The sequence below is a fragment of the Colossoma macropomum genome, unplaced genomic scaffold (genome assembly GCF_904425465.1).
Source record: "Colossoma macropomum unplaced genomic scaffold, Colossoma_macropomum, whole genome shotgun sequence".
NCBI classification, from domain to species: Eukaryota; Metazoa; Chordata; class Actinopteri; order Characiformes; family Serrasalmidae; genus Colossoma; species Colossoma macropomum.
The window spans coordinates 3,381,717-3,525,895 of record NW_023494800.1 but is presented as its reverse complement, the minus strand read 5'-3'; the positions used below and the strand labels follow the sequence as shown (position 1 = coordinate 3,525,895).

The following is a 144,179-nucleotide window of genomic DNA, read 5'->3' as shown; positions in this document are numbered from 1 at the left end:
CCCATTTTTAAAAATCTTATACGTTTTATTAAAGTATACACTATGGGTCTTCCCCCTCTCTCTGTTTCATTGCTGTTTTCCTAGCACATGGTCAAAGGAGATTACTCCTACCCAGCAACATTTAACTGAGCAGGGGAAAAAATACTCAGTCTAATCTTCTGTTAATCCATCTGGGGTCATGGAGAACAAGAGGAACTGTGATGGGAAACAATATAGACTCCATTACAGATAAGAACATGAAAAATCTGAGAATCTGGCTGCCTCTGTGCAGACCTGAACTGAAGGAACGTCAGATCCAAACTGAACCATTACAGATCCAAACTGCCTGCACAGCTGCTGCTCAGTAGACTCTGTGCGTCTGGGCCTGGTGCACCAAGAACAAATGAGCTTCATGACTACAACCCTTTCATGAACTCATAACCTGTTTATGGTGGTCTTTGTTTCACTCTTGGTTCCTCTCAGTGGTTCTTCCTCATGTTGTCAGGCGGTTTTGGCTTTTGAGGTTTGGTGCAGTGTTTCTCACTCATGCTCTTAGAGAGTTTCTACTTATGAGTCTTGGTTCCTCTCAGTGGTTCTTCCTCATGTTCTCAGGGAGTTTCTCCTTTTGAGTCTTGGTTCCTCTCAGTGGTTCTTCCTCATGTTCTCAGGGAGTTTCTCCTTTTGAGTCTTGGTTCCTCTCAGTGGTTCTTCCTCATGTTCTTTCAGACAGTTTCTCCTTGTGACTCAGTTCTTCTCAATGATTCATTGTTATGCTCTTTAGGCAGTTTTTCCCATTGAGTCGTGGCTCCTTTTAGTGGTTCTTCCTCATGTTCTCAGGGGGTTTCTCCTTTGCAGAGTTGGCTCAGTGGTTCTCACTCATGCTCTTAGAGTTTCTCCCTTTGAGTCTTGGTTCCTCTCAGTGGTTCTTCTTCATGCTCTTAGGCAGTTTCTCCTTTTGAGTACTGGTTTCTCGTCCTCATGCTCATAGGGAGTCTTTCGTTGTAAAGTGTAAAGACCCACATTTCTGGAAAGCTGTTTTGTGACAGTGTCTGCTGTAGAAGGTACTAGACAAATAACGTGTTTGAATTGAACTGAACTGAACTGAATTGAACTGAATCAAATCCACCCTTGTTCCACCCACAAATTTTGGCTAAGATACCTAAATTTAAAATGAGATATTAACTTCAGTTGATATGTGTTTTACATTTGTGTGAAAGGTCAAACTGTTACATCCATACATATTGCATACTGCGCTGCCAGTTGTTTATACACACATTCCTATTGCACAACTATTAACATATGTTGTCGTTTACAGTGTTTGGTCAATTGGGTCATCCACTGGTCGTGACATGCACCACTGCATTGTCACCTGCATGATATCAATGCAATTTTACTCACTTATCCTCGTACTGCACATTATATTTTGTGGTTGTTTTAGTATATTTTATTATATATCTTTACTTCTTCTATTTATGCATCTGTATAATAGCGTATGGCAATACTTGTGCTCTTGTTTTGCTCTTTACTGTACTTTGTTTGGTTGATTAATAAAGTGATCTATCTGTTAGGACTGGTCCAATGAAGGTTTTTTGCTATGTCTTTGACACATCCCAAATATACATTTGCTGATACAAACCAGTCTAGTTTCAGTTAGCCTCAAAACCAAAGATTTGTCAGTCTATCTTTAGGTTAAATAGGATTTTTGCAAAAGCTCTGCCAAGTTCCTCAAACATTTGCAACAGTAGCTACAAAAGAATGCATTTGTAGGAGGAACATTGTCTGGACAATCGAATCTTAAAGGTTCCAGTGTGAAAAGCCCCCCGATGTGAACAGTGATTGTTTGTGGGTTCTTGTCTGTGTTGCAGTAAAGAGATTGCCCAGTACATCGACGTGCCACACAACTTCACCCTGACCAAAAACAGCGTGCGTGTGGGTCAGCTGATGCACTACGACTACTCCAGCCATAAATACGTCTTCTCCATCGGCGAGAACTTCCGCTCTCTGCTTCCGGACTCCTCCCCCGTCCTCAACAAGCGATACAACACCTGCGCCGTCGTGGGCAACAGCGGGATCCTGACGGGCAGCCGGTGCGGCCCCACCATCGACAAGTACGACTTCGTCTTCCGCTGCAACTTCGCGCCCACCGAGGTCTTCCGCAGAGACGTGGGGCGACGGACCAACCTCACCACCTTTAACCCCAGCATCCTGGAGAAGTACTACAACAACCTGCTCACCATCCAGGACAGGAACAACTTCTTCCTGAGCTTGAAGAAGCTGGACAGGGCCATCCTCTGGATCCCCGCCTTTTTCTTCCACACCTCCGCCACGGTCACGCGCACGCTTGTGGACTTCTTCGTGGAGCACAGGGGTCAGCTCAGAGTGCAGCTGGCCTGGCCTGGAAACATCATGCAATACGTCAACAGGTTAGAAATGGCATGAGTTAAACATATAAATCCAAATATATTTAATTGCGTTGTTTTTTTTTTAATGCTTTATTGTGAGACTCCACTGTGGATGCCTTGTAGATACTCACTTTATCTGTAACTTACTTTCCCTGATATTAAATGCAACTGAACACAAAGTTATAACAAAACAGTTTCTGTTAAAGGAAAATATTTTTTTACATTTTAACTAAGATGTAAACACAGTGATTCAGAGTGGTTTGGTGTGAAATAGTTCAGATGTCTTTACAGTGGTGGTGATAGGAACCAGGGGTCGCCATGACTACAACACAAATATAGACATTTTATTTACCATCCAAAACCACCAGTGAACCTACACGAGTCTTCTGAGTTTATATGGAATATTGACGATCATAAATAGTTTAAAATAATAAAAATAAAGTTTTGTTTGGGGACTATTTTACCTCACAACAAAAAATTAAAGCCAAAATCTTCTCAAAACTATCATAAAACAGTGTCTCAGTCATCAGGCAGTGAATTCATAACCATTTCATGTAGTAACTTTCTGTGAGGGAGCTTTTAGAGGTGGACGTCTGGCTCCTATCACCACCACTGTGAACAGTTCTGACTCTGTAAGTTTCTCTAGAGCAGAGCGTTTCACACCAAACCACTCTGAATGACTCTGTTTAGGTGTTAACCAGTTAAGTAGACATACATTTTTAAACATTGGTGGAATTTCCCTTTAAGAATGGGCCTCAGAGCTGCAGTGCCCAGTGAGATCTCAGAAAATATGCACTGTTTGTGTGAATTTTGTCATTACTATAAAGGAAATTTGAGACATAGTTAGATATTCTGTTTAGATTGTATGTGATGCGGTTGGGCTGAGTGTGGGTGAAGCTAAACCCACATGCTAAAATTAATATATTTCTATTAAGTTTTGATGTTTTTATTATTACAGTTTAAGAGAAGATGTGCTAAAGATGCAATTTAACCAAAAATCTGGGGAAAAAAAGATGCATGATGAGACTAAAATAGTCATTTCTGCCTGCAGCGTCTTGCCTTAATTATAGCACCTCAAATGTCCCAGATGACTGAAATGAGGCAATTTCTGTCCTTAAAAAAGGATCCTTCATTTTTGATTTCTCACATTGCAGTCTTGAGTCTGTGGCCCTGTTTTTGCAGGTTAACATCAAATAGCATCAAATGCATTTTAACGAGAGCCGGGAGCTCTGGCGGTTTTATTCAGGTTGTATTGAGCGCAGAGAGGACGGGCAAGAAAAGCAGCAGCCTTGTACTGTAAAGTGATAATCTATGAAAAGAGAAAAAAGAGAGAGAGAGAAAGAGAGAAAGAGACTATAATCAACATGAAGACTCACACCAAATGGAGCAATGCTAGAAATAAAGTGAAGAAAGTGATGATGTGAGTGATACCAGTGTTGCAACATTGATGACCGCACTATATTATGATCAAAAGATCAAAAACGAGAGGTATGGAAGGATACTTACAGTGTATATGGGGGGCAAACAGACGTACAGACAAAGAAGAGAGAGAGAGCCTTTTGAATTGAATTGAGAGCGAGAGAGAGACGGAGAGAGATCGATGGAGAGAATTGGAGAGGTGCTGTTGAATGGAGTCCTGTAGAGGTGAATGAAGAGGGGCTTAGCATGCATCCCTTTCTGGCCACCAGAAACGCCTTGTTGCACTGTAATCTCCTGCAATCCCATTAAAGAGAGCGGCTTGGACGGAATTGCGGCCTTTAAGCAGCTCAGATAGGCCTTAGACACCCTAAGAGTTTAATGTTGATAGTAATTTAATAGGCCTTGCTACAGATAGACACGCAGGTGCCCCAATACTCACATAAGCTTCCATAATGGGACAGTTAAAGGGCCCATATCCTTCAGTTTTCTTGTTTATTCCTTTCCCTGAGGTCCAGTTTGTGCACCCGAATTTGGGTTTATTTTTGTATAACCTCTCTTTATCCCTTAGAATTAAACAGGCTGTCTTTGGTACTGTCACTTTAAGATTGAAATATGTAAATTAGCCTGATTCTGGTTGGTTGCCTTGTACATCCAAAAAGCAATCCGGGTAGAAGCGCTCTTTATAACTTCAGTGCGAATAGGCAGGGCTAAACTGCTGTAGGCTGAATGGACAGCTATATGTAAATGGGTTGGATTTTGTGACATCACAAAAACACATTCAAAACAAGCTCTTTTTGTTACTGTCCCTTTAAGACAGAAATATGTAAATGAGCTCTGTTCTGATTGGCTGCCACGTGCATTCAAAAAGCAGTCCGGGAAGAAATGTTTGCGATTTGTTTTAGGTTTTTATGTCATCACAAACAGCACATTCTAAATAGTCAGCGTAATTTCCATATATGAACTGTATGGATTGTGAATTGAACAGAAGAAAAATGGAAGTGCTTCCTCTTTCATTCTGACATCACAAAAACAATACATTCAAAACAGACTGCTACTGTCTCTTTAAGACTGAAATATGTAAATGAGTTCTATTCTAATTTACTGCCATGTGATCAAAAAGCAGTCCAAGCAGATAAGCTCCTTATAACTTCATCGTGAAGGGGTGGGACTAAACAGCTGTAGGCTGAATAGGCTGATATGTGTATATGGGTTGGCTTTTGTGACATCACAAAAACACATTCCAATCAGGCTGTTATTGTTACTGTCCCTTTAAGACAGACATATGTAAATGAGCCCTGTTCAGAATAGGCTGTCATGTGCATTCAAAAAGCAGTCTGGGAAGAAATGTTTGGGCTCTGCTTTAGGATTTTATGACATCACAAAAACAGCACATTCAAAACAAACTGTTTCTGTTACTGTCCCTTTAAGACTGAAATATTTAAATGAGCTTTGTTCTGATTGGCCGTCATGCCATGTGCATTTAAAAAGCTGTTTGTGCAGAAATGCTCCTTACAACCTCAGCATGAATGGGTGGGCTAAACTGCTATTGGTGGATATATGTAAATGATTTAGCTTTTGTGACATCACAAAAACAGCACATTCAAAACAGGCTGTTTTGAAGCTTAATTCCCGTACATGTACTGTATGGACTGTGGAGTGAATAGCAAAGAAATGAAAGAGCTCCCTCTTTCATTCTGACATCACAAAAACAATACATTCAGTGCTTTGGGACATTATGACATCACAAAAACAGCACATTCTAAATAGGCTGTTTTTGTAGCTTAATTTGCATGTAAGAACTGTATGGATTGTGACATCACAAAAACAATACATTCAAAACAGACTGTTACTGTGCCTTTAGGACTGAAATATGTAAATGATACGTCTTATGATTGGCTGTTCTTTAACTTACCTCATTCAGAAAGCGGTTGGACTGAAACACTCCTTATAACTTCAGGATGAATGGTAAATGGGCGGGGCTAAGCTGCTGTAGGCCAAATCACTAATGTATGCAAATTAGTTGGACATCACAAAAGCAATGTATTCAGAACAAAGACCATATAGACTGTGGAGTGAATAGTAAATAAACAAAAAAAGTGAGGCATGGGCCCTTTAAAGCTGCTGACCCCCAGCAGCGTCCTCTTTCATTCCGCCTCCATTGTGCTCTCTCTCCCTCTGTTTATCTGTCTGTGTCCCTCTCTGTCTCGTCCCCTGTGGTGTGCAGTTCAGGCTGATCAGCAGTGTCCCATTAGGCCGGTATATGGAGAGGTAACCTTGCTCTGAGCGCATTGCCACTGCGCCCAGGCCAGCAGCGGACAGCAGAAACAGGCCGCGTGAAAAATGCCCGCTGACCTTCACGGATGGTCACCGTTTCTCTCCATGTTGCATTCTGCCTATTGACACAGTGTATGACGAGCTTTGATTCAAGCACATTAACCCTGAAGCCCAACATGCGTGGCTTTCTTTAAATGGACAGATGTTTCCGACTGTTCGTATGTACCTTGGGACGTTAGCAACGGTCATTTACACACTTAAAAATAATGGTTCTTCAAGGGTTCTTTATGGTTTCATATAGAGCCATGAACATTCCAAGAGCCATTTCCATAATTAAAGGGTTCTTTGCATTGTTAAAGCATTCTTCTGATTGATGAACAATATACTGTAGATGGTTCTATATAGAACCTTTTAGAAAAGGGTTTTATGTACACTCTTAAAAAAGATGGTTCTTCAAGGGTTCTTTGATAAAGAAAATGGTTCTATATAGAACCATGAACACTCAAATAACCCTTTGCACAATTAAAGGGTTCTTTGCATCATGAAAGGGTTCTTTGGATTGATGAACACTTGTGCTATAGATGGTTCCATATAGAACCTTTTTGAAAAGGGTTCTATATACACTCTTGAAAAAGATGGTTCTTCGAGCATTCTTTAGGAAATAAAAGGGTTCTATATAGAACCATGAACACTCAAAAAAACCCTTTGCATGATTAAAGGGTTCTTTTTATCATAAAAGGGTTCTTCGGATTGATGGAAAATATGCATGAATGTGCTATAGACGGTTCTACACAGAACCTTTTTGAAAAGGTTTCCATATAGCACCCAAAAGGGTTCCTCTGTTGTTACAAGCTTGACATCGTAACAATAGAAGAACCCTTTGGGTGTTATATGGAAACCTTTTAAAAAAGGTTCTGTATAGAACTATCTACAGTACATTCTCCATCAGTTCTATGTCATTCAGCTATTATTATTATTTGTTCTGCTCACATTTTGATATTTAGTTTAGTTCTTATCTGAAGAAATAGACGAGGAGGAGGGAGATAAAATATGTTTTTAGTATATATTGTATATACACCAATCAGGCATAGCATTATGACCACCTCCTTGTTTCTACGCTCATTGTCCATTTTATCAGCTCCACTTACTGTATAGGTGCACTTTGTAGTTCTACAGTTACAGACTGTAGTCCATCTGTTTCTCTGATACTTTGTTAGCCCCCTTTTACCCTGTTCTTCAGTGGTCAGGACCCCCATGGACCCTCACAGAGCAGGTACTATTTGGGTGGTGGGTCATTCTCAGCACTGCAGTAACACTGACGTGGTGGTGGTGTGTTAGTGTGTGTTGTGCTGGTCTGAGTGGATCAGACACAGCAGTGCTGCTGGAGTTTTTAAACACTGTGTCCACTCACTGTCCACTCTATTAGACACTCCTACCTTGTCAGTCCACCTTGTAGATGTAAAGTCAGAGACGATAGCTCATCTGCTGCTGCACAGTTTGTGTTGGTCATCTTCTAGTCCTTCATTAGTGGTCACAGGACGCTGTTGGCAGCGCAACACACACTAACACACCACCACCACCACGTCAGTGTTACTGCAGTGCTGAGAATGATCCACCACCCAAATAGTGCCTGCTCTGTGAGGGTCCATGGGGGTCCTGACCACTGAAGAACAGGGTAAAAGGGGGCTAATAAAGTATCAGAGAAACAGATGGACTACAGTCTGTAACTGTAGAACTACAAAGTGCACCTATATAGTAAGTGGAGCTGATAAAATGGACAATGAGCGTAGAAACAAGGAACAGTGGTCTTAATGGTATGCCTGATTGGTGTATTAGAAAGTTTTATGGAGGAAATGATGTCACAGGTATACAATCAGCAATATTTACTTTTTTAAACATTTTCAGTGGACCAAAAGAGTAACATCTAATGGAGCAGATAGAGGATATGTAACTAGAGACATTTATTACTTTTGTCATATTCTTGACTTAACTTTTTTATGTTTTTAATTCTTAATTTTTCAGTGGAAACCAATCACCATAACTATTAGATGCTATTGAGTAATTTAGTTAAGTGTATTTATCTCAGTGTAAAAACGCTGCTCACACCATTTAAACAAGCTTAATAAATGTTTTTAACAGTGTATTGATAGCTCTGTGGTAGTGCATATGGAAGAGGGGGCTCTCGGTGGTCCGTGACCTGGAAAATTAGCTTCTGTTTCCAGCAGCTGTCAGGACAACAGTGCAGATGACTTTGTACTCCAGTGTTGACAAGTCATGTGACCCACACCAAGAACTTAATGACATATTACAAGGAAACACTTGTTATATAGAAATATTACTGTTAAAGGAAAACTTCAGTGACAAACACTGTTCATCCTTCTCCAGTTTTCATTCAGTAATTACCACTTTAACTTTTTGTTCTGGTCATTTTTTATATATGCATTTTTACCCCACCTGTCCTTTTTAAACGTGAAAAATTTCATAACATATTGACCAAAAATATGAAAAGTGAATCTTTAGTGTTTCTAAGATGAATTAACTATTAATTTTTTCCTTCTCCTATGATTTATCTGGGACAAACACTTCTTTAACCCCTAGATTTCATGCATTTTTCTGTATTACATTAATGTAATCACACAATTACATTATTAATTATACAATTATTTACATAAGGAGTTACATTTACATTTAAAATTTGTGACAGGTTCACGTCTGAACAAATAAAAAAACAGCAGCAACTGGACAAGATTTTTTTTTTTCTGTAGCAAAACTACACACAATTATGTCTTTCATCTTTATGGGTTGTGTCAATAACTGATGTGTTTCTCCTCTCAGGTACTGGAAGACGAAGCAGCTTTCTCCGAAGCGTCTGAGCACGGGGATCCTGATGTTCACGCTGGCCTCCTCTCTGTGTGAACAGATCCACCTGTACGGCTTCTGGCCTTTCGGCTGGGACCCCAACACGGGCAAGGAGCTGCCCTACCACTACTACGACAAGAAGGGCACCAAGTTCACCACCAAGTGGCAGGAGTCCCACCAGCTCCCCACCGAATTCAAACTCCTCTTCAAGATGCACACCGAGGGCGTGCTTAAGCTCAGCCTCTCACATTGCACCTAGAGAGCAAAGGTCAATGTCAGAGGGTCACAGGCTGGGATTTTAGGGCCACCCGAGTTTGCAGATGGACGTTTGGGTGGTCCGTCTCCTGCAGGGCTGTTGGGCGTTTTCGCGTATCGACATTAAGGTCAGTAGCAGTATTGGCAAATAATTATCTAAACAATGATGTTAATATCGATTACATCAAAAGGTCCAGTAAGAAATTGCCACTACTACCAGGCCACTTCATAGTGATGCAACTTCTACAAACATCTCCCCTACTGAAATGTGCAATAAGTACGTTCTGGGTCCTGCAGTGACTGCGGCTCCATCTCAGTCATCTCTGTTTCGGGTTTTCACGTGAGCTTGCTTTATATCTTATCTGAGTTGGGCCAACAAATATCACAGAATGAACTCGGAGAACAAACGCCACATAATCTCCTTTAAAAATATCGTTTCTGTATGTTAGCGTTTGGCTTGAAAGGCTAATATAATTACATGCTGCATATCTAAAGAGTGAAAAAAAAGCAACGTATCAGGACCAAATGTTGTTTACAGACTGACAAACTACACGATGGTGACTTTACGTGCTTATGTTTATTTATCTATGATGCATTTAGAATGTAAACATGTCACAAAGGCATTTTAGAGGGGCGTGTTGCAGAGTAGCGCGTTCAACATGAGCAGTTGCTCAGGCAGCCTCATTTCAGCTACAGCCACAACTCTAAATATGCACTCAGATGCATATTTAGATGATTAATATGTGTACATATCCTCATATAGAGAAGCGCTCACTCATATAAAGTAGATCCATGCGTGTACATATACACTGATAGATGAATGTTTAGAATTATTAGAACTAATCTTTCCTGTGCAGGTTTTATTATTTAGTTTAATAAGCATTTTAATGTAAAATCTGACTGGAGTAGGCAGTCGCGAATGAGCGGCACTCACGTCAGTCGGTCTTGGGAGCGTGTATAATCTATGAAAGCCATTCAGCGGGATTTAAGCTTACTTAAAACATGGAATTTTAGCAGTTAAGGCCCAGTCACACTAGCAGTTTGCCAGCGATATGTTGTGAATGCAAGTGCATGCATTTCAACTGAATTTGTCGCGATGTGTGGTTTTGTGTGGCAGACCTCCAGAGCACATCAACTTTGCCTCGAGTTCAATTTAGGTGATTTTGACAAACAAATTCACACCCTTAAGCCCTGTTGCTTTGGCTGTGTTTAAATCTAAAGGCTTCGTTTAGCAGAACTGAAGATCCAAAATGAAGGAAACATGAATTTTAGCAGTGTCTAAACACGAATCCTTAAATATTTCTTCCCAATGGCTATAAATACACACATATAAGCAAGGTAGCCTGAAATGTAGTCAATCAGGAGGCTGTATTCGATTGTGTACCTATCTATATATTTGTGTTTTTACACACTTAAAAAAGTTCTTCAAGGGTTCTTTAGTAAAGAAAATGGTTCTGTATAGAACTGTTAACACTCAAAGAACCCTTTGCATGATTAAAGAGTTCTTTGCATCGTGAAATGGCTCTGCAGATTGATGGAGAATGTGCCGTAGATGATTTTGTATAGCACCTTTTTGAAAATGGTTCTACATAGCACCAAAAAGGGTTCTTCTGTTGTTACAAGCTTGACATCGTAACCCTTTTTGGTGCTATATAGAACCATTTTCAGAAAGGTGCTATGTAGAACCATCTCTTTTTAAGTGTGGGTGTAGGCTGCGCTAGCTAGCTTGCTAAATGCTAGGTTAGCTGGGAGTGTACCCGTGTTCCCAGGGCTGTACATCTCCTTAGCTCTATAGATAAAACACCAAACCTCAAAGCGATACACTAGGGAGATCTATGGAACAGTTCCTAAGGTCATGGTTAGGGTCCTTGGGTCACCAGAGGTTGTACAAGGGACAATGAAGAGTTTTGTTTTTTAGGGCTGAAATGAACTGTTTTTACATCAAAATCACATTTTAAGCTCAATTTTCAAATCGCAAGAGCTGCAATTTTTACTACAGTTTATATCATCAACTGTGTTGTCTAAACAAGATGTAAGTGCAGAAACCTAAGACTGCATTGTGAACCACCTGCGGACGAGTTAGACCAGCATTATACTTCAAACCACGAGAGAACTGAATGAAACCAAACCACCGTCAAACACACTGTTGTAAATGTACTCAAAAAGAACTCAGTGTCCATCTCAGCTCCACTCAAAGTCCAGCTTCATGAAGTGGACCAATCACAGTCAGGAGGAGGTCTCAGAACACACAGTGCAGTGATTAGTATGAGTTATGTGCTTAAAGCTGCAACCAAACGTCTTTGTACTGTGTATGACAACCAGACTACACTCAGAAATATAAATTGTTGTATGAAATTAATTCAATTACGCCACACATTTCCATTCAATCAAATCAAATCAAAGTAGAGTCAGTATAACACACCTCAACGTAAAGTTCAGTTGATGAAACAAAATGTAAACATTTCAGTGCAATTGAATTGAGTTTCAGTGGAATGGGCTTCTCTTTGGATCAAGAAAACAGTTTTCATTCATTGAAATGTGCTTTCATTCATTTTTGTCCATTTTAGGTAAGCCAGTTATTTAAAGACAACTAACGTTGACACATTTGCAGTCCAGCAGCCTCGCTGGTTTATTTTTTTGAGTGTAACTGACAATCTGGCACACTACGTTTAGCAGTCAAGCTTCAAGCCAGAAAAAGTGTGTATGCTGGTCTTCTTAACCAAAATAAAGGCCTGGAAGTCAGTTTATAGAGAATAATAGCAATTTAGATTGCAAATGCAATAATGCTAAAAAAAAATCAAATCATCAAATCAGCCCTACAGGGGTGCACTTGCGCTTAGCTAGGCTATGTTCAGTGAGCTAATTAGCTAGCCAAGCAAACATTCTAATGCAAACTGTTTTTTGAGAAGTCAGGGCATAACATACGTACACGGGACATGGGGAACATGGGTCAGTTACCTTCAGTGGTGGACGAAGTACACAAATCATGTACTTGAGTTAAAGTAGAGATACCCAAGGTAAAATATTACTCCAGTAAAAGTAGAAGTTCCTCCCTTTAGACCTCCACTTGAGTAAAAGTACTAAAGTATTTGCCTTCAAATGTACTGAAGTATCAAAAGTAAAAGTACTAAAAGATTAATTATGGCTCTGATGTCCTATTAGCATTTTTGTAAGAAGACTCGCTTCATTAACTCATTTTAGGTGAAAATACTCCAGTGTCTCTCTTGGTAAACCAGTCTTTTAATAGAATGTCAGTAATTAGTGACGCTGATGTCTATTAAAATTATCATAAGCACAAAACACTGAAGGCAAACAGTTTCCATCAGGTAGAACTGAGTGGCTCTGAAATCACTTTTTACAAACAAGCAAAGTTTCAGTTTAAGATTTATTTGCAACTTAGTTACAAGTTTAAGTTTAATAAAACTTTAAACTCAGATTCACAAATGAGTTTCCTTTACTAAACTGCATCTGTAGGTCTCTGTTCATAAACATAAACTAGACAAAACTAATTTACTATAAAATGAAATGTGTTTGTATAAATTCAGAATAAAGACCCGTCAGTCACAACTGCATATGAGTACATATTTCTATATTGTGGTCTGTTTACACAAAGTTAGGTTAGTTCATCATTTATGTTGAATAGACACTCCCAAAATTTTACGCTGCTGCACTGACGTTGAACCGTGTGCTGCACTGGGTCGGTATGACCAACAGGTCAAAACAAGCTCAAAACAAAGTGACCGCTGTGCCCTGATTGGTGTTCTTGCTTCACGCTTCTTTCGTTTTGACATGTTACGTTTTTATACACACATAAACCAAAAGGAACAACAGATTTCTCATAATGTAGTGGAGTAAAAAGTGAGATATTAGACTTTGAAATGTAGTGGAGTGAAAGTGAAAAGTCACCAAAATGGAAATACTTCAGTAAAGTACAGAGACACGAAAAAACTACTTAAGTACAGAAACGAATTACATCTACTTCATTACTGTCCACCACTGGGTACCTTCATATTTCACTGAGCAGAAAAAGGGCCCTGGGAACATAGGGGTGATCCTGGTTAGCTGGTTAGCTAAGCGCTGCTGCACACACCATTCACCCCACTGCTGCCATCCATGCCAGTTATCTCTGCTGGTTTACCACAACCCAGCATGCATCAGTATGCAAGTATATAATTATCTTGTCTACTCTTGTATTTTACTGTTTATTTTTAGCGAGTTAGCTTTTTTTTTTTTACCAATCTTCCGGTCCAGTTCTGCCTGTTACCCAAGACAACATGATCTGCAAATATCTAGTGTGACTGCGGCTTTAGGCCTTGTCCTGTAATCACTTACGAAGGTGCGAGCAAATGAATGTTATTGATTTATCTGTCTGTGTGTTAAATATGCACAAATGTCTGTATATGAAATGATGAGTTTGCTCATATGTTACATTAAGCTCTCTATAATCGCAGTACCAGGCAGGACTCAGTACAGGTACGGGTTATAAACGTTCTGAGGATACAGTCACTGGACAGTACTGTACAGCTCCAAAACCTGCAGCCTGTGCCAGCGCACACATAAGCAGCGGCATAATTTATGGAAATATTCAGAAGGCTACATGACACCTACATATGCTTGTCATGACAACTGACATAGTCCTGCATAAATGTTTATAAATGCATAGTCCAATAGTCCTTATCCGCTATAAAGGTTGCTTTGATGGCACTTATTGTAATAAGCATTTCTGAAAGATTATGTTGGGTGAAGTCAATTGTCATGACAAACTTATGTAGGTGTCATGTAGCCTTATGAACAGCACGCTACAGTAAAGTGTTACCAAAATGACACTATATTTTACGTACTGTAAGTACATTGCAAAATATATCGGAAGAAAACCTCGTATCTCCAAAATGGTAACTTTACAGGAAAAGGAAAAGACATACTTTACTTTTAATGTAAGTCAATGGAACCAGACGTTTTTTCCAAGCCATTTTGCGTCGTTTCTTTTAATCTGAAATTTATACACAATGTTAAGAACGACAAGCATTTTCAAATTATGTAAAAAACTGAAAAAAACTGCAAAAATGGAGATACAAGGTTTTCTTTCGACAACAGCGATAAATAGAATATATTGGAATATCAATAACTTTTTGTATGTGGTCACACACAAAGGTTCGTAAATCTGAAGTTACATGGCTCTTATGAAAATGAAATATATATGTTGTCAGTATATTCCAAAATATAAAAAGAAAAATGTGATTTCAGTATTTTGGGAGACACACAAAGGCTCTGTAATTCACGTTTCAGCATCTCTGAAGTGACCAAACTTTGCAGGTGATCACATGACCCTTATGAAAATGACATCTATTGTTTTTTGTCAGTATATTATCAGTATATTTCACAATAAATATAGAATATATTATAAAATTATTTTAATATATCTTTTTTTATGAGACATAAGTCTGAGTTTACACATCTTCAGGATTTGTTGTAGGTCGTAAGTCCTTATGAAAATGAAATATATTGTTATATGTTGTCTATACACTCCAAAATGTGAATACAATATTTTGTAATATATTTTCAATGTATTACATCTCTGCATTGGAAAATGCACACAGGGTTCTAGAGTCAGAGATGCAATATCTGAAGTGACCAAATCTTTTTGTAGGTCATGTGACTCTCTATTAAAAAAAGCACCTGTACAAAAAGCATTATTTTGAAGATATATGGCAACATATTCTACTGATATTCTGGAATATACTGACAGTGTATAACAATGTATTTCGTTTTCACGGGGGTCATGTAACATTGCAATTTTTGGGCACTACAGAATTTGAATTCTAGTGCCTCTGTTTATTTTCCCATATAAAAATACAACATACTGAAAATATATGACAAGAAATGCTCCTTATATTTTGGAACATACTGATATATTTTGGAATATACTGCAAAAATATAACTATATATTGCTTTTTATAGGGGTTCACATGACCTACTGCAAATTTTGGTCACTTCAGACACCTAAACTCTAATTCTAGAACCTCTGTGTGACGCCACATCTAAAAAAGTAATATATCACCATATATTCTATTCATATTCTGGAATATACTCACAAAATGTAACCATATTTGTCATTTATATAGGATCACAAGACATATGAGAAGTCTTAGAGATGTGTTATCTCAGACTCCATAATCAGACTCTGCTCCTCCCAGAAGTGTCATAGATCCTAAAACTCATCGTTAATGATGGGCCAAACACTGAAGCTTCACTCTGATCTCTGAAAAAGGTGATGGGTGCTTAAAGTTGCGGTGCTTTCGGGAAACTCGCTCAGTAAAGTCGAAAGCGTTCACGACACTGTCTATGGAATATTCAAGCGTCACATTTCAGTCGATGAGTGAAACAGTCCCTGTACTGAAGCTTCAGCGGTCTGTGATTTATCAGCGCATTAAGACGAACCCTTGAGGAATAAACACGCTTGAATAGCAACGGCACAGATAAAGCACTACCCGAAATATTTACAAACTAAATCTACTGTAGACTCGTGAGGATCTCTAAGGGGCAGTGAAAGACGTGTGCTATTTTTATACGCTGTCAAACGGGCTATTTTCTCCCCTCAGAATAACGTAGCACCATAAATACTTTGGCCGAGAATGTTTCTGTGAATGTTTCCATATCTCGTTTCTCCTCATCCTGCTGTAGATAAATGGACACTGCTGTGGGAGATGACTGTTGTTCCATCGCTCAGTGTAAAATGTGTGTTCAGTGTCAGTATTTTTGTCATTAGTTTGCTGACTCATATCAGTGACAGTCTATATGTTGTGAATTGTTATTTAGGTTGAAGGTTTTACCCTTTGAGATGTTTATATACAGTCATATGCAAAAGTCTGGACACCCCCAGTCAAATGACACATTGTGTTGACTTCCTAAGTGTAAATAAGTGAACATGTCCTCTACAGAGACACACTTCTGTACATTTTAATGCACAATTGCTGTTTATTTGCTGAATTTAACATAGTGGTGGGGGGACATAAAATGTAGCCTGTGCAAAAGTTATGGCACATTTTATATTTTATTATTTTTTTTGATATGTTAATCTCAGCAATTAAATAGAAACTGGGCATTGAAATTAGCAGAAAAAAGCCATATTTAAGTTTGGTCCCTTTAGAGAATGTAATGTAATTTAACCTTTTGCATATGTCTGTAATTTATACTTACCGTCTACATGCTGTTCTGATTAAAATAGGGCATGAATGTTGATCATTTTTTGACTGAATGAAATTATTTTTAAAAAAATGTTACCATTTATAGCCTCCATATATTCATGCTACATGAGTGATTTACCAAAGACTCACAAAAGTCTGTCAAATGAAACCAGGATGGTCAGCTGTACGGTCAGATCCTTCATCTAAAGGTCCTGCTTGTATGTTTGCTTTTGTGTCTCCGAGCAGTTAGATGTTTCCACGTCTGTTGCTGGACAATATGGATCAAATTCAGTGTGACGATATTTTCCAAATATATGACAGTGTCAGATTTTTAAGTTAGCATTAATAAAGTAAAATTTATTAAAGTTGTTTGCAAATATTAACCAGACAGAAAGTATATTGATTATATCCTGACTAAAGCGCACAAAATAGAATAAAAGGAAGGCTGTTGGCAACAGGATCGCCTCTATTTTATGTGCATTAAATAATGGACATAGTGTACATTAGCTCTCATATGCATATGAAAATGTTTTGGTGCCCGTCTTGTTGATTTTCTTTTTTTGTGTGTGTTATCATCTATAGAGAACTTAAATATGCCATTTTTAGTGCACAATGTCTATTTATTTGCTGAGTTTAACATATTGAAAGCAAGTAAGGCATGAACTATAAAGTGCGCCATAACTTTTGCATGGGCCACATTTCGTATTTCACTTTTTCACAGTTAAAACTCAGCAAATAAGCAGTGTAGTTTCACTGTGTATTAAAATGTGCAGAAGTGTGTTCTCTGGATGTGTTCACTTATTTACACTTAGGAAATCAACAACACATGGGGTGCCAAAACTTTTGCGTATGACTGTGTGTGAAGTTTGTATAATATTCTCTGAGGTAAGAGTAGCAGCACTCAGGAAGAATGGATTTTTTACCTTTACTAATGCGAGTCATTCAGAGTGGTTTACTTACCGAGTCAGAACTGTTCACAGTGGTGGTGATGGGAACCAGACGTCCACCTCTAAAAGCTCCCTCACACAAAGTTACTACATGAAATGGTTTTAGATTTTCCACTATTTTACCATCATCAACATTCCATATAAACTCAGAAGACTCGTGTGGGTTCACTGGTGGTTCTGGATAGTAAATAAAATGTCTATATCTGTGTTGTAGTCATGGCGACCCCTGGTTCCTATCACCACCACTGTAAAGACATCTGAACCATTTCACGCCAAACCACTCTGAATTACTCTGTTTACATCTCAATGCAGAAATTTAAAAAAAACAGTGGAGTTCCCCTTTAAGGCTCACTTAAAGGTCATTTGATGCAGTGATACCATAATGCATTTGGAAAATATTGTGATATTGAATTTAACTATATTCCCCAGCTCTAGGTCACAGTACACAGAATGTATATCCATATAAGCTCCATAATTTCATAAAGTGGGGTCTGTCCTTTTTGTCCGACGCTGCCAAAATGCCAGTATTCAGCACCGGACAGTGCACAAGGCTCGGCTGAATGTTAAATGCAGCTGTAGTATTGATTGCTCCGGGCGTCTCTGCTCGGCTTTCCTTACCTTCCATTGTTTTTAATCATAATCTGTTCTGAGCATTTGCTTTGATCCGCGTGTTTAAAGTACAAGGCCATTTAAGAAATCAGAGTCAACCACTGAACAGATGATGTTACATGTTAAGGGTACATATTTTGGCATTTTCTTTGATTTATTTATTCCTTAAGCTGGTTGAATGTAATGCACACCAGAGTTTTAACAGTGAGAGAGCAAAATCCAATAAAATCCAGATTCATGAATCAAAACTGTCTCTTCTTTTTGAAACACAGATAACACTGCACATGATAATGCAATAAATCATGAGCAAAATATCATTTCTAGTTGTCGTACATAATATCTATCAAGCTAGATACACATACAGTGCGGTGCAAAAGTCAGAGACCACCCCTCATTTTTTTAAATTCCAGTCAAAACAGCCATTAAGTAGAAATTACTCATCTTTCAGGAGATGTTTCTGAGGAGATGAGATGTGAGATAACCCAAAGTCAAAGTAGAAAAAACAGGAGTTTCCAAAACTGGAATGAAAAAAAAAAATTAAAAGCTACAGAGAAAATGTTCCTCCTAACAACCACCCGGAAGACCTGGTAGACACCAAAACTGCCCCCATCAGATAAACAGCACTTAAAGCTTTCATCTCTGAGAGAGAGGAGAAAATCAAGCTGCTTCAGATCTGAAAACATCCACAGGTGTTTCTGTCCATCCTTCCACTGTGAGAAGACGACTCAGCGCTGTGGGTCTGAAAGGATGTGTAGCTGTCAAGAAGAACCTCACTGAGAAAAGGAGATGGACTCATCAAACAAAGAAGCTGAACAATGGACTGACCACCCCAGAGTCCAGACCTCAACACCACTGAATGTGTTTGATTACTTCAGAAAATCATCAACCAGCTTCTAAGACTGAACTTTGGAGGCGTGTCTGCAGATTCTTAGAGGAACTGAAAGTCCATCTCCGTAAAAGAATGGAAGCTGTAATGAAGGTAAAGAGTGACTCACTCAACACTCAAACATCTGACCTTATATTCAGCTGTTGAAGCCTCTGTCTAGATTTTCTGCTTTTCCTGATGTTGAAAAATGAATAACTTATATTTAAGGACCGTTTTGACTGGTAATCAAATAATTGCTGGGTGGTCTCTGACCTTTGCACAGAGCTGTACATTATGTAGCTGTATCAGTTCAATTACTCACACTCAGTTTGGATCATCTCCATAGAAAAGCTGTGACCAATTGAATGGGACACTGGAGCAGCTGTACCTGAGCCTAAGGTCACCATGCCCAATGCCAAGCCTTGGCTAGAGGGGTATAAAGCCCCCCAGCATTGGGCTGTGGAGCAGTGGAACTGTGTACTCTGGAGATCTCTGAGCTCCATTCAATACCATTCTTCCTGCTTCCTCCACACACACACACACACACACACACACACACACACAGATCCACAGACCCACACTGTACATCCAAACGTATCCAGACAGCCCTCCTAATGATTCAGCTACTTTAAGGTACAGACACCAGGGCTGAATTGCATACATAGCATGATAATCTCCATGGAAAAGCACTGACCACTAGAATGGGATGCTTTGAAGCAACTGCACATGAGCCTAAGGTCACAATGCCCAATGCCAAGCGTGGGCTGGAGGGGTGTAAAGTAATTGCATAAAGTACAGCATTGGGCTGTGGAGCAGTGGAACTGTGTTCTCTGGAGTGATGGAGCTCCATCCAATACCTGGAGTGATCCAAAACTGACCATCCAGCATCAGTATCTGACCTCACTAATGCACAATCAAATCCTCACAGCAATGTTCAACATCTAGTGTAAAGCCTTCCCAGAAGAGTAGAGGCTGTTACTGCAGCAAAGGGGAACAAACTCACTATTAACACCTTCATTTCAGAAGAAAGTCTACAGGCGTTTGGGTGTATAGTGTATTTATAAGGCGTGACGTTAGAGATCTGCTTATATCGCTCACTATAGATACTTATACACATCTATGGATATTTTAATGTAGAGCATTATGTGTAAATTAATATCTGATTTAAGAACTAAATCAAAGTAAAGATGTGTTCTTTTCTCTGCTGCGATATGAGACACGCTTTTAATGTAATGTTAGTTCCCTAACCACCATCGCAGTCGTCCCTCAGAGGCCATGTGTCTCCACAGTGTTTTGCTTACAGATGCCATAAATCACTTTTCCACAGCTCCTTCTCCGAGCTGCTCCAACAGGCCTGGTCAATACGCTCCCATTAAGGAATACTTCACAGAGTGGACTTTTTTGGGGGGGTTATGCCTTTCAAGGATACTTTCTAATATGATTTAAAACAAGAAACATCAATTAAAAACAATAATAAAAGTGATTTGTTATTGGGAATCCATGATTCGATTGGTCGGAGAGACGGCTTATTGATTATCTGTGAAAGGAAAAACACTCACTTTTTATGTTGTTGTGTCATAATTACAAAAATGCACAAGGCAGCAGCATGTAGGCTGATTTTAATGCCGCATGAAACAACAGCAACAACGACAACAACAATAATAATAATAATAAATATGCTTTATTTGTGGCTTTCATACACATAATGCAGCTCAAAGTGCTTTATAGACTAAAAGAGACAGTGAAAATGATATAAACATATAAACGCATAAAAGCAGGAGGAATACAATAGAATAATATTAAAAAATGAGAAACAAACAAGCTAAAAATATAAAATAAGCCAAAATAATTAAAGGTAAAAAGGTGATGGAAATAACAGTAATACAGTTAAAACAACAAAAAAATATTGAAATATAAAAAATAATAATACAAATAATAAAAGTAACAACAAAGAATTTATGAAAAATAAAGTTTATAAAAATATGTTCTAGCCGATTCTTAAAAACATGAACTGATGTTGTCTGTCTAATCTCAATTAGTATTTGCTCCATATTTTGGGGGCATAAAAAAAACAGAAAACTGCATTTTCACCCACTAAATCTTCTCTTGTTGATGTTTTGCAGGCTGGCAGTGCTGCGTCTATAATCCATGACTTTATGATGGCACTAAGCCTTTTAATGGCTTTAAAATCATAGCAGAACTTTTAAATGTAATCAAAGAGACTGGAAGGCACTATAATGATGCCAGAATGTGTGTCATATGTTCTCTCCTGCGTGTTCCTGTTAGAACCCTGACTGCAACGTGGTTTATCGAGCTGTGGTTTATCCATCACCCTTTTTTGGCAACCCAGTAAATAAGAAGGTACAGTAGTCGAGTGGTGAGAAAATAAAAGCATGCATCAGTTTAATGCAGCATGTAAACTAATATATGATCTATCATGTTTTTCAAGTGAAAGAGGGCAGATTGAGTAAAACTGAGGATGTGGCTTTATGACTTAATGCACAATCTAAATTTACTAGACATGAAATCTCCCAGTTAAATGTGCAATAACATAACAATAAAACACCAGCAGAATAGAAACACAGCAGAAAACCTCACTGTGAACACTGTATATCGTCGCTGTCCAAAGAAAAACATACATGTATCTCCGTTTTTGTTGATTTTTTTTTCTATGTCATTTGAACAGGGCAGTTCTCCTTTACATTGTGTGAACATCGATCAGAATACAATCTGTTTACATTAACTCATATTAAAAGTTAAGGGCGTTTTTGCCCTCTCCTGTAAACTTACCGTTTTGGAGATACTTGTGTTTCTTTGGACAGCGATAATATATATGATGTGTTTTGGTAATAAAGCATTTGCTCTGATTATTCCCATTAAAATCTACCTTACAAATATGAGTATAAGATATAGTATAATTTTTCACTATGTATTCAGATGTTCAGTGGATCCCTCATCTGACCAGCATTTGGCCTTGTTTTTTGTCCACGTGCCTGCCATGACCTTTGACCTTTGGGCCTAAAAGAAGGGGTCAAAGATTAAGCAGGGTGATGTTGTGGGCCTCTTTCTCTCTTTATGGTTTTTAGGTCGTGCTGCCAGTTTTGATAGACTAATTTAAACTCTAGATCATTTATTTCCTCGTTGATTAGCCCTGTATTTAACCCCTTTATGCCCATATGTGAAATGTTGCATTTCCTTTGGTTCATCTAGTTCTCTGAGCTTGAAATCTGAAGATTTGTTTTCAAATCGTTCAACTTATATGGTGAAAATGGAGGTTTTATCACTTTAATATTAAAACAAGTCTTTTTGGGGCTGATTTTTAACAATAGAAAATACAAATTTGTGAATTTAAGTGTGAAAATGATTAAAAAGAGCTAATTTATGACTACAGTTGTATGCAAAAGTTGTATCTTGTACACCCATTTTAATGCACAATTACTGTTCATTTGCTGAATGTAACTTGGAAAAAATAAGACATAAGATGTGGCCTGTGCAAAAGTTAAGGCACATTTTACACTGTAAAAAGTGGCTCATCAGATGTACTTCATATAGTAACAAGTAAATTAACTGGTTTTATTTAACCTAAATAAATACATGGAATGAACAATTCTTTCAACCAATGTAGCTTTTTAGGTTGAATAAAACTAGTTCAGTTGCTTGTTACCATATGAAGTAATTTTTAGGTAGATCTGATGAGCCACTTTTTACAGAGTAAACTGTATATTTTAGATTTTTTCCCAATATGTTGAACAGTGAATAAATAGAAATTGTGCACAAAAATGTCTTAAATTAATGTGTACTCTGTGATTTGGTTGTAATTACTTGTGATTTTTGCATATGACTTTAGATACCAGGGGTGTTCAAATTTTTTCCTATGACTATATATATATATACAAGCATGCAATTTCATCACTTTAGATCAATCTATGCTATGCTATGTAAATGTGCAAACAGATATACTTTTATTACAACTCTCTCATACTGTAACTTATGCCTATCTTTTATTTCTGCCTAATTTATGTCTATTTTATTTCTATTTTTATTTCTGCCTAATATATCACTGTTGTTGGAACAAAACCTTGTACCTCTAAAATGGTAACTTTACCGGAGAAGGAAAAAACCTTCTTTACTTTTAATGTAAGTCAATGGAATGGATTTTTTTCCAAGTCATTTTGGGTCGTTTCTTTTGGTTTATTCATCATGACATTATTATACAATGTAAAGAACAACAAGCATTTCCAAATTATGTCAAAAACTGAAAACCAAGGTTTTGTCCTGACAGCAGCAATATGTAAGTTTATGTGCAATTATATGTCTTGCTACTGTAACACTGTAATTTCCCTTCAGGATCAATATCTATCTATCTATCTATCTATCTATCTATCTATCTATCTATCTATCTATCTATCCAAATAATTTGTGTGGCAATTTTTCCTTATCAGACTAAATTTGATTGCTGGAGATTAACTTTTGTATGTAGTTAATATACCCCACTCACACTGTTTGTATTCTAGAAATTCAACCAAGAAAACAGTTTTTAAATCATTCAGTATGCAGATGATAAAATCTCCACACCTCAGCGGTTCAAACGCCAGCTGAAAAGCTGCACCGTGCCAACGTGAGCCAACTGGCTGGAGCGCATAATGTGAGCAATTTTGTAAAGCTTGTGCTCTTCTGAGGCACAAAGGTGGGTATTTGGTGACATAAGTGGCCTGTTTGAGGCCATTTGGAGGCGAGGTATTGTGTGAGGAAGGCTTTGCAATGGCATTGATTCCCACTAAACGGCACGGTGCACGGCTTCTAAAGCCATTCTCTCCATCAGACGACAGACAAAACACGTACACCCTGCGGAGAGTTAGCCACCGTGCAGAGCTGAACACAGGAGCTGCATATGCTTTTAGTTACTGCTTTACTCTGTAAGGCTGCATATATACATACTATTCTCTGCAGCACGGCCTGCTGTTTTACACGTAAAGGTCACGGCCAGCTAAAAGCAAGCTCTCTGCCTTTTTACCTTCATTCAAGACTATTCTTTCACCGCAAGAGCTCGTGATGTTATTGGATTTACAGCCACACTGTCTTGGGTGGAAGAGGGTTTTCTGCATGTCGATGGGCGTTAGTGATAATGAAGGAGAGAGAAAGAAAGAAAGGCTTTAAGACATGATTTCAATGCAGTTTATTCAAATATATAGACATTTGTTTGTGTGTTTCAGTCCAGTTTATTTACACAATACAACACAATATATATATATATATATATATATATATATATATATATATATATATATATATATATATATATATATATAATACCCTATGGAAAATTATTCATATGTATATTTACCTTTGTTTTCCAGAGAGCTGTTTGAGGTCTTTGATGAAGGCAGTAAATGACCATTCATTAGGATGGTGACCAGACGTGGTTCAACACAAACATTTAAAAATGTGTAAAAATGAGTACACACTGAATCTTGTACACACTTCTGTACCTTTTAATCCACAGTTACTGTTTATTTGCTTAATTTAACATATTGGGGAAAAATAAGACATAAAGTGTGGCCTGTGCAAAAGTTATGGCACATTTTTGTTGTATTCTTTATTTTTTATGTTAAACAGAAATTGTAGAAACTGTGCACAATAAGTGCCATATTTAAGTGTGTATTCCATGGTTTGGGTATAATTACATGTAATTTGACCATTCATACCCAGCTGAGAAACGTGGAGAAACGTCTGCCAGCTCTGATGTGACAGTAAAAGCAGAAGTGATGCAAGAATGTTTTCACAAACAGAAATTATGCAAACCAGCCCGAGCTGATCAATATTCTGCGGCGTGCTGAGACAGGCCAGTAGAGATCAGGAGGTCAGTGAACCTTTTATACTTTTATATAGACTGGAATGCATGTATTATATTTATTTTATATCAGTATATATGATATATGATGTGTATATCAGTGTTTGAACACTCCCTGTCAAATTTTACATATATATACATTTTATATATATATTTGTCACATTTAAGTTTTTTATCCTACAGGGAATAAACTTACTATGGCATTTTTTTTTTTATTTTAGTGCATAATTTTTAAAGTTCTTTAAAGTTTTACGTTTCCCCAACCTCACAAATAAACAGTAGCTGTGTATTAAAATGTGCAGAAGTTTGTAACTTTTTTACACTTAGAAAATCAACAAAGCATGCCAGGGGTGCACAAACTTTTGCACACAATTGTATATCAGGATTGTTATCAGTAATATGAAATATGTGCAATGGGTGTCATGCACAGTTACACTGAAGCTGCGTGCTTGTATATACAGTATGTACAACTGCATATATAGCTTAGCTAATTCCAGTCCATAATTCCAGTTTACCTTTTCAAAAAACAAAACACTCCCGTTACACTGCACTGCATTCCTGTTTATTATAGTGTTTTGACTGGCAACAACAAACTTACTACTCAGATAAATAGTTTACACAATTTTCATGACTGCCTAAGACTTTTGTATAGCACAGTACATAAAGAAATCATACATCATTTAATATATACTCTATTAAAAACGAAGGTCCTTCAAGGGATCTTTAGTAAAGACATTGGGCCTCATTCTCCAATATCTTTCTAAGTTTCATCTTAAATGTGTTCTTGAGAAAGATCATAAGAAAAAGTTTGTTTTTACCTAAGAACCTGTTTTTACCTCAGAGTCTTCCTGAAAACTGCGTAACAGTTGGTGAATGAGGCCCAATGTTTCTCTATAGCACCAAAAAGGGTTCTACTATTGTTTAACAATATCAGAACCCATTTTGGTGCTATACAGAACAGTGTTCATGGTTCTATATATAGAACCATTGTCTTTCCTAAAGAAGAACCATCTTTTTTAAGAATATATATATATATATAGGGTACTCAACTTCTGTATTACTGCTTATTTACTGACTTTAATATACTGGGAAAAACTAAAAGACAAAATGTGGCCTGTGTGAAAGTTATGGCACATTTTAAGTTCTGTGTTTATTTTTCCCAATATGTTATACTGAGCAAATAAATAGAAGCTAATTGTATATATTATATAAAACAATTAACAATGTGCCATAAATTCCTCTGCAGAAAACACTTAAACAGGGCAGTTATCAGCAAATTTTAGTGCATAACTTCTGTTTAATTTTAGTTATATATATATAATATGTTGTTGAGTACCCTTGAAGGATATATAATATATATATGTGTGTGTGTGTGTGTGTGTGTGTGTGTGTGTGTGTACACTGTAGCTTCCTTCGAAAGATTTAACATTACATTTATATTAATTTTCCTTAATCCTGATTCTAATCCTAACACTAAATAAAATAACTGAGTTTCATCAGATAATCTGTTAAAACACATCAATAATTTGCAGATCTGAAGTGACAAAAGTAATGGGGGGAGCGAGAGAGAGAGAGAGAGAGAGAGAGAGAGAGAGAGAGAGATGGAGAGAGAGAGAGAGAGAGAGAGATTAAAAGATGTATTGTTGTCTCTTGTAGTTTTATAATCATCAAAATCAACTATCATTATGAATCCCCCCTCCTTTTGTAACCTACAGTCATTTGCAAAAGTTTTGACACCCCTGTTCAAACTACATGTTGTTGTTGATTTTCTAAGTGTACATAAGTGACACTTCTGCACATTTTAATAGAGTATTACTGCTCACCTACTGACTTTAATATACTACGAAAAACTAAAAGGCAAAATGTGCCCTGTGTGAAAGTTATGGCACATTTTATGTTCTGTGTTTATTTTTCCCAATATGTTATACTGAGCAAATAAATAGAAGCTAATTGTATATATTATATAAAACAATTAACAATGTGCCATAAATTCCTCTACAGAGAACACTTAAACAGGGCATTTGTCTGAAATTTTAAATGCATAACTTCTGTTTAATTTTAGCTTGAAATATTGTAAAAAACATAAAACATAAAATATAAAATGTGCCATAACTCTTGCACAGACCACATGTTTCATTTTCTTTCTTCTAATGTGTAAAATTTGGCAAACAAACAGTAACTGTGCATTAAAATTTGACCAGAGTGCTCAAACTTTTGTTCTTTGCACAGTAAAAGGTTCTATATATTTGTAATATATATTTAAGTTTTATATTATATTAGAGTTTGTTCTCCGTAGAGGTGTGTTAACTTACTTTCACTTACAAAATCAACAATTTGACAAAATGAAACCTTTATTCAGTGTAATAATCCAGCTGAGGGCCGCAGGCGTTCAAATGCAGTGTACCTTTATACACACAGACACACAGCCAGTGTAATTCAGTATAATTTCCGGGACGCAGCAGAGATCTAGTTAGAAATGAGCAGTTAAAGCCGTGTGCAGGTTGTGTGCTGTGGGACGTTGCTGACTCTTGTGTTTGGTGGTCTTTCTCTGGCACTGATAAAAGGGGCAAAAGGCCAAAGGCCACCAGTCAAACGCTCAGCTTTACGCACAGCCTTAAAGCACAGCAGCAGCAGAGCAGGTGACCAGGACATTTCTGACCTACAGTAAACATGTAAACAGGTGGAATTAAGCTTATTTCTTTATTCTTTATAAAAAGGGCCGTTTCCATGCAGTTGATTTTTGTGTGGTTATGAGACACAGCAGGCCGGCTTGCGTGGCTGTAAAGCTCTCACATATGCAAACCAAGACTAGTTACTCATTAACTCAGGCTTCAGTCGCTCAGCCAAAACACAGGCTTCAAAAAATCAATACCACCATCACTTAAGATGAACAGTGCTTATAATCACAACTCAGAGGCATATTTACTCTTAACATTCACCTACAACTGCAATCTGAGAGACTCTCAATGGACATTATTGTGTCCTCACTGTTAAAACAAGCAGCCGAGACCCAAAGTCCTGCAGGCTGACCGTTAATCTGAATTTCAGTTACACAATTACACCCTTAACAAAAGAGGTTCTTCACAGGTTCTTTATTAAGGCGACGGTTATATTGTAGACAGTTGTATGCAAAAGGCTTTGAGCAGCCCTGGTCAAATATTTTGTTGATTTTCAAAGTGAAAATAAGTGAACACATCCTCTACAGAGAACACACTTAAATAGGACACTTATCTGCAAATTTTAGTTTAATTTTAATTTAAAATATTGACAAAATATAAAATGTGCGTGACTTTTGCACAGGCCACATGTTTCATTTTGTTTTCCCCAGAATGATAAATTGAGCAAATAAACACCAACATGTGACCGGGGTGCTCAAACTTTTGCATACAACTGTATATAAAATCCAACAATTCAAAAAACTTTTTGGTTCTTTGTGCAGTTAAATGGTTCTAGAGGAACCTGTGTACAGTTCTTTATAGAGCTTTCCAAAACATATATGGCACATATGTGTTATATAGCAACAAAAAGGGTTCAACTACTGTTGCAAGTCAAAGATAAAAGGAATATAAAACCCTTTTTGCTAAGATCATACAGCTGTGTAAATTAAATAAATATAAAAATGAGCATCATCTTGATCATCAGTGAATTGATAAAACATGATCAGACCATTTTCCAGTCTAATAACATATTTCACAGATTTTCTATGTGAAAAAAAGTTAATAACACATCCTTATTTGCTGAGATTGATATATTGGAAAAAAAACATAAAATATATTGTGCCCAAACTTTTGCATCGGCCATATTTTATATTTTCCCCATGTGTTAAATTCAGTAAATAAACAGTAACTGTGTATTAAAGTGTGCAGAGGTGTGTCTCTGTAGATGATGTGTTCATTTATTTACACTTAAAAAATCAAAAAATACTTGGAATTTGCCTGGGGCGTGCAAACTATTGCACATATTTTGTACATGTATTTTATAATGATTATTATATACAGTGCTGAGCAGAAGTCTATTCATCTGGGCCAGTAAAACACTGCATAATATTAGAATAAACACAAATAAACACAAATACAGTAAAGTGTATTAATGTGCTGTTTTCAGTTATGAAAGTTATGAATATGCAGAATTAGAAGAGCACAGGTTTGGTTCCTGATGTCTCACTGAACTCCAGCTGTCACTTAGATTTGTTTAATTGCATCACCTAGTTGAATTTAATGAAGGATTGATTAGATAAAGGAGGTATTGAATGGTAACTGTAAATACTGGTCTTTACAATGAGAGATTTGGAAATTGGAAATTTATTTTGAGACACAAATAAATCCCAGATAAACGGCTTTACATACACGTTTTTACACAGTGCTGTATGTATATGTGATTGTTACAATGCTTTAATAACATGGATGTAAAAATCTCACACCAACAAGGCAAATATTGAATCTTGAATTGAACAGTCGAATTAAAATTCTATGTTGAAAAAGCTTCATAATTAAAGTGGTAAACGAGTAGACATTATGTTCTGGTTAGTGGACATGCATAGTTCAGGTTTAGGATTAGTCTGGGTTTGTTAGGCTTAATCTGGCCCTTTATTATTAAAACATGTTTCCTTCTTAAACACCGGACACCAATTTCCAACAAACCAAATTGAAGTTGAATTAAAATACACTAAATTTAAAGTAACTCAAAAATCCACAATCAAATAAAAAAAAAAACAGTGGGTTATTTTTTTTATTTCGCCTTTATTTAACCAGCTGATCCCACTGAGATTAAAACCTGTTTTCAAATGAGCTCTGATAATATAATCACTGCTGAATGCTTCTTCTTCTTCTTGTGGTGGCTTAAAATGCCAAGTCATCCAAACTGAGTAGCTTATATGCTAATGTGAAAGGTCATACGGCGCGCGCCCACGAGGGCTGACCTCTGACTCCCGTGACCTTTTGGTCTTTTCTCCTGATGTTCTGCACTTTGTAAGACAAACGCCTCTAGAGCGTGACTAAAAAATGAGAAGCTCTCAGTTGCACGTGCTCTTCAGGTTCAGACGTTCTTCTGCGGTGGAGCCTCAGCTTGCTGGAGTAATGAGCAAGAACTGGCCTTCATCCACCATGGAGTCACACGGATATCCAATCAGACATCCCGGCTGTGTTCAATAGTTTAATACTCAGAGAATAAAATTAATATGCAGAACTTTTCCTTCCTTTAGTCTCAGATTCCTCTCTGAAGCTCAGATCAGCATCTGGGTTTGTGTTTTGTCTTAGTTGCTACAGGAGTTTCAATAGACTGCACATTTTAAGCTTGGCTGGGTCTGCCATCTGGGCAACCTGGACCACTGCCCATCCAAAAGTTTCCCAAAATAAATAAATAAATAAAATAAAATACAATAAATAAAAGTATTTAGCCAAACAGCTGACTTTAACTCAGTATAGATATTTATAAAGGATAAACAGGACAAGCCAAAGGAAGTAAATTTAATTGTTCACTTGTTTATTGTTTTTTTGGGCCAAATTTATGCAAAGACTTGTCTTCCAGCCGAGGACCAGCTACACCGAGTATTTTTCAAACACTGATTTTTCATGGCTCAAGGTTTTAGTGATGCTTTTGGTCTCATACCTTGTTTTACAGTATGTTATTATCAGTGAGTTTGTGGGACAGGGCTCCATTGTGCTGCCCAGGGTCACCATATGAACTTAATCTGGCCCTGATTTTCAGACAGGCATCTTACTGGATTTTCTCCCACTGAAACAAAAAATTTCAGTTCATTTTGGTTTTCCAGTAAATGACAAATCTGGGATTCAGGCATGTTTCTGTTTGCAGGCCTGCTTTTCAGCCAGAGATGTTCCTCAAATACTCTGGAGAATGTTTTATGTTAAGCTTTCTAATGAACTAAAGACATTTCTAGAAAATTAGAAATTCTAAAACAGCTTTAGAAAATTGCTAAAGAGGTGAAAATATTATGAGAAACACCTTCATTGTTTGTGCCACAGCTCGTGCTCTTTTCTGCAAAATACATTAGACCAATTGATTTAATGACTGTGGATCTAGTAAATAAAGGCTTTTATCTCACAGGCTACTCTACATTTATTCCGTTTTAAAAGTTGTGCCTCATCTGTCCAAGAAGATGAACGTTATTGAATCTAAACCATCTCAACAGAAACAAATAGCTGCATAAACTGACATGAATTTTACACATATACATATATTAATATAGGCTAGGCTACCGTTTCTAAATTATTACTTTTTTGGTAAATTTGACTTTGATTTTTAGAAGCAGTTCACAAAATGCAACGTGTTATTCTATTAATTTCAATATTACTTTTGAAAAAGTTTTTTTTCATTATTATTATTATTACTACTTTTGGTCGATTATGATGCACAAAAAGTTAGCCAACCAATTCAAATCAAACACCACAACACTGGACGTGTCCATCAGAGTGAGAGGAGAAAAGCTCCCAGTTCAGCAGAATCATCCCCATAACAACAAAACAGCTGCGTCATTTAATCAAATGAAGCTGAAAGCGAGAGAACAGAAAAGAAAAGCGGCGCCGTTCGGGCCGCGTGCTAATCGCAGCTGTCAGCACTGGAATCGACTGTTAGAACGAAAAGAGTGACCGCATTAAAAATCAGGCCATATTTTACAGTCCTGCTATTTCATAAATCAGCTCTGCTGCGTTTCAGAGCAGCTCCTGCTTCTCTAAAGCAGCGTCAGGAACTTTGGAAACACATTCACCTGCTTATGAAAACTATTTTTACATTTCCATGTGTTCCATATGTCCTCTGGGCACGGCTGAGAACAAATCAGGAGATTTTTATTATTATATAATAAAAGTAATAATTATATAAGTTTTCGCTACTTAATTTATCTTATTATATGTGATCGAATTTTAACCAAACTTTCAAAAATCCAAAATTTGACAGTGAATAAAAGTATGAAGATAATGTGTAATAAAAAAAATCAGAAGATCATTTAAGGTGTGACTCCACAAACTTGAATGAATTTGAACCTATCAGAAGACGCTGTGCAGCCTCGTTTCCCTCACCATGCTAAATTTTATATTCGGCTTAAATGTAAAAATCGAATTTGAAATTTGTTCGAATAGTTTAAATATGGAATTCGCCTATGGAACATTCCATTATCGCGTTTCTGAATGTGTTCTGGAAGGTCCTAAATTCTGAAAAAGGAACGCTCCGAGTTTGCTGCAGTGTTCCAAACGCGCTATGAATGTTCAGAAGTTCTGCAGCTTTTAATGAGAGAACGCGCTAAATATGTCAGCCGCTCAGATCGAGCTTAATTGACTCGGAGACGCCGCGGGAAATATCGAGCTTCCTCTCTTTCCCTTTTTAGCCCGAGCTGATCTATAGCTCAGCAGCTCTGCTCGGGCTAAACCGGCTGTTCTGTAGTGGCTTAAACGGCCTTTTCTCCCGCACAGAGAACTCACACCTTTCAGACAATGAGTACAATTAAAAATGCATTCAGTTATCAAATTCTTTTTTATCCATTATATAATTATTGCTAAAAAGGCTGCTTTGAATTTACTTGATTCAAACGTGTGCAGTGATGCCGAGTGAGTGAAATGTATTACATCAAAACAGGCATTCGTTTTAACTTCCTTTCGCCAGCAACTGTGTTCATGTAATGTATTTTATTCAAGTTAATCAATTTAATCGAGTTAATTTAAGGCACTTTTTCAGTGTGTAGGCCTCTTTGGTTTTTTAACTCAACAAAATCTGAATGAAAGCACAAAACGATTGATCCATTTTAGAGGCGTTTATTGATAATAATAATAATAATAATAATAATAATAGTAATAATGCATACATACATACATACATACATACAGCATCTAAACCGCTTATCCTTCTGGGTCGCGGTGGGGTGCTGGAGCCTATCCCAGCTGTCATTGGGCGGAAGGCAAGATACACCCTGGACAGGTCGCCAGTCCATCGCAGGGCAATAATAATAATAATAATAATAATAATAATAATAATAATAATCAATTTTTAATTTTATTTTCAATTTAAACAATAATTAAAGTGCAATTTGTTAGTCGGTTAACTGTTTTTGTTTTAGTTACAGGTCTGTTAACTCAGCTCCTTCTTTGGGGTTTTAGTGGGCCGCTCCTCTCATATCAGGATCCAAACAACAGCACATTAAAGGAAGAAGGAGAAGAAGGAGAAGAAGGAGAAGAAGAGGAGGAGAGCTTTTAAATGTCCCTCTAATTCTTCCTCTGATGAAGACAGTGTGAAAGTGTGAAAGTGAAGCAGAGAAAGTTCCCCGGAGCTCGAGCTGGAACTGATTTGCGTTTCAAAAGCACCACTGGCGCACGAGACCAGGAGCTCACGGCGCGTGGCGAAAGAAAGAAAGGTTGTAGATTTCCAAATTGGCTTGTTAAAAAATAATAAAAGTCCCCAAAAGCGACGTTTCACTTTTATTGTCTCTCTTTTTAATGGCCTGCTATTAAAATACATCAAAAACACACGTCACAGTTAGAGCAAGCATATATAAACATAATAATAATAAAAATAATAATAATAATAATAATACACTCAAAACATCTAATTAATGCTACTTTGAACACAATATGAGTTCAACAGATAAAAAAGGCGCGCACACATTCTTTTGGAGAGCACAATAATAATAATAATAATAATAATAATAATATTAACAGTCATTTGCGTTGAAACCCCATTTAAAATGAATCCTTCTCGTGGCCTGAGTTTCTAATCTTATTACATGTTGAAGGTCCTCGAGACAGATCTGTCCTTCTAAAGCGTGAGAAAGTGACCTGCACAGTGTCCATCCATGCACCCTCTGCTTAAACCTACTGATCAATCAGCACGCGCTCTCCGGGCTCCTTCTTCTCACTATGGCGTCATGTGAATATAACAATAAATATAAATATAAGAGTCCTCCTATAATACTAAATAATAAAAACGCAATAAAAGTCAGCAAAACAAAACAATCTGCTCTGATGTCGCGTGCATTTTACTTTACTCACACCGCCCGCGCGCAACTACCCAAAAAGCACCCCCATCCCCCAAAGTCCACACACACACACTCACACACACACACACACACACACACACACACGCACACGCACATATACTTATGTACACACACACACACACCGAGACATCCCGCGTGCACCCAGCGGCAGCAGCAGCAGCGCGTGCATCGGTGCGAGCTCTTTTCCATCACCACACTCACAACCGTGTAATAGGGGAAAACGAGGAATGCGCGAGACTTACCGAGAAGCGTCCGTAAACACGCGCATACGCTTGTGCATGTTTGTGCGTGCATGCGCACGGTGCCTCGCGCGCATCGCGGTGAAGGGGGACAGATGCAGTGCTAACGGTGTGGATTAGCATGGGGTCCGCGGCACAATGAGCCCTAATCAATAGCGCTGCAGCGCGCGGCAGATGGGCTGGAGACACCAATGGAAGGAGGACAAGAGGGGGAAAAACGCACACGCACACGCGCGCGCTGTTCCACATGCAGGCAGGCCGCTGCTTGACTTCACCTCGAAGCGCGTGCGTCCAAGAAGAGGAGCCCAAAAACACCCTGGAATGAGGGGAAAGCGTGGATGTTGGCCGTCGCTGGGTTCGCGCTGCTGCGCTGAGGAGCTCAGTCCCGGCACAAAACCACCCTTTAGAGGGGAATCGCGTCAGAATACATGCATAATTCAAAGACTGAGATGTAAACAAAGTCGCTCGTGCGAAATGGTGCACTGTAAAGAAACCTATAGGCTCTTAACGGCGATGGTGACAGGAGCAAAGTGTCTACAACACAAATATAGACATTTATTTACTGTCTAGAACCACCAGTGAACCTTCACGAGCCTACTGAGTTTTATACTGAATGCTGATGATGGTAAAATAGTGATTAAACTAAAATAAACTAGTTTTGTTTTGGGGACTGTTTTGCCTCACAGCGTGTGTTTGAGTTTAATAGGGGTTTGCTCTGAAAGCCTTGACGTCATTTATACTTCAATAATAAAGATATAATTACTCACTTTCCTGCAGTTGTTATCACTCAGTTCAAGTAAGTTGTTTGTACTGATTGAAACCTCACGTGTACTTATTTTTGCGAGAAGAACAAATTCAAAAAGACAAGTTTTGAGTGGGTAGGGGGCGGGGCTACCCAGAATTCCTAGCGAGTTATTTGATTTCTGCTTATTAGCTCTTCATTTTTCCTTCAGACATTTCCAAACACGTTCATATGTTACATGAACACTATTAAAACGGTCCTTCGAGGGTTCTTTAGTAAAGACAATGGTTCTGTTTAGAACCATAAGCTCTATATAGAACAATCTGCATGGCGAAATGTTCTTCAGATTGATGGTGTATGGTTCTATTTAGAACCTTTTTGAAAAGTGTTCTGTATAGCACCAAAACAGGCTCTGCTATTGATACAAGCTTGACACCCTTTTTGGTGCTATATAGAACCATTTTCAAAAAAGGTTCCATATAGAACCATATACAGCACATTCTCCATAAGTCTGAAGAACCATTTCACCATTCTTTGAGTGATAATGGTTCTAAATAGAACCATTGTCTTCACTAAAGATCTCTTGAAGAACCATTTTTATAAGAATGTAAGAGAACATTTTTGGTGCTACATAGAACCCTTTCCAAAAAGGCTCTGTATAGAACGACACACAGCACTTTCTACATCAATCTGTTTATTTGACCCTGCAGAGAAGCTTTCAAGCATGCAATTGGTTCTTTGAATATTTATGGTTCTATAAAGAACAAAGAGTGTTCTAAGAGTGTTTCTAACCTTTTAAAATATTGTTTGTACATCTCAGCTTGTGATCAACAAGTCTGTCCTGTACAGATATAGTTTGTTTATTAAACTGTATTATACATGTAGTTTCAAACAACTTGAAAAACTCAGTTAAAGGCTTAAGGAAACTGAACTTGTCGGGGTTTACAGTTCAGAACAAAACCTTCTCAAAACTATCGTAAAGCAACGTCTCAGACATCAGGCAGCATATTCAAAACCATTTCATGTAATAACTTGGTGGACGTCTGGCTCCTATCACCCCCACTGTGAATATTTCTGACTTATGCAGGAATTTTGAAACATCGGTGGACTTCCCCTTTACATAGACACAAAGCTTAGCGCTTCTTTTTAACGCCTCTGCTTTGACACGAGGCCTCAACCTGAACACCAAGAATCTTACAGCGGTGAAGGTATATGCAGGAAATAGTGAATGAATCAGCGCGCGAGGCTTTCATCATCTCGCATTAGCGTCTGATCAAAAAGCACAAACGTGGGGGCAAAGTTCTCTCTCTCTCTCTCTCTCTCTCTCTCTCTCTCTCTCTCTCTCTCTCTGAGCATCGATCTGTTGCTATGAATAACGGCCTTCCTGCGTTTTTTCTTTTCAGCCAATCACTCTCTGCGCTTTTGGAGCGCGCGAGAAAGCAAAGCGACACAGAAGGCAAATCAGAGCGAGTCGGCTTTATAGTTCCTCCATCAATCCATCAGAGATCGATAATAACATACACAGAGTTGAGCAAAATACTTCGAGTGACGGCTGAATATTGAATATACTGTCTTTAATGAATTTAGTAATGAATTCCACTACAATGCATACAAATGTAACATATTCAGAATACATTTACAAAACATCGGCAATACATAAATACATAAAGTACTTGGACGAAACTCTGCTGTAGTAATTTTTTATTTAGTTCTCATTGTTCATCATTGTCCCTGCGATGGACTGGCGACCTGTCCAGGGTGTATCCTGCCTTCCGCCCAATGACAGCTGGGATAGGCTCCAGCACCCCACCGCGACCCAGAAGGATAAGCGGTTTAGATGCTGTATGTACGTATGTATGTATGTATGTATGTATGTATGTTCATCATTGTTTTTCCTTATGTAATTCTTACGGTAATGTTTCTTGATTTTTTTTAATTATTCAACTGAATACAAAAATGAATACAAACATCCCAACGTCATTTTAGCTGTCATGACCTGCTTCAGTCCACTGCTGCTCCCATAATCCTCCCATAATCCCACTGCTGCTCCCATAATTCCACTGCCGCTACCTTAATTCCACTGCCGTTCCCATAATCCCACTGCTGCTGCACTGTTGCTTCCATAATTCCACTGCTACTTTCATAATTCCACTGCTGCTCCCATAATCCCACTGCTGCTTCCATAATTCCACTAGTGCTGCCATAATCCCAATATTGCTTTCATAATTCCACTGCTGCTACCATAATCCCACTGCTGCTCCTATAGTCCCACTGCTGCTTCCATAATTCCACTAGTGCTGCTATAATCCCACTATTGCTTTCATAATCCCATTGCTGCTCCTATAATCCCACTGCTGCTCCTATAATCCCACTGCCATCTCATGAACTAACCAAACATTTTGCCACATCCCAAAAACAAAATCTCACAAATATGACTATGAAGTGAGTAGCTGTGTGATTTAGTTAATGGCATGTATATAACTTCTTCTCTGCTACTGAGGACACTGTTCTGTCCAGTCATCCCTCAAAAGAGTTTACTAGCACTCAGATTAATAACAGGTTTATCACATTGATTTATCAGTCTACTCAGGCTTTAGCAGAGCTCAGTAACACTGAGATTAATAACTGATCACATTGATTTATCAGTCTACTCAGGCTTTAGCAGAGCTCAGTAACACTGAGATTAATAACTGATCACATTGATTTATCAGTCTACTCAGGCTTTAGCATAGCTCAGTAACACTGAGATTAATAACTGATCACATTGATTTATCGGTCTACTCAGGCTTTAGCAGAGCTCAGTAACACTGAGATTAATAACTGATCATCACATTGATTTATTAGTCTATTCATGCCCTTTTTGAGCTCTTCTTTAGAGTAAGTCTTTACATGCTGTGTGCTGATTTTAAAATAGTTAATAAACAAGCATTAATAATGTTTCTTTCAAAGATGGAATCTCAGGCTCCCGCTTTGCCTCACACATGTACAGATTAGTTACATCTAGCTCACTTCACCTCCTTGTCTGCCTCAGTGTAAACAGTCCAAGAAAGCTTCACAATCACAGCCCATTAAGAAAGTAACTGCTGCAAAACCAAATATCAGAATAAACAAGTTCTAAACTCATTACTATGTATTCTCCCAAACATGTAAATAGTATTCTGAATACTGCCTTTATAAAATGTACCATGAACTAAATGCAGATTCTCAATTTTAGTGTGCTGAACAAAACCTCGTATCTCCAAAATGGTAACTTTACAGAAGAAGAAAAAACCTACTTTATTTTTAATGTAAGTCAATGGAACCAGACTTTTTACCAAGTAATTCAAGATCGTTTCTTTTGGTTTATTCATCATGAAATTTGCACACAATGTAAAGGACAGTAGGCATTTTCAAATTATGTCAAAAACAGAAAAATAGAGATATGAGGTTTTGTTCTGACAGCAGTAATATGTATTCCCAATGCTTTCATAACTTACATGAGAAACTAATGTAATGCTTCTAATACTTAAGTCTGTTTTTCTCAGTTGCATTTTAGTACACTGTGGTGGTTCAGCTCCTGTTCTGCTTTATCATTGCTCACAACTCTCACTTTGGAGCTTTAGCATTAGATCCAAAAAGAGAAGTCTAATACACTAAAGACGTTTCACTGCAGTTTGACGGAGAGTTTCTAGGCTGCATTTACTTCTATGAGTCATGATTTCATTGCAGTAGCAGTGTGTTTGAGTGGAGTGTGGGTTCAGGTGACTCTAACACTGTCTACTGTAAAACATGCTACTGAACTAGAAAAGTTCATTATTAACATCTGAGATATTAGTGATTACACAATATACAACACAAGGCTTTCATTTTTCAGGAATGGTTTATTTTCTCCAAAAAAAGGGAGATAAAACCTTTCCTAAATGAAATTTTTGCATCTTCCTCATCAAAGATCCTCCTAGCAATGCAGTAAAAAGGCGCTGGTTCAAATGAACACAGTTCCATTAAAGTAACAGCATTTTAATTTGATTATGCATCTCTGCTCGTGCTTGGTTTGTACTCACTGTGTCATTTACGCAGACCCATCTGGTGTTCTAGCCCACACACTTAAAAGAAATGGTTCTTCAAGGGTTCTTGAGTAACAGCAATGGTCCTATTTAGAACCATGAGTTATTTATATAACCATATGCTTAAATGGTTCTTTGCATGGTGAAACTGTTCTTCAGATTGATGAAGAATGTGTTGTAAAGGGTTCTATATAGAACATTTCTGAAAATGATTCTAGATAGCACATTGCTTATCATCGTAACAATAGCAGAACACTTTTTGGTGCTGTATAGAACCATTTTCAAAAATATACAGTTACACATTCTCCATCAATCTGAAGAACCATTTCACCATGCAAAGAACCAATTAAGCATGCAAATGGTTTTGTAACTCATAGGTCTAAATAGAACCATTGCCTTTACCTAAGAACCCTGGGAGAACCAAGTTAAAGTGAGCTTAGTTCTTTAAAATGCAAATAAATTCAATAATAATAATAATAATGAATATAAAAACACAGCTGAAAGGCCTGAGCATCTGTGACGTCACACACTTCTGTGTTGTGTCGTCACAGTGGCTCGTCCCATTGACAGAACGACACGGACGTCACAGTGGCATGTGGTCACCATAGCTCGTTCGAAATGCTCTTCACAGTGGTGTGTCGTCACAAAGGCTCGCTCCATTTCCAGAAGGCGTCCCGCGCGCGCTCCAGTGAGGCTGCCGCTGCTCCTCCTCTGACAGCTGATCAAAAGAGGGGTGAGGTGTGTGTGTGTGGCGGGGTGGGGGGGCATCGGGGGGAAGGGGGTAAATAGGTCACGCTTTTCAGACCACTGTCCCCCTCGCGCTTAATTACAGGCCCTTTAAACAAAAGCAACATCTGCGCGAGCTCCAAAACGAACCGGCCGCCCAGCGCGAGGCCGCGCACGCACTGCACCCAAGCCCAAGCGGTTACAAGCGCAGCGAGGCTCCTGCAGGTCTTTTTTACTTCTGAACTGTCCTGGGAGCCGTAAAGGACAACTGGCGCACAATGAAGCGCGAGACCTCCTGGACTGATAGCAGCACAGGCGCGAGGATGCACACGCGCCTGAGGAAAGAGCGCTTGTCCAATGTGCAAACTTGCTGGGTTCTACAACAGCTGTACACTCTTGAAACAGATGGTTCTTCAAGGGTTCTTTAGCAAAGGCAATGGTACCATGAGTACCACATAGAACCACTGGTATGCTTCACTGGTTCTTTGCCTTGTGGAATTGTTCTTCAAATTGGTGGAGAGTGTGTTGTAACCAAAAAAGGGTTCTTCTATTCTATACAAGCTTGACATCGTAACCATAGCAGAACGCTTTTTGGGGCTACACAGAACCATTTTTAAAAAGGGTTCTATATAGAAGCATATACAACACATTACCCATCAATATGAAGAATCTTTCACCACGTACAACATGCAAATGGTTCTGTTAAGTGGATCTACATAGGACCATCCCCTTTACTAAAGAACCTTTAAAGAACCTGTTTTTTAAGCTGTGAGAGGCGTGCATGCCAACATTGGTACTGTTTATTAGTAGTGTTTCCTACTAATTACTAGTGTTTCGCTCCTTCACTGAAATAAACAAGAGTTTATGTGTCACTTATCAATTGATTATTAACGATTTCACTCTTTTCTCAGGACACGTATGATTGATTGGACTGTAAACAGGCTACAGCAACAAGAGACAAAGCGTTTAAACTAAGAACGATTGGTCAGTTGTGTTTAAATTTGCATTAAATTCATGCAACATGAATATATTCGAATAGAAATCGATTAATTCGATCATATAACTGATGGATATGATCAAACATCATCTGAGAAATGCTTTCAGAAGCATACTCAAAACACTGGGGTGCCTCTTATTGGTATCCTAAACAAATGATTCAGTGATCTGCAACGTGAAAGGAGACAGATGAGACTCTGCAATGACAACAGATCCAGAGAAAAAGGAGTTTTCGGACATTTATAATCCAGATGTAGAAGCTGCGCCCAGTTTGGGTTATTTTGTTCCACCTGTATTCCGACAAGCCCCGCCCACCTGCGCTGGGAGTGGCTAGTAGTTGTATTCACCGTCGCCTGTGGCAGACCACTCGCGAGTGTAAGCTCGCAGCAAATCCCAGCGCACGAGGCGTGATAAACACTAGCCAATCCTCGCGCTTTCCGGAAAACGGGTGGGAAATACAACAACGGCGTCTCTCAACCTCTCTTGACTCTCAAACCGGCCGCGCCAGATTGGACGCCACAGAGAATGGGGCGTGGTTTTGAGTATACTATTGGTCAACCGAGGTGCCCGTCATTTCACTGGCACCGCCCCCTTTCCCGTCAGGCTTGGCTGCGCGGGCAACAAGCCCATCCCGGGCAGCTCCAGCTGCTCCAACAGAAGACGTAGGAGGAGGAGAGGGCTCGGACATGGAGAGAATCAGCACTGGCCCGTTTGATAGAGATTGGTCGTTTTTTTTTTATTTATAAGCCAAAAAAAAACCTAAAAAAACAAAAACCGAGAGGCCTTAGAAAGAAGACAAATAACAACAAGAACAAAAAAAAAAACAACAACAACAAGCAAACAACGCTCACCCCCGGCACAAAAATCAAAGTGGATCAAATGGACTGAATGAAGACTGCCTACAACGCCTATCGATGCCTGGCCAAGGATCTGGACGCTTACGCCATGAACCCGGAGATGACAATGGACAGCATTGGCAATCTGCACGGCGGCGGCGGGATAAGCCATGAGCAGGATCTGATGGGCAGCCCCAGCCCCCACCACAGCCGCGGCGGCGCGGGGGCCTCGTCCTTGCGGATACACCAGGACCTGGCTTCGGCGTCGTCGCGCCCGATGGTGTCCGGCATGGCCACGATCCTGGACGGCGCGGGCGAGTACCGACCGGAGCTTTCGCTGCCTCTCCATCACGCCATGAGCATGCCGTGCGACACGTCCCCCCCCGGGATGGGCATGAGCGGCACCTACACCACGCTGACCCCCTTACAACCGCTACCCCCCATTTCCACGGTCTCGGACAAGTTCCACCACCCGCACCACCATCATCACCACCACCACCACCACCACCAGCGCTTGTCCGGGAACGTGAGCGGCAGCTTCACGCTCATGCGGGACGAGAGGGCTCTGCCGGCCATGAACAACCTCTACAGCCCCTATCATAAGGACATGGCCGGGATGGGGCAGAGCTTGTCCCCGCTGGCCAGCAGCCCGCTGGGCAACGGCTTGGGCTCCATCCACAACGCCCAGCAGGGCCTGCACAACTACGGCGCGCACGGCCACGACAAGATGCTGGGCTCCAACTTCGACCCCCACACGGCCATGCTGGCCAGGGGCGAGCAGCACCTCGCGCGAGGCCTCGGCGGCCCCGGCGCGGCGGGCATGATGCCCCACCTGAACGGGATGCACCACCACGCGGGGCACCCGGGCCACCCTCCATCGCACGGGCCCGTGTTGGCCTCCAGTCGGGACAGGCCACCCTCCTCCTCCTCGGGCGCGCAGGGCAGCGGCTCGGGCCAGCTGGAAGAGATCAACACCAAGGAAGTGGCGCAGCGCATCACGGCCGAGCTCAAGCGCTACAGCATCCCGCAGGCCATCTTCGCGCAGAGGGTGCTGTGCCGCTCGCAGGGCACCCTCTCCGACCTGCTGCGCAACCCCAAGCCGTGGAGTAAGCTCAAATCCGGGAGGGAGACCTTCAGGAGGATGTGGAAGTGGCTGCAGGAGCCCGAGTTTCAGAGGATGTCCGCGCTACGGCTGGCAGGTAAGACAAGGTGGAGTTTCCTTTACTTCGAATATTTTTCGGATTCTGAAGCAATGATTGCGTCCGGTCTTCTTTAAAGAAATTCTCCAAAAAATGTATTTGGTCTCAAATTTTTTTTAATTAAATTTAAAAAATGAAATTCTCGATTCTTTAATGCTTTTGTATTTCTTTAAAGAAAATCCTCCAATGTGCATTGTGTTTTCTTCTTCTTACAAGAAATGTTTAAAAAAATTGCTTTAATATTTTGTGTTTATATATATATATATATATATATATATATATATATATATATATATATATATATATAACCCATCTATCTATCTATCTATCTATCTATCTATATAAATAGATAGATAGAGAGACAGATAGATAGATAATTAGATAGATAATAGTAACAACAATAATAATGCCAAGATCCTCCAATGTTGTGTCGCTCGTGTGAAATTGTTTGACCGTTATTGGTCAATAATTACGATCAATATCAATGACGAGAGCATAATCAGTTGTTTCATATCCAAAACACTTATTCTATTGATCGATCCAAGTCTCTGAAATATTTTCAGGACTGCAATGATCATTTTCAAATTTCCAACACTTTTATTCTTTTATTTAAAATGCCAAAACATCTAGTTTTCGAACGGGACAATTATTTAATTCGGTTTCTCAATTTGGATCAAATTTAGAGTTTAATGCATTTGTCCACTGATGTTTAATTTTTATCTTTAATCTGAAGGTTTTCGCCTATAAATAAAACTGCAGTAATGCGTAACTTTATTGTTAATAATTGTCTCCACTGTTTTCTGCTTGCTTTCTGGTTTTTGCTAAACGTCAGTTGTGATACAGAGGAATTAGACGCTGCTGGCTTTTAGTGCTCACTCCTCTTTATTAAGGAGGCTGTGTAGCCTGTAAAGCTTGTAATGGTGCTGGTTGGAAGCTCTGGGAGCCCCGCTATTCTGTCCTTGCAGCAAGGTTGTTGCCCCCTCTAGCGATGGTCAGTGCATCTCCAGCAGCCCCTTTCCTTTGTTCCTGAGGAGAAAACGAGGGGGCTGAAGAAGGCTAATCACTTTTTGAGCATTGATTCAGAGGCATTGTTTGCGGTTCTGGTTTGTTTATGCGGTCAAACGGCTCGGTCCAGTACGTGTTAGAAAGCATCACTGGCTGTTCTTCATGTCCAGGATTATGCTTCAGAGGGGAACAGTCTGGATTATCAGGCTGTTGTTGTCCTGATGCTGAGGGGATGGAAGGGATTGGAGAATTAGTGATGGCTTCAAATGCGAATTTGGGCAAAAATCGCATTTAGTAATTATCTGCTTTGCAAAATGTAAACATAAAATTGCTGCGAGGCTCCCACAAACGTTCCTCAGATTGTCTGAGATAGCAGAAGAGTATAATATCATAACAGTGACCCTGTACGTCGTGTGTATAAAAAAACTGGCGTGCATACCAAAACATTAGCGAGTTTTATCAGCGCATACCATCGTGGCGTCCATCGATTATTCGAATATGGGCTGTTCAATACATCCACATAATGAAGTGGCATTTGGATGGATGGACGTGAAAAGAGTCTGTCTTGAGGAGGTCTGTTGGAAGGAATGAGAGGAATGTCTTTTATTTCATAGAGAAAAAAAGCCGCAACGATAAAAGCATTTTTCAACCACTATATTCAGCGATTGACCGCAACGTTTTATTTTTTTGGTGCCTTACAGATGGGGGCTTTTTTTTTTTAAAGGGGGGGTCAGTGGGGTATTATGTGATCGGTGCAAGGCAGAGGGGCAATTGAAAAGAAGAACAGAAGCTGCATCGGCTCAATGAATTATTGATAGAAAGCTCCGCGTGACCCCGCAGCTCTCAACGTCACCTTGTCTTGGGTTAACCAGGCAAAATGGGAGTGCGCGCGCTTGGCTTTTGTTCCACATAGCGCTGCATTAGATTCTTTTTTTTTTTTTGAAAAAGAAGAAGAAGAGTTTGCTGGAAAAGATGTAGAGAAATAAACAAGGCGCAAAAACGCGCAGCCTGAAAGCCGCACTTTAAGGGAATATGAATATTCGACGTTTCCAATCACTGCGTTTGCATTTCGCAGTAAAGATGCACGCGCAACCATAATGTAGGAGGTCTTAACTGGTGCTAAACACCGTGCAGGCTAGAAGGGGGTCGGCTTTTGCAGGACAGGCACGTTTCTTTTGACCACGGCCGGCGGCTGCAGGTGCCAGCTCGGTGATTTGAGCGCAGAAAATGGCCCCTGTCTTCGCGCTGTTCATTTAGTCAAACCAAACGTGACATTTGACTCCGGGCTCATTCCTCCTCTCACCCTGCAGCAATCAGCCCTGAGCAGCAGCCCGAGAGCCGAAAATGATCAAAAGGGACAGGCTGCATTAAGAGTTCAGCTTCGGCGAGATTGGAAAAGCGCGCGGCTGGCTGGAAAGTGTGCTAAATAAATATATCTAGAACCGCATTAAAAGTGTTGCCGTTGGGGCTGTGAGGGCAGAATCAGAGAAAAGGGAGCTGATAAAGGTCTTCAGATAAGACTTACACCAAAATCGAGATAAGCATCAGAGTTCTGATTGATCAGGCTGATTAACTCAGGGAGCGCATGACGGGCAAGTGTTTAAAAACTGAAGTCAGTCGTCTTCATCAGTCAGGCTTTCTTATTGCAAATCACGGCCGTGATGAAAGAGCGCATGCTGTAATAGCGGCGGTTATAACTCATGCATTTGACCTTTTTCTTCTTTGGATTTGTTTTTGTTTTTGTGTTTCAGTCTTAGTTATGTCAGATGGCAATCTTAATCCCTTCATTAACCCCAATCTAAAACATGGAAATATAGCCTACACTCACAGGAAAATCACGTGACTTTCACTTCTGAATAGTCACCTTTTATACCTGTGGATATTCACGGTATTTTCTCGTGTCATGATAGGATTCATTTATGCTTTCCTGGTGTGACATGCCACATGTGATCATATATTGTTCACATTATATCAGCTGTGATCATTTAGTGTTGCCATTATGTCACGTGACCACATATTATTCCCAATATGTCACAATATGTGATTGCATATTATTCAGATTATGTCACGTCATCGCAAATTATGTGGGTTGATCACATTTTATTCACATTATGTCCCATGTAATTGCATATTTCTCCCATTATGTCACGTGCTCTCATATTATTCCTATTATGTCGCATGTGATCATGTTATTCACATATTATTCCCATTATGTTGCATGTGATCTCATATTATTCACATTATGTCGCGTGTTCACATATATTCAAATTGTTTTGCATGTGATCACATATTATTGACATATTATTCCCGTTATGTCGCATGTGATCATATATATTCCCATTATGTCGCATGTGATCTCATGTCATTCACATCATGTTGCATGTAATCACATTTTATTGCCATACTGTCGCATGTGATTACGTATTATTCACATTATGTCACATGTGATCATCTATTATGCACACATTATTTACATTACGTCACGTGTGACCTCATATTATTCACATTATGTCACATGTGATCATCTATTATGCACATATTATTCCCATTACGTCGCATGTGATCTCATATTATTCACATTACGTTGCATGTGACCATCTAGTATGCACATATTATTCCCATTATGTCGCGTGTGATCATATATATTCACGTTGTCATGTGATCTCATATTATTCCCATTATGTCGCATGTAATCACATTTTATTCCCACAATTTCACATGTGATTGCATATTATTCACAAGATGTCTCATGTAATCACATGTTCCCATAATGTCACGTGATTATATTTTATTCCCTTTATGTGTCACGTGATCATATAGGCCTATTAGTCATATTATATCACATCTGATTTTATTTACATTATGTCACGTATAAACACGTATTCACATTGTCACACGTGTTAACTATTCATATTATGTAACGTGATAAGATTCATTGTGCCACATGATAACATGGTATTCACATTGTCACGTGATCACGCGCTATTTACATAACACCGCATGATCACATCTTCTCATGATGTCACACCTAAACATACATTATATGCATTATGATCGCCTATTATTCACGCGTTTAATTGCGTGCATGTGTTTTGGACTCCTATATGAAAAAACATAAGCTCACGTGCGAAAGGCATGTGACTTTTCAGTAAGCGGGGTATAATCTGGCCGGGTTTATTTTCCAGTCTTGGCTAGTTTTGTCACTTTCTCAGACAGATGCGTGTAGCTGCGCGGTGTGGATCGATGTTGGGGTAAATCTCTGGAAGATTAAAAGGGCATTAATGGCGGCAACCATAACACAACCGTGTGGACCCAGCACGCATTGATCTGGAACCCGATCCGGACTTGTTCCAGGAAAAGCTGACGAAGGGAAGTTTCTTCCCAGCACGCGGGAGACTGACTCGGCGCGAGGGGAGATAAATAAATAAATAGCTAAATAAGCAAGTAAGAATAAATAATAAAAGACCGAAAAAAAGTCTCGCAGTGTCTTCTGTGAAGCGCGCGCCGCCATGATCGCTTTGAAGCGACCGATTGGTCCAATCAGCGCGAGGGAGGACAACAACAATGGAACGCGGCGCTGCTTAATGAATTCCCACCTAATTAGTGGATTAATTCATTCATTCCTCGCTAACAGGGAGGCATTTTAATGGACGGCCCTTTTAGAGCCGGGTTTCTCTTCATCAGCTCGACTGAAGCTGGAGGACGCAGAGAAATAATGCTGTTCAGAATGGACGTGCAGGGCAGCAGCATCAGGGCTAGCAGCACATTCTCCTTCCTGCAGCCTGCTTGGTTAGAAATAATTGACCGTGTGAGTCAGATGTGCTCTCTGATGCGGCCTATACAGACTGGCAGGGTGAAAAAAGATGGCAGAGTCTTCAGGTAGCCATTACCTGTTTCACGAGACGAGGCCTAAGAGAGGCCAGTGTGGAAACTGTGGCATATCAGACTGAAACCTGGCGCACTGGTAGCATTCACAGACTGTTTACAAGCAGTGGTCTGCTGTACTGCCGCACACTTTGCCAAACATTGATTGTGTTCTGAATAACTGCAGTGTAAATGCCAAATATCAGGTGTCCTAATTGTGTACGTAAGGAATAATTAGAAGGGTTAGTACAGATTAATATATCACTGCTGTCAGACCACAATCTTGTATTTCCAAAATGGTAACTTTACAGGAGAGGGAAAAAACCTGCTTTACTTTTAATGTAAGTCAATGGAACCAGACATTTTTCCAAGTAATTGTGGGCTGTTACCTTTGGTCCATTCATCTTGAAATGTACACACAATATAAAGGACAGTAGGCATTTTCAAATTATGTCAAAAACTGAAAAACGACAAAAAATAGAGATATAAGGTTTTGGTCCAACAGCAGTGATATGTTAGTCATAGCGTTATTACATGGCATGGATATCTGCTGGCTTGCAGTGTTAACATTTTGCAGTTAAGTAGAATATATCGTCGCTGTCCAAAGAAAGATCTATTTTTATCAGTGTTTACTTTTCTTCATCATTTGAACACAACAGCTGTTTCCACTGTGTGACAGTTTCAACATGAACAGACCGATAGAAATGCCCCAAAACTGCTTGGAATGAAATTTCTACATTAACTTACATTGAAAGTAGAGAACGTTTTTGCCAGTTGCTATTTTGGAGGTACTTGTTTTTCTTTGGACAGGGACGATATTTGTATTTAGACTGTACATCAGTCGCAGTGAGCCTTTGCATTGGAGACACCTAACATAAAGATTTGTAGTGTAGTTGTTAACATAATAGTACACATTAGTACTGGGCAGCCCATGCCCTACATTTAATTGTCCACAAATGACATTTGCCTGGGTGCATGTAGCAAAATGACCATTTTCTCCCCTTTAGTTTGTCCCTTAAAAATAAACACGCTGTACCTTTAAGACTAATATATCGTCGCTGTCCAAAGAAAAACATGTATCTCAAAAGTAGTAACTTTACAGGAGAGGGCAAAAACGTTCTTTACTTTTAATGTAAGTCAATGGAAAGAGATTTTTTTCTAAGCAATTTTGGTGCGTTTTTATTGGTCCACTCATCATGAAATTTTCACCCAATGTAAAGAACAGCTGCCGTGCTCAAATGATGTAGAAAAGTGAAAATCGCAAAAAATGGAGACATATGTTTTCCTTTGGACAGCGATGATATGTAAACAAGCTCTGTTCTGATTGGCTGCCTTGTGCTGTGCCTCATTCCAAAAGCAGTCAATTCTGAAACACTCATAACTTTAACATGAATGGGCGGGGCTTAAATGCTGTGGGCTGAATAGGCGTATCTATGTAAATGACATCTAAAAAGTGTGGTGTTTTTGCAGCAGTGTGCTGATAGGTGCACTGTGTGGACTTTAGTGTTTATATATTATGGCAAACTCTGTTATTGTGAAAAATGATGTTTTCGTGGTAAAATACAGGCCCTTTAATGCTTCATGGCCCATCAGAGTTACTGGAATAAAGCTGTAAGTGAATAGTCAGTAATCAGTGGAGAGATACTAATTACTGAGTGGCCTATTTTATGTAACTGTGCAGAACCTTAAGACCTTCTGCAACAGCTGTTGTAATCCAGCTGTGCTAATTGTCCAAGCCAGGTCATGAAGACGAAGCAGAAAGTGGCTGTTCTCAAAGGCGAAGCATCAGCTTTTTTTGGATTATCTCTCTGAACTGCTCAAACAGTGGTGCTCTGAAGCGTCTTGTGATAGGGGGATAACTGTCAACATGCTGTTGGCTGGAGCAAAGGGCAAAGTTTTTGTCTCTCAGCTCTGTACAAAAAAATCCAGCTGCGTTGCTGTCAGCAAATGGACAGAAGTGCTCAAGCAAAAACATGTTTTTATCAGACAGGCTGCGCTGCGAGTTCTGTTTTTCGGCCTGAGAGGGCATCTGGAGGATTGGTCTGTAGGCGCTCACGCCTTTCTCGCTCTTACAGCGGCCTCCGAGCAGGCCGGGCATAGCACACAACAGATACTAACACTCTCTCTTTCTGCTGTCAGTCCGGGTCAGGCAGCTCACTCTGCTGGAGGTGTGCTCTCAGTAGCAGGCTTCATAACACACTGATGACTTGGGCTGAAAGATGAATTATTTTTATATCGCAGTTTAACAGAATGCAATTTTCAAATCGCAAGAGCTGCAGTTTTTTTTTATTACAGCCTACACTATCAACAATGTTGTCTTAAGTCTTAAGTTTTAAGTGGGGGAATGTACCCTAATAACACAGAGCTTGAGAACTGTCTGTACAAGAGATAGACCAATCAGATCCTACATAACCTTCATGTGTTTTGACATCACAACCACAACTTACCGGCAGTCTGGCACACTACATTCAGGGGTCAGGCTGCAAGCCAGAAAAGGTGGATATTCTGGTCTTCTTAGCCAAAAACGCAGGCCTGAACCTTAATTTATAGAAAATAATCACAATTTAAATGATATTTGCAGTATTAGCCAGAAAAATTGCTATTAGATATTTTCCCCAAGTTGTTTAGCCTTTCTTTCGACGTGAAACAATATGCCAGTGTCAAAAATTCAATGTGAATTTTCCAAAAGACTGAGATCACTGGAGAAAATGCCGTTATTTTGCATTCCTTTCTAATTTAAAACAAAGTTTTTCATTACAAATGATACTATCAGCAGAACAATTTGAGCGAAAAGTAGAAACTTTGTTTACATGAATTTCAGAATTTCTTTGTATTTGGTGGTGCGTCCTTCTTTTGCTTTAATGTCATCGTGCACTCGAGCTGCGTGGACTCCAAGGTTGAGTAAAAGCCTCTGATGAGCACATCAGGTCCACCTGAGAGTCTGAACAGCAGCTTCAACAGAAGAGATAAGACTGAAAAAACAATCTAAACTTTTTTGTTGAAAAGACCTGAAAATGGTCGGTGTCACAAATTTGCATCAGTTTGAACAGACACTTAGAAATAGAGCAGAATCTTTAATGTTTCTTCTTCATTTTAGTTGTTACAAATTTAAATTTTTCAAGATTCTGAAACTTTCTGCTGTTTACTGCCAGGTTTAAATGAAAAAGACAGATGTTCAATGTGGTCTCAGACTTCAGGACTCGGCTGTGTGAACCCCCTTTGTTAAATGAAATGGATTAGCCAGAGTCATGAAGAATAATCTGACTACATTTCCTCACTACCTTAAATTAAGAGTATGATGTAGTAAACAAAACATCCTGTTCACCTTCCAGCCCATACAGTCCACATACAAACACTAACATACTAAAACAGCCCAGTTTGAATACATTGTTTTTATGATGTCACATAAACAATGCATTTACATTTACAGCAGCTTGGCCCTGCCCATTCATACTAAAGTTATAAGCTGTGTTGCAGCCTGGACTGCTTTATCAATGAGGCACAATGCATGGCAGCCAATCAGAAGAGAGCTCATTAACTTATAACAGCCTTAAAGGCACAGCAACAAAAACAGGAATAAGGAAAAGTTGGAAAATGGTCCTGTAAAAATGAATTACGGCTGTTTTTTGGTATATACCCCATTCAAACGTCAGGAGAGGACGTCAATAAAATAAAACTTCAAAAGAAAATATACATATGTGAAAAATAAAAGAAATATATATATCCTTCAAGATCAAAACATGAGCACTTATTTACACTGTCCGAAAAATAGGGTACAGTACAGGTTGATTTTGTACCCCCCACAGTCAAACGATGTTTTGTTGATTTTCTAAGAGAGTAAGTTAGTAAGTAAGTAAGTAATGGTGAGTAAGTTCACTCATCCTCTACAGAGAACACACTTCAATATGGCATTTTCTGCCAGTTTTAGTGTTTCTATTTGTTGAGTTTAACATACTGGAAAAACATAAAATATAAAATGTGCCATAACTTTTGCACAGACCACATCTTATATTTTATTTTCCACTGAGTATGTTAAATTCAGCAAATAAACAGTAGGTGTGTATTAAAATGTGCAGAAGTGTCTCTGTAGAGGATGTTTTAGTTTATTTACACTTAGCATTTTTTTAAAAAAATAATACAAATTTACCCACAAAGGTACAAAATAGTCCTTAGTGTCCAGCTGTGTGCCTTAACTGAATTTTAAAAGTGCACTACACAAAATGGCACTTTCCTAGAGGAAACATACATATTGAAAAATAAAATAAACATTTTTAAATATAGAAAGCCTGGTGTTGTTATAGGATATTGCAATTATGTTCCATGACTAAAATTAATAGAGTAATGAGAATAATGGAGTGTATCCTAAAGTACAGTTTACTAACTGTTTCTGAGAGTGTACACATACCTGCTACAATGTCCAGGCTGTTTTGTTTAATGTCAGAAGCTGATAAGACGGTAGAACACACCCTGATTATCACACAGTATTTATATTACAGTCTTGCTGTTTGTTGGCTCTATTTTCATAGTAGTTTTTTATCTTAAAGGCCACTGCCCACAGGAGGAACCTTTGATCGACTTCTTAAGTGGCCAAGACATCCAAACATCTTTTATGCACTTCTATAACATAATAACTCAATGTTTTCCATGAAGTTACTCAATTATAAGCCTTGGAATGTAATGAGCCTAAGTTTTTAAGGGGTTACAAACAACAAAACGAGCTACAATGTGAGGTACAATTGGTTAGTGCTATTTATTATAGGTACAGTTATATATATTAGTAGAATCCCTGCAACTGGAGGGCTGGTTTTGAGAACTGCAACTGCAAAACTTCTAGAATAGCAACCAGCCAAACCAATATAGGTACATGTAACACAGTGAGTAAATAATATAGAACTATATTCACTAATATTAGTGCTAATAAGCAGCTCTGAGCCTGTATTTCCAGCCCTGATTATGTATATCCCTCTACTCTGTGCATTATGAGAGTGTGCTTAAAATATGTTTGATTCACTTTTCTTACATCAAATGGATCTGATTATTAAAATAATCAAAAAACAAAAGCAATTTTTAAAAAAAACAATGTTTGGAGGGTTTTTGGGGGGTGTACTTTGCCTTGAGGCAACATTGTGCGACAAAGGAATGATTTGATACAGAGTGTCATAAAAAACAAGATTTTTTAGTATTAAAATTCTATGTCCTGTTACTCTCTAAGAAACCATATTGCCATAATGAAATATTATAAAATAATGTTCTGTTGTTTTGCCCCCAAACAGTCATTTGAAAACCACAAATAAAATTTAATACAGTTCTAAAATGTGTAAAGTATTCAGAATTGGCTTTCATTTTCTGAACAAAACTGATGAGACTAGTAAAACAAACTCTATGTTTAATGCTACATGGTAGAATTGACTGGATTTGGCTTATAAATAAAAACAAAAACTGGCTGTATCCATTTCACTGTTTTACAGTGTTGCTTCTAGGCAACACATGTTCAAGCCGTTTCTTATAAAAATAATTTTACAGAATCTTACAAACTCTAACAGATGTGAAACATATTTTTGAATAGCAGAAAAATGTATTTAAATCATTTTACTGTTGTTAAATATGTATCCTGTCACTATAAAGTCAGGAATATGAGTTTGTTACCCTGAGGCAACATCATGCAATAGAGGGAATCTGTCTAATAGCGCTTCATGTGCTGGTTTGAGTCGTATTTCCATGAGTTTGAGAGGTGAAAAATTATGACAATGTCATGTTGGTTGCCTTGATTATGTGTTTTAGAAAACCTGTCACCTGTATTTAATGCTAAATTCAATGCATTTCAGGAATGGACAGTGAATTTCAGGTGTTTATGTGTTTTAAGGTTGTCATAAGGAAGAGTAGATTGGGCTGGACTGCTTTTGGCCTGTTACACATCTGAGAGCTGATTTTCAATTCCAGTCTTTTATATAATACATATACAATGAATATATAATGAAGTAGGCCAACACTAGATAGATAAGCTGCTGACAGGAGCTGCTGTTCATAAGCCCCTCTGTCTTATTTACCAGGCTTACCGAAGATTATTTCCTCATCAGCTGCACTATTACATCACAAAGTCAATGAGCTCGATGATTGGCCGTATCTGTGGTGATAACTGTCTGCAAACAAACCTTTGAACTGCTGATGTCATCAGCGTCTGCCCAGATGTACCAGAGCGCGGACCCCCAGGATAGCTGGCTGTTATCCGTCTGATTAGAGAGAAATGTGCGAATGTACGGACGGCAGCGTCTCACTAGCTCCCCTTTCTCAGTCTTTCAGAGAGATTAGGCCACATTTGTTCTGCTGCCAAAGCATGCGGAGCATCAGAGATTGGTGGGAGGAGAAAGCTGATATGTGTCTAATCTACCCGTTATTTAGATGATTAACTGAGTAATCAGAGATTTAAAACGAAAGACTAATGGGCTTAAAGGGCCGGTATCATGGAAAACCTAACGTTCCTCAAAGTTTTGGAGTGAAAGAGTTTAATATAGTAAGTAAACACTGTACAGTGAGTTTTACTCAGCAACCCATTTGGTCCACATATGGAAACTAAACAGCCTGTTCTGAATTCACTGTTTTTGTGATGTCACAGATTTACATATATCCCCATTTTTATCTCAGTTTAGGCAACACACTTACTTTGAAAACAGCTCAGGTTTAGGACTGCTTAGGTCTAGACTACTTTTTGAGAACACATTTCAGCACATCCCATTAAAACAGAGTTCATTTGCATATATCAATCTTAAAGGGCCCATATCCTAAAAAGCCTAATTTCCCTGACTGTTTTTTCAATACAGAAGATCGATGTAGTTTGTAAACATCGTTAAAGTTTCAAAAATGCATTCCTCACCCACCAGTACATATTAAAACTACGCTGCAAAAACAGCTTCTTTCGCAGAATTCATCGTTTTTGTGATGTCACAGAAACCAATGTATCTACATATATTCACCTTCTCAGCTCTCAAACTTACAAGGAGTGTTTCAGCCGACACTGTTTTTGTTTTGTTTTTTTAAATAAGGCACAGTAGAGAGCAGCCAGTTAAAACAGAAGTCATTTACATATTTTAGTCTTAAAGGTGCAGTAACAAAAACAGCCTCTTTAATTGTGAGGAATAAAGTGAAGTTGAAAATACTCACATAAAAAGAAACTATGTCTGTTTTTATATAAGTGTATAAGTATATATAAGCCCTCACAAACATAGTAAATTAACATCATGGCTAAAATGTAAAGATAGAAAATATAGGATATAGGCCCTTTTAAGAGAACAATAATAAAGCATGTGTAGCCTTTAAAAGATTCCAAAATTATATGAAACACTATTCGATAAGATAAGCATATGAATGATGTTCATTAGACTGGTATGCATCATCATCATCATCATCACCGCCAGTTAACTGAGAATTTAAATTTTATTCAATGATAAAAAAATAGACTAAACAAGATTAAGGGAGCAATCATGACATCCCTACATTCTTAGAAAACCAGGTTCCTTATAGTACCAAAAGGTTCTATGACTTGTAACAATAGCTCTTTAAAAAACTGAGTAATACTGTAGAAGAACCGCTTTTGGTTCCCTTAAAAGAAACTTTTAAGAGTTTTATGAGTGTGAAGAGCCATTTAAAGGCTTACAACCAATTTCAGGGTTCTTCCTAGAACCTTTTACATTGTGTGGAGATTCTTTCAACCAACACAAGGTTCTCTGAAGAACCATCCCTTGAAAGATTCTTGAGGGAACCGAAAGTGGTTCTGATGAAAATAACTCTGGCACCTAAAATTTTTAATACTGCAAAAAGAAGCATTTTTTAAATAGTTAAATAATGCTTTAAATAACTGTACACTTAAAAAAAATGGTCCTTCAAGGGTTCTTTAGTAAATGCAGTGGTTCTGTTTAGAACCATGAGTTCCATATAGAACCATTTGCAAGCTTAAATGGTTCTTTACATGGTGAAATGGTTCTTCAGATTGATAGAGGATGTGTTTGGTTATATGGTTCTATATAGAATCTTTTTGAAAATGGTTCTACATAGCATGACAATAGCAGAACTCTTTTTGGTGCTATACAGAACTATTTCCAAAAATATACAACACATTCTCCGTCTAAAGAACCATTTCACCATGCAAAGAACTAAGCATGCAGATGGTTCTATCTAGAACGTAAGGTTTACTAAAGAACACTTGAAAGAGAAGATGTAACTAATGCATCGTTAATGCATTCGGATGTTTCTTTGGATTCGGATGGTTCCATATTTTATTACAGAACCCTTGAAGAACCCATTTTTTTAATTTATGAATGGGTGTACTCTTTTCTATCTAGTTCTTTTATTCTGTTTTCTGGCCTCCCTTTCCATCCCCCCCTCGCTCTCTCTCTCTCTCTTTGTCTCAAGTGCCTGGCCTGCACATTAAGAACATCCGCATATGCACAGAATGACACAGCTAAGTGCAAGGCTGTAACATAATGCATTTACCAAGTCCTTTTACTCCCTCCCTCGCGCAGACACGCTCGCTCTCTCACAGAGCGCCTCGAGAGCGCTTGTCCCAATCAGATGGCAGTGCTGTGAAATGTACGAGCAGAGCCAAGGGCACGCGGACGCTCTCCCGTCCAGCAGTCTGAGAGCAGAGTCTCTGTGTACTCATCTACTCTGACCTGTATTCCAGCAGAGGTGCGCTGGCCGCTCTGTCTGCCTCTGGTCTGTTATGTGGAGGTTTCACTCAACAGAAGGAAACATCATTGCTGCTCATGTTTTGTGGTGAAATATTGATCTGGATCCCCCCTCCTCCATCCCACCTAACACAGATCACTCCCACACATCCCTCTCTCATACAGTCAGGCTGCGCAATGTACCATTCCTTAATCGTTAATCACGACACCTGCCTTCGCAATACTGATATCACACAATATGTAAATGTTTCAGTATGCAAATCTAACCAATCACTGAGGGTTTTATTGTGTGCTGTGACCATGATTCAACAAACATATGACACATTCTGTTGATTTTCTACAGCACATTTTATATTTTAGGTTTTAATTTTAGTGCCAAAATAATAAAATAAATAGAGCATAATAAACTTTTGCATGTATATATATATATATAATCAACCTACAATCTATATATATTTCTTTACAGTGGTGGTGATAGGAACCAGGGGTCGCCATGACTACAACACAAATATAGACATTTTATTTACTATCCAAAAACCACCAGTGAACCTACATGTGCCCTGAGTTTATATGGAATATTCATGATGGTAAAATATTGATAAATCGGGAAAAAAAATCTATTTTGACTCACAACAGCCTGCAGTACCCCTCCACCATGAATGTGTCTAAAAATATGTTTTAGGTCAAAACTATCATAAAACAGTGTCTCAGACATCAGGCAGCTCATTCATAACCATTTTCAGAGCTATTAAATTCAGACGTCTGGTTCCTATCAGAATCAGAATCGCTTTATTTCCCCACATACAAGGAATTAGTCTTGGTGAGTCACACATGTGTAACACACTGAACAAACCAGACAATCACGCAGAGCATTAACAAGCATTTAACTACAGGACAAATACCATAAATAGAATAAAGAATAAGAAACAATAATAAAGAGACACCACTGTAACCACCACTGTGAACAGTTCTGACTCGGTAAGTTTCTCTAGAACAGAACATTTCACACCAAACCACTCTGAACGACTCTGTTCACATCTTAATCACTTAATTATGCAGACTTTTTGGAAAAAAGGTGGAATTCCCCTTTTTTTCCCTCTTTAAACGATCCCCTTTTCACTGCTAGAGTTATTTGGAATAGCTTATCAGGGTAAATTTTGTGACAACATAGAAATATATATACAATATTTATCACAAAATATCAGTGTAGGACCTCCCCAACCCCCCCACAGACCACCCCCACCCACCAATTGCTGTATCACCCCATAACACCAAGCCATCACAATTAGAATCCAATCAGACACAAATAGAGTTACCATAAATGATCACACCACCCTGCACTCCACATCACTTACACTCATTCCGCGCACTTCGTCTGGATCACATTAAGCATCATTCGTCAGCAGTTGCTTTGCATTTAGGCCATTTTGCAGGCGGTTTGGGCCGAGATTGCAGAGGAAGGTTTATTTTTCTGGTAATTTGCCGTGAGTTTGAAATAACACTCTGCTCCGAGCTCTCTGTCTCCGTGATCAGTCTCTGCGCCAAACATTAAGCGTATCTGAGCCCACAGCAAACAAATGGAGGAGCCAAGCTTTCCCAGTGCGTGACAGTCAGACTGCACCTACATGTATAATTCAGAACAATAACGGCTTCACTAAAGCATCGCGTCCCTCTGTAACCAGGGTGTTTCATGCTGATGAAACTGTGGAAACTTTGCGTTAGTGTCTCTTTCTGTCATAGATTGGTTTGAAGGCCATTGCAAAGCATGTGGACCGTGTGGTGTGCATCAGTATGCAGTGACACCACGTATAGCAAGTATCCATTTTGAAATAAAATAGTTACAGGGCCAATAAATGTAATAACTGTTACATTTTCCAAACATACCTTTCACTTTCCAGTGAAAACTAAGCTGCAGAAAACAGCCTGTTTAGAATTTGTTGTTTTTTTGTGCTGTTACAAAAACTCATTCAGCCTACAGCAGATTAGCCCCACCCTTACTGAGTGTTTCAGCCCTGGACTGCTTTTTGAATGAAGAACACTACAAGGAAATCAGAACAGAGCTCATTTACATATCAGTCTTAAAGGCACAGTAAGAAAATGGTCATGTAGAAATGAATTATGAATGTTTTTGGGACATAAACCAGATTTTTAAAAAAACAGAAAGAAATATGTAGGATGGGCTTTTTAAAAATGAGCCCATGTATGAGAAAGAAATTATTATGGCATATAAAATTTATTCTGACACAAAAAAGCTTTGAATTAGTACTAGATTTAGATCCAAATACTGGATTGGGATATAAATTGTGTGGACAAAGACGAGCATTTAGACATAAACTGTAACTTCCTATTTGTAATGGATGTTCTCCTGATCATCAGTGGAATTAGAGGAAAAGAGACTAATTTTGTGATCTCTTGCATGACTATGTATCTTCAGGGCTGGGATGATGAATATTTTCTATCATGATGTCAGTGATGTAAATTATCACAGTTTGTAGTATCAATTATAAACCCCTCAACAATCCAGGTTTACTTCATACAAGGGCTTATTATTCAGTAACTACAGGGACTTCAATGCAAACTAATGGAGCTATTCTTAGGTGATAGAAGCATGTAACAAAACTTTGGGCCTGCTGGCGGCCCATGACTTGTTAAGGTGTTAAAAAAAGACTATTAAAATATACTGAAAATGTTCAAACAGTGCTAATACATGCTGAAATCATTTCACTACAGATATTATATTGATAGATTTGTTATTGAATGTTTTTTGAATCAACTACAGTTTAAAGGGCCCATATTCTAAATTTTTCCTGGATTTGATCTTTTCCCCTAAAGTCCACCGCATTTGTATGTTTTATGTAGCGAAAACAGTTAATATCTATTTTTTCTGACCTCTTTTTATCCCTTAGAATTAAACATGTTGTTTTTGTTCCTGTACCTTTGAAACTGACACATGCAAAGGAGCTCTGTTCTGATTGGCTGTCCTGTTTTCTGTTTGACTCAAAAAGCAGTGCAGGCTGAAACACTCCTTATAACTTCAGTGTGAGTGGGCGGGGTTAAACTGCAGTAAGCTGAATCGATACACAGATATATGTAAATGTGTTGGTTTTAATGACATCACAAAAACAGTAAAGTCAAAACAGGCTGTTTTCACAGCTTATGGACCAGGCAGTGGATGGTATGTTTAACAATGTTTACATACTACATCAAACCCTTATTTCACGAAGTGAGAAAAAAGATATGGGCCCTTTAAATAAATATGAAATTATCACCCGCACAACTGTGTTGTTATGGAGACAGCAAGGAAACTGTAGCAGTAGAGCTGCTTACATCCACTGGTACACAGTCATCGGTATTATTACAGTTTAAAAGGGTCTGGACATCATTGTGTTTCATTCCATGGTACAACATATTACAACGATTATAATAGTATATTATAATGATCGTATCATTATGTCAATAACAGCAATAGGTTGGCACCATTTCTGGTAATATCTGCCAGATTTGTCATTGTAATATTTGGTAAATGTGGCCGTATCGTGCCACTATAGCTGTAGGCTGCTGTGCATCTGTTATTGGAATATTGATCTCTTTTCCTGCCATTGTTATGGGATTTAAACAGATTGTGAAATGAAACACATTGTGCCTCGAGTCTGTTATTAATTACTCGAGTCATACGGACTACAAATTAATCCGTCTTAGTCTGTTTGGGCCTACGGGGCAACACTGGGACACAGACTGGTGGTGGTTTCGCTGGACTTTGGCGAGGCTATTGTCCATAATCGCAGACCGGACTCCAAAAGCACAGCCATGTAGACGCATAACATTGATTTACATTCGCCAGAGAAGAAAGATACACCGGGAGAGGAGCTCTTACTCATTTGATGAAAGGCCAGGGAAGCCCTGCGGTATTGATCGGATTGATTTAACCTTACCCTTTTAGAGAAAACCCCAAAGTTGACACCCCCTCCCCCCGCTTCCCACCGTGGAAACGGTACGTCCCATTTGAATAATTGTAATTATATTGCTTTCTGGCCTCAGTGTAATGCACTCTGAGATCCAGCTGGGACAGAACCGTTTCTGTGTGGACGGGTCTGTGTGCGCGTGCAGGGTTTAGTCTCACTGCAGTAAGCAGGTTTTAAATGGTGGCAGAGAAATTTGTTGGACCAGGGTGGTGAGGTGTGTCTTTGTTCAGCCTTCTGTGTTGTTATTAAGCTGATCTGAACCATAATGTAAGTAGTACATTAGATGCAAATGCAAATAGTACATTAGAAAGATGGTTCATTAAGGGTTCTTTAGTATATAGAACCATGAACATTTAAAGATCCATTTGCATGCTTAAGTGGTTCCTCCCATGGTGAAATGGTTCTTCAGATTGATGGAGAACGTGTTGTATATGGTTCTATGTGGAACCTTTTTGAAAAGCGTTCTGTGCAGCACATTAAAGGTTCTGCTGTTGTATACAAGCTTGGCGTCATGACAATAGCTGAACCCTTTTTGGTGCTGTATAGAACCATTGTCTTTACTGAAGAACCCTTGAAGAACCATCTTTTTTCAAGAGTGTATGTTTGCATTAGTAAGTTTGAGAGATGAATAAAGTAAACCAAAAAATTGTTAATGTTGGTGTTGAGGCTTAAATATTCTACTGATATGAAGGAATTTCCTGCTTTATGAAATTTCCACCCAGCTTTTGTTTTTATATGTTGCATTTGTTGTGTTTATATATTATATATGTTGAATGCTCAAATAGAGTGAAATTGGAAATATTAACATATTAATGTCAGGCAAATTTACAGGTACTCATTTTTGCTGTAATGAAAAATGTATTGAAGAAAGAAAATAAGTGAACACGTCTTCTACAGAGACACACTTCTGCACATTTAATACACACTTACTGTTTATTTACTGAATTTATTGTATTGAGGAAGAAAAATGAAATATTAAACGTGGCCTGTGCAAAAATTTTAGCACGTTTTTGACTTGATCACAATAATAAACTCAGCAAACAGAAAAATGACTATATATGTGACACTACTATATACAAATATATATATATATATATATATATATATATATATATATATATATATATATATATATATATTATATGTTAATATTTTACAGTGTATGCATATATGGTAATATAAAAGTATGACTAACATACATTCATATTGATATTTATGTGGGATTAGCATGTTAGCTTATGGCTCAAGCATTAGGATATATTTTGTAGAATATAATTATATAAGTATAATTATGTAAGTATACACATACATAAATACATGTATGACATATATATGTATATACACTGTATTTACCTTTCTTTAACCATATGAATGCTAAAAAAATGACAAAAATATATATACAGACATGAGTAATTTGTATTCTGCAATAAAATATGAATAATTCACGTTTCTGACTTTTTATTATCAGGTTTAAAAAGAGAGTTTATTTCAATTTACAACAAGCGGAAGGGACAGTGGGCCTTTAATCTGCCTTTGTCTGGGCTGACATGGTCAAATCTGGCCATTACTCATTATTTATTAATGTCGTTACTTATTCATTATTGTCCATGACGTGAAATGAACTTCCTGTTTACCTCCTGCAATCACTCATTTGCTGCTATTATAAAGAGCAGGACAGCTCCAGCTTTAAGGGGAGACACTCCTCCGACTGTCTGTATATTCGGTAGCTCACTTCTTTATTTGTGACAGAAAGCTCAGAGCTTGAGGTTCCAGGTTCTTTGTTTTTCGTCAGCTTTGTTTGTATTTGTATCTGAATGCTCTCTGTTACGGTTCACGCATCCGACCCACCAAAGCTGATGTTCTGCTCTGGAGCAGTAAATAAGAAGGCAGGGACCTGCAGTAAGAGAAGCTGCTCTTATCAGATTTGTCTCTCCGGGTGAGATAATTAACAACGCTTACCGTGATTTAGAGAAATAATAAGCTCATTCAGCTTTATCTATTGCAATTAAAACCTTAATTCCATAGATAAAGCGTAAACGAGCATTTGTTAGACTTTTTAATTGGACAGTAAGTGTTTATTTGCCTTGAAAAACACATTAATATTGGAATAAAACCAGCTTAAAAGATATCAACTCCTTTTTTCGTGTTACTTTTCTACTGTATTTGTGTTTATTTGGATGTATTCTAATGTCGTACAGTGTTGTGTGGTTTTATGCACCAAAAATGGTCATAGTTCATTTTTACATGGCCATTTTTCAACCTCCCTTTATCCCTTAGACACAGACTGTACCTTTAGGGCTGATGTATGCAAATGAGCTCTGTTCTGATTGGCTGACCTGTACTGTGCCTTGCTAAAAAAGCAGTCCAGGCTGAAACACAATCCTTATAACTTCAAAATGAGTGGGCGGGGCTAAACTACTGCCAGCCAATTAGGCATGTATATATGTAAAGTTGTTCTTGTGACATCACAAAAACACTGAATTCAAAGCAGGAAAGCGAGGAAATGTATTTTTCCGTGATATGGGCCCTTTAAACGATGTACTAACGCGCCTAAGACTTTAACGCGGCGCTGCGTTTAACTGTAAGTAATGCACTTTGATATAATATAACAGAGGCTGCTTAAGAATCAGACAGAAAGGCATAAATCAGCTGGTATTTGCAGGGTTGTTGTCCCAGCAGAGCATCTTCAGACTCAACACAGGATATAAGCCATCAGCAGTGAAGCTGTGGGTGTAAATTATTACAAATGAGCGTGTATGTGTTACGAAAATGACCGTCTGTAATGGGCGCCTCGAGCAGAATGGCTCTGGACACTCAGATTACTCTGTTACAGCGATGCATGTTTACACAGAGAGAAGTTGGTGAATACTGCCATCTACCGACCAAGACAGGCACTAAAATGTCGTACAGCACAGGAGGGCACTGTCATATTAACAATATTAACAATGTTATTTTATTTAAGAATGACTTATACAGTGTAGATTGAAACACTATAAGCTAGACAGCAATAAGTATTTTAAGATATTAAATGATAAATAATATACTGCAGTTGTTTATAGTGATTTCTTGATAAGTTATCTACCTGACATTTCACCACATTCTTGATATATATTACATTAGAATTTGATTCTGGAAATGAATTCGATTAGGACATCATTCTAGATATGGTGTTATTAGAACTTCATTGTCGATACTGCTTTTTAAAAGGTAATTCTAGATATTCATTTTATTAAAACATCTTTATACATAACACACAGACACACACATGTACCTATCTATCTCTATGTATCTATGCATCTATATATATATATATATATATATATATATATATATATATATATATATATATATATAACGCTGTTGTCGGAAGAAAAACTTCTCCATCTCCAAAATGGTAACTTTACAGGAGAAGGAAAAAACATACTTTACTTTTAATGTAAGTCAATGGAACCAGACTTTTTTCAAGTCATTTTGGGCTGGTTTTTTTGGTCCATTCATCATGAAATTTATACACAATGTAAAGACTAACAGGCATTTTCAAAAACTGAAAAACAAAAAAATGGAGATACAAAGTTTTGCTCCGACAGCAGCGATATATATATGTGTGTGTGTGTGTGTGTGTGTGTGTGTGTGTGTGTGTGTGTGTGTGTGTGTGTGTTCTGGACACGTTCTCACATTCTTCTTTTTAAAGCATCCTGCTAGAGTTGTAGAGTAATGGAAATTAATTGGATTTGAACATCATTCTAGATATTGCTTTATTAGAAGTTCATTCTGAATACACTCTTAAGAACCCTTTAGGATTGGTTCTTCAGTGGTTCTTTCTTAAAGGTAATGGTAGTCTATAGAACTGTGAAACGTTTAAATAACAATTTGAATGTTAAATGGTTCTTTGCATGGTTAATTATTTGCATGGAAAATTGTATTGTTGTTTATAATTCTTTAAAGGACCGTTTACAATTGGTACCATATAGCACCACAGTTCTGTAAAGTTCTGCTATTGCTACAAGCCATGGAACCTTTTTAGTACTATATAGAACCTTCTCTGCTGAGACTGTAAAATTAAAAAATAATGTGAACTTACAGCCATGTGCCAAAAGCTTGGGCACCCCGGTCAAATTACATTTAGTTGATTTTAATAAGTGAAAATGAGTCAATGCATCCTCCACAGAGACTTTTAATGCACAGTTACTGTTTATTCGCTAAATTTAACATATTGGGGGAAAATAAAGCATAAAATGTGGCCTGTGCAAAAGTTATGGCACATTTTATATTTTATGTTTTACATGTTTCCAGTGTGAAATGAATAAAAATTGTGCACAAAAGAAAAATGCCATGTTTAAAGGGCACAGGTTATAACTTAGATCATTCCATTTATAAAATTTGCATGGATTTGTGTGCAAAAAAACAGTCATAATTCATTTTTACATTACCATTTACTCTCCTTTTATCCTTTACAATTAAACAGGCTGTTTCTGTAACTGTGCCTTTAAGACCGTTATATGTAAATGAGCTCTCTTCTGATTGGCAGCCCTTGTTAAAAAGCAGTCCAGCATGAATCGCTCCTTATAACTTCACTGTAAATGTGATCTGTTGTAGGCTGGACAGGTGGATACATGTACATATTTTGGGTTTTGTGACATCACAAAAACAGTGAAATAGAAACAGGCTGTTGTTGCAGCTCCGTTTACATGTATGGACTGTATTGACTAAAACATTGTGTGGTATGATTTGAAACTTAAACAATCTTTACACGCTACATCAAACTCTCTTATCATAAAAAATACATGATATGTGCCCTTTAAGTGTGTTCTCTGTAGATGATGTGTGTTAATCTATTTTCACGTAGAAAATCAACACAAACATGTCATTAGACCAGGGGTGCCCAAACTTTTGCACGGGACTATGCATGTTATGTTATGGTGCAACTGGTAAGCCTGCATGATACGTCATTTGTTTATTGTTATTGCGATATTTACCTTTGCAATACTGACATGGCAGAAGGCCGCAATATGTAAACAAGACAATTTTAAAGCTTTTTACTGTGTGCTGTGAGCATCCCGACCAATCACGGCGTCAGATGAGTTTCTGTGGGCGTATTGATGAATCGAGGCATTCATGTAATCCAAATAAGTCAGAATCATTAAGCATGACTTATTATTGATTCACTATCCCTTTTTGATATATTGCGAGCCATATCACAACTGCAGTATGTAGCAAAATACAGTAGTGGTATTCTGTCCATATCTTGAAGCCTTTACTATACAAACCTATACAGGCCTTCTTGGCTCGTGTTGAAGATGAAGACGAACAGCATTAAAAGGGAGAGGAATCAATGGCAGGGGAAACAGGGGTTTCTCCCAGCGGTTTTGGTGTGAATGCACAGTGTGACTCGCTTCAGTACCGCAGACAGCAGCCTGAGCACATTCCCTCTGCAGTGCTTCTGCTTTGGAGCATGAATTATACATGCTGAATGTGGACGTATCGGTGTGCATTTCTCTCTATCAAATATTTAGCCCAGCAGAGCTATGAGAGGGCCATGCTGGGTGGGTTTGTAGTGCATGAGGGACTTGGTCTTTTTAAGCATCCTCTCTGCACAGACACTCTAAATGTCTGTCTGCCTCACCGGCCTGTTTTGTTTTGAGTGCCTTGCCCATTTGTTTGAATCTCGCTGGTTTAATAGCTCTGATGTGTCTTTTCTTTTCTGACAAAATAGATTAAACGGTGTTTTGTGTGTCTGACAAAGAATGGACAATATAAACACATTATACACCAGTGGAGAAGCATGACTATTGGAGCTAGGCCTTTGATTCTAAACAGTGAGGTCAGAGTTAGGATTTGGACCAGGGTTAGGGCTAGGACAACAGTGAGGGTTTGGTTTAGGTTTTGGGTTGAGGTTAATGTTAGGGATAGGATTAGAGCAGGTTTAGAGTTAAAGAAAATTATGGTCAGTTTAGTAGATATTTAGTTGAATTTAATGTAACAAAGCATCGAAAGTGGACTAAAGTGTTACCAGTTACTTTGACTATAATGTTAATTTCTTATGGGACTCTATGAGTATAGTCTGAATGTGGACATTTGAAGCTTGTAAAAGATATTAACATATATTTGAGCTCGTATGTATCAGTGTTACAGTGACTCTTTCAGTAAAGAGTCCTGTATAGAGCTGACGCCGCTGTTTTCCATTCCTAACAACTAACCCAAACCTGCTTAGACTACAACAGTGACGTTTGTAGACCTAGAATGTTTTTTTCTCACTGTTTCACCCGTTGAGTCATACTCACAAAACTGCCCCAAACCACGTCCATAAATATTAGTGTCAATATTAATATGCAGATGAACAATATTCATATAATTAGTAAATCTGTAAGGTACAGCAAAATGTTAAATTGTAAAGTTTTTTTACCCTAATTGTCATTACCACAGTGTGTCCACCTATCTATTTCTCATTGCCCATTTTTATCACTTTTTTGCTTTTTTTAAACAAAAAAATGTCTGAGAAACTGAACCAAAACAACAAAATGTTTGTCACACAAGTAAAAAGAAAAATCTGAATGGTTGCAGTAACAAGATGAAATAGCAAAACACTATATTTTGTAAAGTATATATGCTTTAATAATTGGCTTTAAAACTCTTAGTTTGATAAAAGTTTACAGATTATGAAAAAAAAACACTAGTAATAAAAGTTATTTGAAAATTTATCTTCAAATCTTACTGTGTTGTGGTAAGTTGGTCACTTAAGTTGGAAAATGTTAATAAAAATCAATTCGGATTATTTTTAACCATTTAACCAGGCGTTGTTTGTATATCCAAAAAAAAAAAAATTGCGTATTTGTTCATGAGAATGACCTCATTGTAAATCAAAGCATGATTGGTTGATTCCTCTGTCACTTGCTAATTATGTCAGTAGTTAATCTAACATGTTAGGCCTTCAGTCCAACTCCTGAAGTCCTAACCAGTGAGAGAGCTGACCTGGTTGTGTCTACTAAATTGGACAATTTTCTGTTGGGCATTTCAAGAATTCAACTCTTTTGTTTCCAAAACTGAACACTGAAATTAGAGCAGGACTTGTAGAGTATTAGAACACATGCAAGTTTCCAGTACTGAATAAAACTGAAGGCCTGTAAGGTCCTGAGTGTTCCCCTCTGCCGTGCACAGAAGGCTCTACCGCGCACACCGGATGGCGAGCCTGTGTTTATTTGCACCCTCTGTTGGAGTTTCCTCTTACATAATAGTTTTGTACTCAATCGCGTACTTAACCTGATTTATATTGATCGTGCCCGGCCTCAGTTGTGCATACTTAATTCAGAGAGGTAATCAAATCAAATCTTAAGCCGTGTGTGTGGGGGTGCATAGCTGCTGCAGCGTTACGGTTCTCACTCTATCATCCTGTCATTACGTTTAGGCTGCACACATCAGGCAGCTGGAGTTTTCATGCTGTGTTATTGTTCCTGCAGACTGGGTTCTGCTTCCTCACTCTGCTTTAGGCTGTAACAGGACCTGCTTTAATTATTGATACCCCAACAAACCATTTTAAACATCCTAATTCACCTCTCTACACGCTTAAATCACAGCCTACAGTACAGCTTGGCGACCCTCTTAAAAATAAGGGGTTCTTTGCACAGTGACATAGAACAGAGGTCTTCAAATCCAGACATGGAATCCAGTTTGTGGCCCTGAATTTTGTAATAATTGGTAGGTGTGACACTACACTCTTAAAAAGATGGTTCTTCAAGGGTTCTTCAGTAAAGACAGTGGTTCTATATGGAACCATGAACACTCAAAGAACCCTTTGCATGCTTAAATAGTTGTTTGCATGGTGAAATGGTTCTTCAGATTAATGGAGAAAGTATTCTATATAGCACCAGAAGGGGTTCTGATATTGTTACAAGCATGCATATGGTTCTTCAAGGGTTATTTAGTAAAGACAATGGTTCTATCTAGAACCATAAACACTCAAAGAACCATTAGCATGCTTAAATAGTTGTTTGCTTGGTGAAATGGTTCTTTGGATTGATGGAGCATGTGTTCTATATAGCGCCAACAAGTGTTCTGGTATTGGTACAAGCATGCAAATGGTTCTTCAAGGGTTATTTAGTAAAGACAATGGTTCTATCTAGAACCATAAACACTCAAAGGAGTCGTTTGCATGGTGAAATGGTTCTTCCGATTGATGGAGAATGTGTTCTATATAGCACTATACAGCATATTGTTACAAGCTTGACATCATCTCAATAGTAGAACCCTTTTTGGTGCTATATAGAACCATTTTCAGAAAGCTTCTGTATAGAACCCTATACAACACATTCCCCCTCAGTCTGAAGAACCTTTTCACCATGTAAAGCACGCAAATGGTTCTTTGAGTGTTCATGGTTCTATATAGAATCATTGTCTTTACTAAAGAACCCTTGAAGAACCATATTATTTTGAAGTGTAGGTTGTCGATCATGAAGAGTGATTACAATATACAGGATTAGAAACTGGATTCAAGGTCCAGACTTGAAGACATCTGCCAGAGAGGAGCCACTCTTGGTTCTCTTAATGGATGATTCTTTGGAGAACCGTCTTTTGTAAATCCAAATGTTTGAACACCACTAGTCAGTTTACATGTTTAGCTAAAATCTTCTTCTAGCAACAGACTTAAGTGTTTGCACAATATAGTGCATTTTCTGTTTATTTATGTTTAACATATTGATAAAAAAATAAAATGGTACATATAAAAAACAAAGGCCTCATTTTATGTCTTATCCCCCCCCCGAGTATATTACATCCATTGTGCGTTGTCATAGTGTACAGAAGTGTGTTCTCTGTAGAGGGTGTGTTAACTTACACTTAGAAAATCAACAACAACATATATTTTGGCCCAAACTTGTATGTGGCTGTATGTGAATGTAAAGATCTTTTGCACAGTTTAAAGAACCTCCACATAATGTAATTGCTTTAGAAAGAACCCTTGAATTGGTGTATAACTTTTAAATTTGGATCACATATGAGATTTTTTTTAAACTTCGTTGCACTTTCTGGTTCTTTAGGGAACGATAAGTGGTTTGTCTATAGCTCTATACTACAGTTTGGCAGTAGTAATGGAGTGATTTTAATCAGGTATGAATCTGCAGTGTGTGTAGTTTTACAGTCTGACTGTAATAATTGTGGAGTGATTTTAATCCAGTATGAATCTGCAGTGTGTGTAGTTTTACAGTCTGACTGTAATAATTGTGGAGTGATTTTAATCCAGTATGAATCTGCAGTGTGTGTAGTTTTACAGTCTGACGGTAATAATTGTGGAGCGATTTTAATCCAGTATGAATCTGCAGTGTGTGTAGTTTTACAGTCTGACGGTAATAATTGTGGAGCGATTTTAATCCAGTATGAATCTGCAGTGTGTGTAGTTTTACAGTCTGACGGTAATAATTGTGGAGTGATTTTAATCCAGTATGAATCTGCAGTGTGTGTAGTTTTACAGTCTGACGGTAATAATTGTGGAGCGATTTTAATCCAGTATGAATCTGCAGTGTGTGTAGTTTTACAGTCTGACGGTAATAATTGTGGAGCGATTTTAATCCAGTATGAATCTGCAGTGTGTGTAGTTTTACAGTCTGACTGTAATAATTGTGGAGCGATTTTAATCCAGTATGAATCTGCAGTGTGTGTAGTTTTACAGTCTGACGGTAATAATTGTGGAGCGATTTTAATCCAGTATGAATCTGCAGTGTGTGTAGTTTTTATACACATACATATAAGCTACATCTAAGATGAAAGCTAAATGATTTAAAGATTGAGTAACTCAGTACTGATAATATTCGTACTTGTTGCACAGTAATAAGTAATAGTTCTATTTATTTGTTTTTTCATGTTTAAATAATAAATGATTGACTACAGTTTTATTAAAGACTAATCAGTCCTCAGGTTTTTTGATATTGTCACCTATGAAAAAAGTTTTGGTGCCCCTGATACAGCCATGCCAACACTCATGTCAAATGGTGCAAATGTCCATCATAACCCTTCTTAGCATTCTTACGCTTAAAATACACCTGTATTGTTTAGCTTTTAGAGACGGCTGAAAGCAGAGCTTCATGTTGCTCTGTACACTTTGTTTTTATATTGTTTTGTTAATCCATTTATCCTGTCTGGTGTCTTCTCGTCCTTTTTAACTTGTTTTTTCCCCTTTCCTTTAATGTGCTTTTGTTATGGACTATATGTGTCCCTAATTGTGGAGCGATTTTAATCCAGTATGAATCTGCAGTGTGTAGTTTTACAGTCTGACTGTAATAATTGTGGAGCGATTTTAATCCAGTATGAATCTGCAGTGTGTGTAGTTTTACAGTCTGACGGTAATAATTGTGGAGCGATTTTAATCCAGTATGAATCTGCAGTGTGTGTAGTTTTACAGTCTGACGGTAATAATTGTGGAGCGATTTTAATCCAGTATGAATCTGCAGTGTGTAGTTTTACAGTCTGACTGTAATAATTGTGGAGCGATTTTAATCCAGTATGAATCTGCAGTGTGTGTAGTTTTACAGTCTGACAGTAATAATTGTGGAGCGATTTTAATCCAGTATGAATCTGCAGTGTGTAGTTTTACAGTCTGACAGTAATAATTGTGGAGCGATTTTAATCCAGTATGAATCTGCAGTGTGTGTAGTTTTACAGTCTGACAGTAATAATTGTGGAGCGATTTTAATCCAGTATGAATCTGCAGTGTGTGTAGTTTTACAGTCTGACAGTAATAATTGTGGAGCGATTTTAATCCAGTATGAATCTGCAGTGTGTGTAGTTTCTACGGTCTGATAATCGTGGAGTGATTATAATCCAGTATGAATCTGCAGTGTACATATCTTTTGAGTATTTTTACTTTGGTGCAACAGAAGTTGTTTTAAAAACGCTGCAGAAATAATTATGACTTACTATTACTTGCTTAACAATGTCTAATCTCAGTGCAAACGTCATCACACACCCACAATCAGTCTAACTCTATATAGACCTGGTCTGACTTCCTAGTCCGTCCTCGTGAATGCTGGGAACTGAGGTGTTTGTGTTTTAAGAATACATGTCTCATCTTTCCTTTGTCCTGGTGGAAAAGGTTGCGCAGGCGTCTAGATCGCATTGCATTGTGGGCACCGTACGGGAAAGCACAAAGGGAGAGATGCTCAAGATGCTGTCAGAGGAAAAGAGAAAACAAAAACAGCTTGAAAGCACAAGAAAAACAGTGAACAAATAAAATAAAAAAATATGATTACCATTAAATGAATCAGTAATTGCTCAGTAGGTGTCACTCCATTTATAGATAAGCAGACAAAGCAGAATATAAAAGCCTATTGTGTGTAAAAGCACAAAATACTCACGCCAGGACCCATCAGGATGATTGTTAAACAAACAGGCCTCCCTGTTCTGCTTTATTGCAAAGTCACTTTACGTGCACTGAATTGATGCACTGAATTTACTTAATTCCCATGTGGACATAATTTCCGCATGAATAAGTTTCATTAAATCAACACAATTATTGCCAAGATAGACTAAAAAAAAAATTATTCATGTGGAAATTATGTAAATTCAATGTTTGCATTCTCCTCCATTTGCAATAACTGGTTCTGGCTCCACTTTCAGTTTTGAAACAAATGCATCTCCCCTGCTCCAGAACTAGAAGACGGCGGTGGTTGTTTGTGGCATGGACTTTTCTATTGTGCCGTCATTATAGTGCATTTGCTGCTGATCGACTCTCTCTGAGAGTAGCTGCAGCTAACCACGCTCTGAATGAATCCTCTCTGCTGTGCAACATCCGAGGTCACATAAACACGCTCTGCAGTTACTGCCATACCTTCTTGCCCTCGTGCTGCATAGTACGCTGTTATATTTAGAGGGAATGCTTGCACTATGCTCTTCATCCGTTTTTTTCCCTTTGTTTTGTTGTGCTCCCTCTGGCCTTGGCTGATAATGACCAGGAGATCATGTGTTAAAGCCTCTTTCACTGCACACGGCTCTCCGGCCTGCACCGCTGCCTAAAAATACCCTGCAGCTTTTCCTCGCGCAGGCCGGATCATTTGGGGAATCGCAGTGGCCACAGAGGCAATTACCTCGAGGGCACCTCAGTTCTGCTCAGCTAATCCAAAGTCCTGAACGTTTCCTGCAAAATAAGACATTGATCTGAGCAGGGCCGAGGCAGAAAGAGATGTTGTTCTTGTGGCATGTAGTTCAAGGGGGGAAAAAGGAGAGAATTAAGTCCTGTTCAAACTGGATTAGTTTTACCAGAGGTTTTACCTGTTATTTTAATCCAGCATGAATCTGCAGTTTGTTTTACAGTCTGACGGTAATAATTGTGGAGTGATTTTAATCCAGTATGAATCTGCAGTGTGTGTAGTTTTACAGTCTGACTGTAATAATTGTGGAGAGATTTTAATCCAGTATGAATCTGCAGTGTGTAGTTTTACAGTCTGACGGTAATAATTGTGGAGCGATTTTAATCCAGTATGAATCTGCAGTGTGTAGTTTTACAGTCTGACGGTAATAATTGTGGAGTGATTTTAATCCAGTATGAATCTGCAGTGTGTGTAGTTTTACAGTCTGACAGTAATAATTGTGGAGCGATTTTAATCCAGTATGAATCTGCAGTGAGTGTAGTTTTACAGTCTGACAGTAATAATTGTGGAGTGATTTTAATCCAGTGTGAATCTGAAGTGTGTATTTACAGTCGGACAGTAATTATAGGCACAGACGTGTGGGGTGTTATTATTGTTATTAAGTGTGTCCAATAGTGTAATGCTAACATGAACATCTGAGCTATAACCATTTAATCTGGGCATTCTGTGAGAATTCTGGGAAATTACAAAGATACTTTAACCATATCAGCTCGCCAGTCAAATTCCAACAAAAGACATTACACAAACTCTGATAAATCTAATCCAGCTCCAGTGCTTTCTAGTTATAATGACAACTTCATGATTTTGCAGAGAAAAATGCACTTTGTTAGCATATTGTGTGCATGTTACTAATGTTTATTTCACAGTGGCTACATTTCTGCTAAATTAACTTTTGTTCTCTTTTCTCATCTCTTTTTCTCTTCTCTTGCTCTCCTGGAAACCCAAAAGCATGCAAAAGAAAAGAGCAAGACTCCAGCAAGGAAAGGAGCAATACACCAAAGAAATCCCGCCTGGTTTTTACTGACCTCCAGCGGCGAACGCTACTGGCCATCTTCAAAGAGAACAAGCGCCCGTCCAAAGAGATGCAGCTGACCATTTCACAGCAGCTGGGACTGGAACTGAGCACTGTTAGCAACTTCTTCATGAACGCCCGCAGACGGAGCCTGGACAAATGGGTGGACGAGAGCAGTCCCGGAGGAGCCTCGTCCACCTCCAGCACTTGTACCAAAGCCTGATTCTGGAAAGCAGTGGGTGGGTGGGGGTGGGGGCAGCACAGGGAACGAGCAAAAGGGGGGTTGGGTCGGGATGGGGCCGAAGAAAGAAGCAGCAGCAGCAGCAGCTTGGGTGAAAGACGTGACGGGTTTATGCTGGGACGGGGTTTGTGCGCCAGGGAGTGGGTGGGGCCAGTCAAAAATCACCAAAAAAATCCTTTTCGGGTGGAGCTGAAGAAGGGAGCGGGGCTGCTTACTGGCCAATGTAGCAAAAATAAATCATCCAAAGAGTCATAGGGAGGAGAACAGCCATCAATACACTGCCTATACCCCAGCATTTGCTTTTGAACAACAAATTATTCCACCTTCCCTGTTACAAATGCACACTGATGCTGTATCCAGTGCAGGGTCAGTTTGCATGCGGTTGTATGCTGACATCATAATGTGCCCCAAAAATGGGCAGAATTTTCAAAAGTGAATGCCAGATGGGTCCAGACATCGTTTACATGACCAATTTGAACTCAGACCACATTCTATTCCTTTATGTTCACGCTTTTTGCAGCTGTCCTTTAAGGAGATGTTTCACAATCCCAAAGCTTTCAGATTAACAGAGCAAACACACCAACACACACGCCTGAATTCAGCAGTAAACCTCAGTCGGAGCGTTAGTAATCCGAGCTAGCGTGCTCAAAATATCCGAACATCCAAAAAGTCATCTTCCTGCTGACGGGTGGTCGATTTTACAGTGTCTGCTATTGGCAGGGATGCAAGCACAAATCTATCATAGTTAAGTAAAGGCAACATTCAGGAAAACACAGACACACGAACAGTAAACTGCTACCACTGCAGTCTTTTCCTCCTCTCAAGAAATTAAGTGGTCAGCCAAGTATGTGAGCACAATTTTGAAGCACATTTCATTTGCAATAGAAAAGGGGCTGGACCATAGAGATTGTTCTTCAATCATTAGAAAACTCAGGATGCCATTTCTATGATGCGACTGAAGAACATCCACTACAGCAGTTTCTCTCTCTCATCATAAAGAAACCCCACGATGGTCAGATAAGCTATAAACACATCCATCCTACAATTTCCACCCAATCATGACGGATTATTTTGAGCCATTCATTCAATAGTACATCTATTTATGACATTATATTTTTCTCATTATATATACACAGCTAGTTATGGAGCCAGATGAAAGTGAACTGGCATTGGCAATCAGGGCCTTTATAATAGAATAAAAGAGGACAATCTCCTAAGCAATGCCTGTCAGTTTAGCTTTCTCAGAGCTTCTTGGAAAGGAAGATGAGGTGAGCAGCTCAGTGTGGAGATGTAAGGCACACCTGTCTGTAGGGATCAGACAGGTCGGCAGTGCTTTACATATATATATATATATATATATAAAAAACACTGAGCTATCAATCTCGCTCTCTTTTCTTTTGGTAGGGCAAGAACGATTATTTTTTTATCTCATTAACGTCACCCCAAGAGATTTAGCTCTCATACTATACATTCAGCCAAGCCCACCCAGGTCAGCCTCCACCAAGCAGAATCTTAGGCGAAAGAGCCAGTATGCAGCCCCCTCCCCGCTACAAAGAAGGCCAAAGGCTTTAATGGATAATTTCAAAAGTGGACACTTAAGACTTTTTCTATTTATTGACAAATCGAAACCAAAGAAACTTTTTCTGCACCTAACTGTTCTACAAACTAAAAAAAACAAACTGTTCTAAAGACGACAAAGAAAAGAAAACGAAAACAAAAAGGAACAGCGACGAACAAACGACGGCGACGAAGAAGATAAAGACAAGGACGAGCGGAACGATGATGAGGAGGAGGACGAAGAGGACTCTGTTCTGTTCTGATTCGTCGAAGACTGTGGAAAGGGGAAGCAGAACGGGGCTGGAAGGGTTTTTAAAAAAAAAAAAAGAGTGTGGAAGCGCGGAAGCCGCTTTCTAAAGGCCGAATAATGTGTCTCTCTCTCAAAACAAAAAAGTTGAAGATTGTCTTTAACGTGTGCCTATGCAGTTTTACACCAAAATGGAAAAAACGAACAACAAGAACCTCATCAGCTACAATACCAAAGATTCCTAACTACACCCTGCAGCAGTTCCCTTGTCCCCCTTCCCTTTGGTTCCTGCCAAAAGCCACATCCACACGCATGCACGGTGGAGTGCGTCCATGCCTGCTACGTGTGTGTGTGGTGGTTTCAAACAGTGTGCCTCTGTCCAAACATGGGAGCTCTGGAGATTCAGTCGCTTTAGCCCACCCAGCACAGACTACCTCGCTTCTCCATTATCTCACCCTGCCAGTGTGGGGTCTCTGATAAGCTGCACCCCCCGGCCCAGCACGCAGGGCGTAACTTGGCCAGTAGGCCGACCAAAGATAAACCACCACATCCCACTTGATGATGCTATACTTCAGTATAAACCATCCACCAGTGCAGGTGGTGTCCAGTGCTTTTACCTCTTACATTTAGATTGGCCAGATACCAAAAACATTACATTACAGTTATAAAACAACATTAGAACACCTTTAGATCCCATTAGTAAACCACCAAATGCATTTAGAATCTGCCGTTGGTCACCTGCTAAACCATTAGAATCCTTTTCATTGTGATATCAACCCATTACAAAAGCCAAAAAACATCACAAAAACACTGGGAACCAACAGAAACACTTCAGCAGAGTCTTGATCTGTTCTAGCTTTGGTAGCTTTAAGGTCGTGGCACACTGACCCAGCGTTCCCCAACAAAAGTCAAACTCTTCATGTTGACATTTGTTCCAGAATACGAATGGACAGGGGAAAATGTTCTAGAACATTGTGAGCGGGTGGGGGGGGGGTTCATTCTAGAACAATGTGCTTGGGAAGAACATTCTAGAACATTGGGTGTGAGGGAGGACATTTCTGAACACAGAATGTAAATAATAGTGTAGAATAGTGTGAATGGGGTGACAGTCTAGAAGAGGATGAATGGGGAGAATGTTCTAGAATATTGTGAATGGGAAAGAACATTCTAGAACAGTGTGAATGAGAGGTCATTCTAGACCAGTATGGATGAGGAAACTTGCCAGAACAGTATTAATAAGGGAGTGCGTTCTAGAACAGTGTGAATGGGGGAGAACATTCTAGAATGGTGTGAATCAGAAAGAACAGTCTAGAACAATGTGAATGGGCCATTCTAGACCAGTGTGAATGGGTCATTCTAGACCAGTATGAATGAAGGAACATGCTAGAACAGTATTGGAGAGTGTTCTAGAACAGTGCAAATGGGGTGACATTCTAGAGCAGTGTGCTTTGGGGCGGGAGGGGCATTCTGGAACTGTGTGAATGGAGAGAACATTCTAGAACAGTGTGAATGGGGAAGAATGTTCTAAAATACTGTGATTGAGGAAGAAAATTTACAACAGCGTGAATGAGGGAAGAATATCTAGAACACTGTGAACGGAGAGCGTCCTAAAACGGTGCGAATGGTGATAATACTGTAGAATAGTGTGAAACGGGGGGAACTACTGGAACAGTGTTAATAAGAGAGAATGTTCTGGAACATAGTGAATGTGGGGAACGTTGGATCTGTGCGCTACAGTTAGCACCACGTTTAGCCGTAATCTGATCTCAGATTAAACCTTTTGTCTAAGCGACTGAGTGTGAGCTCCCATGTTTGCGAGAGAGCTGTTCAGGGGTCCGGAGGGTCAGGTGATCCAAGGCACAACCAAGACCAACTCCATGCTCCAACACGACGTACACGCTCACAGCTGGAATGTCCGAAAAGCCAACAGTAACAACAAACCTAACCGACGCAGGTTCACCATTTCCAGAGGAAACTGCTAAAGTATCGGTCGAATAGCTTTATCTATTAGTTTTCTCTCTTTAAAGCTTCTAGTCCAAAGACGCTCCGCCGAGCGCTGACCTCTTCGTGAGGTCATGGCGGAGTCCGCTTCCACTTTTCACTTCAGTCAGGTCTTGAGAAACGTAGGCCAACTTTGGGTACGAAATCCAACCGAAAATAAGAGCTTTACATTGCTTGTCTTTAGTACTTACATTTTGCCGATGTACAATAAGTCTTTCCTAGGTTTTCTTTGCAATATGTGATTATTTATGTAATTTATATTTGTTATAATTGAACTTAATTTAAAATTGCCAAAACTCCCCTGAAACCCTTTTCCCTGATTAGCTTGCCAAAGTTTACATTTTTTTCATTTGAGTGTCTGACACTGTTATTTATTTATGACAAATTGTGCTAGTACACGTGCATAGATTTTTTTTTTGTTTGTTTTTCTTTCTTTAATTGTAATTATTTAATGTTATTTAATTAGTTCTAATTGTTTGGATTAATATTTATGGCTATTTGAGAATGTTAGTGCATCAAAGATGCAGTGCTTATCCTCCCCCTGTTAATTTATTATTAGTTAGCTTTACTTTAAAAAGCAACAAAAGCGTGCGTTTCTAATTTTACGTAGGCTTAATGAGAACATGAATGTGGTAGCTGCCAGATCCTTAGTTGGTATTGACTCGTTGCCAAATATTATTTTTATTAATTTAGCCTGTTTGTTTGTTGATTTTTATCCGAATGGAAACAATCTACTGATTGATACTTTCTGAATGAGCACTGTATCTTGGCATCTGTGATTGATTAACCGTTCTGTCGAGAGACCTTCTCTTTGCATCCTGCTCGCCATGATGGACAAGCAATTCATTTCAGCCTGTTTTGATTTTTTTTCTTTTTTGATTTTATTTCGTTTTGGACACGGATTGGACAGGGCAACACGTTAATAGAGATCAAAGCAGAATTCACCAAAGATAAAAAAAAACAACCAAGGACGCTGAGAGGCCGTTTGTTCATTGCTTCACTCGTAGAAGGATAACAGAGGATTCCCTTGAAAAAAGGAAAAAAGAAAAAAGAAAAAAAAAAACTAGCTGCTTCCAAGACTGACTTGTGTGCGTGTAAAAAAGTCTTTCTATTTCTATAGTGAGAACCAAAGAGGCTACCTCACTGAATTTTCCATTTGTAATTTTAATCGTGTTGATGAAACCAAAGATACCAAAGATTTTTTTCTCTAGTACGGTCTGCGCTTGATCTCATGCTTTCATTTTGGTAAAGTCACCCTCTCTATTCTAAACCCCTCCCTCCAACCCCTCCCCTGACCACACCTTCTCTTAGGTCAGTAAACCAGGTGTTCCAGAAGGTCCCTCGCTGGTCAGAATGTCAGCGATACCAAAGCAAAAACTTCTACTTGGTCAGCCACGCCATCTCAAGCCATCCCTATGAGCATTCTTCTTGTTGAAGGGGAATTCCACCCATTGTTTCAGAATTTCTGGACTAATAAATTCATTTAGAGTGAATTTGAATTTAGTGTGAAATGGTTCATTGTAGAGACTCAGTGGTGGTGATAGGAACCAGGGGTCACCATGACTACAACACAAATATAGACATTTTATTTACTATCAAAACCACTAGTTAACTTTTGAGTTTTCTTTTTTTTATACGTTATTAATAATAAATCTGAAAAACGTTTTCCTTTGGGACTATTTCGCTTACAGAACCATCTGAATGCATTTTAAAGAGTGCATTTCAGACCAGAATGATGGCATCAGTGAATTCATAACCATTTAACGTAATAACTTTCTGTGAGGGAGCTTTTAGAGGTGGACGTCTGGTTCCTATCACCACCGCTGTGGACAATTCTGACTCATTTAGAGAGTCGTTCTAGAACGAAGCATTTCACACCTAAACCATCCAATTATGGAGAATTTTTAAAAGATTGGTGGAATTCCCCTTAAAAATGCTTTAGTATTTGTTCTGATTGTATAAATAGAGAAAAGTTGGCCTAAAAGTTTCTGTTTCTAAACAAAAACTTGTTGTTTTGTTATCCAGAGGGTTCTATCATTACATGATTCTGTATCTGTGTTTTCTTTACCGAGTGCCAAAGTACAGCCACTGTCACTGTATGACAGAAGAATGAGACGGAAATCCATCAGGAGTTATCATGAGTAGCTATCAAGTATCTGTTTCAACACAATGCAATATTAATGATCTCCAAAGGAACAAAAGCCACAAACTGCTTATGGAAAAAAAAAAAAAAAACGTTTGAAAATCAAAGATCTCTCATACCAAGCCAAAGAGACTGGTGAGGAGAACCTTCTGGAAAGCACCTCAGAGGCATCGCCAGGGTAGTGCTGATGCTTCTGTTGGTACACTTGCGTTTAATCATTCCTTCCCACTGAAAGAATAATAAGTGTTGAGAAGCCAGAAAATGGAAAGAATCCATTTAAGAGGGGCAAACGCTGAATAATACAGCATCAACAATGGCCATATTGATTTTCGTCAGGAATGGGATTTATGATCTGTAATATTTCAACGTGAGCTCCTTCAGGCGCTGAAAAAGTGACACGTTGGATTCAAACGTGTGTCATTTCCACATGAATAAACATAAACTTTGTCTTTCAGTTGACGCACTGTTGGCAGTGTTGGTGGAATAAACAGTGCTGTGCAAAAGTCAGAGACCACACTTCATTAATTTGTTTAATTTTCAGCCAAAACCACTATTTTGTACAAGTTTATACATTTTCAGGAGTTATTTTTCAGGAGATTCGATATAAGATGAAGAAGGAGGAAGTCAAAGATAAATCAGTGACCTTCAAAAACTGTTGAAAGTGAAAAATTGTTCAAAGCTACAGAGAAAATTGGGTTCCTAACAACCACCTGGAAGACCTGGTAGACACCAAAACTGCCCCCATCAGATAAACAGCACTTTGTCGCTGTCAAGCAAAAACATTGTTATTGTCTTGAGTCCAGACAGGCCATGAGCTGTTGCCATAATTTTCTGGATTGTTATCTTGAGATAATGAGTTAATTATCTTGTGATCTCAAGATAGCAACTTTGTTGTCTTGAGATCACAAGATACCGTATCATTGTCTCATGACAACAACTTTGTTGTCTCGAGATAACAAGACAATGAACTCGTTATTTCAAGATAAAAGCTTTGTTATCTCAAGATAACAATCCAGAAAATTATAACTAACTATCTCATGGCCTCTCTGGACTTCCATACTTACTGGCTCAGTTTGAAAGCTCCAGTTACACTTTGCCTCATGTTAAAATGTCATGATGAACAGAGCAACAGAAACAGTCCAGCATTACTTGGAAATAAATCTGGTTGTTTAAACTTCCATTAGAAGTTATGAATGTTCTTTCCTTCTCCTGTAAAGTTACCATTTTGGAGAAGCTTAAAGCTTTCATCTCTGAGAGAGAGGAGAAAATCAAGCTGCTTCAGATCTGAAAACATCCACAGGTGTTTCTGTCCATCCTTCCACTGTGAGAAGACGACTCAGCGCTGTGGGTCTGAAAGGATGTGTAGCTGTTCAAGAAGAACCTCACTGAGAAAAGGAGACGGACACATCAAACAAAGAAGCTGAACAATGGACTGACCACCCCAGAGTCCAGACCTCAACACCACTGAATGTGTTTGATTACTTCAGAAAATGACCAACTTCTAAGACTGAACTTTGGAGGTGTGGAAAAGAATGCAAGGCAAAGTCTGGACATGATAAGTACTGAATTAATGTATTTAGATATGAGTATATAATGAAATGGCCTTTTTGACTGAAAATAAATGAAGGGTGGGTCTGACTTTCGCACAGCGCTGCATTTTATTCATGTCGAGATGACGATTCTCTTCATTTCTCCTGTATTTTGTCTAAACGGGACCCCCGCAGAGAGCGCTTTCGTTGCAAAGTATGAGATAACCATGGGATGAGTGCCTTGCTTGAACCAAAGCGAAGTTTCGACCTCTCTGTACTTCTTTATTCCTGCGTATACCTCAGTGTCCGTCGTACCTGCACACGCGTCCAGCCCGGCGCGGGACCAGGTTTCGTGGTGCTTTGCAATGCAATCATGCAAAGAATGAAAGGATTAAAAAAACCAAAAATGATACCAAAGGCTTCAAAACTACTCTTTTCTCTTTTCCTCCTCTCTCTTTCTCTCTCTCTCTGTCCTTCACTCAATGGTCACATAGCTTTAAACAATGACAAGAGGGGAAAAAATAAAAACACACATATATATATATATATATATATAGATATATATATACGAAATGGCATGTCCAGAGCGCAGACCGTGCTTTTCCTTACCAAAATTTTTCTCAGATATACCTCATAGATAATAGTGTTTAGGGTAATGTTATTATAGCGTATGTAATAAATTATTCACTTGCTCTTCTTTTTTGGTAACTGTGACTTTACGAGACAAACGGAGAAAAAAAAAGCTTTATACATTTTAAGTTGTGATTTTTGTAATAGTTGAAGAGGTGCGCTTACCAGAAACAAATGCTTGTCTTATAATCTCTTGTTAATGTGACAATTTTGTTGTTTTCTTTCATCTTTTGTGGTACAGAGGGTTTTTTTTTGTTGTTGTTGTTGTTGTTGTTGGTTTTGTTATCAGCTTTTCTTTCTCCTTCTTTTCGAGGGTGGGCTCATATTCTTTGTAAGGATATTATTTTTGGATTGGTGATGGTTGCTAGACTGAGCCCGAGGTTTACAGTTTTCATACTTCTGCCTAGAACGTCACTTCTTTCATTGTATTTAGGCTGATATTTTTACTCATTATCCCTTTTTTTTATTATTTCTTTCTGTCCTACTTGTTCTGTGTGAAGGTGTAGCATAACAGTTAGCAGCTGTCATTCAAAAGCTGTAGCCCCCGATTTTATGCATGAGTATATTTACGGTTAGCTAGCAGTGTAATGCATTGTGGTTAAAAGCTTTGAGTTCCAGAATCCGTCCCATTTCTCAGTTCTGCATGTCAGCCTGTTATGGTTTTCTGAAAAGCTCGGCTCAGTTGTGTATATATTGGCCCATATGATCTTCCGTATAATTGGATTCAGGCTTGGACATCATAAATCATTAGTTTGACCACTGAGTACTTTGGAAATGTACCATATTTATCCCCACACTAATACACATAGAGCTACTGGAGGCCTGTTTGCAAAAATTTTAAGTGTAATTGACTAACAGAGGCACCTAGATGGCCAGTTTCCTTCCTTTCAACAAACCTTGAATGCCAAAAGCACACTGCAGTTCAAAAGCTTGGAATCACTCGCCAATATATGACAAGTGTTATTTAATAATAGCTTATACAGTGATTTAAATGTTATAAACTGGACACCAAACTGTAAACCAATGGTTTATTCACAATTTGAAGTATTCTGGGATCAACAGGAAAAAAGTTTCATATCGCTGCTGCGGAATAAAACCTTCTATCTCCATTTTTGTTTTTCTGTTTTTGACATAATCTGAAAATGCCTGTTGCCCTTTACATTGTGTGTACATCTGAAGATGAATGGACCAAAAGAAACGTCCCAAAATTACTTGGAAAAATGTCTGGTTCCATTGACTTAAGTATGTTTTTCCTTCTCCTGTAAAGTTACCATTTTGGAGATACGAGGTTTTGTTCTGAAAGCATCAAAATGCTGTCAAATAATAAACTGTAATTAATTATTTACAGTAACATTTCTTGTCACAAAATAACTGTAAGTAACTGTTTGATTAGCAAGATTTGGCCACTACTTTTAAAATCAGAGGCATCTGGATATTTATTTTCTTATAAATTCATTCTCAATTTTATACAGCTTTCTCAAACATTTCTTCAGCATCATATCAGAGTCATTTTATACATGTACCAGCAACAAAATTGGTTTTACATGAATCAAAACAGTGATTCCAAGCTTTTGAACTATAGTGTAAACCCAAAAGCCTCAAACACAGCGTCACAGAATGAACTGTACCTGACAATCTACTTTTATTCGAACACTTCATTCTGCTGAGAAGTACTGCTCTGAGGCAAGAAGTGCCAGCATCGTTTCCAAAGAGCACCAACATCTTACAGAACTGCAACCTAAATGGTCCCTCTTAGACCCTCAGATTGGACTATAGGAAACCGATTAAGCCAATTAAATTCGACCACAGTCTCTGTCCCACATCCAGGCTTTAATAACTATGAAGATTTGAGTACTAATAGAAAGATTTAGCTGTTAAAGGACTGTGAGTCGAGTGTGTTCAGGCTGTAGGCATGATTAAGGGGGGGTTTCAGGATTACAGCCACTATTCCCAAGACTAGATCAATAACCTGGACTTATTAAAATGTCTTTCCTTTTACATTTCAGTCATTTTCCTTTCCTTTTTTTAAAATTGGTACTACATTTTTGTTTATTAGTGAATTATCAGAGTAAATTAAAAAAAAAAATGGTTGATCCAAAGACTTCTTGATCATGTTCTTCCACAATGTGTGAACACAAAATAAAAGACAACTGAACAGTTTCATTCCAAACTATTTGTTTGTTTTATCAAAACAATGTTTTATGCTATCGTTTTTCAACTATGAAGGCATATACAACCTCCAAATGATGTATTAACGAATACCGACTGTATTATTGACCAAAGATAAATCCGTCACTAAGACTACAGATTGTATTTTTCCTTCTTATTTTCTTTGAATTCTTCATGTTCGAGAACGTTCTGTATTGGGCTGAATTAAGGGAAGCAGTTGATGCAATTTAACATCAAAACGTACTGCTGGACAAGCAACTTTTCCAAATGTACACTGTTAAATTTGACTGTCTGTATGTCTGTATAACTGTGTTTATCCGCAGCCGCAGTACGATGACTTTAATGCCAGGAAGCGCAAACCATCAGAACGATCAATTCAGTGCTGTTAGAACCTGAACACAAGGTTCCACTTCAGACATAAGCTTCATAATGCCATGTTAGCTACAAGGCTTGTGCCCAAGTAAAGTATTTAAGCCTCGTTCCCAGGTGAAAGTTTAACATTTATATCGGAATATTTACGCAACTGAGGCGATTTGCATGTAATTACGTAGTTTTACGTTTTTTTGAGCGAACAGTGCATTCTGGGTCTGATTTCTTTAAGCTCAGTGTATGAAACTCCTGCCATCAGGTAGGATCTCAAATTCGTATTCGCGCCTCTCATCTTCGCAATATTAATATCTGTGTTTGAGATAAAAGAAAAAAAAGAAAACATTACGGTAATGAAGAAGAAAAATCATATGTATCAGTGTTACATGTTCCAACGACCGCATACACACACACACACACACACATACATTTGAGCTTTTGAATATTGTTCAGAGTGGTCGATGTATTGGGCACTTTAAAACCTTAGCAGAAAAAAAACAAAATCAACATCCCAGTCCTCTTCCAGATGGTTCTGTTTGTGTGTTTGTGTACTGTTTATCTTTGCTGTTTACCACATTACGCTCTACCATTGCTAAGCGCATTAGTGATTTGTCTGCATCAAGCTTCCGACTTTCTTTTCTTTTTTGGGTTTTGTTTTTGTTTTTTGTTTGTTTGTTTTTGGTTATTCTTCGCCTTTGGTACCTCTTGTTTTTATTCCCACTATCATCAGATGGTAGTGCTGTATATTCTGCTATTAATATCAAATAAACGGCTTTGATTCATTCACATCAAGCACTCACCGTGGTTATGTGTTTTATTGTTGAGATTTTTTTTTCTTATGGACGTTCATACCAGCTACAAAATTCCGTTAACCGTGCCGGACTTTAGGGCCCCTTTGTTGGCCCCATCGTTGGGAGATCACGAGTTTGATCTCCAGCGATGCCACAGCCATCCGTGAGTTTTAAGACTAGCATAACTGCACCACCCCCCCATCATTCAGCACAATGCTAGCTAATGTGGACATCTGTTTGCTCAGTGGTTCTCAATTCAGCCGCCCCCAAGATGGTCCACAAATGTCAAATTTCATCACAAAATGACAAAAAAAACACCTTTACAATAATGTTAGTCTCTGCTTGCTCCTCTATGGTCATTCTTGATTAAACACAGAAATCTAAAGCTTGTGAAAGACATTATGTGCTTTATTTGAATCCTATAAAAGACTTATTAGCATATTTATATACTCGTTTAGTGAAGAGTCCTGGCACAGAGCTGCCACCGCTGTTTTCCATTCCTAACAACTAACAGAACTCCTGCTTAGACTACAGCTTGTATTCACAGTCAGTGACGTATCTAGAACTTCCAGAAGGCCTTTGTTTATCATCAAATTGGCCCCATTGTAATTTAAAACATGATTGGTTAATTCTGATATAACGTCCTAATTATGTTGATAGCTAATCTAATGTGTAAGGCCTTCAGCTCAGCTCCTGAAGTCCAACCAATGGGAGAGCTGGCTTGGCTGCATCTGCCTAGAAAACACTTTTAACAATTTTCTGTTAGGTGTTTCAAGAATTTAGTCCGTGTCCAACCAAAACTTAACATTTAAATTAGAGCATTGCTACAATATTTAGTTTTTTTAAAGCATGATGATCATGTTAAATAAAAATGAACTAAAAATTACAGACGTATTCTTTTTATGCCATCGAACTCATTAGACCTTCTTTGAAGGTCTAGAAGGCCCTGAGGGTTCCCCACTGACAGGGATACAGCAAAAATGTGGACCATCTGGGGGACCCAAAGGACCACTTTGAGAACCACTGTGTTAGTTGATGTAACACAATAGGCAGGGGAGGCCCATGGCAACCAGGCCCCCAAAAATATTAACTGAGCCCCTGATACAATTGTACACCCATGACTCACAGAATGATCCATACATCAACACCGCACAGACCGAACTGACGGCTATTTACCTCCATCTTATCCACAATGCAGCTCATCCATGGTAACTGTATGTAAAGGAATCCTTCATTACCTGAATCATAATATATTCATTATTTGTAACTCTAAAATCATAAACAGGTAGTGTAAACATTTAGGTTAATGTTAGATACTAGTAGTTTGAATGGCATAAACTGAGAGCATCAAATTGTTTGAGATAGAGAGAGATAGATAGAACTTTATTGATCCCAAAGGGAATTTGCAGTGTTTCAGTAGCAAGACATATAATTGCACATAAACTTAAATAAAAAAATAATAATAAAATAATAATAAATAAAATAATAAAAATAGAAAAAAGATAAAAATAGACATAAGTTAAAGTCAACATAAGTTGACACATAACAATTGCAATTAAACAAGCAAATTACATTGGGTAAAATTGCCGAGTGCTTGGTGACGTGCAGCTACTCCATCCCATGGAGATTATAAATGCTGCGTGAACACCTGTGTCAGCAAGGGGTGCATCTTAAAGTAGCGGAATTCCCCCATTAGAAGTCTGTTTGAATACTTTTGGACAGATAGTATAGCAGTTCTTTCTTATATAATCGTTTCCTTTTAATAAATTATATTTTATGTGTAATAATTGGCACTATACTCTCACATCTATATTCTTTAATATTAAAAAGAGGAATTACACTAATTTCTCAACATTTTTTCAATCATCAAGATGTAAACAGAGTCATTGAGTGGTTTGGTATGAAATGTTCTTTTCTAGAGGAACTTATCGGGTCAGAATTGTTCACAGTGGTGGTGATAGGAACCAGACGTCTAAAGAGCTTAATGTCTCGAAAAGCTACACTGTAAGTTATTACATGAAATATTCCAGTGGTAGAAACACACACTGTTCTGTGTGAGTTTGAAATAAGGTTTTGGCTTAAGAAGTATTTTGAAAATACATATGAGGCAGAGATGTACACACAGAGCATTGTAATACAATACATGATTTTTTTCAGATTCATCACTATTGCTGTCATCAATATTCCGTATAAAACTCAGAGGACACGTGTAGTTTCACTGGTGGTTCTGGATAGTGAATAAAATGTCTATATTTGTGTTGTAGTCATGGCGACCCCTGGTTCCTATCACCACCACCGTAAAGACATCTGAACCATTTCACACCAAACCACTCTGAATCACTCTGTTTACATCTGAAACATTGAGATTATGCAGAAATTTAGAAAAATCGGTGGAATTCCCCTTTAAGAGTTAAATAAAGTGTGGTTACTAACGTCCATTAGAGCTCTGTATTGTGGAATACCAGTGAGATGTGCAAAGTTGCCATACATTAAATTTTCCAAGCAGGACTGAGACGCAGATCTTTCCATTATACTCCAAGGACCTGCATGGAAGTACAGATCTAACCTTGGACACACAGACGCGCTCATACCTCCCTCATCTTTATCCTTAACCAGCGTCGATACATAACTCTGCAACCTTTTCAGCGCTCTTCAAGTGGCTTCCCTTTGATTTCTGTCAAACTCTCTCTCTCTCTCTCTCTCTCCCCCTCTCTGGCCCCTTCACCCCTCAGTTGCTGGGGCAACCAGCATTCATGTCCCGCTCTTATCCGCTGACATTTGGCTTCCCATTACCTGTGAGAGAGATGGGCGAGTGGAGATAAGGCGTGGCATTAAGAAATATGGCTTTGTTCCAAGTCACAGACTTACCGCTGTCAAGTGCTACACACCCATCAAAGCAAATGTTGACAGCATCCATTGAAGAGAGCCAAGCGCTTCAGACTGCGCTGAGAAAAGGCCAAAAAATATTGCTCTAAAATCCAACCAAAGGAGGCACAGAGCTCTGAAATACCTTCAAACAACCATACAGCAATCAAAACTGGCAATAACACACACAAACATACACACACACACACACACATATATATATATATATATACACATAAACTCACTGTCCAGTTATCTCCTCCTCTGACCACATAGTTTCACTTTGTCCATCTGTTTCGCTGCATACTTTGTTACCCTGTTCTTCAGTGGTCAGGACCCCCATGGACCCTCACAGAGCAGGTACTATTTGGGTGGTGGATCATTCTCAGCACTGCAGTAACACTGACGTGGTGGTGGTGGTGTGTTAGTGTGTGCTGTGCTGGTACGAATGGATCAGACACAGCAGTGCTGCTGGAGTTTTTATACACTGTGTCCACTCTCTGTCCAGCCTAGTTGTAATACATAAAAAAAGTTCTAGGTAATCAGAACTACAGAAACGGGTTCCAGAAAGGCTTCTTTCCATTTCTGAAATAGGGGTGTGGTTATGAATAACCTTTTTAAAAGAAAGTTCAAAGAACCTCTACATACTGTAAAAGTTCTAGGCAGAACCCTTAAATTGGTGTACACTCTCAAAAAGGTGCCAAAAATGGTTCGAAGAGCTACTGTGGGTTCCTAAAGAACTGTCCAATGGAGGGCACGTGTGAGTGTCAAGAACCCTTTTTTAAAGAACCTCCACATAATGTAAAGGTTCTATGAAGAACCATTTTTTTGCGTGACACCTTAAAAGAACCACTTTTGGTCCCTAAAGAGGCTTTCAGTGGATGGTTCACTAGAGAAATATTTTTGTAAATGAGACTTTTGACTGTGAAGAACGGCCACAACATGTAGAGGTTTTTGGAACGACCCCTTAAATTGGTATAGAACCTTTATTTTAACTGAAAGTTCTTTAAACGTTTAGACGGTTCTTTGCACTAAGATTTCTTTTTCATGCATGGTTATTTAGAGAACCAACCGTGGTCCTTTAATGGCATCACTCTAAGAACCCATTTTTAAAAGTAGAACCCTTTACACCATATGAATATTACTTTAAAAAGTTTGTTGACACTTACAGATCTACTTTATGAACATCGTTATTTTGGGAACCAAATGTGTTTTTATTATCTATGCACCACTTGTAGCTCCTGAAGAAGCTGGACAACCTCAGCAACCATTCATTTCCAACAAAAATGTTTATTTCAAATGACAAATTCACAAATCACTCAAACCATTTTCTCAGTTTTTTCCAAGTATGTACAGAATTCATGTCTCAATCAAAGCTATATTCAACATGCTAACGTCTTAACGTCAAGTTCACGGAAACCCCTCACCCAGTCAGTAGTCTCAAACATCACATCTCACAATTTCAAGCGGCTTCACAGAAATATTTCACACAGTGTCTAAGAAGGATAATCATGAACGGCTATCATTAAAGGGGAATTCCACCATGTTTTTAAAATTCTGCATGATTAAATGGTTGAGATGTAAACAGAGTGATTCAGAGTGGTTTGGTGTGAAATGGTTCAGATTTCTTTAGAGTGGTGGTGATAGGAACCAGGGGTCGCCATGACTACAACACAAATATATTTTTATTTATTTATTTTATTTTTATTTACTATCCAAAACCACCAGTGAACCTACATGAGTCTTCTGAGTTTTTCATATGGGAACTATTGGGACTATTTTGCCTCACAACACCCTGCATGTATCCCCCCATCACGAATACATTCTAAAAAAATACATTTTAGGCCCAAACTATCCTCAAAACTATCGTATAACAGTGTCTCAGACATCAGGCAGTGAATTTATAACCATTACCTGTAGTAACTTTCTGTGAGGGAGCTTTTAGAGGTGGACGTCTGGTTCCTATCACCACCACTGTGAACAGTTCTGACTCTAAGTTTCTCTAGAGCAGAGCGTTTCACACCAAACCGCTCTGAACGACTCTGTTCACATCTTAAAGATTTAATTAAGCAGAAAATTTGGGAACATTTTGTGGAATTTCCCTTCAACAGCTTTTGATCAGGCTAATGTGAATATGTCAAGAAACGTCACAGTCCGGAAAACTAAACAGCTACTGGAGTTAAAAAAGTGCTTTGCTGACAATTTCTTACGCAGACTTTTTAACCTCTGCAGTAAACAGTGCGGAGGAGGATGATATGTCTGTGACAGATGCATAGGCTGGTTTCTCTCCAGGATGCAAACAAAAAAATCACAATCTTACCACTAAAACAAATAGAAAACATGATATTGATCTAATTGTAAGAAGAACATAAAGGTTCACACAGAAGCTTCAAAATGATTAAACCAAAACGTTCTGAATTTGGGAGAGAATCCAATCAGAAAAACAGAAAATTAAAAATTTTTGATACCTTCTTTTAAACTGAAAACTGAAAAGGAGAACAGTTCAAACTAGAAATACAACTGTATGCAAAAATGTTACACTCTTCTGCACATTTTAATGCACAATTGATGTTTATTTGCTGAATTTAACACATCGGAAAAAACTAAAGCATAAAATGTGAACTGTGAAAAAAACGACAGGAGATTTTATATTTTAGTTTTATCCCCAATATGTTAAACTCATTAACTGTGGAATAAAATTGAAGTGTTTTCCCGTAGAGGGTGTGTTAACTTTTTCACTTCAGAAAATCAACAAATCACATCATTAGATCAGGGGTGTTCAAACTTACGACTGTAAGTATGCAGTGCTGGACGTGGGTATATTTACTGACCACAGTGGACTGCAGACTAATATATGTAATATGTTTACAGAATGTCATTTCTAAAGCCAATCAGCAGTCTGGGTTCTGGGACAAGCGTTCTTATTGGCTCGCGGATGCTCATAAAGCCGACTACTCAAGTATTTAAATTTGGTATTGAATCAGAAGGAGTTTTTCGATACCCAGTAGTACTAAAGGTCTATATGGAATTTCGATACCCAGCCCTGTAAAGACGGTTCTGTTGTCGTTCTTTCGTTATTTTCTCTTAGTCAGGGGCGGATTCACAAAAGTCTTTTAAGAAAGAAATTCTTCTTAATGTCTTTTTTTACCTTCTTGTCTTCATACTTGAGAATAAAGTTAAGAGATATTGTTAATCTTCAAAGAACTTTTAAGAATTCTCTTTAGCTTTAAGGTCATTTCTGAGAACAACTGTGATGACAGACTCAGAATCGTCTTAAGCCCTGTTGGAGCTGGTAATGTAATCTGCGAGTTTACTGGCAGATTAATATGGGATGAAGGATGTGTGTAATTTCTCCAAATTACCCCAGACAGCCCAGACAGAAACGTCATACGGACACCGACGTCAGTGTTATGCAGCATTTTCCACGCTTTTGAATAATTACATCACTAAATGGCAAGAAAATGAAAAAAGATAAAAATTAATACAAACAAAAAAAAAAAATAAACAGAGGTTCTGGTTTTGTTACTACATTACTGTGATGTTGATTCAAACTATTACTGAGAGAGCTCCAAATTATTTTATATACACTGTTAAAAGTGACGGTTCGTCACGAGTTCTTTAGTGCAGAAAATGATTCTATATAGAACCGTAAACTCTCAAAGAGAGTTTCCATGATTAAAGAGTTCTTTACATCATTAAATGTTCCTTCAGATTGATGGAGGATGTGTTGTAGATGGTTCTATATAAAGCCTTTTTGAAAACGGTTCTATATAGCATCAAAAATGGTTCTTCGATTGTTATGATGTCAATCCTGTAACAACAGAAGAACCCTTTTTCAAAACCATCTACAGCACATTCTCCATCAATCTGAAGAATGATTTCATGATGTAAAAGAACCCTTTAATAATGCAAAGGCTTCTTTGAGTGTTCATGGGTCTATATAGAACCATTTTCTTTACTAAAGAACCCTTGAAGAACCATCTTTCACTCTGGAATTACTTAACAAACCTGTAAAAACTACACACGGCTCCCCAAGTAAAACTAATCCAGCTCCAACAGAGCTGTGCACTGAGGAAAACCTCTAAAACTAACTTCTAATGAGTTTCAGAAAACAGAACAGCTAAAAAAAGTCCTCAGTCATCACTTCTGCTCTTTGTTTGTTACGTTTTGAATGGTTTTCTTTCTTTTCTCCGGCGCTGAGCAGATTAAACCGGACCGGTCAGGTTCACGCTAATAACGTTTCATGCAAAGTGTATTTCGCGTTGTTATGGTAAGCTGTGAAACATAACGTGAGAGACAGACTGCGTGATCAATAACGCAGCCGAATTTAGTGAACAATTAAGATTTTCTTCACACTTTTTTCCTAAGACTTAAAATCTTAACTGTGATCTTGTCATCTTAATAGCAATGACGGTGGAAGAAACGGACAACAGCAGCTCTGATCTATTTTAACTGTAAAGAAGACTAAGTTTTCTTACTCTTTTAAGAATATTCTTAGGAACGTATCAGTGTTTGTCTTGAGACCCTTCATAAGCTTTTTTTGTTTCTTAAGGAAGCTTTTGTGCATCTGGCCCTGATCTTCAACTTAAATGTTCTCTGTCCAACATGCTACTTTGCAAGACGTCTGAGAAACAGGGCCCAGAACATCTCCATGTGGCACTGACAAGAAATAAACACACAGAGAGCACAAACTTAAATTGTGCGTTTTAACATCTAGTAGTCACACAGAGGCTTTACGATACGGGCGATGTGCGCGTACATCAGCGAGACTGTCAGAGCGAGAACCAGTATGACTTTAGTTGGACTCAGTGTTAATACACACTATACAATTTAAAAATGAAGGTTCCACAAGGGATTCCATTGAAATTAGGGTTCTTTTAGGAACCGTGCAAGTGAACAAAGCAGGGATTTCCTTAAGATTTCCTTAAAGAACCTTTGCAAGCTCTGCAGAACCCCTCAAAAGATCTTCTAGGAAGAAACAAGAAACGGATTTGGTCTATTTTAACAGTAAAGAAGACTTTCTTCAAATTTCTTGCACTTTTATTGGAGAGCTGCGTTTCAGAACATTCTCATGAACTTAGTGTTTGTCTTGAGACCCTTCATCAGCTTTTTTTCTTTCCTTAAGGAAGCTTTTGTGCATCTGGCCCCTGGTTTTCCATGTCTGTTACCATCTTAAATCTCTATTAATATTAACACATAATATACAATTTAAAAATGAAGGTTCCACAAGGGATTCTACTGAAATTAGGGTTCTTTTAGGAACTATGCAAGTAAACAGCCTTGGTCTATTTTAACAGTAAAGAACACTTTTGTTGGAGAACTGCATTTAAGAATATTCTCATGAACTTCTCAGTGTTTGTCTTGAGACCCTTCATAGGCTATTTTTTTTCTTAAGGAAGCTTTTGGGCATCTGGCCCCTGGTTTTCCATGTGTGTTAGAGCACCAAGACCATCTTAGATGTTCTCTAACACAGCACTTTGCACAACACTTCGGAGAAACAAAGCCCAGAACATCTCTATGTGGCATTGGCAAGAAATAAACACGCCGAGACCAACTTAAAATAAAAATAAATTGTTCATTTTTAACATGTAGTAGTCAATGCAGAGGCCTTACCACATAGGCGACATGTGCGTACATCAGCGAGACTGTCAGAGCCAGAACCAGTTTGACTCTAGTCGGACACTCATAGTATTCATACATGCTATACAATTTAAAAATGAAGGTTCCACGAGGGATTCTACTGAAATTAGGGTTCTTTTAGGAACCATGCAAGTAAACGTCCTTGATCTATTTGAACAGTAAAGAAGACTAAGATTTCTTACTCTTTTAGAGAACTGCATTTAAGAATATTCTCCTGAACTTTCTCAGTGTTGGTCTTGAGGCCATTCATAGGCTATTTTTTTTTCTTAAGGAAGCTTTTGTGTATCTGACCCCTGGTTTTCCGACTTTTCTCTAACACTAACAAGGCCCAGAACATCTCCACGTGGCACTGGCAAGAAATAAACCTGCTTAGAACACAAAATAAAAATAAACTGTTCATTTCTAATGTTTAGTAGTCAACGTAGAACCCTTACGATATGGGCTTCTATTGATTATAGATTCTATTAAAGTTAGGGTTCTTTTAGTAAGCATGCAGGTAAACAAAGCAGGGATTTCCTTTACATTTCCTTAAAGAACCTTTGCGAGTTCTGCAGAACCCCTCAAAAGATCTTCCAGGAACATTTAGTTTTTCAGAGTGGGGTTATTTGAGTGTTGAAAACAGGAAAATATAAGTGCGCCTGGCTTTTGAACACAAGCTGCATCCAGGGAGTCAAAATATCCTATTGTTCTCTCTCTCTCTCTCTCTCTCACTCACTCACTCACCACATCCCTCCCTCCAACCATCTCTCTGTCTACTCCAGTCCTCCCCACAGTCAGTCTTTCCCACCTCTTGAGAATCAACGTTCATTCTTTCATTTCTCTCCCCTCCTCCTTCCCTCAGAACTGCACCATCCCCCCATTCTTCCCTCCCTCCTCCCCCTCCTGCCTCCCAGTTTCTCTCACGATGGAGAAATCAATCGCTCCCCTCTCAATTAGAGGTCACACTGCTCAGTAGAGCCGGCGTCCTCGCTTTTCAATTACCAGGAGGCTCCTGCTGGCCCCTGGAGCATCCCTCACACGCACACACTCCTCTGAGGGGTTATTGGGTCCAGGACAACCAATTTCTCTCAGCTTAATCAACAGTAGCTCCGACACGCCATAGGGAGGAACGGAGAGAGAGAGACAGAGAGAGAGAAAGAGAGAGAAAGGGAATGACAAATACGTGGGATCTGCTACACTGGATGAAATTCTTTCCTACTTTATTGGCCGACGGCGGAAGACTGAATTCGAATCAGAAACAAATATGCAACAATTGACACGTTCGCCAACTCTCACTGGCTGCTTTAAATAAATAAATACCTTATCTTGCTTGTTTGTTTGTTGTTAGTGGTGTCAGCCAAACCTCATACACACACAGCAGATCTATGACGACACTTAAAAGAAGAAAGAATACATACCACATTCAATTCATATAAATAAATCAAAAACCTGGTATTGCGTTCGTTGTTAATACAACTTAAAGCACTTAATCAGCTAAGTTTATCCATGGAGTCCTCCAGGAGCCAGAGAAAAGGCACGTGACGATGTGTTGGCTGTGCGTTACCACCCCTAAGGTGGCGCTGTTGCGTTTAGTCAGCCAGGGTGGAGTTGCTTAGTAAACGCTGTTGTGCGAGCAGGAGCAGCAGGAGTCAGAGAGGCGATCTTCTCCTCAAAGTTTTTAAAGTCATTCAGGTAGTCGTGAGAAACTGATCGGCGCTGGCCAAAATGCACAATTTTGGAGAAAAAAAGGTCCTGATTATGTTGTGAGGGGTGGGGGTGAAGGGGGTGGGGGTGAGGGAAAAGGAGAGGAAGTTGAGAAACGAGTGAAATGCATTCAAAGCGGATGGCTTTGCTGAGCTACAGCCTTTAGACTACATAGCAGTGCAGTTGCACTCTGAGAAGCACTTTTAAAGGCAATTTTTACACATTTCTGCATAATTTATTGGTTAAGATGTATACAAAGTCATTCAGAGTGGTTTGGTGTGAAATGGTCTGTTCTAAGGAAACTTACCGAGTCAGAACTGTTCACAGTGGTGGTGACAGAAACCAGACGTCCACCTCTAAAAGCTCCCTCACAGAAAGTTACTACATGAAATTGTTATGAAGAATTGGACAATAAATAAAATGTCTATATTTGTGTTGCAAACATCAAAACACCTGGTCCCCATCACCACCACTGCAAAGGAATCTGAGTCGGGAAGTTTCTCGACAAGCTTCCATCCAAAGGATTTAATGCTTTAAAGAGTTTGTGGATTTAGGCTGTGGAAAAGGAAAATGTTGGTAATATTTTATGAATCTCAACAAAACTTTTTTTACATCGCATTTTTGCAAAAGTAAATTGTTCACTGTTGCTTGAAATGTTTTTTGCATAAATTTAGCATCATGTGACACATTTTCCTCATGAGAGCGTTTTTAAAAGGAACACTGAGGTTTCAGCTCTTACAGAGAGAGACAAACAGAAAAGACTACAGTCTTTCTAAACGGAAAGAGCTCAAACAGCTCTGTGTGACAGAGAAACAACCTCTCTCACGTAACGGTTCGGTTAGAACAATAAATAATAAAATAAAATGTCAGTTTGACTGAAAGGAGCTGCTGGACAGCAATGTTTTTAAACGCAGTTTCATTTTATCGCTTGCGATTTGCGTAGCAAGTCGACAGAAACACAGCTAGTGAACCACTTCACAACAAACCAATCTCAGTGATTAAATTATGCTGAGATTCTTTAAACAAACTGGAAAGTGGTCTTCACTTGCCAACAGGTGGGCAGAGGTATTTAACCACATTTCACAGAAGCATGTGTGGCAGTTTGGACCAATTCCAAAACAGCACAGCGTTAAAGTGGTGGTATTTTTCCCTAATATTGACGCAGTTTAAACAAAGCTACATCGTTTACATTTAAAATGTGGTGGGATTTTTATTTTACTGATTATTATCACTAACAGGTCATCCACCATAAGAAGGGGCAGCATAATATACAGGAACACCCCCAGGTCTAGCCATGTTATTGACCATTAACTGACCTTTACGCTGTAGTTTTAATGCATTGACTGTTTTGACAGCATCAAAGCAGTGGCTTTGGTGCTGTTGGCTACTTTCCTCTCAGTCCACCTGTTCAGAGCATCTTCAGTCATTTCTCAACTGCTAGATCTAGTGGAAACCGCAGTGATGGAGGGAGGGAGGGACTGGGAGTAGGAGAGAAGGACAGAGCAAAGTTCGAATTCTAGGACAGACATCATTTTGGCTTCCATGTAGAGAACCTATCAGGGAGAGGCACTCGCAAATACTCGGAGGAATGTTAGCAGAAAACACAAATCTTGCTGTGCTCAACTGCAGGTCCTGAAAGGCCATATATGCGTCCATCCAACCCAATTTGTCCCTCGGAAGCTCCTTTTTCACAGCTGACTGACGATGACTGGTTTAAGCAATATGACGGCACATCAGCGGCCAATGGGGACTCTCCGCTCCGCAGAGCTGTGGGCAGGGCTGGTTAACGCGAGAAATGGGATTTTTGTTCTGTTCGGAGCTCCAGGTTCAGCTTTTTTTCCTCATTTTTGTCTTTTTTTATAAATTAGGTAAGTTGTACTAGGTGTTGCTTTTCGCTATGAGGGGTCAGCGGCGAGAGAGTGAAAGGTCAGAGTTTTTGGCTGGCGAAGAAGGCCTTGGTCTGCCCGCAGGTGGGGTTCACACACAGAGGACAGCGCAGGGTGAGCTGCCGGGAGCACGGCTCATTGGACTTCAGGTGGCTCCGAACTAAATCGGCTAATGCCTGAGAAAAAGAGAGAGAAACAAACTTAAAACAGCTATTCCTAGTACTTGAAGGGGAATTCCACCAATTTTTCTACATTTCTGCATAAACGAGATGTAAACAAAAGTCATTCAGAGTGGTTTGGTGTGAAATGCTCCGTTCTAGAAAAACTTAGTCAAAACTGTACACAGTGGTGGTGATAGGAACCAGACGTCCACCTTTAAAAGCTCCCTCACAGCTAGTTATTACATGAAATGGTTGTGAATTCACTGCTTGACATTGTTTTGAGAAGGTTTTGGTCTAAAATGAATTTTAAAGCTCATTCATAAGGGAGGGATACATGCAGGACGTTGTGAGGAAAAATAGTCCCCAAAAGAAAACTTATTTTTTCAGATTTAGCACTATTTTAACATTATCGACAAAAATGCAGAAGATCCATGTAGGTTCACTGGTGGGTTCTGTCAGTAAATAAAATTATATGTGCTTTGTAGACACTGTGACTCATGGTTCCTATCACCACCACTGTAAAGAAATCCAAGTCATTAATTTACTCCACAATGCACAATTTCACATTACAAATCACCCAGAACTACAGTGTTTACATCTCAATGACTTATTTAAGTCCTATTTAAACTCTATGCATTCCTCTAAATAATACAAACTAACAACATTCAGAAACACTGATACACTACATACAAAAGAATGTGGACTAAGGTCTACTCATAACATTTTATGTGATTTATGTACCAAAAAACAGTCCTAGACTTTAACATGACCATTCTCCTCTCCCTCTTTATCCCTTAAACAGGCTGTTTTTTACTGTAAGATCGCTATAATATAAATGAACTCTGTCCCGATTGGCCGCCCTTAGAGCTGAGACACTCCTTAGAACTTCAGTATGAATGGGCAGGGCCAAACTGCTGTAGGCTGAATAGGTGGATATATGAAAATGTATTGGTACTTGTAACATCACAGAAACATTCATTCAAAACAGGCTTCGTTTGCATTTATGGACTGGGGAGCGAACAATTTGTTTTGAAACATTAACAATGTTTACATATTATGTCACACTCCTTTATTTAAAAAAGAAAGAGGTTTTCCACGAGACAGGCATTTAAGTTCCACTAACAATCATTTAAAATTAAGAACAGTTTTTTCATTATTCTGTAAATTTACCATTTTGGAGATAAAAGGTTTTGTCCCGACTTTGAATGCTATATAAACAAAAGGTGTATATTCTAAATAAAGGAGCTTCGTTTAGAATATACACCTTTTTAACACACGTGCCTTGTGGTCCAGTTCATCATAAATCATAAATCAGCCATTTTCACTGTTACCATTATTACAAACATGATCACTGCCATCAGCATCACAGACACAACCAGCTCTGGGACGGCAGGTGTAATTGGTCCTGTGGTGGGTGTGCGTATGCATGTGCGCATGTGTGGACCGCTCTCTGCAGCGAGTTGAAAGCCAGCGTGATTGATTTCATGGGTCTTTAATAAACCCAGCAGGCTGCCAGTAGCTTTTTATAACCCAGCGATGAGTTCCAGCACAGCACCGGCCAAAAGGAGGATCACACTATCGACCCCCGCTAGTGCCTCTGGCCTTTCTACTCTACTGCTACTGCCCAGAACTGACCATTACAGCACGCACAGAGAGGGAGAAAGAGAGGGTGAGAATGAAAGACTGAAAAAGAAAGAAGGAGAGATGTGCAGGGAGGAGGCCTTAGTTTAAAAGGCTACTGTCCCAGAGTTCTTCAGAAAAGTCACTGCCTGCTTCCAGCACCCTAATGAGTGCAGCCGAGTAGCTTCTCCGTCCGCATGCCGAAAAGAGTTTCACCTCTAAATGAGAGCACAGCGAGCTCCGCTCAAAGGCTGGACTATAATAAAAAGGTACCCACAGTGGGAGTTTGGTTTCAATCGGATCATGAATAAACTGCTGAAAGTTACTCTCGTTATCTGTCCTGAACTTCCTCCAGTCCCTGAAAACGCACTGATAAAGAGACCCTGCTCTCTCAAAAACAATAAAATTGCAACGTGCAAAAAGAAATTCTATTAACGAAATAAAGACAAATCAGTAAAAGTACTTTTTATGCATAATTTTTAGCCTTATATCTGCTGCACTGCAAATCACATCTTGGCAAGTAAAATCATTAATCTAATTAATAATCTATATGCCTCATTATGAGATTGTTTTAAGAATGGTCAACTTATTTCTAGATGTTTCTTCCTTGTTAACTTATTTTAATGAGAGAAATAGTCTTATGCTGTTCGCACATAATTTTGCTCATTTCAAGACATAATGCTAATAATTTAATCTTATTCTTAAGATTTAAAACAACACTTAAAACAAGTGAACAAGGCAACACAGTGTCAGTGATGCAAAGCTCTACTCTTACAAAGGACCAAAGTTACTTGAGTGCTAACAGCGCCCCCTTATGGAAAATCTTCAGCCTGCTAAATGTGAGCGAGTGAGCTACAAGCCAGATCCATGATATATAAAATGTCTACAAATAAATGGAATTATATTATAATATTCTTAAAACATGATTTCATTTGCAAAGATATATTTTCCAGTGGGTTCCAAGTTTCCTCTTAAAAACCTGTTCAAGATCTTAAAATCTCCAACTGGGTGGACTTCCATCTGTAATGTGCATGAATATGAACAGGATGGATATGATAAGGATAAATCGTACTCTACTTTGATTAGATTTAATTTCATTTCAATTACATTTAATAATTTTCATTATTAATTTAATCGTTATTTTTTCGTTCAACTTTATTTTCTATCCAGACCACAGATTTGACTAAATTATGTACCTAAAATGGTACATCATGATAATTCTTCTGCACTCCGCTGAAAATTTAGACGTATGGAATGTCTGATTTACCTTTATTGTTCCTGTGGCTGAAATAATATCACAGCCTTAGATTTGTAGCTGCTGTATGTGCTGTAATTTCTCACCTTGAAAAACAGTGGATTTCCATTGAGAGACTCTGATCTTCTGATGTTTTCAACCCCACACTGCAAAACAGAAACAAACAAACAGAGTTAATGTTGCTTTTAGTGTAACAATACCAAAGAGAGAAGTGTAAAGGGAGAAAGAGCAAGAAAGAGAGCGCATGAGAGAGAGAAAGAGAGAGAGAGAGACCAAGAGAGAGAGAGGTAAAAAGGGAGAGAGATAAAGAGGGAGTAAGAAAGAGAAAGACAGACTAGAATCGTAATTTTCCAGAAAGAGGCCAGGTTTCAGGAAAATAGATACCTCTTCACTGTAGGAAACATCGCCCTAGAGTATTCGTTACATTAGGTTTACCTGGGACTGAAAATCAGTGCCTCAGGAAACTTTGATCTGGGAGTGAATGCACTAAAAGAGAAAGCACGGAGAGTTTTATACACAATCAGGAAAAAAATCCACAGGATAGACATCCCAATTAAAATCTGGTGTAAATTTTTGATGTGGCTTTAAGTGTAATTGTGTCCATTGCACTCTATGGAAGTGAGGTGTGGGGTCCACTCAGTACGCACGACTACACTAGATGGGAAAAGCATCCCACAGAGTCTCTGCATGCAGAATTCTGCAGAAATATATTAAAAGTTCAACGGAAAAATCCAACAAATGCATGCAGCGCAGAATTAGGGCGATTTCCACTGATTATACCCATTCAGTAAAGAGCTTTAAGCTCCCGAGTGGCGCTACCGTCTAAGCGTTGGCCCTCTCATCAGGAGATCGCGAGTTCGATCCCTGGTGATGCTACAGCCGTCCGTAGCCGGGAGTCCGAGAGAGCACTATTGGCCTCGCTCTCTCTGGGTGGGTGGGATGGCCCCTCCTTCTTCCCCCATCACTCAGCGCAGGCGTCTGTTAGCTGACGTGACAGATCTGGCGGTTGGCGCTTTCCTCCGAGCGCGTTCGGCTGTCCAGTGACGTTGCGTGAGCGGCAGCTCGAAAAGAAGCGGTGGTTGGTTTCACAGGTCTCGGAGGAAGCCTGCGTTAGCCTTCGCCCTCCTAGCGTTGATAGTATCGTGTGATTGGGAGTCCTAACTAGCGGGTGGAATTGGAGACGACTAAATCGGGGAGAAAATCGGGTAAAAATTAAAAAATAAAAAATAAAAAAGAGCTTTAAAATTCAGTAATTCAAACTTACTACAATATAGAGCACTTAACACTCAAGAGCTCAGCCCTAAACCCAGTGCCCTCTGTCAGCTGGTTCTGAGATTAACTAACCCACTGACCCCTAACACACACAGCAGCCTGAGTCCGGCACTGCTGACCAAAGTCCAATCAGAGTAAGCCAAATTATCAAGCACAGTAAAAATACCTATCTGGAACATCGGGACAAAGAAACCAGAACTCAAAATACAGAGCTATCAGTCCCTAAACAGAGTGTATGAATCAGCAGAGCATCTCATCACCGTCAGAGACCCACAGCAGGGACAGATACTGACCAAGTGCAGGCTCAGTGACAACAGTCTGACCATAGAAACGGGCAGATATAGAAAATCCTGGCTGCCCAGAGAGAGCAGTGAGGTCACGACAGAGCTGCATTTCCTCCTGAAAAATTCAAATTGGCAGGAGAAAATTTCATAACAAAATTAAAAAACATTCTCCCAAATTTTGGAATTCTAACACAATCTGAAACATTAGCGGTTTTCCTTGGAGAAGGACAAACAGCATCTCTCGCTGCAAAATCGGTGGCAACATGTCACCATCTGAGGGACAGTAACACACTCCAAACCCCGACCTCACTGACCCCCCACCCCCCAAACCCCTCACTGTATACGAGTTAAATCTACTGTCTTATCATTTTTATTATTTAATATATGTTGTCCTATTTTATCCACTTACATGCTTTGAGATCATTGTACTCAAAACAGTCATGCCAATAAAGCTACTCTGAATTTGAACATTTTCAGACAGACAAAAAGAAGAGAAGAACGAGAAAGAAGAGTGAGGGACAGTAAAGAAAGGGACAGTGAACAGAGAAAGGTCGAGAGAGAGAGAGAGAGAGAGAGAGAGAGGAAAAGAGATAGACTGAGAAAGAGAGAGAGTGCAGAGAATACACAAAGGTAAAGAGAGAGTACAGAAAGGTACAGATGGAGTGGGAGAAAGAGCGACAGAGAGAGAGAGAGAGAGAGCGAGAGAGAGAGAGAGAGCGTGATAGAGTGAAAGAGTGACAGAGACAGAAAGAGCCAGAAAGAGAGAAAGAGAGATAGAGAGAGAAAAAAAGAGAGAGAAAGATGTAAAAAGAGAGAGGTAAAGGGGTAGTGCAAGAGGGAGTGAGAAACAGAAAGACAAAAACAAAAAGAAGAGAAGAAAAGAGTGAAAAAGAGTAAGTACAGAAAGGTAAAGAGTGAGTACAGAAGGGTAGAGAGAGAAAGAGAGAAGAAATGGAAAGAGAGAGAGTGCAGAGAGTACAGACAGGTAGGAAGAGAGAGAGTAGAAAATGGTAAAGAGAGTGGGAGATTGAGAAAGAGGGAGGGAGAGTACAGAAAGGTAAAGAGAGAAAGAAAGAGACCAGATAGAGAAAATTAAAAAAGTAAAGGGAGAAAAAGAGAAGTTCAGAAAAAGAGAGAGAAAGCGAGAGAGACGTAAAGATTCCTGGTCTGCGTGGAGGAGTGTGGTGGACATGGACAGACAGATCAATGTGCAGAGTGAGTGCGGGGGGACCACCCTGATAGATCTGTGGTTTGTGGAGCGGGACCGCGCGTCTTTACTTCCTGTGGCTCCAGATGGACCAGCCGAACTAACGCCAGCCAGCGAGGAGCCCAAACGCACCCAGACTCTCCTCCTTCCTCACCGTTCCTCTCATAAAGTATCACCTTCCCTCCCGTCTTCCTTCTGCACTCCTCTGTCTCTCGCCTGTCTGTCTCTCTCTCTACTGCTGCAGCACCAGCCTGACCCAAACCGGATCAATCTGGATCAAGCCAAACTCACCACTGACACTTAACTGTAGTGGCCGATCCGAGATTACACGGCCACATCCACTCAGAGTGCCCCACGCTGAGGGTTCAGGCATTGATGTGGCCCTCACACGGGGAGCGAGCTTCACACGCTTCTGCTCCACAGACAACCTGCACACAGTGCAGCGCTGCAGGACGCTGGGAAAAAGCCAGCCAGCTCATTCTCGCAAAAATCTCACGGATCAGCGAGCCCAGAGTGGCAGGAGGCGCTGCTGAAGCTGATAGATTAGATAGAGTGGAGGAACTGTGTGGGGCAGTTCAGGTCCTCCTGCCTCCTGCTGGAAATCAAGGGCTCAGCTGATATCAGCCACTATGTGAAAACTCAATATAACAATATTTTCCAAATATATTATGATATGAGATGATATTTAAGCCCCTATTAACAAAGTTAAATGGACACTCCAGTCAAAATGAAAACTCAACCATCTGATGTAAACAAGCCTAATCACTTCCACAACAGTCCTTAGAGTGAGATTTTCAGGTTTAAAGGAACAATATGTAATATATTTACTGTACTAAATCATAAAATGACCATGATATGTCATCAGATTAAGGAAACATACTGGCTACTCCGTCAACAGTGCTACAGCCAGTATGTTCTCCTGTCAAATTTCTGTTTTGGAGCGGAAAGTCTGTTTGTGTCTTCTCTTCATCATTCACAATCTGTGTTCCCTGTACTGCTGGGTTATTAAGGCAGACGAGGCTGAAGTTGGCTTCCTATGGCACCCCAAGCACCATAACGTAACTGCTGCACCATTTAAGGTGGAACAGGAAAATTCAAACAAGAAGGTGATGCTGACTTCAGCTTCGTTCAAGGCAGCGAGGATTTTCAAAGCAGTAGGCTTCTGTTTTCGGGATAACGGGCGTAGCCAGATATGCATCTAGCTAATGTTGACACAGTTATAAAATGTTCACATGAGCTTGAGCTGCTTCTATTTTGCAGACAATAAAAACATTGCAAACGTTTATGTAGGTTCAGTGTCTTCAACCTGGCAACCCGCGCGAGCTTTAAGTCTGTGGATGAGGGGGCGGGGCAGACAATTCGCCAATATTTTGAATTTGGACCGCAGTACCCATTTTAAACTCTTGCTGTCAGTATTACATATCATCCCTTTAAAGACAAAGAAATTCTACTGATGCATCGGAGGAACCTAAGAACTACCAGCTCTTTGGGCTTTTGTATTTGCGTAATGCATGCTGGGTATTGTAGTAAGAAAACACTGTTAGGGTATAAAATGGTAAACTATGCCAAACTGACGAGGCTGAAGGATTTAATGCTGCACTACTAGAACTTTATAATACACAAGAAATAACATTAAATGCTAGTTTTAGACCAGAGTGCTCCTTTAATGAGTGTGTTCTTCCAGACTGCTGCTACACTATGCTAAAAGAATGTCTTACAGGCCTAAAATGGAGTTTTTTTTGTTGTTCTGTTCATTTTCTTCTCCTAAAATTCTAAAAACATAAAGCTTACACAGTATTGTACATGGTAACCAGGCAGAAAGCACATTTGAAAGGAAACTAACTTTTTATTTCAGCTTTATGAATTCTGAACTGGTCTTTACAACGATCTGAAGATGACACACATTATAGTTAACTATTAGGTCCTTGTTACCATCAGTAATGTGCACAAAAATGCTTGGCAAGAGCAACACTGCTATGTTATGAGATATTTATCAATTATATTGCCACAAATATTGCTAAAATGGAAATGCAATATCACAGTCTACTGGTATAGATGGTATATCACTCAGAACTAGTTCCACTGGTTTATCAATATCGGCGAAAACCCTTCCAGTAAAGTATCAGTGCTGTTTTTGAGTTGTTTGGTTTATATTATAATGAACACACATCTAACATGAGGAAAATCACCCACTTCTGATGAGCCTAAAGGTCTCAGATGGAACTCTGACCAATGGCAGCAGTGAAGATGTAACGATCAATCAGGGCTCATGGTTAAATGTGAATGAATAGTCCAGTGATCATAGAAATAATCGTTCACTGCAGCCCTAATAATCACACCAGCGAATGCACAGAGACAGTCACGCACCTCTTCTCCGAGGATCTGGGAGTACTCGATGTCGAGCTCGTGCAGGGTCTCGATGTGGTCACTGGTGAAGGCGATGGGGACCAACAGCAGGTTCTTCTTTCCTCTCTGACACAAACCCTTAATCACCTCATCAGTCTGCGGCCCTAGCCAAGCCATCGGGCCCACCTACAGACACAGAGAGCATTCACACACACACGTCAGAACTCCAGTTTCTGTGCAAGGCAAGCATCAGCACTATAAAAAGCTGAGTGGCAGCTAACAAAGCACAAAACCCAGCAGCTAGTGCTTTTGCCCTGCTACACTCTTGGGTAGCCAGTGCTAATGTAGCTAACACTGATTAAACCTACAATCTTAAAAAAGATGGTTCTTCAAGGGTTATTTAGTAAAGAAAATGATATAGAGAACCATCAACACTCAAAGAACCCTTTGCATGATTAAAAGCTTCTTTGCATCGTGAAAGGGTTCTTCAGATTGATGGAGAATGTGCTGTAGAGGGTTATATTTAGACCTTTTTGAAAAACGTTCTATATAGCACTAAAAAGCGTTCTTCTATTGTAACAAGCTTGGCATCGTAACTATAGAAGAACCCTGTTTTGACGTTATATAGAACCGTTTTCAAAAAGGTCTACATAGAACCATCTACAGCACATTCTCCACCACTCTGAGTCACCACTTTGCAGTGTAAAGAAGCCTTTAATCATGCAAAGGGTTCTTTGAGTGTTCATGGTTCTACATAGAACCATCTTCTTTACTAAAGAACCCTTGAAGAACCGTCTTTTTTTAAGATTGAAGGTTTAATCAGTGTTAGCTACATTAGCGCTGGTTCAGTTGATGTAGGCTTCAGATTCATGATATTGGTTTTTACTTAAGACATTCTTAAACTAAATCCCAACTAACTCTATTTAGTTCAAAGTCAGTGTTCAGTGCTCTCACTAATCCAATCATTTAGTTTTATAAATTCTCAGTAACATGGAATAAAATCATACTGAAAGCACAGTGGGCCTTATTTGGAGCATTTATCAATAACACCTCAAAAAGATACAAATAAGATCTATATACAATATATACATATAATATATTTTTATTCCATTTATTTTTGTGTTAGAATTCACATTTATTTATTTTTTAGTTTTATTAAGTGGTAAAAAGACAAACGAATGCTATGATAGTCGCATGCAGAAGTTCTCCCCAGGTCAAATTACACATTTTGTTGATTTTCTAAGCTTAAATAAGTTAATACATCCTCTACAAAGAACAAACAATAATATGGCCTCTGCACAATCTGTGCACAATTTCTATTTATCTGCAAAAATAAAACACTAGAAAGAAAGAAAAAAACATAAAATGTTTTTTGCATGGGCCACATTTTATTTTATCTATATTTTTCCCCAATATGTTAAATTCAGCAAATAAGGGGGGGGCGGGCACTCACAGAATCACCTCTATTCAATTAAGAGACAACTGGGAATAACAGATGTCATGAGGACAGTTACGAGTTCTGAAGCATTTCATCTCAGACTTGGTGAATGCAGTACAGAAATCTGGGATTTAGTGCACTTACACTAGGCCACCACAGGATGGCAGTGTACTACTAATGTTTGCACTTACGTGCCCTCTAGCAAAAGCAAGAGACTGTGACTAACCTGATAAATACAACACTTCAACTAAGCTGATGACACACTAACGGACAGATGGGCTTATTTACACTGTATGTCCTAAAGTATCTGCGCGGTCAGTCCTTCAAATGAGCAAATTCAGCTACTTTTAGACACAAACATCTTGCATAATCTTCACAGAAAAGCACTGCTAAGCACAGAAGCCAAAGGTCACCATGCCTAGTGCCAAGCATGGGCTAGAGGGGTAAAAAGCCCCCCAGCATTGGGGTGTGGAGCAGTGGAACTGTGTTCTCTGGAGTGATGGAGCTCCATCCAATACCTTTGGGATGAGCTGGAGATCCAGAACTGACCATCCAACATCAGTACCTGACCTCACTAATGCTCAATCAAATCCTCACAGCAATGTTCAACAATGTAAAGCCTTCCCAGAAGACTAGAGGCTGTTACCGCAGCAAAGGGGGGCAAACTCACTATTAACACCTTCATTTCTGTAGAAACGCTGGTTCAGTAGATGTCAGCAAACTTGATTCAAACTATGAATCTGTGCTGCTAACATCAGGCAGGATTCCTGCACTGTTCTGTAAACTGAATTCTTTCTTCTTTAGGACTTTTAGGAAAAGTAAAAGAACATCTTTTAAACCACACACAAACTCAAATGTTGCCGTATGTCTATTCTATTCAAACACACTGCAAATCAAACATGTATATACATTTGAATCATTTGTTAACAATTTAATATACAACATTAATTCAATGTAGAAATCTTACAAACTAGATTCAAAAGGTTATTTTTAGATGTTTTGTTCGATATTTCATGGATTGAGTTATTTATTTACTGTAAATTCTATACTGTAATCATCTATTACAGTTTTTTTGTCAACCCCAAGTTTTGACCACCACTTTTTCAACATGAGGAATTCTGAATATTTATTTTTTATAACTTCATTCTCAATGTTCTATAGTCATCCCTACAGTCTGACCACAGGACCACTGACAGTTCGTCAATTTTTGTTGGTGGGCTATTCTGAGAATAATATATACAGTAACTCTTATCAACTAGGTCTTCAGGTATTACCAAAGAATGCATTAAGTAAGACATTTTCAGACATTTTAGGACTGTTTACAAGACGTTTTATGGATCTGCGGGAATCCCAGGAGGTCCTAAAATGTCCAGCTCTGTTCCCCCATAAAAGTATTTCAGTAAAAAACAAAGGTTCAGCATGTTACCTTCGACTGCCACACGAGGCGGTAAGGGTTACAGTGGCCTAACCTCTCCATCACCCTCTGCACTGTAGCACCGACCTCCTGAGGGTACGGGTCTCCCCTGTTCACCACCTACACAGACACGGCCAGAACGGACACAAACACGTTACGTATCTTCACCATCTTATCAAAACCCCATATCTCTTAAATAACTTCAGAGGAAGAAAATATGCTCTAAACTTAGATCAGGTCCTTCTCACAAACATAATAAATACTGGGACCCAGATTGAAAAAACTAAAATTACAATGACTTAATGTTTTCTTTTTTTTTGCATATACGAACAGACGCTCTTGGTTGAACAGCTAAAAGAAACCTGAATGTTTCAAGTGATTTTAAATTGATTTTTATTAACATTTTCCAACTTAAGTGACCAAATTCTCATTACCACAACACTAGGATTTAAATATTGTCATAATCTGTCAGGCTAAATATTTTAATGCTCATTCTTAAAAAATATTTATTTACAAAATGTAATATTTGGCAATTTTATCTCACAACTGCAACACACACTGACAGTCATTGAGGTTTTTCTTGTTACGTGTGCCACAAATATTTTTTTTGTTTTTGGTTCAGATCCTTAGAGTTTACAAGGAAAATGTTGAAGTAAAGAGATTCCACAGTTAAAATCACGTTTATTGTTACATCACATTTACACAGGTGGAAAGTGAGTGAAAATCTTAGGTGCGTAGCTCCCTTGTAGAATTCAAATACAAAAAAATATAAATATCTAAGAAGAAAAAGAAATATATATATATAAGCCGACTGAATATACACAATAAACACAATATACACTAGTACTGCACTATTCCAATGTACAGTTGTACACTAATAAAACTAAATAAACCTATGAAATGGACTGTTGTACACATTTCTGTATGTGGAGTTAAAAATAATTCAAAGTTTAATTTTTCAATTTAAAAAAGTGAAAAAACAATAAATATCTGTAACGAGAAAAACATTGTGGTAATGAGAATCACAAGGTGCTGCTCATTGTTAGTACCTAGAATTAATAAAGTTACATCGGGGGGAGAGCTTTCTCATACAAAGCCCCCCAGCTTTGGAATAATCTTCCAGTCTGAATCCCGAACACTGACACAGCCTCAGTCTTTAGGTCTAGGCTAAAAACCTACTTGTTTAGTGGAGCCTTTGGTAATTAGTTTTCCCTGTTAGATAAAAGGTGCAGATCTCGGGGTTCATGGTCATAGAGTATTATGGTCAACTGGGAGTGCTGTCGTCCACACACTCACTCAGGTTTGCTGACGGTGGAGTGGAGGGGTGCCGACATCTCAGGGAGCCTCATGTCTCTGTTACCTTTCTGGTTTCTCCCTTTTAGTTAGGCTGTAATATCTAGACCTGCCGGAGTCTCTGCTGCTCTGTTAACCCTGTAATCTGTGATCAGTCACTCATTACAGAACTGACTCTCTGTGTGTTTCCTTTCTTTGCCGAGTTGAACAGCTGCCCATCCTGCGCATCTGATGCTGTTGCTTCTTCTGCCTTGATCGGGTGCCACTGCTCACCAGCCCTCTGGACTGTTTCAGCCTTCTGGACCGTTTTGACCACCATTGCGCTTCACGCTGTACAACGCTGTGCAAACCTCACCCTCATGAACTGACCCTCCTACTGCCGCTGATGCTGCATAAACTAAAACTAATCTAATTGACCATTGCTCTGCCTGTTTTCCCCGTTTTGTATTCTAATATTTTATACTAACACTGTTTGCTATCCGGTGTCGACCAGAGGAGGATGGGTTCCCCTTCTGAGTCTTGGTTCCTCAAGGTTTCTTCCTCTTGCTCTTAGGGAGTTTTTCCTTGCCACTTCCTTCACTCCTCACATGTGTCTCTTTGGCGGTAAGGTCAATTTGATTTGGCTTTGAACTGAACGTAAATATTATCCATGTAATGTTGACACATTTTCTACATTGTTTATGGCATTTGAGGAGCACAACATTATCTTCACTGTTTCATGAGCCAGAAAGATGAACCTGTTGGTTTAGTGGTCAGCGCTCTGAGCATCACAAACCGAGTGCTACATAAATTATATATAAAACTGTTTACACTGGAGTTCAAAGAGTCTGTCTACAGCTGACGCCGGTACTTACGGACATGGGCAGCGAGTGAGCGGAGAACAGAATGACCACGTCATCCCTCTTCTCAGCAGGGAACTTATCCAACTCATTACGCACATGCTCAGCAAAACACTGAGGGGGAGAGAGAGAGAGAGAGAGAGAGAGAGAGAGAGAGAGAGAGAGAGAGAGAGAGAGAGAGAGAGAGGTAAAGATTACTCATGGCAAAATCAAACTACATTACAGTGTAAATAACATAGAAAAACTGTACTTAATAATGCCATGTGATTGGTAATTGAAATGATTTCAATGCAGAACCAACATAATTGGAAAAACAAACATTTGAAACAGTGTAATGGTTTCCCAGCAAAGACAAACTGTACGGCTGATTCATCCCTCACTCTCTACTCTTCTACAAACAAACAGTGACTGAGAATCACTGTTAATGATCAAAACTTGCCATCGGGGTGCAGCTGATCCACATGTGTATTGTTCACAGTTCAGGTGTGTTTTTTTAAAAGGACCACAGCTTTGAAGAAGGACATGCTAGTCCGTAATCTCTGTGTTTATCTGAGCCAAAGCAATCAGCGTAGCATATAATCAGAGCTCTGAACACATAAAATATTGAAGATAAAATCAACTTCAGAATCAAAAATCATACTGAACCCCAAAAAATAAATAATAATATGACCCTGCAAAGTTTCAGAATTGGGAAAACAGAAAACAATAATAACTCAAAGAGCAGTAAGTGTAAAGTAAACAATAATGAAGACTGTTTTTATGTTTTTTAATGATATAAGCCGAAGGCAAGTAATGGAATCAACTTTTCTTTTTGGCCTACACGAGAGCTTCACCATGCTTGTGACTTTCCACCACAAAAGTGAAGGACCGATTTATCCTCTAACAGCACCTGTGGACGCTATTTTTACTCTGCCTCTCTGTAATGCCCTCCTAGTTTCTCCAGTGAAAATGCAGTTGACCACTTAATGGTGCCCAATAGACACAAAAAGGCACAGCACAGCAGCGTTGTGCTCCATTCTGTTACTATGACTACTGTTTAAGCAATCCCAGACCTTGGGGTCAGCGATAACGAATATATTAATATTAAAAGGACAGGTTGGGTTTAAGAGGGGGCAGGAATGAATCTGCTGACAAGGGCAGTATGACAGGGGTCAACAACAGAGAAGATTTATATCAGACAGAGCATTCAAGCAAAGAAAACTATTATTCAAACAATAACAGAGAAGATAATCTTAATACTACAGCCAGCCGTTCAACCACTTTCAACACTACTGCTAGTGCTAGACGATACCGATAAAATGAAATAACTTTTTTCCAAATACTCTACTGCGCAAAGAATATTATAATCAAAAGGATATTATACAGTCAGTAAACAGTAAACTTCCTCTCTTCGAGGAAGCCAGGTATTAACTGTAATTATTATCAAATACCTGTTTTATCTGATCAATATTACATTACAAGTTAAATCAGGTGCTGCTGATGATGTCTGGAGGCATCCACGAGAAATGTGGACCCAAACTTCGCTCTTCAAACTAGCTCACAACATAATTATTTATTTATTAATGTATGTTTTGAAAAAATAATGTCTTGTTATTTTATTATATTTGTGTTTATTGTCATCTTTTCTAATCATATTTTATGTTTTCTATAGGCACAAACAGTTATTGTCGAGATAAATGGTTTTAAACAAAATGTGCTCAGGTGCCTTTTGCACAGTACTGTATATCACAGCATCAGACAAAAGTTTCTATTAAAGTTATTAACATATGACCTAGCTTGCAACTTTATTGTACGGCTCAACATGCTTGGAGGAGAACACTAACGGCTGATTCTGTTACACCAGCTAAAAGATGCCTCATTTAGCTGGTGTGATACCAATTTTTCAAAATTTCAGTGTAATGCGATCACTGAGATGTAAACAGAGTCTTTGAGGACTATTTTGCCTCAAAATACAATTTTGAGATAAAAAAAGTATTTCTCAAAACTATCATAAAACAGTGTATCAGACACCAGACAGTGAATTCATAACCATTTCATGTTTTATTTTTCTGTGAGGGAGCTTTTAGAGGTGGACGTCTGGTTCCTATCACCACCACTGTGAACAATTTTGACTGAGGAAGTTTCTCTAGAACAGAGCGTTTCACTCCAAACCACTCTGAATGACTCTGTTTACATCTCAAAGAGTTAATGATCCAGAAAAATCAGTGGAATTCCCCTTTAAAGTGACCCCAAAGGAAACTTTCACAGAACCGTAAACATTAACCAGTCAGAAAGCACGTTACAGAAAGAGCTTATCTTCTTATTTCATGCTTTAGTTCATTTTAAAGGGGAACAGTCACGTTTTGCTATTTTTTAGTGTCAGAAGGTGCCACCAGTTTGAAAAAATGAAAAATTGATTTTTGTTCTGAATATTTACGTGGAAAATGGATGAAGACTATTTGACAGCGTGTCTGGTCCCCTTTAAACTGTTCTTTCAGAACAAGCTGAAGATGTCAGTCACTGCAGTTAATGTGTATCTATCACTAAAAATATGACTAAAACTGAAAAGCAATATCACAATACGTCCATATTACTGCATATTGGTAAGGAGGATACATCGCCCAGCACTAACTGCAGCTCACACAGTTAAAAATGAGCTACACTTCACTGAGAGCTGCTGGAGGCGACGCTGAGTGAAACTTTAAACTGACTAAAGAGGAATCGGTCACAGCAAAAAGAAGAACCAGCTCTTCTGGTTCTCCTTCGTTGGCATCAAATGCCCTTCGCTCTCTGCTTTGTTTACTTGTAGGAAATGATTATTATTTCATTATTTATTATTTATACATAAATGTCCTGACATTCAATATTGTACAGTGGTATAGAAACCAGTCAAACAAGGGAAAACAAACTGTAGTGGGTCATAAACCAGACCAGTAAGATCACAGATCAACAACCCCAACTTAACGATGTACAGAAAAGGTCAACAAATTTATAGCCATCCAAACTCATTCAACATTCCTCCTTACTCAACATTCCAGATTGTGCCATCAGGACAAAAACTGAAAGCTGCAGTGGCTCGGAAAAATGGTTTTATTCCATTAACTGTGATAGTAAGTCTTGGTTTAAACAAACTCCTTAGGGAATCAATACCTCTATGTACCTTTATCTATTTGTGGTGAATTATTATTATTGTGTGTGTATTGTGCATATTTCTCTCTCTATATTTGTAATGAGAATAATCGCTGTTGCTGCTTTTTACACATATCAGTAGTATATCATATTTCACTTACACCTTTGTTGTGTTTTGTGTCGAGTGTTTATATAATCAGTGCTAAAGAAAGAAATTAAACTTTTTTGTAAATGAAATGGACAATAACGTATTCTATTCTACATTAAACCTTAACTGAAGTGTAGTATAGACATCTAGCTATATATGAATATTCAGAAACTAAAAGCCCAATACAGAGATTTTAAATATTTAATACTTTTCAACAACTGCATCACAAACAAAGGGGAACAACTCAAAAAAAAAACCCTGTCATGTGTAATATGACATCACTTATGATGAAATAATCAATGAAACGTAGTAAACAGGTCCGCCTTATGGGATCATGCTAGAAAGCTTCTGTACTTGCTTTCATGTTACCCTGGTTCTCATATTTGACACATATTCCTGTTATATTCCTGATTCAAAACATCTCCCACTCTGGATAATTTAAAGAATAACTCCACAGATTTTTATAATTTCATTTAATTCAGAGTGTTTTGATGCGAAATGCTCCATTCTAGAGTCAAAATTGTTCAGAATGGTGGTGATAGGAACCAGACGTCTGAAGAGTTTAATGCCTCTAAAACCTCCCTCACAGAATGTTGGTACAAAAATGGTTAGAATATATGACATGACGTCTCAGACATTGTTTTACGAGAATTTTAAAAAGATTTTGGCCTAAAAAGTATTATTAAAATCCCTTCACAGTGGAGGGGTACATGCAGGGTGTTGTGAGGAAGAATAAGTAAACATATTTATTTCCGATTTATCTCTATTTTACCATCATAAACATTCCATGTATAAACTCAGAAGACTTGTGTAGGTTCACTGGTGGTTTTGGATAGTACATAAAATGTCTATATCTGTGTTGTAGTCATGGTGACCCCTGGTTTCTATCACCACCACTGTAAGGAAATCAGAGCTGGTAACTATTGAATTCCGCAGAAATTTGAAATATTGTGGAATTGCCCTTTAAGGACAGGTCAGGAATGCTCATGTGGCGAGCAGAGAATGGAGTTTAGGCACAGTGTCTTTTGCATAACGCTAACTGGTGGCTATTGACTGATCTAGTCCTTTAACACACCCACCACTTTAGCTAAAACCACGCTGACACAAACACCTGCTGTTTTTCCAAGCCTTTAGTCATGACCGCTCACCGTCTCTATGGCAACTGACAACTCCTGAGTCAAATCGTCTCAAATGGACATGCCTTCATGTATGATAATCAAACTATCACAACCTGTGTGCACATTTTTCCAGGACCTCAGACAGCATTTCACTTATTTGGACATGTCAGTGTGTCACAGTCTCAAACACACAAAGACATGCGCAAAGTCACATTTAGTCACTCAAGAATAGAAAGAGGAGTTTAACCAAAGGGAGAGGTGAACTAAGAAGATAAATTAATGACAGCTAATAAGCAGTGGGTGGTCCTCCCACACACAAAACACACTGCAGTTAATGTCCAGCAGCTCTGCCTTTTTTCTGCCTAATTAATGTCTATTGCTGCCTAATATATTTAAATTTATGTGCAATTATATGCCTTACTACTGTAACACTGCAATTTCCATCCATCCATCCATCCATCCATCCATCCATCCATCCATCCTCAAAGCCCAACATTCTCCAACAGCGGTCATTTTAAATAGGAGAGGAGAGTAGAGGAGAGGGAAGCACAACCTCATTTTAGTTTATGCTACATCATTTTTAAAATCTTTGGGGAATATTTTTTATGGGGGAAGCGAGAAGGGCTAATCATAACATTTGATAAAACAGCCTGGTAAATTAACACAAATACAAATCAATTCAATATACTGCTATGTTGTTTGACTCAAACATGCTTTCCAAACTAAATGCATAAAATATATTCAATAAAATAAGTTAGTTAATTAGTTAGTTAATATCTATAGTACGTTTTTAAATAATCTGTGAAACAAGTATTCAGAAAATGGATGTTGTGAATTAATATGAAGCATACAGACTTCTTTAATTGTACTTTGGTAGGCTAACCCCGCTGTGTGGAGGCTGTATATCTATCTGTCTACTTGCATTTTTGCACATTTTATTTCTTTAACAATATCGGCTATAATATGCTTTTCTGGTTGCTACCTCAGTGACTGCTATGCTCATATATGCTAGGCTATCTGCAAAATGTCATATGTTTGTATGTTACATCCTGCTTTGTACAATCTACACATTCTCAGTACCGTGTACTGCCTGTGTTCTGTTTTTGTATTTACTGTAAGTCTTTTGTACTTATTGCACTGTATTGTGTGCAGTGCAATAAATACATATATCGTTTTGCACTTGTGTTCCTGTGTTGGTCCTGGACGAATGTTGTGTCTTTTCACTGTGTACTTGTATACAGCTGAAATGACAATAAAGCAACCTTAAGTTGTAAGCTGTACTTTAGCCTGGATAGCGCTCACTGTGACAAATGATGTCGCTAAGGGAAAGTGACCAAAAGCACATTCTTCTTAAGTCTGTTTACACAGAAAAAGTTACATTTTACCTTGTGTTTAGGTTGTGCTTCTTAAATTTAAACTTTTTACATTATTTAGTATATCAGATTGGAAATTCAGCTTAGTTTTATTAGGATTGTATATTAAAAGAAGGTAAACGCACCATAACTCTTGGAAACTTGACTACCACAAGAAAGTTGCACGTGAACGCCTGTCAAAGCTGTAAATTCAGGTAAATTCCACTTTTCCTTAGTTTATGAGTTTTGATGCATCACAAGCCAGAATTGCAGACACAGCTGACCAAGCAGGCACTGGTCTACCCCTGTTGCCGATGACCACCTGAATGCAAACAACTGCTAGTTAAGGCCCAGAAGCTGACAATATCTCGATTTTACGAGTTGAACGCACCAGAAAACTGCTTCTGACAGTGAGGGGTTTGCGTCAGATGACTCCAGATCAGCTGTAGGAAACTGAAAGAGGGTCTCACCTCAATGAGCAGAGGGTGGGTGGGCCATCTGTCAATCACACTCCAGCGCATCTTAGGCCTAGTGGCTTTGTTGCTGTAGTATCTGTAGATGGCATTGAGGCTGCTGCCTGCGCACACACAAAAACAGAGAGAAAATAAAATTACTTTAGACAAATAAACGGTCTGTTTCATTCCTCCTGACCACCACAGGCAGAACAAAGCACAAAGATACTGATCTGTGCAGAGAACTAACACCATTATATAGGTTGCCTCAAAAGTATGTAGTATCATGTCAAGGCACTTGTTTACTCTGTGAAGATATGTAAGGTCGTTTATCTTAAAGACAGAATTGTTGGTGCTTGTGCTAGCATTCAACCAGATGTTTTGATGAAAGTTCATCAGGAATGGAAGAGAGGATAGCCTTCACTCTCTAACATGGTGGACAGAATATCAAACACATTCTGACCTTATGGTCAGTTTTCTGGTTTCACATAAAATCACTGTTTTAATATGAGAACAAATAAAGTTACGCTGACATGAAGCAAACCACTGTTTGTTCTGGTGAAATTGAAGTTCAAATGAAGTTGAATCAAAGAAATGCGGCATTTAAGATGGCTGCCATGCTGATGACATGGCCTGACAGGTTTCCTTCTCCCCCAACAGCTTATGTCTAAAATAGGATCGTTGTCTGCCAAACTGTTTTCATTTTAATATGGGTGTTTTCATACTTTTAAAACACTCCGTATAATAAATAAAATTATATATATATATATATATATATATATATATATATATATATATATATAACAAATCTAAAAAAAACAACAAGAAACAAACAATAATAATGAAAAGAACTAAATGAAATGAGTGAAACAACCACACAGAAAACAACATGGTGTTCAGATAGGAAAGAAAGTAATAAAATAAATAAAGTGCAATAAAACTAAAATGCACAATTGGTCGCAAAGTGCAAAAGCTGCTGTTTAAAAATGCTGAGTGTAGATGCTTCCTGTATTCATTGTGTTTTATTCTTGGAACAGAAAGTAATTCTGAGTTTGTTGATCTTCGACATCGTTGTGGAGCAGATGCAGTCAGACAATCTGACATATAAGCAAGTGCTAGTCTATTAACGGCCTTAAAAACAAATGAAAGAACTTTAACGTGTATTCTGTGTTGCAGGGAGCCAGTGAAGTGCTGCCCGAACTGAAGTGATTCAGTGTTGAAGTAAGAACTCTTGCTGCTGTATTCTGTACAGGCTGTAGTTTGTCTATACTCTTTTTAGATAAGCCAGTGAACAAAGCTTTACAGCGATCTAAAAACAGGAGAAAACCATAAGTGTGAAAGTCAAACCAAAGTGTGAGTCAACTTCTTAGCATCAGGCAGTGTGAAATAAGTCCTGACTCTGGCAATATTTCTAAGATGAAGAAAATGCTGTTTTAGTCACGCTGTCGATGTGAGGCCTAAAACGGAGGTCAGAGTCAGTGATAACACTCAGGTTTCACACTCCATGCGGTTACATGAATTACGAGGCAACCCGCATGGAAGACGTTCTCAATGCTCTCCTCACAGGATTCTACTTGTCCTCTGTGGGCTGCGGGAGCAGCGACTCAAGGCTACAAAGAGGTACATAAATGCATTTGCAACCATCTGTGCAAAACAGGACAGCAGGACAGCAGCCCTGTCGCAACAACACTACTACAGCTCCATCCAGACACACTGCCACTGGTGTTAGTTGAGTACTGAGGAAACAGAGTCTAACCGGTTGGTATTAGCTTAAGGCAGGGACGTCCAAACCATACCTTTTCCAACAGGCCACAAGCCTGGAAACACACAGCCGTAGCATCACCCGAACCCTGGATTTAAAAACACCCATAGCTTGCATTCTTTATATTTCTGGAATGCTATTCCAGAGTTTATGAACTATAAAAAAAGGGTTCTTCCACCAACTGAGCTATAAGTGATCCTCTGAGTTTGCAGCAACTTGCCTCAGCTGAGTGAAGCAGTCTGAATGCGCTATAATGTTTCAACAGATAGTTCATCCTGAATTGCAGGATCCATTGAATGGATTAACTTGGAAACTCTTCCACTGCAGAATCTCCAGCCTACCTGCTTCTGCTTCACGCCTCACATATGGCTCCACACCTAGAGGATGCTCCACTCCCCTAGAGGAGACTCGTCTTCATCTCCTATGTCCAGTGGAATAACTACTGGGCATGATTTTACTTGTCTTGACCTGTTTACCACTCACTCTCTAATCGCTGAGCCTGGCTTCCCCCCAGGCTCCAGAAGTCCCTGAGGTGCAAGCCAGTACATAAAGAAGCTAATCAGTGCTTATGAAGGCTTCTTCTCCTGCTCCTCACCAGGCATACTGGCTATAGTACTTTGAACCATGGCAGTACTCATAGTACTTATTATAACCTAAATAACAAGACACTTGCCTGGACTTTCTGCTTTTGATTCCCTCAGCTTCTGCTAACCTAGCAAACCCTGGACAAAGACCAATGACATTTCAGTACACCTGGGGCCTACAGGCGACTCTGGACTTGTTGCTAACCACACTGACATAGTACCCGTTACTACTGCACTACTATGAGCTGATAGCCAAACATAATATGCCTATGGTTTCCCTGTGAAATTCATCCAGCTCTTGTGCCAGGATGCACTGGGGACATCCTACACAATATCCTCCGTTATAAACATGTTTTCTAATGGCTCCAAGATGGAATGCAAGACTATTTCCGTCCCTGCTATGGTTGGGGTACCATGACACCGTCCACTCAGGAAGGATGTTCTCAGCTGGGTTTTGAAATCTGGCAAAACACTTTCAGTTACAGACCCCTGACGTTGTGCATCATGCCCACATTAGGAAGTCCAGGTCTTTAGCTGTTTTTCTCAATGAGAAAAATCACATCTACTGCACCCTGTTGTAAACAGAAGCGTTTCAAAGCTGACATGTTTTGTCCTGAGCAGTTTCCCCCTGAATGTTACCGGATCCTCTGAATTACGAGCTCGTTAAGGAGTCGCTACATCATTGTTTACATCCATGCCATTAGCAAGCTAACACTTCAGAATTCGAATCATATTTATTGGCCAAGTATGTTGACACATGCAAGGAATTTGGTTCCAGCCACTAGTGTCTCTCTAGTATTAAATACAGTATACAAACAATGTAGAAGTAATTTACAGGCAATATGCAATATACACAGTATACAATCAATGCAGACAATGTATGGACAAGTAATATACAATGTACATATTATTTACAGACAAACTTCTGTGCATTGAAATGACATCTACTACCCTTTAAAGCTATTCTATAACACCAGCTACTCAAACTGTAGGCTACCAAAACAAGTTAAGCACCACATTTGATCAAGCTTGCTGGTTTGTGTGGGGCATTTTAAGGTTGCCAGGTTTACGATGTCAGTTCAATGCTCTGTTATGTACTTTAATGGTCCTACAAGGGAAATTTGTCGTTTTGCTGCCTAACTATGCTCAATCTGGGAGCAGCACAGCAGGCCCGGCAGGGGTGGGGGGAGCAAGTGCCTTGCCCAAGGGCACGACCAGGCATACCTGGTCACTCATGGGATTTGAACCTGCTACCTTCTGGTTGACAGCCAGACTACCGGCCATCCCCAATGTGCAGCAGTGTTAGCTTGCATGCAGCGATTTCTGCATCTCTCCTCATAATTCCAGTGAACGAAGTGACATTCAGAGGAAAAATGTACATTTGGCAAAGCGCATCAGATTCTGAAACATTTCTGTTTACCAGAAAGGGGGAAAGCAGTGATTTGAGAATGCCATTTATTTTTCCCATAGAGAAATCCAGACATCCACAGAGCCAGAGTTCCTTATATGGGCCTGACGCTGACTACAGAACGATGACACAACTGCAGATGTTCAATAGGCAGGAGCCACGACTTACAAACTAAGGCAGCAGTGAAGGAGAACATCCCCGATGCAGGCTGTGCACACTTTTTGTTGAAAAAGGTTTTCTGACTGCTGTGCTGGATATCGGCGTGGTCTACTGCAGTGTTCAGTCTCCATGGTGCTATCGCCCCTACAGAACCCGCTGAATAAAGGTCCCTCACTCCATTCACGCTTAAAGTTTATGCAGCTGCTCCTTCTGCTTATCAAAAGCATGTGGATGGGTTATTGTTAAGAGCGCACACTTATCTTGAAATTCACCTTGATATTTATCCTTGGTGTTGGACTTTTCGCACGGTAAGCCCTCCATGCCACTGACAGAAGGTCTTTTCTCCTCAGCAGATCGAATAGATATTCATTCCTTCACCGACAAGAAAGGCCCTCAATGACTCACACTAGGTGGCGGAGGCAATCTTCAGCTGAGTGGTGTATTATTTGTATTGCCAACTGCATCAAAGGTCATGTCACTGTGTGATTTTGTTGCTATAAGATCTTGACCTGTGTGCTGACACACAAAGAGTATCCATTGCGCTTCACACCTCCTCTGGAGGTCAAACAGAGTTCACAGAACCAAAGACAGTTACTTTTGTACATAGTAGTCACAAACAGTGTGTAAATCACAATGTTTTATACACAAAAGCATTTCTTTTGGGAGCCAGATTAAATTCCACAAGTAATTACTGGTACAGCATACAGCTGAGCACAGTCTAGTCTAGGGGTCGGCAGCATGCGGCTCTTTTACTTGTAGGTAAAAATAAAATAATCCTCCTTTACAGTAAAATAAAACTCTGCTGATCGTTCAACACAGTTTAACACTAAATGGTCTTAAACTCTGGAGTTAATGTAGAACTGCTAATTCACCCTTTAACCCTGAAGGTTGGCGCGCAGACTGCTGGTCACCATAGCAATGCAGACGACAGTCTCGCCTAGCTAGTAGTTAACGAAACAGCAAACAGAAAGACTTGGGACGAACAGCCATAATTTGGAGAGGAATGGACTTATTTGCATTTATAATCACTCCAGCTGGTTTCCTGACACGTTTAATGTGCAACGAGAAACTGTCAAACACTAAAAAATCACGAAACTGAAGTCAGTTTCTCACCAGATTCTCGTTTGAATTTTCCCGTTCCACCTTAAATGGTGCAGCAGTTACACTCTGGTGGGGAAGATTTGAACAAGAAGCTGGTGAATGAGAAGCGACTTCAGCCTAGCAAAAGTCGAATGTTGTGAGACATTTTACAAGAAACTATTCCACTTTTGCAGAAAAGTTTCCTGCCGGAGATGCGAGAAAAGCAGCTATAGCTGAGCTACAGCTAAAAGCAGAGGAAAGCAAGTCTCTGTTTTCGTTTATATCATATTTAATAGTCTATACAACGACATTAGCACATACTGAGACATATTTTCAGCCAAGATGGTACGTTACTTCAGCAAAATGGACAAAAAATGTTTTGCTGAAACAGTTGGGTTGCTGACCCCTGCTCTAGTCTAATATTATTGCACAGTTTTACAAAACAAACAGTCAGGCAAAGCCTGCAACAATTCAAAATACACCAGCCGACACATTTATTTTTTAAAAAAGGAAATACCTTAAAAATTCTGTATGAAAATGTATGAACAGTTCTTGGGCTGCAGGCGCAGGTTTAGCAGATGTAACTTTTTCAACACTTTCGTTCATTCGAAACCCAAAAAATTGTCCCTTTTTCCATGTAAATCCTTCTAATTCCTGTTAAAGTCTTCATATAAACAAGCATATTCTTTCTAGTTGTTCTTTACTGGTGACTCTTGCATTACCTGACGTCTTGAAGGTGACCCAGGTTAACCGGAGGCTCTGTAAGTGTTCACATTACAGGTGAAGGTTTATGCATTACTAAAACAGGTTACACCACACAAACTAGTTTTTACATTAAACCTGGTAGTTACTATATATTTACAGCTCCCCCTGAGCAGATGAAGTGTCACCGAAACTGACAGGAACCACATACAGTCATATGCAAAAGTTTGGGTGCTCTTATCAAATGGCATGTTCTGTTGATTTTCTAAGTGAAAATAAGTGAACACATCCTCTACAGAGACACACTTATGCACATTTTAATGCACAATTACTGATTACATGCTGAATTTAACACAATGGGGAGAAAAATACATATAAACATGGCCTGTGCAGAAGTTCACAGAGGAACTGACTGATTATCTTGGCTCAGTGAAATAGTGGCAGCAGCAAAACCCTCTCAACTGTCACTGAACCCACAACCTTCTGATTAACAGGAAAGGTCTTTGTTTACTCTACTACGTGTCTGTGTTCATGCGAGAAAGAACGCACCAAAAAAACTGATGTTAACTGATAACACAAAACATGTCTCAACTGAAATCCAGGTTTTCATCCAGCGTGTGATTCAGTGACGTTAAATGAGGTGGGCTGGAGTGTGAGTGAATGTATGTACCTGTGGTGGAGCAGCTATACTGAGGATACTGGGTAAAAGCTACAGCTCTCTCCACTCCATCCTTCTCCATCTCCTCAATGGCCTCCTCGGTCAGCGGGTGCACGTAGCGGAAGCCGATGTAGAACTTGTGCGGTGCTGTAAGTCAGAACAACGGGTGAGCATTCAAAAATGATCACGTGAACAGCAGTCTGGAAATAGCTCCTCTACTGAGCGGAAATAAAAGCCTTGCTGTTTGAGTGATTCTGAGAAAACGCCTGCAAAAGAGCTGCATCAAACATTAGGCCATTACTGTATGACTTTAGAATAACTGGGCAAAATGCTTAGGCTGACTTTACACGGTGAAACCCTCACGCAACTATAGTGGCTCGAAACTTACATGAAACGAAAAGTGTAAGTTTACATGAAACTGAAAGTTGCACAACGTAAAGCACAACTGGTGTGAAACTCTGCAGCTTCTCAACTTCGTGAAAAAAGGTTAATGAAACAGCCAATCAAAATGCAAATCACGCATCACGTGATCACACCGAATGGCAAAATAATAAAACAGAAGATGGTTTACTGGACTGTTGAAAAGGACAACCTCCTGATCAACTTTAGGCAAGGTGGGTAGTACACACTTCAAAATGATGGTTCTTCAAGGGTTCTATAGTAAGGAAAATGATATAGAACTCATGGTTCTATATAGAACCCTTTCCAAAAAGCTTTGATATAGAACCATATACAACACATTTTCCATGTGAAGAATCCTTTAATCATGCAAAGGGTTCTTTGAGTGTTCATGGATTTATATAGAACCATTTTCTTTACTAAAGAACCCTTGCAGAACCATCATCTTTAAGTGCGTAGAGGTGAGCAACATGGCAAAATTGTAATATCATCATCTACTTAGGTTCTCGTAGGGCTGGGCGATATGGCAAAAATACTATATACTGATACATTTTCACGATACACAATATGCATCACAATATTCTGACACTGCAAAAAATGAAATAATCTTAAATCTAGTCTAAATATGTATCTCATTTTGAGATGGTTGAATGAATATTCATTCACTTTACAGATTATAAAACCTATTTAGATGTTTTTTACTTCAGTAATTTTATTAAGCATATTTTCTAAGCATATTGTGGATATCAGGATGTACGGAACACTGATCAACCGCATGTTCAGTTACGACGAGAGCATTAGTCCTGTTTGATTTATTGGCAAGGAAAATTGTCTTAAATGTAGTCTATACAGCTAATATTCCTCAATTTAAGATTGTTGTAAGCATAATTTAAGATTATTTCACTTATTACTAGACATTTTTACTTGTTTTGAGTAATTTTATTATTATCTCATTGTATTGGCAGATAATTTTGCTTATTTTAAGAAATGTGCTTGAAACCAGCAAAATTATCTGTCAATATAGTGAGATAATAATAAAATTACTCAAAACAAGTAAAAAATGTCTAGTAATAAGTGAAATAATCTTAAATTATGCTTACAACAATCTTAAAATGAGGAATATTTATAATCTGTAAAGTGAATGAATAGTATTCATTCAACCATGTCAAAATGAGATACATATTTAGACCAGATTTAAGATTATTTCATTTTTTGCAGTGTCAGAATATTGTTCAGTGCATTCTGATATCCACAATATGCTTAGAAAAGCATATTGTGTATCACAGTAATAAAATGCATCACAATAACAATGAAATATCGTCATTTTGCCCACGTCTAGGTTCTCAAGGCTAACATATCTGTAAATTTCTGGTTTAACTAGGCAGCTAACGCTAACATCTGCTTAAGCGGCTGCTTTGTATTCCTGCTTTTATCATGATCTATATAGCTAAATTATTTTTTCTCATTTTATTGAAAGTGTGTGTATATATTGTTATATAGTTTATGTTCTCGCTGTTTTATAAAAGCAAACCCTTTGAGGACATGCATTACAGTGATTTCACCACAGGTAAAGGGGTTTTACGCCGCTTCGCATCATGAGAGCACCGCTTACTCCTGATAAAATCACTGTAATGCGCAACCTCCAGTGGTTTTATTACCCATCCTTAATGACTCCATCACATTTAGAATGCTTTGTAGATGAAAATGGCGGAGTGAGAAGCTTACAGAGTATTCTACTTCCATCTGTTTCTCTTTAAGGTCATCCAGCGAGTGCCCTACTTTCCCTGCAGTTTTATCTGCTGGGAGTTGGAGAGAGGGGCGTGTGAGCCACTCCCCCACATCTTATCATCTCCCACTCCCTTACACACACACACACACACACATGCACATCTCTGTGTGCAGAAGAAGTAGAATGTCCAGTCAGGGGACAGCCACCCACCCCATTTCACTAAAAGACGGTCAGTGGCTTTTACACACACACACTCACACACACACATTACTGACTCCCTCCTGATGACACAGCTGCTCAGTTACTGCGAGATGACTTGGCACCTTTTTTCCAGCTAATGAAACGCCCTGTTAGCATGCCAGCAGCTGACCAGTTTTAAATGAGGTGTGTGTTGATACCATATCTAACAACAGCCACAGCCAACGATAGTGTTATGATGCAATTTCTCTAACAGATGTTTTACTACCTCACTAACTGACAGTATTTCAGCTCAGTCTGTCTTCCTCAGCTACACAGCCACAACACATACTTCTGCTTATGTTCAGGTTAAGATACTCAAGCTATGATTATTTTTTGCATAAGTGAACATTAAAGCTGGATGTTTATAACAAGAATGTAATAACCTTCACATAGTAAGGCATTTCTGATGGTGAAAAAAACAACGCTGTTGCCAAAGTGTAAGTGCTAACTGGTGTAAAAACTGCTTTACATTCCTGATTTCTATGCTGTATGATTCATTTCCTCTGCTTAACAGTGATTTTTCCAGGCCACAAATTTCACAAGGAAAGAAAAGTGACCCAAAAGTGACCAGACGCATCCACCTCCATCAGTAGTCTATCCCTAATTGGTCCAAGAGCTTACGATCTATAATCTCAAACTTAACCTCTTAATATCCCAGCTTTCTTACATCCTAAGGCTCATTATTAGGTGAGCAAGTGATGCACCACTGTGAAAACTCAGGATCACACTAAGCTTTAAGTTAGTTGGCTAAGCAAGAAACCCCGCTTCATAAGACAGGCTCTAGCAGTAACCATTTCAGGATTTGGCCCACCTAAAGTTCTGCAAGCACAGCTGGTGATGGGAGGTTTTAACTTCATTTTTAACTGAATAGAATATCTGACTGGATGAGACGAGGGCCATTACTTGTTTGTCAGCATAACATCTCATTTTTACGGCCGCCCCGAGGGTCTGATCCCAAAACATACCTATTGCTAGCTTCTCACTGATGAAATGAATATTAAACAGAATTCATTTGAAGTTGTCCTTTCAGAGGTATGCCAGATATCTTCAAACCACAAAGGATGGCACCTGTGTGAATTAGTGATCCATTTTTTTGGAACGTGTCCTTCGTGGCTGTGATTTTTTTTAAGAAAAAATAAAGTGACGGACATCCCTTAAGAAGGAGGGCTGACTTCACAGCAGTGGCTATTCAAATTATTACACTGCCTACAATGTGATTCTACCTCATTAGCTAATTGATGTTAATAAGCTACTTGCCTTGAGGTCAACTGTCACCCAAATGTATTAGTGGGTGGTATGGGCAAAAAAGTATATCATGGTTTAATTAAAAATAAGATTTCAGTGTACATATGTGTATGTGTGTGTCCGTGTGTCCTTTGCTGCTTGACAATTCTAATTTGATGCTTAGAGCACAACACACATAGAGAACACACACACACACACACACACGAATGACTTGAGAAATACGACAAAGCTGAAATAGGCTTCTGATTTGAATTTTCCATTCCGGCTTAAATGGCGCAGCAGCTACATCCAGTTGCATAAAGGTGCCAGAATATAGCTGCTCCTCCATTTAAGGTGGAGTTGAATAATCACACAAAAGCTGCAATAAGAAAAAGAAAAAAAAAAAACTGGACTTTACTCACCAGTCTCTGGACACATCTCATCCAGTAGTTTAACCATGCCCTCCCCCTGCATGGTGGTCCAGGCTTTGATGGGAGACCCTCCCCCTATCTTACTGTACTGCTCCTGGATCTTCGGGGTGCGGCGCTTGGCTATGAAGGGGCCTAGTTTACTGTCGCAGGGATCACAGAGAAACAGCTGCAGTGTGAATTATGTCAATGCAGACTGTTCACAATGAACAATTCACTTCTTTCTCTTTACGTCGTTCATTTAATTATCACCCTTACTTTTGAACAGGTAACTGCATCAGATCCGTGTCCATGAAAAGCCGTAACAAGAAGTCGTGAACGTCTTCGAGTTTCTCTGGTCCTCCCATGTTCAGCATGAGTATTCCAGTCTTGGGCTTCCTGGAACACACATTTAAACGGATCATGTTAATGTCAATTCTTGACCTCTTATAAGAGTGTAGACTGGGCAGAATGACTGAAATTTACACTACCGTTCAAAAGTTTGGAATCAGTTTAGGAAAGTTACATTAAGAACCAGTTATTTTATTCAGTCATGCCCTAAAAATCTACAGATATTTCAGTACTTCAAGTTCTTTAGGAACAAAAAGAAGTTACTCAATGATAATATACTGTACTTCTCTATTTATAGTAAATTCTTGTTAGGGTCACACTTCATTTGGATGGTCCCCTATAGATGATTTAGAGATACTTATATTATTAACAAACTTCTTGGTGGCACTCAGTTGATTCTCAACAACATTAAGGTTGGGGGTAGGTTTAGGACTAGGTGTAAATTTGCCTTGAGGGTAGGGTTAGGTTTATGGTTAGGAAATTATTTAAATTGTGGACGAAGCCAATGTTTGTACTTCGACAGCTTTCTACTGACTAGTTCAAGTTTTAAGTTGCACAGTATCAGCATCTTACACATGAATCTATAACAAAACTGCTTTTATATCAAGGATACACAATGACATCGGAATCACATCAGTATCAATGCAAACTGTATCAGCATCAGACAGTTCAGTTAATGGAAAATAGTCTGATTCAAACAGATATTTGATGATGTATTTATTGAACTCCAGAAGAGAAGAATGTCCAGGTGATGCTAGTTTACTGTAAGCAACCTACAAATACTTAGTATGTTTCTCTGTGATGCTAACGCTAGTCCCAGTATCTGTATTTTAGAAAAGTGAATGTACAGTCATACGCAAACATTTAAACACCCCCGGTCAAACTATATGTTTTGTTGCTTTTCTAAGTGTAAAAAATGAACACATCCTCCACAGGGAACACAGAGGTACATTGTTCTGCAAATTTTTATTTGTCTGCTGACTTTCACATAATGGAACAAATTAAAAATGTGCTATAACTTTTGCACAGGCTGCATTCTTGGTTTTATGTTAACTTTGGCAAATAATAATAAATATAATAAATATTGCATAGTGCACTGCCACTTGTTCATACACTCAGGCATATTGCACAATTGTTAGCATGTTATTGTTTACAGTGTTTAGTCACTCGGTTCATCCACACGTCATGACATGGCCACTGCACTGTCACCTGCATAATATTTATGCGACTGTACTTACTTGTTGTTGTACTGTACATTATATTATATATATAGTTGTTCTGTGTATTTTATTATATATCTTCTATTTATGCATCTGTATAATAGCGTACAGCAATACTTTCGCTCTTGTTTTGCTCTTTACTGAACTTTGTGCTTCTGTAATAAATGACTCTGGGATTAATAAAGCAATCAATCGATCTATCTATCAATCTATCTAAACAGTAATTGTGTATTAAAACGTGTGTGTGTTCTCTGTAGAGGATTTGGGAACTTACTTTCACCTAGATAATCAACATGTCATTTGACCAGTGGTGCCCAAACTAATGCATGCAACTGCATCAGTATCTAACTAACATATATGTATTTAGTGTTTATTAATATGAAGCCAGTTCCACCATCAGCTGTCAAACTGAAATCAACAAAGATATTCTTAGCATATTCTGCAGGTCATTATATTATTATTAGAGACCCTTTTCAAAAAGGAAAAGAACAAACGTCTGCTGTCTGTTATGAAACTGCTGCTCTAAAATTGGCGCATTACTCGCACAGTGCAGTTCCTCACGTCTCACTGCTAAATCTGAAGGCAACTGTCCGGCATGCTTCCACTTCCTGTCCTCAAACATAAACACACTGTATCAAAGGGGTCATAAAAGGACAGCCCATTGAACTCCTGGTATCTGGTATCATTTCCTGCACTGGAAAACCAAGTTTTACTCACTTTTTATAACAATCCTGAACACAATGACTGAGTGAAAAGAACAGGAGCTGATGTGTAGCAGAAAACACATTCTTATTTCTCTAATAAAGGTGGTCTTAATATAGCATTGGTATTTATTATATGTGTAAAGCCCACATGGAAAAAAGAAAGTACAGTGGTCTTTAATGCATATCGTTGCTTGCTACCAGAACAAAACCTCCTATCTCCAAATATGTAACTTTAAAGGATGGGGATAAACTTTTAATGGAAGTATATGGAGCAATATTTGTTTTCAAGTAATCTTGGATCATTTCTGTTGGTCTGTTCATCATGAAAATTTGACACAAGATAAAAGGGGCAACTGCCTTTTTCATATTATGTCAAAAAACTACAAAATTGCAGATACAAGGTTTTGTCCCAACAGGAACGATATATTCCCATTCACAGTGAAGTTATAAGGAGTATTTCAGCCCAGACTGCTTTCTTGATGAGGAACAACACAGGGTAGCCAATCAGCTCTGTTGTATTTACATATAACAGCCTTAAAGGCACAGAAACAAAAACCAGCCTGTTCAAGAGATAAAACGAAACTGGAAAATGGTCATGTAAACATTAACTGACAGTTTTTGGTACATAAACCCAAACAAACATCATGAGTGGACCTCAGGATGAAGGTAAAATACAAGAAAATGTAGGTTATAATCCCTTATTCAGTCTAAATTATCTTTTGTAGATGCCTGATGTGTGAACGGACATCACAGACGGTAAAATACAAGCATTTGCACGAGCAGATATCTCGACAGGGAACGAGACTCGTCTGGGTTAGATAAAGACTCCTCCCAGTGTGTAAGAAACCAGACCTCACGCCCATTTCAAGGCATTGTCTGCTTACTTCCTTCACATCCAAGCCCATTTCTCTCAATTAAGACTTCCTCCTATGAGCGTAAGAGGGAAGCTGGTTTGTATGGAAGCCTGTTGTTTATAAGAGGAAGAAAACAACACTGCTTTCTTTCCTTTTTCTCTGTTCCTGGCAGCACTAAGTCAAAACTCGGACTTATTATCTCAGTTTTGATACAATATCCTGACATATTGACTTATTATCCAGAAATATTGACATATTTTACAAATTTAATGACTCAGTATTTCAACATAGTATACGGGGGCTAAAAGGGGAATTCCACAAATTTTGCAAAATATCTGTATAAATCCCACATTAAGATGTAAACTAAGTCATAAGTCAGAATTTTTTACAGTGGTGGTGATAGTAACCAGACGTCCACCCCTAAAAGCTCCCTCACAGAAAGTTACTATAAGACATGGCTATGAATTCACTGCTTGACATCTGAGACATTGTTTTTTTTACAATAATTTTGATAAGGTTTGGGCCTAAAACATACTGTTAAAATCTATTAGAGACAGGTGGGTTCATGCAGGGTGTTGTAAAGTTAAAAGGTACAAAAAGAAAACTTTTTTTCTTCAGATTTTCCACTATTTTTCCCATCATCAACATTTCATATAAAACTCAGGGACTCGTGTAGGTTCACTGGTGGTTCTGATAGTTAAATAAAATGTCTATATTTTTGTTGTAGTCATGGTAACCTCTGGTTCCTATCATCACCACTGTAAAGAAATCTGAACCATTTCACACCAAACCACTCTGAATCACCCTGTTTACATTTTTGATAAAATTCAGAAAAATTGGTGGAACCCCCATTTCATAACTCGCAGTCCTGAGATAATTAGTCATTTCTTAACTCAAAACATTGACAAAATGTGTGTGTTTCTTTTGAGATAAGGAGCAAATGCACTCTTGACTGTTCTACAAGGTTTCTTTAGTAAAGACAATGGTTCTAAATAGAACCATGAATACACAAAGAACCATTTTCATGCATAAAGCGCTCTTCAGATTAATGAACAATGTGTTGTACGCAGTTCTGTATAACACCAAAAATGTTTTTTCTACTGTTAGGAGCTTGACACTATAACAATAGCAGAACCTTTTTACTGCTATATAGAACCCTTTCCAAAAGTAAAAGTACTATACAGAACCATATACAACACCTCCTCCATCAATCTGAAGAACAATTTCACCATACAAAAAAAAAATTAAGCAGGCAAATGGTTCTTGGATTGTTCATGGTTCATTGTCTTTACTAAAAGAACCCCTGAAGAACCCCATTTTTTAAGAGTGTATGAGATACTGACATAATAAGTCAAAATGTTTGACATACTGCTGCAGTAAAAACAGAGATAGAGGGGGTATAAAACATTCTAGTAATGGGCTTCCACAGGCTTTAGAGGTGATCGTATCAGCCAGATGTGCCCGTACCTGTTCTCCTGGGCTTCAGGAGTGGGAGGGCTGGCGAAGGCGGCCGCGGTGGCGGTAGACTGCCATCTGAGGGGCGCTCTGACACACAGGCTGACCTGGCCACCACACCTGGAGACTAAAGGGAGGACAGAAAAAGGCACATAAAAGACATTTCAACATAAAAGGCATGTTCAAGGGCATTCACTATGGGAGTCCTCTGGGGTCACTTTCCTTGTGCACTCCCCTGTTATTCCAGGCGCTCAGGCTGCAGTAACGCGGTGAGGGCACCAGAGGGCGCAAGTCTGTTATGCAAGTTTTGCAAGCATGTGTTGTGTAACCTGATGTTAAGGCTGTGTAGTGCGTTTAAAAACCTTTTAATTTGTTCGTTTTGGCCAACCAGGGAAGCGAAACTGTCCATTAAGCAGACGCTGTGTGCAGATTTGGTCCAATATGATGTAAAACAATGCCAAAGTCATACAGACTTGGAGGACCTTACCTAACCCTGCTACAGCTGCCGGAATTAAACTTTTATTTTCTGACAGTTAAGCCTTAAGCCCGTTTGTCTGCCCTGTACAGAGGAAGAGGAGAAAGAGAAGCACGGCCAGACTCTCACAGAGGCTAATGTGAACCTTTCACACATTACATTACAGCATTAACTGAAGCACTAACGCTCACCAAAGCGCATCATCTGCGGCGTTACGCGACTGAACCTGCAGTGCACGCTGGTGAGTGAGGGCACTGTGATGTGTGCTCGAGTCTGCTGGTGAAAAAGCTTCGTGTTTTTGGTGTAAAGCTGATCAAAGTGATCACTTACACCGGAGAAAGCGACACGCGACTCCCAGCAGTGCCATTCTCTTCTGGAGGAGCTTCAGCCTCAGCAGCAGCAGCTCTGTCCGCTTCCCCGCAGCGATACTCCGCTCAAACAGGCCGATTAGAGCAGCTTTAGGTCCTCCAACCTCAGCTCCTAAATTCCGATATACCTCTCTCTCTCTCTCTCTCTCCTTTCCCTTTTCCTGTCTCTCTCTCTCTCTCTCCGATACCAACACGCTGCGCTGACGTAACCGGGGGAGGCTGCGTGATGACGTACGGGGAGACCCCGCCCCCAGCATGCTGTCAGGCTGTCCTGTTCAGTGTGGATGGATGATACCGCTCATTTTCCTTTCGATCCCGATACTCGATACCAAGCCTGATGTACCGATACTTTTGCTTTTTGTGGGAAAGCTGTTCTGATTGATCCATAATGAAAACCAGTAAATCTAGACATAAGAAACGATATAGTATATCATTTAACAAGATATTTTATGACTTTAATGACTTTTTATGTCGTTAAAGAAGGTCAAGCAGTGTGAGCTTTTGGCCACATTACCACATTTTTCCCTTCTCCCATGAAAACTCAGAGCAATTTGTCAGTGTTTTAAAGAGATCAGTGCCAAAGAGTGCTTTAGGGTACGTATCTTATGTTTCTTTTTATCCATCTGCACATATGGACACTCTACACTCGACACTTTATTTTGGTACCAATATATGCACATATTTATTCAGTATTGTCGTTATATATGCCGTTACCTGTGCCTCCCTGTACAGTCATTATTGCACTGCGTCTTTCATCTCAGGTTATAGATATTATTCCAGATTTTTGTATTTTTCTAATTGTATATATGCCTGTAGATAGGATTTTTATATTATTTCTTCCTGTTATATTGTTTACATCCTTATTACTATTACTGTCCTGTGTTGTGTGACTGCTACATATATATAAAAGTAATTTTTTTCCACACAAGTTTTTTTTCGGTTGCTGAGCAGTTTGTTTAAATCACAAAATCCAACCTTATATTATTGTAATCACCTTCTTGTTTCCTACAGCCCAGCACCGTTTTGAAGCAGCTGACAAGCTCACAGCAAGTGTTAGTTAGGCTTAAGCCTCCAGCCTCCACACTGCGGGGTTAGTTCTTACGCATTATAGCTAAGACACAAAGACAAAGACTAATAAAATAATTATTTCTTTTTGTTCCACATGTTTACATAGATTTTAAAATGAAAAAGAGAAACATCTAAAAACAGGGATTTTTTACTTTATTGGTGTCTTTCAGATGTGAGTATCGTGGTTTTAAATAAGTCTATTAATGAAATTGACATTAACAGCTGGTAAAGCTGTAGTTATTCAGAAAAAAAAATGTTCCATATTTTACTGATGTGTGATGTTTTTATTTGCTGTCCTTCACTGGACAAACAATAAATCTGTCATTGATTGACACACAGAGTCACATCAGTGTTCATATATAATTTGATGTGTGTGTCTGTCTGTTGAGCTGTCTGTCTGTCTTATAGATGATATAAAATGCAGTATGTTTGGAAAATATATTTGTTTTTTACAACATAGAATTATATTGAATTAACTCTGTTTGCACTGATTGATCAGACTTTTCTAGCAGGTGTTAAACTGACCCTCTGTCTGTTACAGTGAACCCACCCATGGGCTAAACAGTAATGCTGCACTCCTCATCATTTTTGGTGGAATTATACATTATATATGAATAATATGTCATTATTCCAACTTAAATATCCACTCCCCCACTAACACTTGAACAATTCCACCAAAAATGATGAGGAGTGCAGTGTTACATTACATGTTGTGTAATATATTAGATAGATAATCTGCTTATTGCTTGAAGAAACTACTTGGTATTGACATTTTCTTGTAAGGACTGATTCTCAAAAAAGAAACACAGGACTGCAAGTGTGAATACTGCACTATTTTATTTGTTTTATTCTATCTTTTTACTCTCTTTTTCATTCTTGCCTACAAAGTAGTACAATTGATGTGGAGGTGGGCCTTCAAATGTCCAGAAATCACACTGGGACCACCCTACTAATCAGTATTCCTCACATATTTTCCTTCTTTTCCAAAGCTTATTAAGGCTTTTTTCCTTGTTCTTCTAAAGTAAATGATACATATCAAAGGTAGCACAGAAATGAAAGATAAAATTAAAAAGGGTTCTGCTATTTTTATGATCTCAAGCTTGTAACAACAGCAGAACCCTTTTGGGGCAATTTCAGAAAGGTTCTATATAGAACAGTACACAACACATTCTCCATCAATCTGAAGAACCATTTCAGTATGAAACGGTTCTGTACAGAACTTATGGTTCTAAATAGAACCATTGCCTTTACTACAGAAGCCCTGAAGAACTTTATCTTTAAGTATGTGGTCTTCTCTGCGCTCCTCTGTTGTTTCTCCTGTCCGCCAGGCGGCGCTGCAGCTGCGCGTCTGTGTTTTTGTGCTGTTCGTGTTTTTTCCGCGCCGCGTCACGTGGGTCATTTCGGCAAGATGGCGGCGGCCAAGAGGAAACGTGGGGCTGAAGCTGCAGCAGAGAGAAAGACAAAGAAAGAGAAAAGGACTGAAAATGAAGGAGAAGTGGAGAACACCGACACCGGGAGAGAAGGAGGGAGCACGGAGATCACTGTTCCGCCTCCGGTCGCTATGGTAACCATCAGATCTGCTATACTACAGATAGGATCTGAGAGAGAGAGAGAGAGAGAGAAAGAAAGAGAGGAGAGATGAGGGAAGGAGAGAGAGAAAAGGAGAGGGAAAAGGAGAGAGAAAGTGACAGGGAGACAGACTGAAGTAGGTTAGGAAGTGAGTGAGTTGGTCAGGGAGAGAGAGGGAGTGAGAGAGATGGGACAGAGAGAAAAAATGAAGGAGAGAGAGAAAAGGAGTGAGTTGGTCAGGAAATGAGAGATGGGACAGAGAGAGAGAGAGAAAAGTAGACATGAAGGAGAGCGAGAAAAGGAGAGATGAGGCAAAGAGAAAAGGAGAGAGAAAGTTACAGGGAGAGTGAGGGAGAGAGACTGAAGTAGGGAGTGAGTGAGTTGGTCAGAGTGAAAGAGGGAGAGAGACTGAAGTAGGGAGTGAGTGAGTTGGTTAGAGTGAGAGAGACTAAAGTAGGGAGTGAGTTAGTTGGTGAGAGAGAAAAACATTGAAAAAGGGTGTGAGTGAAAAAGAGAGACATCAGACTGAAAAAGAAAAGAGTGAGTTAGCGAGTGAGAGTACAGAAAAGAGAGAGTGTGTGGCAGGATCTTAATTTATTAGCCCCCTTTCACTCTGTTTAGTGGTTAGGACCCCCACAGGACCACCACCCAAACAATACCTGCTCTGTGTTGGTCCTGTGGAGGTCCTGACACTGATGTGATGGTGGTGTGTTAGTGTGTGTTGTGCTGGTCTGAGTGGATCAGACACAGCAGTGCTGCTGGTGTTTTTAAACACTGTGTCCACTCACTCACTGTCCACTCTATTAGACACTCCTACACTCCTACAGCAGGGTGTACAGGCTCTAACTGTACACCCTGCTGGTGTACAGTTAGAGACAGTAGCCCATCTGTTAATGTACAGTCCTTCTTAATTGCTTTAATCAAGCTGTTTTTCCCTTGACGAGCTCCGCCTTCACGAGGGAATGGATTGGTTTAGAAATTCACAAGGAAGCGAAAGGGACCTACGATAAATGTGATTCCTTTACGGTGATCGCCAGATGTGTATCCTCTTCACAAGATCGCATGTCAACATATGTGGACTATAACATCCTCCACAGCTAGTAGCTTCATCAGAAACCTCCCAGCTCTATCAGCTTCAATCAGCTGTCTGGCAAAAAATTCAAAACATACAGTTAAACTCTACAAACCTGCTGCCTTATAATGCCAATCTACATCTGAAGTACATTGTAACTACTGCAGAGAGGCTGGAATCGTTTACCTTAATTCAAAGAACTGAGCTGGTTAAAATTATTTCCTCCTCAAAATCTGCTACTTGTATATCAGATCCAATTCTACAAGTTTTCTCAAAGAAATTTTGCCAGAAATATCCAAGCCTATTCGGTTATTTAAAAAAAAAAACTCCTCTCTTAGCCTTGGCTATATTCCAAAAACTCTTAAACTAGCAGTAATTAGACCTCTGATTAAGAAAGCTAATCTTGATCCCTGCGACCTATCAAATTATAGACGTATCTTGAATCTCCCCTTTATATCAAAAGCCTTGGAAAAAGCTGTGGCATAAGAAGTAAGTTCCTATTTGCATAGGAATCACATGCATGAAAAATTCCAGTCTGGATTTAGACCCCATCATAGTACAGAGACAGCACTAGTGAAAATTGTAAACCATCTATTATTATTCTCTGACCAAGGAAATGTGTCCTTGCTAGTTCTGCTTGATCTGAGTGCAGCATTTGGTACGATAGCCCACTCTATCTTACGAGATAGACTAGAAAACCTTGTAGGAGTAACAGTAATAGCTCTGTCTTGGTTCAGATCTTACCTGACTGATCACTATCAAATTGTGAATGTAAACAGCGAATCATCTGTTCTTACAAAAGTAAAGTATGGTGTTCCACAAGGCTCAGTTTTGGGATCTCTGTTATTCACATTATATATGCTGCTGTTGTGCAGAGTGCAGGGCTGCTGTCGCCTTACGGGAGTGGAGATTGATGTTTTTTAATTTCCATGTTCTTCTGATTGTTTTGTCTTTCAGGGCAAGTGGAAAAACAAGGAACGTGTTCTCGTTTTCTCCTCGCGAGGCATCAACTTCAGAACAAGGCACCTCATGCAGGATCTGAAGACCATGATGCCTCACTCCAAAGCAGGTGGCTATCTGGAATGCTTTGACCAGCTGGAACTGGAGAGTTAAACTCTGGTCCTGGACGGCTGGGGTCCAGCACAGTTTGGTGCATTTGCCTAAATGCACCTACTGAACCTGGTCATTAAGTAGAATCAGGTGTGAAAATCACCCAAAACTGTGCTAGACTCCAGCCCTCCAGGTGCAATATTTTTTTTAATGGATGTTCTTATTAACATCTGACATTGATAACCAGTGAAGTGAAGATTATATCTGCACATATCTGAAGGGGCCTAATTATAGCCTGTCAACAAGTCAGCCTACTTCAGTGTCATATTTTGTTCATTAAATAAATAAGCACTTGTGAAATATAGTGTGTTAACCCAGATAGCAGACAGTTTTGGGCCAATTCTTCTTTCCTACGTGAGTGTTGGTTGGCTACCAGGCAGATTTTAGGCATGCAGGCCAGAATGGTGCCATATGCCGGAGCTAAATAAATAAATAAATTTGTCGACCAATTCTGGCGTGAATGTTGGCCACATCTGTTAGTTGTACTTACTTTACAGTGTGTGGGTCAGGACCCAGCCATATACTGGGCCAGAACATAGTCAAGGATGTGGCCCGTATGTGTGCCATGCAAATTGTACTCACTGGGATGGATTGTTTTGTAGGTAGTTAATGTTACAGATTAACACCAAAGCATTTCAGTAAATCAGAGACAAATGCATCTCTTTAGCTAAACAACTAACAACAGCTATGAATATGTGAACTAGTAGGAAAGTGACGACGTGTCTTGCTAGAGCAAAACTTTTATTGTAGGATTTTTTTTATTTGTTTTACAGTTATTATTATTATTACAATTATTATTCACAAATGTGAAAAATAAGCATCTAAAACTCGTTTCTCCAAGGTGAGAAAAGCTAGTGAGATAATATGCAGCTTTCGCCCTCCACTTTAAAACTTTTCGAAAGCCTAGCTGGAAACGTGACGCTATCCAAGGCGCATAGTGAACAGTCGATGATCACTGTTTTTTTACAGTGCATTGTGAGAACTTGTACACCTAACTACTGAACTAGGGAGCAATTTGGGTTAAAGAAATGTGGCATTGACAATAATGAAAATATAAATATTACCTTGACAATATGGCAAAAATACAGTGTTGTGGTACTTGAAGATCTTTTTATGATGCACAATATGAATCATAATATATAGTTTTCTGAGGAGTAGAGAAAAAAGCCCCAATAGTCTCACATTACTGCAATAATAAAATAGTGATTTTTATTCATTTCACTCACCGCACTGCATAAAATGTAGTTAAACAGGACCAGTTATGCTCTTATTGTGATCAAATGTGCAGTTCAGTGGTTTTTTTTTAAGTACTGAAGATATCTGCAGTGTGCTCAGAAAAGCTTCTTGTGGAGTATTGTGACATAATGTATCACAATATAATAAAACAGTGTCATATTGTCACCCATAATAACATTTTATCTTCTGATATCAGTTATTCAATTTTTAGCCCTTTAAAAGTGTAATAGTCCACAAAAATTTATATCAGCTGGTCTCTAACATCTTAATGTTTAAGATGTATTTATTTGCCAGCATATTTTGTGCAGTGTCAAAGCCACTTATACAGTGTGTTACATTTTTTCTTCCTTCAGATACCAAAATGGACAGAAAAGACAAGTTGTTTGTTGTTAATGAGGTATGACTTCCCCTTCGTTCTCTGGTGTTATGCAGCTCAATATGGTTCAGTTGCTTTGCGTTCAGTCCCATCGCCATGTATTCTAAAAGTTTGTTATGTCTGTGGTTCAGGTTTGCGAAATCAAAAACTGCAACAAATGCATTTTCTTTGAGGCTAAGAAGAACATGGATCTTTACATGTGGTGAGTCTATGTTGCATGTTTCTGAGCAGTCCTCTAGCACTTTAGGTGTGAAGAGATTCCTTGTGAAAAATCACCTTGCGTTTTTTCAATAGGGTTTCTAATGTTCCTCATGGACCTTCAGCCAAGTTCCTAGTTCAGAATGGTGAGTCTATTTGATTGCTCATATATTTCTGCATATTTCACTTTGCTGCGAATAATCATCCCAGTGTTATAGCCTTTCTTGTTTTGAGAAGACGTTGCTTGATTCTAATTGCTTCTTTCTTTTAGTGCACACACTTGCTGAGCTGAAAATGACAGGAAATTGTCTGAAAGGATCCAGACCGCTGCTTTCATTCGATCCGGTAAGAAATAACAATTTTCTCCTAATTGAGACTAAATTTTGTTGGAGCTGGATTAGTTTTTCCTGAGAGGACTGTATGTATATTTTCCAGTATGAATCTGTAGTGTGTGTAGTTTTACAGTCTGACGGTAATAATTGTGGAGCGAATGGTCTTCTGTCATTGGCTGAACCAGGAGCTCTAGCAGCAATAATAATACAGTTCATCTCACACTAATGGAATAACAACATCTGCTAATAGACACAGCTTCACAGTGTGTTGTTATTGACTTCCCCATGGTTCAAGACTGACGTGAATGTCCAGACCATGACCTTTTAACCTGGCCTATCAGATGCTATACTCCAGACCAATTAGCCAATCAAATCCCAAAAGATTACACTGCACAACCGTCTCAAAACTAATCCATCTCCAATAGGGCTTTATCCATGCAGTCTTATGTCAGTCTTTCAACCTTGGGTCTTGGACAGGTGATGTTGTTGACTGTGGTTGTAATAATGACCATGTTTCTCTTTGACTTTACAGAAATTTGATAAGGAACCTCACTATGCCTTGCTGAAAGAGCTGTTCACTCAGGTACACTTAGTTTCAGTGCTTTGATTCCAAGTCTTTTTTACAGTGTATTAAATTTTGCTTTATTATTTAATTGTGATTAATGCTTCTTCTACTACAGACTTTCTCAACACCTCAATACCATCCAAAGAGCCAGCCTTTCGTGGACCATGTGTTTACTTTCACAATTGCAGACAAAAGGATATGGTTCAGAAACTACCAGGTGAACATTCATCATCTCTCACCATCTCCAAACAGTGCAGAGATACATTAGTCTTGCATGCTGTTTCGTTAGTGTGGGCTGACCAAGAAAATGTGGTTGAATGTCCTGATGTATAATTGATCATTTCTTAAATAGATGACATTGCATTCAGCCACAAGAGCATTAGTGAGGTCAGGAACTGATGTTGGTTAATTAGTTCTGGATCACCATTCTATGCTTCAGGCTCTGGAGAGGCTCCACATGAGTCTAAGGTCACCATACCCAATGCCATTGGTCTGCTAGCGGCATTTAAAGCCCCCCAGCGTAGTGCTGTGTAGCAGTAGAACTGTGTTCTCTGGAGTGATGGAGCTCCATCCAATACCTTTGGGATGAGATCCAGAACCGATCCTCCACCATCAGTACCTGACCTCAATAATGCTCAATCACATCCTCACAGCAATGTTCCAACATCTAGTGTAAAGCCTTCCCAGAAGAGTAGAGACTGTTGCTGCCATAAAGAGGGACATTGACCTTCCTTTACCCACTGTTCTTAAGAAGAAATTTCTTCTTAAAACACACCTGCGCACTTTTTAACAAAAACTTTTTCTTATTTGGGATTTGTTCTTAGGTAAGAACAGAAAGATACAGTTCTGTGCTTTAAGAACTTGTCATGAATCTGACGAAGACTTTTTCTTAGGATCTTTCTCAAGAACAACTTTAAGAACAAACTTGGAAAGATATTGGTGAATGAGGCTCAATCTCCTTATTAACACTCTTGATTTGAGAGGAAACGCTGGTATCTACAGTTTGGGGTTTTTAATGATGATCATTTTCATGTCTCCTGTAGATTATTGAAGAGGATGCGTCTCTCGTAGAAATTGGACCCCGCTTTGTCCTCAATCTGATCAAAATATTTCAAGGCAGCTTCGGTGGTCCAACACTCTATGAAAACCCCCATTTCCAGTCTCCCAACATGGTGAGTGGCTCTTCACATGTTATTATGAGTGGCTAACCTTTTTTGTTTGGAAGGTGGGACAAGTTCTCAGTGGCTGTGTTCACATGCAAAGATTTTTGCCAATCAGCTTGAACACTTTCCGATTATAGATTAAGACTGAGGTGTTTATTCTCACTCTACTCAACACTCTGATGGAAAATCTGTTTTCATGCTCACTACAAGTAATCAGATCCAAAATTACACGCATGCATTGGGAACCACTTAGTGTAGAAGTTACCATGACAACCAGCATCACGTGAGTCCAGTCAGAGTGAGAGGAGCAGCAGTGAGCAGCGCTTGTGTTTTTAGTTACTTTAAAATGATGTCAGACTCAGGAAAACGTCCTTCACATGTCCTTATTAAAGAAGGCCGAGAGGAAGACGTCGTGTTCTGAGACACATAAGCTGGACGTCCGTCCCACCGCCGTCTTTTAAAGATCAGAGCATAAACTTCGTCTCCTCTGCAGACCAGTTTCTGCTCCGCCATGTTGAACGGTATAAACTTTCACTATGACGTGACGAACATGATCAGAACGGACTTAAACTTTCCGATAGGGAATGTAATCAGATACAGGCGTTTACACGGATATTATTCTTCTATTTAACGGATTATTTACAGGATTACCCACCTCGATCAATTGGACAGAAACTGTATTCCGAATGGCCTCAATCAGACTAGACTATTCCGATTGTTTTGATTTGATGAAGCTCAAGTATGACGAAACATGAATACCAGCTAAGATTCAGAAGAAACTGTAAATACCATAAATGTTTTCAACCTTTGGGCCATCGTGGTATTGCTAGGGGGCCGTTGGAAGTCTTTAAATTTTTTTCTTTTGCGAAGTGTTATTGCAATATATAGACATTTAACCAAATATTGTTGTAATACATACAAACAACATATTTAGCTTGAGCTTGTTAATTGGTTTGGCAAAATGCATGACCGATGTTACCGACTTATCTAGCTAGATATGTTTAGATTTACAGTTAAAGTTAATTTCTCCATTTCTCCTTTTTATCGTATGGATGGCTGCAAACAGAAATGTTTGAAATGTATTACTTTGATGTATTAAATTTATTTGCATTTCAAACGATCGGATCAGTTAAATCTTCTTGTGGGCTGCGGAGGCTTTTGTGGTTGGTTGAGCTGGCAATAAATTGCAAAAGGTTGGGACTCCTCGCCATACCTAATAGAGCATAAGATAGATATGCCTTCTTTATAATGTACTTCCATACATGGCGAAAAATAATGACATTTTATGTGTGTATTAGTGGTGTCAGTTATGAACATTTAGTGATTTTTTTTTACTTTTTTTTAATTATTTTTTTTAAATGCCATTTATATTTTCCTAGTTTGACCATTTGAGCCATCTGTCAAATTTGAGCAAATAAAATAAATGCAGTTAATCAGAATTAACTACACAAAATATTGGGAGAGAAATATTTCATGATGCATTAAATCGTAATCATAGTCGCCATTTTTTTCCCACAGTATCGGCGCATGATGCGGATGGCCAAGGCTGCCAGACAAAAGGAGAGGCAGATGGTGAAGGAGATCCGTCTGGAGAAGAGAAAGGAGGTGAAGGAGGTGCTGACAGAGGATGTCACAGATGACGTGTTTGTGACTCCGGCTGAGGAGAAACCCAAACAGGTGGAGCACGAAGCTCCAAGACCAGGCAAGAACAAGAAGAAGAAGCTGAAGCTGACCGAGCTAAAGAAGAGAACTCTGCTGAAGCGCAAAGGCCTGCGATGAAGCACGGCCTAAATCCCCCAAGTCTGCTCCCAGCAGCGTTTATAGATGTTCAACCCAGGGGATGTACAAAAACAACTCTACACCGTCAGCCTTGGTGGGATTGTGGTTGCATTGTATTCAAACCCTCATTTGACCCACTGTTTTCAGTCTTAAAGTGTGGGGGACTTTGGGACTGTGTACTGGTTTGAGATATTATGGTCTTCTGGTTTATAGTCTATATCGTCACTGTCCAAAAAGACATGTATCTCCAAAATGGTAACATTACACAAGAGAGCCAAAACGTTCTTAACTTTGCATGTAAGTTAATGTTAACTAGTTTTTTCCCTTAAAGTGATTATGGAGCATTTCTATTGATCCATTTATCATGATTTTTTTACAGAACATAAAGGACAGCTGCTGTGCTCAAGTGGAGATACACACTCGTTTTTTGGCTATATAAAACATTTTCTTGTCCCAGGAATCTCTTTTGTACCTTTAGGAGTATCATCACCCAGCTGTATTCTACAGGTGTAGGGTGAGCTCCCAATCAATACAAATTCAGGTAAAAAAAAAAAAACAAAATACAAAAACATGCTCTGTTATTTGTGTTTATTTCTGTTGCATTTGTTACAAGACGATTAAACCTTTTACCCTGATCACCTGAAAATATGTATATGTTGACTTTATTTGTATGCTTATTCATATGAGGAGACAAAATAGAAATACAGGATATACACAAAGGGAGAGCAGGAATGTGCATGCCCATTGACTGAAATATACATTTTAGCAAGCAGTGGTGGGTTAAAATGACAGGTAGTGAGGTAGCGTGTATTTACACTTACATATTTGGGGCAGATCTTGTTTTTCAGATACTTCTCATTTTTTGCTGTCAGTACACTGACGGGTTGTTTATATAGAATATAGAAGTATAAATTCTACAGTCATGAGGTTTTTTTTGTCCAATTAAGTACATATCCCTTCATAATCACTTCCCTAGTGTCCACATGCTTTTTCCCCAGTTGATCATAATGTGCCATTTTAGCATGAATAACTTGTGAAATGTGCAACTTGTGTGTGAATTTCAACTAAGTGTGAAATTTAAATGTTTATTATAGGCGTCTCAGAACACACAACAATTATGATTATATCAAGCTGTTTCACACTCATCCAAAAGGGGTAAGGTGTGAGGTGTTGCTTATACAGTGGTGTGAAAAAGTGTTTGCCCCCTTCCTGATTTCTTATTCTTTTGCATGTTTGTCACACTTAAATGTTTCATATCACCAAACAAATTTAAATATTAGACAAAGATAACAAGTAAACATAAAATGCAGTTTATAAATGAAGGTCTTTATTATTAAGGGAAAAAGAAATCCAAACCTACCGGGCCCTGTGTGAAAAAGTGATTGGCCCCCTAAACCTAATAACTGGTTGGGCCACCCTTAGCAGCAACAATTGCAATCAAGCGTTTGCGATACCTGGCAATGAGTCTTTTACAGCTCTGTGGAGGAATTTTGGCCACTCATCTTTGCAGAATTGTTGTAATTCAGCCACATTGGAGGGTTTCTGAGCATGAACCGCCTTTTTAAGGTCATGCCACAGCATCTCAATCGGATTCAGGTCAGGACTTTGACTAGGCCACTCCAAAGCCTGGACTTTCTGGTGTGTTTTGGATCATTGTCCTGCTGCAGAACCCAAGTGCGCTTCAGCTTGAGGTCATGAACAGATGGCCGGACATTCTCCTTCAGGATTTTTTGGTAGACAGCAGAATTCATGGTTCCATTTACCATAGCAGGTCTTCCAGGTCCTAAAGCAGCCAA

General features: G+C 38.9%; 4 protein-coding genes across 5 annotated transcripts in view; 3 read left to right on the top strand and 1 right to left on the bottom strand.

Annotated features, from left to right (window-relative positions):
- The window catches only part of st8sia3 (ST8 alpha-N-acetyl-neuraminide alpha-2,8-sialyltransferase 3), a 16,695-nt gene extending 7,420 nt beyond the window's left edge, over positions 1 to 9,275 (top strand). The window contains exons 3-4 of the mRNA XM_036588453.1: positions 1,845 to 2,402; positions 8,910 to 9,275. Coding sequence (XP_036444346.1) covers positions 1,845 to 2,402; positions 8,910 to 9,192 — 841 coding nt within the window. The 3' untranslated portion in view covers positions 9,193 to 9,275. The remainder of the gene's footprint in view (positions 1 to 1,844; positions 2,403 to 8,909) is intronic.
- Positions 9,276 to 41,052: 31,777 nt separating this feature from the next.
- On the top strand, positions 41,053 to 84,759 carry onecut2 (one cut homeobox 2). Of its 2 annotated transcripts, none has more exons than XM_036588605.1 (2): positions 41,053 to 42,426; positions 73,018 to 84,759. In XM_036588605.1, exons 1-2 carry the CDS (start codon positions 41,280 to 41,282, stop codon positions 73,302 to 73,304), a joined length of 1,434 nt encoding a protein of 477 aa, XP_036444498.1. In that variant the 5' UTR covers positions 41,053 to 41,279; the 3' UTR covers positions 73,305 to 84,759. The 2 variants fall into 2 exon arrangements, with proteins under 2 accessions (XP_036444498.1, XP_036444499.1); XM_036588606.1 differs by having other exon boundaries at positions 41,053 to 42,436; positions 73,018 to 73,227.
- An 8,683-nt stretch (positions 84,760 to 93,442) lies between these two features.
- On the bottom strand, positions 93,443 to 132,120 carry fech (ferrochelatase). The gene is made up of 11 exons (XM_036587690.1): positions 131,878 to 132,120; positions 131,085 to 131,199; positions 126,768 to 126,887; positions 126,504 to 126,652; positions 122,502 to 122,636; positions 116,155 to 116,261; positions 109,974 to 110,072; positions 107,839 to 107,946; positions 104,996 to 105,160; positions 99,952 to 100,011; positions 93,443 to 97,005 (listed from the first exon to the last, which is right to left on the bottom strand). Exons 1-11 carry the CDS (start codon positions 131,912 to 131,914, stop codon positions 96,871 to 96,873), a joined length of 1,230 nt encoding a protein of 409 aa, XP_036443583.1. The 5' UTR covers positions 131,915 to 132,120; the 3' UTR covers positions 93,443 to 96,870.
- A 2,267-nt stretch (positions 132,121 to 134,387) lies between these two features.
- bxdc2 (brix domain containing 2) lies at positions 134,388 to 143,029 on the top strand. The gene is made up of 10 exons (XM_036588906.1): positions 134,388 to 134,547; positions 136,582 to 136,693; positions 138,324 to 138,367; positions 138,478 to 138,548; positions 138,641 to 138,690; positions 138,816 to 138,889; positions 139,409 to 139,459; positions 139,557 to 139,658; positions 140,485 to 140,613; positions 142,123 to 143,029. Exons 1-10 carry the CDS (start codon positions 134,392 to 134,394, stop codon positions 142,381 to 142,383), a joined length of 1,050 nt encoding a protein of 349 aa, XP_036444799.1. The 5' UTR covers positions 134,388 to 134,391; the 3' UTR covers positions 142,384 to 143,029.
- The last annotated feature ends 1,150 nt before the right edge of the window (positions 143,030 to 144,179 follow it).

What these genes read in the sequence shown, in the direction of transcription:
- onecut2 (XM_036588605.1), top strand. Translation starts at nt 41,280, where the DNA reads ATGAAGACTGCCTACAACGCCTATCGATGCCTGGCCAAGGATCTGGAC. An exon ending in GTCCGCGCTACGGCTGGCAG is followed by an intron (nt 42,427 to 73,017) that starts GTAAGACAAGGT and finishes GAAACCCAAAAG; the next exon opens with CATGCAAAAGAAAAGAGCAA.
- fech (XM_036587690.1), bottom strand. Translation starts at nt 131,914, where the DNA reads ATGGCACTGCTGGGAGTCGCGTGTCGCTTTCTCCGGT. An exon ending in CGCGTGTCGCTTTCTCCGGT is followed by an intron (nt 131,200 to 131,877) that starts GTAAGTGATCAC and finishes TCCTCCCTTTAG; the next exon opens with TCTCCAGGTGTGGTGGCCAG. An exon ending in CTCACTCGCTGCCCATGTCC is followed by an intron (nt 107,947 to 109,973) that starts GTAAGTACCGGC and finishes GTGTCTGTGTAG; the next exon opens with GTGGTGAACAGGGGAGACCC.
- bxdc2 (XM_036588906.1), top strand. Translation starts at nt 134,392, where the DNA reads ATGGCGGCGGCCAAGAGGAAACGTGGGGCTGAAGCTGCAGCAGAGAGA. An exon ending in CGCTGCTTTCATTCGATCCG is followed by an intron (nt 138,890 to 139,408) that starts GTAAGAAATAAC and finishes TTGACTTTACAG; the next exon opens with AAATTTGATAAGGAACCTCA. An exon ending in TATGGTTCAGAAACTACCAG is followed by an intron (nt 139,659 to 140,484) that starts GTGAACATTCAT and finishes TGTCTCCTGTAG; the next exon opens with ATTATTGAAGAGGATGCGTC.